This window comes from Mustela nivalis, assembly GCF_964662115.1.
Source record: "Mustela nivalis genome assembly, chromosome: 15".
In the NCBI taxonomy this organism is placed as follows: domain Eukaryota; kingdom Metazoa; phylum Chordata; class Mammalia; order Carnivora; family Mustelidae; genus Mustela; species Mustela nivalis.
The window spans coordinates 12,294,866-12,439,044 of NC_139034.1; the positions used below are offsets into that span (position 1 = coordinate 12,294,866).

Consider the following 144,179-nt stretch of genomic DNA (forward strand, 5'->3'; position numbering starts at 1 on the left):
TGTCACACCTCGGTGTGTGATCTTCACCCAATTACCCAAACCCCAGATTTGTTAGCAAAGGTGGTTTCCTAACTTTTTTAATTAAAAAAAAAGTTCTTTTTCTTTTTTTTTTAAAGATTTTATTTATTTATTTGACAGACAGAGATCACAAGTCGTCAGAGAGGCAGGCAGAGAGAGAGGGGGAAGCAGGCTCCCTGCTGAGCAGAGAGCCCAATGCGGGGCTCGATCCCAGGACCCAGGGATCATGACCTGAGCTGAAGGCAGAGTCTTTAACCCACTGAGCCACCCAGGTGCCCCAGTCCTCTTTCTTTAGAGTAACTAATGCATCCAAACAGGAGGAGACCCGATGTGAAATGTGAAGAATTTCAGGTGCAGGGAGAGGGCTATTCTGCCCTTTGCCTTTGCCCTTCACCTTCACAAAGTTCCAGAAGCAGAAAGGTGCTCCTGATCCCAGTGGGTAAGTGGGCTCCTGGCACAGAAGTGGACCCAGGGAAAGCCCCATTGCTGGGGAGCCTTGTCACTGCCCTGGTCAGTTTCACTCCCCAACTCTCTTCCGGGAGCCCCTGGGCTGTGAGAACATGGGAGGCGGGACGGACAGCCGTGGCAGAGGTGGAAGCCGGTTCCTGAGGGATCCCACCTTGTTCCTGGTGCAGGTGGCAGCCCACTAGATCCCCAAGCAGACCCTGAGGTCCAGCTCCCTTAGTGCCTTCAAGTCCCGCCTCTGACTCCGGTCCTCACTTAACACTCTGCAGGCAGGCCTCCTCCCTGGGGAACGGATGCAAAACAGGGCGGGCTCACACCCCAGAGAGCCCAGCTTTGTGTTTTGCAACAGTGGACACTCAGGGAATATTTGCTAAAATATTAGCGCTAACAATCAAGGCGCCTCTTTACTTCTGAGCCCGGCCTCACTTGTTGGTGGGCACCACAGGCTCCAAGCCCACAGGGCACTCATGTTACCTGTCCTCAGGAGCCGATCCAGGAACCAGAATAACAGAAAAGAACGCACTCTCTCTGTCCCGGCCCACCCAGGCCTCTTTCCCACGGTGTCCTCATTCTTCCTCCACTCCAGACGGCACAATGCCTGCACGTGTGCGTTGCCTTAGGCCTCCTGTGCCCCGAGCCAAGCCTAGCAGGGGGAAGCCAGCGCCCTGGGCTTCCAGAGAGATCTCCAGGTTTTGTACCTGGCTAATCATTCAGTGGGGGCAGCAGGAATGGCTGTTTGCTTTTGCTGGGGATGCCAGGGAACAAGCTGTTCAAATCTCCCCAGGCCCCCGCCCCCTTCTGACACCCTGCTCCCCATCATTTCTCCACTATCTCCTGTCTTATCATCCCTCCAGGAACTTGAAGTTCAGGAGGCAAGGCTGCCTCCCTTGCCCTTGTTTGCAATCCCAGATTTCCACTCCTGGTGGTTCCTTGCCTTTGGCCCCAGAGTCCTCACTGGTGCCCTGGAGAGCCCAATGGGACGTGCTACCTCTTGGAGGCCTCCAGAGCCTCGTGTTGGGCAGGTATCCAGTATCGTGAGGGCCAAGAGATGGGATGTCCTGGGAGACAGAAGGGACAGAAGGGATGGTCCTGAAACATCTCCTTGACTCACCATCACGGCAGTGGGGAGAATGAGAAATCTTACATTACAGTTTCTAGGCACACAGAGCCCAGGGCAGTGGCCGAGGAGGGTAAGAGGAAAGGAAGGTGGACGTGGTAGCAAAGTGGTCACTAGATGTGTGACCCCAGGCTGGCCTTGAACCTCCCTGGGCCTCAGTTGCATCATCCGGGGGAACTATCGTTCCTATCTCATAGGGTTAGCCTAAGAATTATAAGAGTTTATAGAAAGCATAGGGCCATCTGGGTAACATAAAATTCTTAATATTTATTTATAGGTAGTTCTCAAGCTCTCCTTCCTGCCAGAGGCATCTGGAGGAACGGGGAGTTGATTACTGATAATGTGTGATATGTGCCACAAAATTCAAACTCACTCTTTGGTCTGGAGGCTCTGAGAGGGAGGGAAGCATGAACAGAAGTCCAGGTGGAATTCTGTTGCCCTGTGTGAGGCAGAGGTCTCTGGGTGGGCTCAGTCCGCCCTCCTCAACAGGCCTGCTCTCCCGGGAAAGGACGTCCCTGCCATGGGCCCCACTGTCCTACCCTCCTCTCTCTTTTTCTAATGACACTAGACTAGATTAATTATATCTCCCCATATATGTTCTTCCTAACATCAGTAAAGTCCTAAAAGCTACTTAATGCTAATGTCATTTTTACTAAGTGTCTCGGGAGAACATTCTCAGTAGAAAGCATAAAAATTTATGAATCATCTGGAAATTTCCCTCTTGCGGGGTGGGGGTGGGGGGCAGTGGTGAGGGGGATGTAGTCCCAAACGGGGTAGGCGTCTGCTTCTCAGCTCTTTGGATAAAAGTATGGATTTGGCTTCTCTGACCAGCGAGGCAGGAGTAGTATGGCTCTTTTATGGAAAGAGAGTTAAGGTTGTTTGCCCATAATCACAGCCCAACAACCCGCTGAGGCCCCACATCCTGGGCTCTGGGCCATCACCACACCCGCCCCATCAGCAGCCTCGCTGCCCCCAGTTTGTCAGGAAGGTGCCTGCCATGTGTAGCATCTGCCCTTCTTGGGACCCATGAATCGGCCCAAGCCCTCTGCACCTCTCACGTCACCCCTTGTGCTCCCAATGAAAAGATGCGTCAACATTTTGGTAGCTGGAAATCCTCGTAATCAATCCCTTGAGCCCCAAACTGGCAAATCTGGGTAGTGAAGGCTGTCCTCACTGATCTCCATGCCAAGGAAACAGAAAAGACCCCAGTGGGGGGCGGGTAGGGGCGTCTTGATCCAGCCAAGATCCCATGCCTGGAGATGCAGAATCGCCCCCCTTGTGCCGAGGCCCAAGGACCATGTGGTGAGCCCTGGGCTATGATACAGGGGAAACCACAGGGCTGAGGATCTATGAAAGCTATCATTTCATTGAGAGCCAGAAGCAACACTGATGGGGAGTACTTGGAATTGGCAGCACCAAGCTGTTCGGGATGACTGCGGAGTCTCATGTATACGGAGAAGCATATCTGGGTTTGCTTGTTTTGAACTCACATTCATGCTTTAGTCGCTGGGAACCACAGAAACCCCACAGGCTGCTCACTCTGCCCTCCCTTCCTGCTGATTCCAGAACCTTCTCCCAGCAACTGCTGCTCTGAGCTATTCCCCCACCCCACAGCCCAGACACCTGCCCCGGGGCTCCCACCTCTGACCCTGCTTCTGAAATCCCAGAGCAGACCTGAGCCCGACGCCAGCCAGGAAAAGGAAAAGGTGGTCAGGAGGCAAAACTTGACAAATTGTTGAATTGGGGTGAAGGGTATAAAAGGGGACCTTGGACTAGTCTGTTTGCGCATGCTTGAACCTTGTAGCGACACAGATTTTAAAATAAAAAGACTGGTTACGGAGCACAGCACTGAGCTAAGAAGCAGTGCAAACAATGATTCACATAAGATGGGCTAGGCTTCTCCTCAGCTCTCTACACACATTGTTTCATGGAACTGGTACCTTGGACCCATGAGGTTCGTGCCCACCATTCCATACTTCGTAGATGGGGAATCCTAAGTGCCTGGAGCTCACACAGAATCCACCATGCCCCGAGCCATGGTTCTTCTGTCAGCCCCTGAGGCTCTCACACGAGGGGCCAACCCAAGACCCATGGCCGCTGACCCCACTATATCCTCATCTAGCCAGCATTCTGCGGGGAAGGCACAGTGACGGCTCTTACGTCAGGGAGGAAGCAGGGCTTGGGGAAGTAAGTGACTGGCCAAGGTCACGGGGCCAGGAAGAGGCAGTGCAGGACAAACCCCCACTCCCCACTCGGGGCAGGACTCCTGCTCGGGTAGGTAGCTAGAACGCTCTTTCCCTCCTGCTCAGGGAAGGCCAAGAGGAGGTCAAACCAGGTCCTGGCCTCTTTGGGAAGCAGAGGTCAAAGAGGCAGGGAGGACTGGGAAGCAGTTGGGCTGGGCGAGGCAGGCCGCCCCTCTCAGCACCCGTGGAATGCAGAATTCCTGGCGTGGCTCTGGGAATCTGTTTTACAAGTTCTCCAGGTGATTATTGCAAGCACTGAACTTGGTGAGCCATGCCGTGCTGTTTAAATGGCCTTTCCCAACGGCCTGCGACACCACTTTTTCCTGGATGTCGGCTACCTATCAAACATAGGAGCACGAGGGCCTGGGAAGACGATGGAGAACAGGCACCCAAAATATAAACCGGGGGTCATCTCTGGAGGCTGAGCTGACAGGTGACAGGTGACCTATCTGCTTCTGCTAGAACAGTGTTCGACACTTGCCTAACTCTATAAAAGCCAGCGTCTTGATAACCTCTAGCTTGCAGTGGATGAAGGAAGCAGCAGGAGAATCCCCTAGAAGGGTGTTCGTGGAACAGGAGGTGATGGGATGTTCACAGTCATCCCGGGAGGTCAACAGTCACTCATCGTGATTGGGTACTTTCAGGGTTCACGGGGCCCTGCAGATCAGCCCCGGCAGGAACTCTGCCCTCAGCTGAGGACATGTTTTGCAGGAACAGAAACTGGTTTGAACACATGTTGCATGTTTAAATTCTCAAACAATACAGATTTAAAAATAAAGGGACTGTTGGTGGGTCCCCTGCTGCCACCCAAGGGCTGGGTTTGGGTCCTGGGGACTGTAGGGTTGATGAGGGACTTGGCTCTGTCGGAGGGTATTACGTTTCTTCCTCAGCAAATCTTAAGAAACTCTAGCTTCTGTGCACTATCGTTCGAGGGCTCTCTGCATGGAGCAGGGACTGGTTGAAAGGTGGAGGGCCGATTCTGGCTTCAAGCCCACCCTGTGCTGCCCCAGTCCCCAGACAGGAAGCCAACAGCTCTTGCTTGCTCATAGTGTGATGGACCAGCCGGCGAGGCCATGACACGGAGGCTCACCGGCCATCAGAAGCTTCTCCAAGGCTACTCGGTAAGGCCAGGTCCATGTCCACACTGACATTTGGCGTTGTCGTGGAGTGAGGTGACCAATGGCGCAAGCACACACATGGCCCTGGCTCCTCCATGGGGCCATGCTCACCACCACTCTGGCCCAGAGGGGACCCAGGGGACTCCCTGAACCACACCGGTCAGAGTACCCCCCCCCCCAGGACATAATGACAACTGATGGCTTAGACTACAGAAACAGAGCTCTGCAAAACTCGGGGCAAAGCCTGTCCTGACTACAGGCTCATGCAGGGTGAGCAGAGTCAGCCCACACACAGGGCCCTGGAGGGAAGGGTGGGCTCCAGGCTCCAGGAGGGCCCTCCTCCAGGCTGTCCCCTGCAGCCCTGCTCACTGGCCGGGAGCCACTTCCTGAGTGCACTCCATTTGGGGATTCATAATCCGTTGCCCAAACTTCCTTGGTTTGTCAGGTTTTCCTATCAGCCGCCCTGTCTCAGTTAGGAAATCAGCTTTCTAGAACTTTCCAACTCAGCTCCCGCTCTCTCCCGCTTCCATGCCTCACCCCAGGGCCCATGGGGAAGGAAAGCAAAAGCCAGAACAGGTCTCTTACTTTCTCCCTCATCGCCAGCTAGTCTTTCTGTGGAGAAATGAGAAGGGAGCAGCTGGTGAACTCAGAAGGGGTGATCAGGTGGGCTGTGCTGGGGAAGCCCCAGACCGGCCCAGGCCCAGCCACCCTCTAAGTGCTCGGCACCACCCCCTTCCCTGCAGTCAGCTTCCCTGGCCTGCCCCAGCCTTATCGCTGGCCATTCCCAGCATCTCGGGGGCATGATAAGTTGTGACAGCGGAGCTCTGGCCAGGAACGGGTCCATATAGGCTGCCTCCAGAATGAGGACCCGCAGCCCTGCCGGGAGGTGGTCGACAATGAGTCAGTTGTTTTCCGCAGAGATCGTCTCCCACCCGACTTCGAATTTACATTGTATCTAAGGAAAAAGAACCAGGTGTTCTAAAGCCTAAAGATAGTAATAAAATCGAGCAAGATAAAAATGTGGAGGAAACGTGATTTAGTCTGATGTGTTTTTCACCTTCCAAACTGCTAAATAAACAGCACACATAGCCCAGAAGTGTTTTATTGCCCCTCTCTGCGTGCACTTCCCGAAGGTGTTTCTCTGCATAGCTCAGCCTCTCTAATTTAGCTAGCGCCAAGGAGGTAAAACGCAGCGGGGCCATCTGTCCCCACAAGGACCCTGGAGTCGCATGGCTGGGTTACCTGCGCTTCTGGGAGGCGCAGCCCTCTGGGGCTGGCAAGGGGACTCTGGGCCAGCAGGTGGCGGCCACGTCGCGGGCTGCTCCTGTCCCGGGGCTGGAAGGACGCTGCTGCTCTGCCTCGAGCTCACCGCTTGGGGCGCACTGTTTCCATTTTTTAATCTGCTGATTTTCCCGAGTTATTTCATCCTGTGGAGTTCCGTTGTTCTCACATTTCTGTGTGTATTAGAATTATTCTGCAGAATTCTTTACCTAAAAGCAGCTCGGTGAGCTTGACGAGAGACTGGAGGGAATTTCAAAGGTAATTGTGGTTGGACGCAACCTTTACCTTTCACACTGGCATCAGAAATTAACCTACATGCAGATGCACCCCCAAATCCACCCTCACCCCCACCCCGCTGAACGTCCTTGGGAAATCGAGGAGTGTGAAGGCCCTCCTTAATCTGTTCTCCCAGGACACAGTAACCCCCCAAACCTGGACTGTCTGTCTTCTGTTTTCTGCTCCTTCTGCCATCAAGTACAGAGAAGGGGAAAAAAGCAAAGAGCAGCACATGAGTAAGATCCTCGTGCCCTGAGATTTAGGGGATTTTTTTTTCTTTTTATTCTTGCATACTTATTTCCAGGTCAAAAAATAATACATTATTGTACTTTTTTTTTTTTTTTTTTTTAAAGAAAAGAAAGGAAAGGAAAGGAAATCCGCAACACATGAAACGTGTCCTGGACGCCACTCAGTCTGCGACTGGCCTGCGTTTATCTCTGACTGTCCCCTGGCAGTTTGAAGCATTACCGCTCCGTGATAACCAGAAGTGAGTAAGCGCTGTGGCCCTTCAGAATGTCACCCTGAAGCACCAATTCAGAATGTCACCCTGAAGCATCAATAGAAAGCTCTTGGCTTCTGCCCTGGCCTTAGTTCTGTAGCCAGCATGCTGATGAAGGGAAGTTTACAGGACTGCCTCACTTGGGCTGCCCAGCCTGGGGGGTGGGCCAGCTGGAGAGCATTCCAGACACGCTGCAAGGCCTTTCACGTCCTGGAAAATGAGCTGACGATTCCTAGAGCCAGTTTTCTCCAAGCCGAGCTCCAGAGACACTAAATCAGATGCTAAGCTGTTGGCATCTCAGAGGATCTCAGGTTCTGAGTGGGGCCCTCTCAACCCGTTCCCATGTGAGCACTTCCAGGAAGGCAGCCACACAGCTGCCTCCCTGAAGCAGGACACTATTGTCATTTTAAAAACTGATGTCTGCCAACTATCATATGATCTCCCTGATATGAGGAAGTTGAGAAGCAACATGGGGGGTGGGGGGGCAGGAAAAGAATAAATGAAACAAGATGGGATCGGGAGGGAAACAAGCCATAAGAGACTCTTAATCTCACAAAACAAACTGAGGGTTGCCAGGCTGGGGTTGGGGGGGCGAGGGGGTTCAGGAGAGGGTGGTGAGATCATAGACATTGGAGAGGGTATGTGCTATGGTGAGTGCTGGGAAGTGTGTAAACCTGGTGATTCATAGACCTGTACCCCTGGGGATAATAATATATGTTAATTTTAAAAAATAAGGAAAAGAAAGTGATGTCTACTCACAGAATATTATGAGGCCACTATAAATAAAGTTTCTTTCTGACATGCAAAAATAAAATAGTGATGCCTGGGGCAAGGGGGGTAGATCTCTTAAAATAATTTAAAAATTAAAGGACCCAAATGAGATCTCTTGATAACTCCTTCCTTCTCCTCTCCGCCCTTTGCCCTCATGGCTCACACACCCCAACTCGGGCCCCAGGACTTCCACGCACAGGGTCTGCCCAAGTGACCTCTCCCCAGAGCGCAGGTTTCTGGGGAGTGAAACTGACCTTAGGGCTACACAACAAATGGCCCCTAAGGATGCTTCTCAGTGATAATCCTGACTGCAGGGGGGTTTTTTGCACACTTCCCCATGCCCAGGCCACCCCACCTGTGCCCCCTGACCAGAAGGAAGCAATACCCAGATCCCTAGGTTTATGTTTCTGGTTTTGAACCTGGTGTCAGTGGAATCACACACCGGGTACTCTGTGTGTCGACTTTCAGTCTTAGGTCTGTGATATTCACCCATATTGATGTGTGTAGTGTGACTGATTCTTTTCATGGGAGACTAATTTTCTTTTAAACGTATGAGAGTTGATCCTTGTACTGCCCTCCCTCCTCCTCCTTTACTCAAATCTGTGTGTGAACACGTCCTTCCCGAGTGGTAGGTGAGAGTGTTTGTCGCATGCATCCATGTTGCTATAGAGAAAATAAATGTGACTACGCCCCCCCCTCCAGAGACTTGTACCTCCCCCAACTCCCCACCCACCCTGTCTTCAAAGGCTCTGGTGAGGATCATTTTTAAACGAGGGCTTTGCCACAGCTCCAGGAATGTAAGCCATGGCAATAAGTTCCTGGAAGGCCTTTGGAAATACCTTCCCTGAAGGCGGTTTAACAGTTGGAGAGGAACCAAGTTGGTCGGAGGGTCTGGAGGCAATGTTTTACTTAGATCTTAGATCATCAGAATACTAGGCTCTGTTCTTGAACGTGGTCGTCAGCTGGGAGAGATGCTGCAGCTTGGTGTTGGAAAGTGAACAGGAGGAAACAGAGTGCAAAAGAAAGGAACTGGAGGGGGGGGCGGTGACTCTCCCGGGGCAGCCTGCCCAGGAAGGTGAATGGTAAGTCAGGGGAAGGAAGGAAGGAAGGACGGACAAGGCTTGCCAGTTCTCAGCACCTAGGCGATGGGAGTGACCAGACATGAGAGCTGGATGGTAATGGGGAGAAACTTGATTTTTTTTTTTTAATTAAAAACAATCATGAGTACTGTCTATGTACCTGTGTGCAAGTGAGGACCAAAAAAACGTAACAAACCTATAAGTACAAGTTTGACCGGTAGGTGGCAGGCTAGGCCAAGCTATTCTCTAATGCAAACCAACCAGGTGATTGATGTCCTCCCTGAGCCCAAACCTGCACAGTGCCTCAGGGGTGTGGCCCCCTGGGCCCTGAAGCAAATCTGTCATTACTCCAACATCCACAGGAGCAAAAGGCCCTGTAGGGATCACAGGCCTTTTTCCCAGCTTTTTACTTTTCCTCTCTTAACCCCAACTACATTTAAATAGATGCTGGCAATCAGGAAAGATAACCTGTTCGAAAAACAGAATAGTTTGAGATGTGGTGATTTGAGACTTCCAAACAAAACAAAAAAGCTAAGAAAAGTAAATTGTGGAAGACTATCTTTCAACAAGAGATCCCAAACCCACTGTGTTATTCCCTTCCCCGCATCATCAGGAAATATTCACTGAGGTCCTTCTGTGTCCTGGGAGTCAGTGCCGGAGTATAGAAAGCATAAAGGTCCCCCTAGAAGTCTCTGCCTTCTAGCTATGAATTCCTCACTCATCTGTCATTTCCTTCAGTGTCCGGGCCAAGGAAACTCATGATTGCATCTCTTGCACCGAGGACTGTGATCGACACATATGTATTAATTCTGTCATCTCGCATACGTGAGATCAGCTGGCAAGTAGGGGATACTGCCTCGAATCCAAGATTACAGGATTCACTGCAAAAGTGTGCAGTTCAGACACCGAAGCATTTTATATTTTCTTGTTGTTTTCTCAGGCTCCTTGTGCCATAGAACCAGGAGCCCACGGTGTTGGTACCCCTTCCCGAGCATGTCCTCATTCCTGGCCCCATGATAGGACAAGGTGCATTCCCCTTCTCCATGAGGCCATTGTTAGAACTCTCCCCATTTTACAGACTAAAAAACTGAGGTTTGAAGAAGTTCAATTTTCCCACAGGGACGAACCCATTGAGTTTGTCTTTTGAATCAGACCATGGCAGAGGGAGCGCCTAGCACACAGGGTCAGTGGTGGCCGATGAACTCATCCCCTCGCCTGTCACCTGAGTTTTAGAAGAACATCCCTTCTTTGTTTGGCAGGTGCAGCCAGCGGTACGGAACAGAATGCACCGTGCAAGGGCATGCCTGAGAAGAATAATTCTTGCCTCAGAGCCAATGTGTGGACTCCTGGAGAAAGCCCCTCCTGCGATGCTCACGGTTGCCATGGCGGTGAGAATCAGAGCATCTACTCCCGAATTTGATTGCTCACGGGTACAACCTTAAGGATTCCCAGGGATGCTTAAGAAAAATACTATTCAACCAAAGTCTGAAAAATGTAAATATTCAGACCCAACGTGTGTCACCTAAGATCTCAGCACAGTGCTAAAGTATTTGTAAAGAAGATTCTTTGAAATCTGGACATTCTCTCATATTTTTCCTCATGTAAATCTCATGTAACTGGGCTCTGCTCTTTCTTACTCTCAATCTTTGTTTTCTCTTCCTTCACCTCTTCAGACCAAATATCCTTAGCAAACCCCTGGATGTCGCCGACAGCAACAGTGACACAGAGCTCACCATCTGCTTTCTGAGAATTCATGATACCTGATGCCAGGGGCATGAAACAGAAGCCCGGGAACCAGCAGCTTCACACAGCAGCTTGTTCCACGCTCGTGCTGCCACAGGGTCTGCAAGCCCGGAGGACAGCATGGGCACACTGCCTTAGACAGCCTGGCCTGTGTGCTCCACCTGCTCCTTAAATCGGCTTAATAAAACTAGCTCTCTGGGGGGCCACTGAGACCTCTGAAGCAGCCAGTGTACATTTTATTAGCAGTCACCGTGACAAGGAAAATGTAGACTCGAGGGATAGGCTATCTTTTCGTGTGGTGAATCTAGAGAAGTGGCAAAGCATTTTTTTAAATGTATTTATTTGACAGAGAGAGAGATTACAAGTAGGCAGAGAGGCAGGCTGAGGGGTGGGGGGAAGCAGGTTCCCCACTGAGCAGAGAGCCCGATATGGGGCTTGATCCCAGGACCCTGAGATCATGACCTAAGCCGAAGACAGTGGCTTCACCCACTGAGCCACCAAGGCACCCCTGCAAAGTATTATAGCTAAGAGCAGGGACTCCAGAGGCAGAATGTCTGGGATGCCTTCTTGAGTCTGCCCCTCGAAACTGTGTGGCCTTGTGCTAATCACCCAACCTCTCTGTGTGCCTCAGCTTTCTCAACTGCAAAATGCAAATGACGGTGACCGTGATGAAAGCACCCTCCTCTGATTGTTGTCAAAAGGACTAAAGAAGAAGCTGATATTTGTAAGGAGCTCAGAACAGTGGAAGACACCACGCGCTCATGAATTTTCAACCAACATCAAACCTTATTAAAGGAACACCATACAAACCTCTCAACTTCTGCTCTGAGCTCAGGAACCGTGGCTCCCTGGAGAGCAACTGTTAATGGAAATACACATTTCAGAGCACAGGCTGAATATTGAATATTGAGCCCAACGCACTTCACTAATAGAGAGAAGGCTTTCTTTCGCTCACCTTTCTTTCCCTCACAAGGACAGGAGCTGTCTGTGGTCCTCCTGCCACCCTGTTACTTCTCAGATCTCAGCCACTCATCACCCGCCAAGGTCACTAGCCTCTTGGGCTCCATTTCTAATGATCTTCGTGTTCTGGCTGCTCTAAATTCCTCCCAATACATACCTTGGCTCCTATGACAACTTCAATTTCGTTCAAGTCAATAAACATTTACTAAGCACCCACTAGCCCTACTAAGCCCAAAGGGGGATACAGATAGCACCGTTGTTGTTCATGGACACATGTGAGCTGCTCACTGAGTGATCACAGGAATGAAACTCCGGGTGGACTCCCAAAGTGCTGTGGGATAAAAGGCATGTGGCAGAACATCAGGTGGCCTCCCAGACAAAGGGAACTTTGAGCCAAGACTTAAGTGGTGAGATTTCAGTAATGAGAGACTGCTGGGGAAGGTCATCCAGAAGACCTGAAAACAAGTTGACTGCTGAGCTGGAGGCAGGCGACCTCAGGCTCCCCACCCCAACCCTGTCCTTGGAATGTGTGCTCTTCTCACCTTTCCTGCTCCTGGGGATGCTCTGAGGACAGAACCTTGAGATGGTGACATGCTGCTGAGAACACCTACACGTAGAAACATTTAACAGGTGGTCCGGTTGCTGCTGCTTGAGGCAAGCATTGTATGTAAATTCCCTTTGTTTATTACAACTGCCGCCTGCCAGTCCGGAGTGATCCTACTACGGCCTTTCCTTGATCCCTCCCTGCCCTCTACCAGTAGAGAGCCAGCTTCAGAGTTGACTGGGAGAGCTCCCCAGGGCCTTATGGACCAACAGAGATATAGGCTCCAAGTTTTGGAAGCTCAAGATGTTTACTCATTCATTCATTTGTTCAACAAACATTTATCCAGTGTCTACCATGTCCCAGGTATGGGGCTCGAATCCCTGCTCAGCCACCTACTAAATAATGAGCTGAGATCCACGTAACCCGTCTATGCCCCAGGCTCCTCAGGTATAAGACGGGAGTACACAGCAACATATGTCTCGCAGATTGGTAGACTGGAGTGAGCTTAGAACAACACCCGCTACACAGTAAGTGCTGAGTAAAGGCTCCCTCACATTGTCATTGCTGTTCCGTGTTGAACACACAGTTGTCTTAAATACACTACCTGCCATCAAGAAACTCACAAATATTACTAGAGGAACAGACATACACTCTGTACTCTCCGGGGAGATACATCTAGTGATTTTTGTTTGTTCTTTTCATTTTGTTGAAAATTTTTATGAAATTTTATGACCCTTACCTCCCAAATTCTTGCAAACGAAAGCGTCCTTATGGATTCCTGGCTTTCTCAGAAATTACATTAATGACATCTACGGAGCCTTTCGGAGGCAGCCAGGTGGCCTGCCTGCTGATCCCCCAGCATCCACAGATTCCAATCATCCGCTCGACTTGCTCATTCATTCTCCAAGAGCCGTAGGTTTCAGGTCCACGTCCAACCACGGCTGCCGCGGCATTTAGCATTTTTTTTTTAAACGACAGAGGACAGAGTGTGAGAGAGGCAGATGTGAAGAGCAATTATAACACAGAATGGCAGAAATGGAAGCGAGGCCATTTTCGCAGAAGTTGCCATGGGAGTTAGCGGTTCGTGGTAAGCCCTGCATGGGGAGATGGCGGCTGACAGGAATGCGTTCTAGGAGGAGATGCTGGGTGCTGCCCTGGGCGCTCTACTCTTATCTTCCTGTCGCCTCCCTCGGATCCCACACATCGCCACAGCACTGCAATTATCATTCGCGTTAAAATTTGCATGCGCCGTCCAGACCCATCTATGAAGCTCCATAGGAATATTAGGGTCACCTCAAATACTACATGTCCCAAATGAACTCATGGTTTGCCCTGAGCCCGGGGCTCCTGCTCCACTGTTCTCAGTTGCCCAAGCTGGAAGCCTGAGCGTCCTCCTAGCCCCAACAGCCTCTGCCTTCCCCAGCAGCCACTCAGCACCAGCCCTGCCGTCCTGCCTCCCCACCACCCCTGAATTCTCTCCCCTTCACCCACGCCCACCCCAAACACCCAATTTCACCCCCTCCATCTTAGTACAGGATCTTGGGCAACTGCACATTTTATCACATTTTCCTGCCCATTTTTTCCCTTGACTCCAATGATCTCGTTTGTTTATTTACTTGTTTGTCCCATTGTATAAATTTGTCCATCTCTTTGGGGACCAGATAAAGAAACATCAGAGAGCACTTGGACAACCCTTAAGTTCCTTGATCTTCATTGTTGGTCTGTGTCACTGGAATCCATAGAAACTGGAGTTTGGGCCTCCTGGGTGGCTCTGCTGGTTAAGCAACTGCCTTCAGCTCAGGTCATGATCCCGGATTCCTGTGATCGAGTCCCACGTCAGGCTCGCAGCTCCATGGAGAGTCTGCTTCTCCCTCTTCTCCGCTTTCGTGCTCTCTCTCTCTCTGTCTCTCTCTCACATAAATAAATAAAATCTTTAAAAACAACAACAACAAAAAAAAACAAAAAAATGGAATTGGAACTCAGTCACGTGCCTGAGATAAAAATGCCTCATCCCTGGCAGGGTGAACGCAGAGTTCTGACAGAATCCGAGGAGATAAGACCGGTGGAATGTTTTTTTCTGTGCGGGCTCACTGAAGAGCTGGGTGTGAATTTTCAGCTCCGGGGTAGGGAGCAGGGTGCGGTGACAGTCACCTCAGCCATTGGTGCTGCAAGCCTTCAGGGAGTAAAACAGCGGCACTTGCTGGAACCCAGAGCCCGTCTCTGCTGCTTGGGCCAGCTGCAGTTGCACCAGGGGAAGTCCACCTGAGGATCAGGGCAAGAGCCCCTCCCCTAGAAGGCCATCACGAACAGCTCATCCCTCTCGAGTTCACTGATCAGAGAGGGCTGCAAAGCTGCAGAGCTCAGGGAAATCACTAGGTAGCATTCTTTGTATTTTTATTTTGTAGGCTTTTGTTTATTTTATCAGGTTTTTCTTACTTTTCATCTCCTTTCAAATAATTTTTATTAGAGAGCAAATTCACCTAGAACAGGGAGCCTGAACATCATCGTGGCTGTTCAGCATAGAACTTTTAGGATTTTCTAATGCTTGTTTCTTCCCCAGATCTATATACTGCACAGGATGTCCAAGGTGTGGCTATAGAGGAATTACTTGGTGTTCCACTGTTTCTTGTGTATGTTTACATCTAAAATAGTCTACCATGTGTCACAAGGCACTGATACAGGCTATAAATGCTGCAAGTCATGAGACTTGGGAACAGGGGACAGGGGAATCATTTCCTGAGATCATATCATATGTCATATTGATAGGAGGGAGTTCAGAGGACAGTGATCAGCCAACTGAGAGAACTTAGAAATCATATTAAATAAGAAATGACAAAAGGAAGAAAAAATTGTGAACACAGAAAAGGGAAGATCTTGAGTTGGGTTGAGTGTGTATAGAGGGAAGTGGGACAAAAGGGACTCCTTATACTTCACAGGCATTTGAGTAGATGAGTTGAAGTGGGGATAGGTTCCTTGACTGTGTCCTTAGGATGCAGAATAACCATCCAAGGTGCATGTGCTGGGAGGGAGTTTCAGCTCAATAGAAGGAAGAGCTTTCAAGGTGAAAGCTACCAGTGGAGTGGGGGTCCTTAATATTTGATGTATTCTAGTAGATGAGTCCATCCGCTGGGGATATCTTGCTAGATAGGCACCTAGTCACATGCTCCTTACAGTCTTCTTTTAAAAGTAATTGACTAGCTCATTGATTAATCACAAAGATTGCCCAAAGAAGTGTAACTTTGATTTAAAATGAAATAAAGCTCAGGGATTTATTATAGTGGAGAGAAGCTGGGTCAGATGCCAGTTGAGGAACGGGGCTGGGCAAGACGGAGGAGTTGTGCTGGAGGCCACGGTTGGGAAAAGATCACACGAGAGAGCAAAATTCGGTTGTCAAAAGTGGGGCAATGTGTGAAGTTAAGTATATTCACTTGTCCACTCACTCTACAAGCATTTATTTGCTGGGAGGTTTATATAATGGAAGTCCATATACTTGCTTAAAATAAGTGCACTAGAACTGCATGCATTAATAAGGATGTAGCTCAAAAGCTAAATGGTGAACGAAAAAAAGCAAGTCATAGAAGAATAGAGAATATAGGATTCCAATAATACCAAGTAGAATAATACATAAAATTAAAAAAATGTGTAGAAACACATAAAATTGTGTTAGACCCTTGCACCCTTTAAGCAAAAGAAGGAAATTACTGACTTAAAATTCATGTGATGTGTACCTCTCATAGGGAGGAAAGGGGTGTGATCAGAGAAAAGCACACAAGGGCTTCTAAGATACCGGAGAAGGTTTGGCTCTTAATTTGGTGGTGGATTCACAGGGACTGGTTTCCTTACTCACACGGTCTAAGCACTCTTTTGAATGTAAGATATAGTTACAATGATGAAAAGCAAAGCAAAGAGAAAGCAAAGGTGAGCATTTAGACTGAAGGGACACACAAGGTCTTAAGCAGTATAGATACAGATAAGTCCACATATGGACATAGTGGAGCCCGATGACAGAACATCACACGCACAGAGAGAATCTTCAAAACACTGAAAAGCACTTATCAGCAAGGAGAGATGCCAGCAGCTACGTGAGTGACATCTTCAAACTAGGCAGCCCGGGGACTCCCCAGCTGTCCGGCATCTACTTTGTAGCCCTCAGCCTGTGGTCTTTGCTGCCCTACCCCGCGGCAGAATCCATTCTCTTAAAAGTCAGCCGTGACGCAGACTGACTGAGGGATGTGTTTACAGCCAGTCACCTCTCCAGGAATGTTCTCTCAACAGGGAGATGTTTTCAGCTGGAAAAAAACGTCCCTGTTGTTGGGCAGTCTGTTTTGCTGGAAACAAAATTCCACATCCAACCCCCGGCCTGGAGACCTCCCTGAACTCAAGGGGCAGTGGTGCCACCTCTGACTGGGGCTTAGCCTGGGTCTGTTGTCTGACGACGCTGTGCCTTGGCACTGAGGACTCTCCCAGTCCCAGCCAGCCTGTGTCTGGGAAGAAGGAGGGTTCTCCCTGGGTACAAAGGCTCATGGAACCTCAGAGTTGAGAAGTCCCTTCTGAAGCATCTGGACGCAACCTTCTTGTGAGGTCGGGCCCACAAGCCTGGCAAGCCCTGCATTCAAATCCTGCCTATGACTCAATGGGGAGCATGGAGAGGGGCAGGTTCTTAAAGCCTTGGTTTCCTTCAGAGTCCAACAGAGACAGCATTTTGCCCTTCCTCATGGGCTTGTTAGGGGGATTGACTGTCATGATTCATGCTCTCAAAAGATACTCAGTAATCCTCAGCTTGACCTGCTCAGAGTAGCCCCCTGGGAGCACGTTGCCGTCGTGGGCTCTGGGCCTCTGCCCTACTGTGTCCCTTCAGCCTGCCAATCCAGACTCCCCTGACCCAGTCGTCCTTCCAGAAAGCCTTCCTGCCCGCCAGTATGGGATCCCACTACACTGGTGCTCACCTATCAGACCCAGGCCAGCCCTGGGGCACGACGTCCCCCAGAGCTAGTGTCCTGGACATGGACAGTCCTCCGTGTGGAGACTGGCAAGCTGGAGCCCGCTGTGCTGCCACCTGTTTTTAGAACAAATATTGGGATGCCTTGTGATGGGGCTCTTTCTCCCCAAACCAGGGAAATGAGCTGCCCCCAGTTCCATCACGCCTGTCCCACTCTTCCCCCACTGTGGAACCATTGGTACATAGCGTCTTAGGCCTCCTTGACTGCCAGAGCCCCAGAGCCTTTTCGTGGCTGGGGTTGAAAATGTTTGATGGAGGTCAGTTTGGTTTTTGATGGACCTGTTGGTGGGATGAAGCCTGGGCACTCCCTGCAAGCCAACACGAAGCCTGAGCCCCTGACCAGTAAGGCAGCGCACAGCCCACGGCAGCCCCTCCCCTAGTGCTCAGAGCTCCCCTTTCTCACTGAGTCCCACTCGCTGGTGTTTCTCTCTCTTCCTGCAGGGAGAGCCCCAAATGTCCTCTCTCTGAGGATCTATCTTGTGTGCCTTGTTAGCTCCATCTTCTGGCGGACAAGACAGGAGTTACTGACGACGACCTCTATTAGAGCGTCAGATCAAGGGGACTCCCCCTTACCCGACTTTGTGGGAGAGGAGGGGTGTCAGCAGGAAGCCCGGCCCCCTCTCTCACACAAGCTTAACTTGAGGGATACCAAGGTTGGAGTTGGCAGGGTCAGGGGGTCACAGCCAGAAGATCCTGAGGGTGTGGATGAGCTCTGTCCAGTGCCAAACGCCCTGGTTGAGGCTCTGTCCATCCTGCAGCTTCCATGAGCAGCCGACGTGCATTGTAAAGGCCTCTCTTGCTCACACAGTTCATGTGGCTCTTGCTGTTGCCACTAAAACTCCATCTGCATGAACACTTGTCTGTCACCCACTGACCGGCACTGTCCTTGGAGGTTCGTCCCTGAGAGGATGGGGTTCAGCCAGGAAGGACAGGGAGCAAGCCGAGAGGAGTGGCCTGGCCTGTGCACCTCTGCTGGCCTGGAGCAGGGTCTGGCTGCGCCAGTGAGAGTCTGGGTGATTGAGCCCGGGGGGGTTGGAGTGGCTGGAGCGAGTCACCAGACAGGGCATGGGTGAGGTGTGTTCCAGGACACGGGGCAGGGGAGCATCTGGGAGAGGACATATGAGGGCGCTGTGGGCAGCCTCCCCAATGCTCTATGGTCACTCCCAGGGCCCCGACGTCATCACTGCTGGCTTGTCCTCCTCATGATTTCAGGTCTCATCTATAGAATCCTGGATCCCTCCTTTCCAAAGCAATGCTTCTCCCTAATGCAGACAGCATAAAGGAGCCAGCAGCCAGTCCCCTAAAAATGTGGGTAAAGCGTGTTCCAGTGTTGATGTTTACAGGAATCATTCCTAAAGAAACATACATTTATGGCACAGACATGCTTATCGCTTACATTTTGAGAGTCAAATAACTGGAAATGAATTAGTTGTTCAACAGAGGAGTTTCCTGAATGCTGTCACTGAGAATGCCCAAGAGCGACAGTGTCTGTCCACTGTGGGGACATAAGGAAGAACAAGAGATAGCCCCGGAACCTTCCCCGCCCCACTCTGCCACATACATGTGCGCACATGTGCGCAACGCACAAACACACACACACACACTACACTTAGAGGGTAAGGCAGAGAAGAAGGATGCCGTGTATTATAGGGGATTATTAATTTTTTCATCTTTAAATCATTATTTACTAAATAAACATAGTCTGGATAAAGCCTAAAGAACTCTTTTATGACCTAACTTGTTAGCAAGAAATGAGAATATTGAAGATATAATTTTAATACTTGATAATATGCCCATTAGAATAGTTGAAACGTAGACTATCCAGAAAAATGAAAGCATGTAAAGGTGTCTCATGGACCCAGACATTTCTCTCATGGTTTCTGCTTTTCAAGGCATGCTTCTAAATGGGAAACCTAGCTCAGAATGAAAATAGTTCATTTGGGGGCTTCCCGTGATCTTTGTTCTTTCAGGAACGTTCCTATGTAATAAAATGTTATTTGTATAACAATGTTTGCAAAGAGGGGAATCACGCTTATATTCTGCAGACACACACAGAAGGCCATATTGTAGGATTCCAGGCAGAGGAAAATCCAAGTCGAGATGAAGTGGCGGAGACAGAGAGCAGAGCAGCGGTTGCAGGGACTGGGCGAGGGACAGAGCAGTGAGCGATGAGGAGCGTGGGTGTCTCTGTGATGGAAACGTCTTAGAACGACATGGTTGTGCAACACCCGGAATGGACCTAATGAGACCTCCATATCCCACTGCAAAGGATGCGATTAAAATTTTATGCAAACTCAAATTCTACTATCTTTAATTAAATCTAGTATGTAGTTATATACATATACACAAAAGAGAAGAAATACAAAAAAAGCAACGAGGGGGATGGGAAAGACATGCTTTGCTTTCTGGTTGTAGCAAGCACGAGGTACTCCTCGGGAGCGGAGCCTGCTTGCTCCAGGGAGGCAGGTGGCGGCAGCTCATGGGCAGGACCCTGCTGGTCATCCAGGAAAGTCAAAAGGTCTGGTGGTTCTTCCGTGGCAGAGAAGTGAACGAGGGCCCTGACGACCATCTGCCCTGGCCCCAATGGGTCAGGGGGGGTCACTGGTCTTCCTAACCCATAGTGAGCAGCCATAGCAGGGATGGCGGGGGCCAGCTCAGGCCCCAGAGGATCAGCGGGTGCCAGAGTGGCTGGTGGAACAACTTCCCGAGACACATCCTGATCTGGCTCTGGGGCCGGTGCTGTAGCTCCAAGAAGAGAAAGCATCATCAGCTTGGTTGACTTCCCTCTCACCTTTCCCTTTCCCCACCACTCAGCGTGGCCTGCGTTCAAGACCCAGCCCCTGGAAGGTGTCCCCAGCGGAAGCCCATGGGGACAGGGATCTGAGACGACTCACTCCTCTCGGCCCAACTACAATCTACGGAGGCTTCCTCAGGGTGGCCCACCCTGCCTCCTCCTCTGGCCCACATCAGTCAACCCCAGTCCTCCTCACCCCCAGCCTCTGGCTCTGTGGTCTCAGTGCTCTGCCTTTCTGGCAGCAGAAGCTGGGCACAGTGCTGCAGGTCCGAGCCAGGCACATTGACCTGCAGGTAGGCCAGTACAGCATGCAAGTTGGGAAACTCTGGAGGCTGCACAAAATCCCCTGGATACCTTTCCACCCACATATCCAGGATGGCATAGACAGCCCTGGGGACAAACATGGAGGCAGAAAAGTCAGAGGACAGGGTATGCATCCAAACCAATATCTCAGGGAACCCCTGTAGGAACCTGGGCCCCTGGGCTTCCAGCTCCTGTCCGAGACCAGTCGGACTCCTTGTCCACCTGCGACCTGGCAGCCCTGCCTGAGACAGGCCTGTTCCCAGATGGTGGGCTGGCCAAAAGCCTCTGGGAGTGGGAGTCCTTGATCAATGGGGGGAGCCTTGCTGGAACCCAGAGCCCGTCTCTGCTGCTTGGGCCAGCTGCAGTTGCACCAGGGGAAGTGCACCTGAGGATCAGGGCAAGAGCTCCTCCCCTAGAAGGCCATCAGGAACAGCTCACCACTCTCAAGTTCACTGATCAGAGAGGGCTGCAAAGCTACAGAGCTCAGGGATATCACTAGGTAGCATTCTTTGTATTTTTATTTTATAGCCTTTTGTTTATTTTTTTCATGTTTTTTCTTACTTTCATCTTCTTTTAAATAATTCTTATTAGAAAGAGAGTGTGTGTGGGGGGGTGTGGTTGGGCAGAGGCAGAGAATCTTCAAGCAGACCCCCTGCTGAGCACAGAGTCCAACTCAGGGCAGGATCCCAGGACTCAAAAGATCAAGACCTGAGCTGAAACTCAACAACTGAGCCACCCAAGCTCCCCTCCAAGAGTAGCCTTAAATGAGAAAAAATTAAAATAAGATCAATCCTAAATATGCATGAATTTTAAAAAAGAGTAGGAGAAGGAAGAGAAAGAAGAAAGCCAAGAGCAGCGAGAGAGTAGTCAAGGAATAATATGAATTTTACTAAAGTGTGGCATGAGACAAAACTAGAAAGAAAGAAAGAAAGTACTTTATTAGTAGTATCTCTGCGGTATGACCAAATGTGCTTTGTTTTTATAATACATACTTGAAAAAATGTATTCCTATTATTTAAAGCTTGCATGAATTATTTCAATTTTATTTTTAATATTTAAAGAAAGGGTGTTATATAATTTACTTTCTCAAATGTCTTAGGACTTCTGGCAGGAATCCTCCTCAACCACGCTGAATCGCCAAAGGTCTTGGAGGTGATCCTTGACTGTGTTCTCGAACATGAACCAGTAATAGTAGACATTCCTGCATTGTGTTTGTTTCTTTTATTGTCCTTGCCACAGTGATAAGTACTTATTAATTTTGCTATGTACATATTAAGTGTCTCTTTCTGTCTCACTTATCAACTCCAAAAGGGCAGTCACCTTTTCTGTTTTATTCACCAATATAAAATCAATTGCCTAGCACAATGACACATGAGGTAGGAACTCAATAAATACCTTTGAATGAATAAATATATAAACCAAGAAAGTGAAATCGTATCACAGAGTTTGGAAGTGTAATCGAAGTGTAATCGAAAATGTATAAATGCAAATAAAAATTGATTCATTGGAGCAAATGGTTGCCAATTTGTCATCACAAAATGGGCCATTAGTGTCCAGATTGTTTTTTTTTTTTTTTTTTTACTGCTTTCTCATTACTATTTTTCACTAAGATTTGCTATTCCCAAAACATAGCCATATCATCTGGGAAAAGAATAAACAGTTGTTTCTGATGTAGTGTAAACTTGTGAACCAGCACAAAGGCGAGGCAATTGATGCCCCCAGAGCACACGATGTCAGGAGACACTCATGCCTAGGTTTGCGCAAGCCTCAGCCATGAACCTTCATGACCCTGCAAGCGAGTGCCTCCTTAAATTTTGTACCCTAGGGGCCTCCCTTGTCCCATTCTGGCATCTCTGTTAGTTTATTATTTGTTCTTTCTATAAACTTATCCTTGGAAGAGAAAAGAGTGCATGTCCAGGCTATGTCAGCTTGCCAACAGCAGGTTCATGAATGTCCTTCTTTTCATACACAGATTTCTTTCCCATCTCTTGACTGCCTGCCAGACCCACATAACAAAACCTCCAGGTTGGTTAGGACGATCTCTTTCCTTTCCTCCAGTCCCATACTGCTAATTGGGACCAAGCTGACTGGCTGCACTAAACATTTTTGTTATCCAACCTTAGCTGGTGTGTAATGAGACTTGTTACTCTGCTCTTCTTCATCACTCTGTGCAGGCCAGAGTTTACCAATGAGGTGCTGGGTCTCAGTGCATAGACCCCTTTCTTTGCCTTCAACATACTTTATGTTAACTACTTCCCAACATTTAAAATTGCCCATTTTACATGAAAATCCAGATGTACAAAATCTCAAAAATGGAAAAAAACATATTTTTCAAAAAGATTTTCTTTTATTAATTTTAGAGAAAGAGAGAGAGGATGTGCACGTGCATGAGTTGGAGGAGGGGCAGAGGCAGAGGGAGAGGAACATACACCTAAACAGACCCCATGCTAAGCAGGGAACCCTACATAAGCCTTACTCTCACCACCCAATCATGACCTGAGCCAAAACCAAGAGTTGGGTGCTTAATCAACAGAACTGCCCAGGTGCCCCATACAACACATTAAAAAAAAAAAAGAAAAAGAAATAAAAAAAAAAAGAAAATCTGACAAGATTTTTCTCAGTGTCTGTTAGGAAAAAGATTACCATGCCCCTCACAAATTAGAGAACTGGTTTAACATACATCTCCTAGAGACTTTCTTAACTTGGTTTGCTGACCTTCTTCGGGATGGGTTCTAGCAATTTGCTTCCATACAGCCTCTTTCCTTGCTGAATATGCATCAGCAAATGCCTTCCGTGTACATTAACACTATTCCCAAAATACTTTCTCTCCATCTATACACAGGATATGGACTGTATATCTGACTTTGTTTGGACGGATCGGGCCATGGAACTAGTTCTAGCAATGAGTGATGAGTAGAAATTTTATGTTTCTTATGGCTGAGCATTTAATTGTTAGTGCGAGCCTTTAGAGATCTCATTTTCCCTCTTTAGTGACAGGGAACATGGAAGGTAAGAGAAGCTTTCCAGCCTGTGTTCCTCAGTGGCTTTAATGAACAGAATTCCCTGTCATTTTGCAATGGACATGTAGTAAGACCAAGAAATAAACTTTTGGGGACACTTGGGTGGCTCAGTTGGTTAAGCCACTGCCTTCAGCTCAAGTCATGATTCCAGGGTCCTGGGATTGAGTTCTGCACTGGGCTCCTTGCTCAGTGGGGAGCCTGCTTCTCCCTCTGCCTGCTATTCCCCCTACTTGTGTTTTCTTTCTCTCTTTCTGACAAATAAATAAAATATTTAAAAAAAGAAAGAAAGGAGGAAAGAAACTTTTGTTGGAACTGTTTGTTGTCACCACAAAACCTAGTCTATCTTGACTGATAGGATGCTCTTGGTCACATTTATAGTTTTGTTTCTCCTTTCAGATTTAATCAAGCCCAATGTTTTAAGAAAATCAAAGGCAATTATGTCACAGATTGCCTTCTCAGAGTTCTAAGATCAGAGCAACAGAGAGAAAAAATAGCACTTGATGCGGCTATGTGGTTTGAGAAAAGAATTTATAAAATTGACTTTCTATTCCAGAATGTTCTTTGCAATAATCATTGTTTTTCCTTTCGTAGAATATTAGGCAATTCTGTTAAACATGAAAATACACTCAGAGGTTTTTGTTTGTATTGTGTAAGTGATTTTCAGTATCATTATTAGGATTTTATAGAAATATTTTTGTAATATGTGTTGTTCCTATATTTCTTCATGGAATTTTATTAAAATCCAGTTTTTCCCAAAGAAACACATTTCTATTTAATGATGCAAATCAATGGAAAAATAAGATGTGACACTCCAAAATTCACTTTACACGTCATTGTTAAAGGCATATATCTATTCCAAATGAGGAGATGCAATTCTAGTTCACATAGCCTCAGAAGTAATTAGATACTACTACTAGTATTAATAATGCTACAACTATTCACGGGCGAAGATCAACAAACCCAGTCACACCTAGTTGAGGTGCTTTGGAATCAGAGGCAGAAGACGTAGCAAGATTACGTGGGTCCCTGTTCTCTCTGCATCCTTCAGAGGAAGGCCTGCTGGACAGGGGGCCAAGAATGGACTTGACCATAGGGTTGGGTTCCTTCATAGAGGTTGGATTCCAGTGCCATGGGAGGGAACATGGACAGCAGCCTTTCTCAAGGTCTCCAGTGCCAAGCAGAGCAAGCTTGGGTGCCAGATATTCAGAGGACTGCTGGTTCCTGAGGAACTTGGGGGCCCCAGTACAACTGAAAATTGACAGTGGGTGCAGCTTAACCCATTGGGAGAGGTGTAGCCACGCAAGGACACTCATGCAACAACCTGACTGCCCATCCCCACACTGCCATGTCGTAGGCACCCATCACAGGCTAGCCAAAAATCTAGGTGCTTTATACTTGCTAGCTCTTACCTTCACTATCACCCTTTAAGATGGATATAATTATTTCTAATTTTACAGATGAGGAGAATGAGGCTCCAGGGAAGTTAGGTTACTTATCTAAAGTTAGCTGACTTGTAAATGGCAGAATCAGGATTTAAACCAGGTTGTGCTCTTTTCCTCTGTGTTTACTTATATGATATGATATTACCTGATATGATATTAAATAAATACAATAGGAAAATGGCTACTGAAAATACAATTCACAGTATTTTAAAGATACATAACTTTTTAAATAATCACGATATTGATCAAACTACATCTTCAAAATGGACCCTCCCTTCCTCTAGCCAAGACACCAACAATGATGACACCTCTATTGCTTTTTGCTAAAGAGTGGCACTTGAAACATTGGAGAGAACCTGGTGCTTGCCAGAAGTCAAGGCCTTGCACCAGTTCTGAAAAGATCTAAAAAAATTTGAGAATGTGGAGTTGGTGGTTGTGGTGGTCGTGTGTGTGTGTGTGTTTATGTGTGTGTGTGTTGTAAGGAGGGATTGCCAGAATTGGGATTACAGTGAATAGTGAATGGTCTTGACTACTTTGGGGCCTGAGATAACTCCAAATCCAAGGGTTCCCTCAGAAAATCCAGGGCCATTCAGATGGCCTTAAATATTTTGAAATGAGGGAGAGTACCCAAGACAAAGAGAGAAATCACTGGAAGCTCCTGTACTGACTTGTCAGGTCTTCTAAGACACTTGCAGCCAGTAACTACCCATAGTGAATTCTGAACTCCCTCAGAATTCAGGGATGCAAGCTGAGGTTTAGTGACCTCTAAGAGCTGAGGCTCCAGCCAGGTGGGACATCTCCCCCACCCACCACAGGCAACTGTGTTCTTTAGAAAAGAGCAAGGGGCAGGAGCTCCAGACACCTGTTAACCACAGCCTGTTCTTCTCACGCCTCAGAACTCTATACATAAGGAAAATAAACTGGGTCATCGCTGCTGGTGTAGGGACTTTGTGTCAGGTTTTAAGGGGAAAAGATGGGCTTTAATGTAGCAGGATGATCTGTCATCATTTTCTGGAAGCTGATTGTAAGCCCGAAACCAGAACATTGCTGATTTTGGAATCTCCTCAGAGGATAACAGAAAGCTGACAAAGGTTAGCTTTCAGCTTTACTTTGGGTAAATGGTCCAACATGCTGTGGCCTACATTCCTCAGCTATAAAATAAGAATATACGACGACTTGTTTGAAACTGGGCCACAATAACATATTGAAAGGTGCCATATAAACACGGAGCTGTAGAATCATGGACTCTTAGAAGGCCGACAAGAGCATTTAGTTCACCCTCCATTTACAGATAAGCACATGCTTATGTGGTCCAAGCAGAGGAGGGGCTATTCTCATTTTATAGTGCTTCCAAGAAGAATTCACACTGCTGTTAGTCTATTTTGATAGTCCACAGCTTAAGAAATGCCTCCCGATGCTGTCTTAATTTCCACAGATTGCATCCCTTGAACGACCACTTCTAGAGTCCTTGGGCATCCCTGGTACCCTTGTTGGACTCACTGTGCTGAGTTGGGATATCCCTCTTGTTGCTGCCCCAGGTAGGGGCCATGCCTCTGAGGCAGGAGGTCAACATCTCTGGAGAGGAGAGGTAATCCCAAGATCTTCAGCAGGAAAGAAGAACATGGAGGGTGGGGAGACAGCTCTGGCTCTCGGGGCCACAATCCCTCAGGAATAGACCTCGAAGCCTCTACAGATACTTAAAGGACTCCCAGAAGGTAAGGGTTATCCAAAGGTCTCTCCCATGGGGGCAGTCCAGGAGCTAGGTCAAGAGGTGTCCATGCGAAGGACCTCAGGACAAACAGGTGATGGCTATATGTCATAAACCAGACTATCAGTGTATATTGCTAAGTGTGCTTTATTGTCCCAAGACTTTACTCCAGATCCCCCGGGGCAAGAATTGTCTTTTCTCTTCTCCTAGAAGGGAGATTTGTGGAAATGTTGGGCTGCACTGTATCATAGCATTTCTTCTGTGAGAATATTGGCTGTTTTCTCCATGGATCATGCCGGCGCAGATGCCTCCTTGTCCTTCTCTAAGCTCTTCATTCACTCAACAAGCATTTCATGAGCACTTACAATGGCCTAAGTGTTGAGAATCTAGCTGTGAGCACAATACACCTGGCATCTGTCCTCTGGTACAGTGGACAGAGATCAGACTCCCCCGCTCCTGAGACTGGGATCCTACTATCTCTTCACTGCCCCTCCTCACATTCCACTCCACCCTCCGACTGGGACACTAGCTTACTGACCAGGGTAAAGTATCCTCTCCCTGGAGATTTCCTGTTGCCTACACCAGGACCTTCTCATTGTATGTGCTCTCTTCGTATCTCTGAATGCTGGGGGACTCCCAGGAAGACAACCCTGCACTTGCTAGGTGATGTTCGGAAAGTACATGGTTCATTCAGCAAGTACCAGACTGTTAGCCAGCTGTGTGGATGCTGGGCTGCTTCTGGACCAGGAATTAATTGCCCCCGTCAAGACTGGCCGGTTTCAAGACAGTCCTAATTGACGAGGGAAGCTCACTTGGCTGCTATGAAACTAGCCAGATGCCCACTGCCGTGCCCTCAACAATAAGTCACGTTCAATTCCAACTCGCCAGATGCCCACTGCCATGCGCTCAACAATGAGTCATGGTCAAACCCCGGATGTTAATGAAATCACAAATCTGGATGACGCTCTTGACACCTTGAACGTGAATGCTAAGATAAAGGGCCTTGGTAATAGGACTGGCCTTTCTGGAACACCACTAAGCCCTCACCAGTCAGGTTCCAGCTGCCAAAACAGGGACCTCATAACCGGCTTGCTGTCACTCCAACCCCAGAGCTTAGCATCATCTGGCAGGGGCGGCATGAGAGTTAAACAGATGACATGGGATAAAACAAGGCAGGATACTTCAGAGGCAGATAATTTACAGGTTACCTGTGCACGTTTTGCCTTTTGACTTCTCCCTCTTCCCCCCTGCCCCGACTTTGCCACTGCTGCCAGGCTGGTTTCCTAGAAGGGAGCAAGAAAACAATTTTATTTTCTAGGAGCGCCCCTGGTAAGTGTTTAGAAAAAGTTCAAAGTTAAAACTTGCCTAAATGAGGTTTTGAAACAACCTCTTGAATGATAATGACCCATATTTTCCTGGTTGAATTCCTCGAAAGCCCTCTGCCTGTGTGAATACAGCCCTGGACAGGTGGGAGTGGAGGGCAGGCAGAGGCTTTAGGAACTCCCGCTCCATTCGAGTATCCTATGATGTATGGTGGGTGTATTCCCAGAAACCGCCCCCCGCCGCCTCCCGCAAATGTTGTGATACAGTTATCTCACGGAAGAGAAAAGGTACCAGGGAAATCAAGCTACCTGACTAGGAAAGCTGGTGGTTTTCTTTCCTCTGATCTGTTTCTTAGGAAAAAAAATTCTTAAAAAAAAAAAAAATCCCAGAACATCCAGTATAATAAGCCTGATTAACTATAGTATTACACGCTCACTAACTAGCCTCAGGCAAAGTAGCAGCCTTGAGCCCGAGACTTTCTCTCAGAACCTCTCCAGTCCCAGCATCTGTTGTGCTTGCTGTCACCTCCAGGGTCACTTCAGCATTTCACCTCCTCAGGTTCTGAACCAGTCCCTCCCACGCGGAGCTCGACGCAGCTGCTCCAGTGCAAGCCAGGGCACGAGGAGCATTATTTCAGATGGAACAAGTGTCTGACAGAAAGCTTACACAACTGCAGCCGGTCCTGGACAATCTACCTGATCGTTTCACCCCCAGCCAGGTGGGTGTTCCAGAAGCAGGTGGCGCTTTACAAGAGAACAGCGCGATGGCATGAAATTGCATCTCCTGATTCGATTCCCCCCTAAGCATCGCTTGCTCATCCCACCAGTGACGGTGGACAGACCCGGTGGTGCCTCCCACCCCACTTTCAGCTTAGTCACCCCAAGTGATTTATATATGCGAGACCACCCTTGTCTCCAGATAAAATAAGGAAGGGAATCGGATGGGTGTTGCGGTGTCCTCTGCTCGCTGCCACACCCCTTCCTGTTCCTTTTCCCTTCAGTCTAATGAATTGTTTGTCTTTCTTTTCCTCCCACTCAAAAATGCTCATGCTTATGTGTGGGGTTTTTTGTTTTGTTTTTGTTGTTGTTGTTGTTGTTTTTATAGTTTCCAATAGAAACCATACTCATTTTCCAGGACATTTCTCCAAATTTTTTTTGCACTAAGGCCTGACTTTTTAATAGAGTCAGAAGTGGTTCTCATTTTAAAAACAGAGGTTTCTGGTTTCATGGGCATTCAAAGATAAATTCTTCACTAGATCTTAATGAGATTCTGAATCATAGTTTTAATTTTGCTTGTTTAACCACTTGTGTTGTTTTGTTACTGCTCTAAGAGTTTTTACATACGTCCAAAGGAGGGTAACCAGAAACAGTCCATGTAAGAGACAGTTCATGTAGGAGACAGAGTAAGTCAAGCAGAGACTATCTGAACCAAACAGCAAAAAACACTGAAGAGCCAGTCAAAAGTGTGGCTCTAGGGGTGTGTGGGTGACTCAGTTGGCTAAGCAACCCACTCTTGATTTCCACTCAGGTCCTGATCTCAGGGTCTTGGGATTGGTCTCAGGCTCTGTGGGGAGTAGGCTTGGGATTCTCTCTCTACCTCTTCCTCTGCCCCTCCCCCTGCTCACAACAAACAAACAAACAGTAAATAAAGGTTTTTTTTAAGTGTGGCTACAACAAATTATTAAAATTTTTAAAAAACTCAATTAGGTAACCTGAACTCTCTGTTGTAGGTATATCGGTCATGGATATGAAAATGTGCTTAAAATGCATAGAAAGGGAGCCTGGGTAATTGCTCAGGAGTAACTGACACCAGTAAGAGATTGGGAGCCAGTGTGGGGGCAGGAACTAAAAGGCAGTCATGGTCCTCTAAAAAATAAAAATAAAAATACCACATGGTCCAGTAATTGCACTACAGGGTATTTACCCCCAAAAGACAAAAATACTAGTTCAAATACATGTACGCCCCCCTATGCTTATGACAGCATTATTTACAATAGCCACAATGTGGGAGCAACCTAAATGTCCACTGATAGATGAATGGATAAACAAGAAGTCATACATTAAGTGGTATATATCAGCCATTTAAAAAATGAAATCTTGCCATTTACAACAACAGTGACGGACTGAGAGGGCATTATGCTAAGTGAAATAAGTCAGACAGAGAACGAGAAATACCATACGATTTTATTTATGTATAGCATCTAAAAATCAAAACAAGTGAACAAACTAAAAAAGCAGGAAGAGACCCATAAATATAGAGAATAAACTGATGGTTGTCTCCACGGTGGCGGTGTGGGGGGTGGGAGGGAGGGCAAAATCATTGAAGGGGAGTGGGAGATACAGGCTTCTAGTTATGGTGGGAGTAAGTCACGAGGACGAAAGGTACAACGTAGGGAATGGAGTCAACAATACTGTCATAGTGTTGAATGGGGACAGATGGGACCTCTGCCTGTGGTGAGCATGGTGTAATGTCCATTGAATCCCTATGTTGAACTAACATAACATTCTGTGTCAACTATACATCAGTAAAAAAGACGAAGAGGAAATGAAAAGGAGGGCACCTGCACACAGAGGCAGGCAGAGAGGGAGGACCAGGGGAAGACACAGAAAAAGCCTTCTAGAAGCCAGGAATAGCTGAGGTCACTGAAGTCAGGAGAGAAACAAGGAGGAGATTCTCCTCCACAGCCCTCAGAAGGAACCAATCCAGCCATCCCCTTGATCACAGACTTACAGCTACCAAAGTGGGAAGACTTCTGTTGTTTAAGCTGGAAGAAAATAAGGTGGCGGGGAAGTGAGTGAGATTTGACTTGGATTACTGCTATGTCACTGGATCTGTCATAAGAAAAATTGTGATACTCATGTAATCTACGTGCGTACACATGCTGACACACATCGGCAAACATGGATACATATGTGTATAAAAGAGAACAGTAACCTTAAACTTTATTATACTTCTGCAAAAGTCCTATAGTAGTATAATCACCCCTAGAGGCTGAAAATTCTTATTATGCTGAAGCTTGTGGGCTTCAGAAGGCTTTGTCTTTCCTTATTGCAATGGTTCTCAGCCTTGGATGCTCGCTAGAATCAATGGGGACATTCAAATCTCGATGCCAACGCCATATCCTAGACTAATGAAGTCAGAATCTCTGCAAGGGAAACTGGTTCCAGCTTTTTTTAAAGCTCCCCAGGTGATTTAAATATGTGACCAAAGTTGAGAACAAGTTTTACTCTGTAACCCCTCAAAGGGAGGGTCTATGTCTGCTTTGTCTTTATGTCCTCACAGCACCTCAGTTAGTGACTTACATCAATATAATGAGGAGATCCGGAGCCTCCAATATTCTCAGAGGGAGAAAAAAAGTCCTAATAACCAGAAGTTAGTAATGTGTTAGGACTAACGCACGCAGATTAATAAGTCCTAACACCGTTTCTCCCTCTGTCCCTCCCTCCCCACTTGTCCTCTCTCTTGCTCTTGCCCTCTCTTGCAAAAACAAACAAACAAACAAACAAATAAATAAAAATATGCAGTAGAATATTACTGATTTACACCAGTATGGATGAAACTGGAGGAAATTGTGCTCAGTGAAATAAGTCAAACAGAGAAAGACAATTATCATATAGTTTCACTTATTTGTGGAACATAAGGAATAGCATGGAGGACATTAGGAGAAGGAAGGGAAAAATGAAAAGGGGGAAATCAGAGGGAAGATGAACTAGGAGAGATTATGGGATCTGAGAAACAAACCAAGGGTTTTAGAGGGGAGGGGGTGGGGGGATGGGTTGGCCCGGTGATGGGTATTAAGGAGGGCACGGATTGCAAGGAGCACTGGATGTTATACGCAAACAATGAATCATGGAACATTGCATCAGAAACCCATGACATACTGTATGGTGACTAACATAACATAATAAAAGAAATTATAACAGCAAACAAACAGATAAGTAAAAGCTTAAAATAAAGCAAAAAACCTTAAGTGTCTGCCTTCAGCTCAGGTCATGATCTCAGGGTCCTAAGATCAAGACACGTATCGGGCTCCCTGCTGAACGGGGAGTCTGCTTCTCCCTCTGCCCCTCCCCCCAACTTATGTGCTCTCTCACTCTCGCTCTCTCTTGCAAAAATAAATAAATAAAATTATGAGTTCCAACAGACAGCATCATGCCCTTTTGATGCCTTCAGGATCTGCGTCTTTTCACACACACACACACACACACACACACACACACACATCTGTACACACACAGTCCTTTGCTGGGTATCTCCTCAGAGCCTGAGAATTTGGTGGTGGTGGGGTGCGTATTCTTTGGTCAGGTGATAACCCAATAGAGCAAGGTGAAAGCCGCCAACCAGCTGTGTCTCTCACTGATGTCAAAGAAAAGATTGTAAATGGATTTCTAAGTCACTGTTGAGCAGAAGGTCTCTTTGGAAGGACCCCTCACCTTCCTCACGACTGCTTCCCAAAACGGATTACATTACTCCTGAGACATTGCCCAATCTTATTTGGGACAGTGAGTTCCTCGGGACATAGCAATAAGTCCTTCTGAAAAGAGAATTTGTAAATTTGAAGTTCTTCAGATATATTTTGGGTTTTTTCTTGAAAATGGTGCCAAAGGTTTCCTCTACTCCTGGCACAGCTGGTGTTGATGGTTGTGGTGGCTTCGTCTAAAATTTTGTGCTTTAAATGTTATGATCCTTGGGCGTATCAAACCTGTTATAAAGTTCATACTGGGGGCAGAGGGTCCATATTAATTAAGCAGTTGGGATTACCCACATTTGATATGGTCCTCTGAACAGCTCAGGTGGTTATATTAACTGCTTAGCTGTTGATGTCTTGAAGACAAGATTTCAGCGGCAGAATTTCTGGTGTTTGAGTAGATTATAATTCCATTAGAAATACCCCTGTAATATATTAGTAAGGTACTTTTAAAAATAATCTATATAGCATTCTACTTTGTGTCTTTCTTTAATTGGTATAAAATCAATGAGGCATTATTTCAGTTCAAATATCTTGGTGTGTTATTTTTTTTTTTTAATCCCATTAAGCCATAGCTTCACAACAGATTTTGTGAAATCCTATTACTCACATAACCTCTAAAGTCAATGTTCCTATGTATTTTAAAAATCAAGAAACTCCTAATTATTTGAAAGAGTGTCTGCATTTTACATCACTTAGGGGCATGTATGTTTTATGAGTTTATAATTCCAAACATAGAATAAATAATTCTATTAAATCCCAGTATTTTGGAGAAAAACAACATTAATCAGCTCTATAAATTATGGCATGATAAGTCAGATTGTTCCCTCTGTAACAGTGTAAAAGTTGCAAACTTTTCATCAAGACAGGAACATAGAGAGAGAAATTCAGATGGGGGAAAACTATGACCTCTTTGCATTGTCTCTTTTCAGGATGACATTTCAGAGCCCATCTCTGCTGGGCTGGTGTCTGCCCACCTGGCCACACAGTCGGGTTTGTTTTTGTCAGCTCTAGCCCAGATCTGCGTCATGCAATGCACACATTTCCTACTTCATTTATCATTCGCTATGTCATTCATGGTCAGAGTGGTCTCTCTCACAGTGATGGCTTATGGAAGTTGTGCTATGCCTCGCCTTCCTTTCCCTCCTGGTTCTCTCCTTTGAAGTCCAGCCCACTGGCCCCTCCCTCCCTCCACTGCTTGCTTTCTCTGGCTTCAGAAATCCTGGGACAGACTGAATGGGAATTTGCACCAGAGTCCCAGGATAGGAGAAGCACCTGTGCCCAAGGATAGGTTAGGTTAGCACCACGGTCACCAACGTACACCTGGGTTGCCTCCTTAACTGCTTAGTCTCTAGCGTGCTTCCTTCAATAAAGACACCATTCAACAAACACTGGAAAAGTACATGAAGGAAGAATAAGCCAGCAGCGAATTGTGACTTTGTGTTCATGGGCACAATTAAGAGTGTCTGAACAGCCCCAATTCTCTGTTGGCTCTGAAAGTTCAGGCAGCTCCTCTTCCTGTGGCCTTACTTCTCCAGGGGACTGAAAAGACCCAAGGTAGGGATCAGTCCCTCCCCCTGGGACAGAAATTTCACATATGGTACCTCTGTTCATTCTCAACATGACTCTCCCTTCAGAGAAAAGAACCAAGGCTCAAAGGGGTTCAATCCACCCAGCAAGCAAGTGGCAGAGCCAGGACTCAGCCCAGAGCCGCCTGGTTCCAAAGTCCATGTCCCTCCCTCCCACCACCCACGTCACTAGAGAGGGAAATGCAGTGTGTCTGTGCCAGCCTCGTACCTACACATTACGTGACAGTTGGGATGATAAGGAGCCCGACAATGACTGACCAGTACCATTACAACACTTTGCATTGTCGTCTTGGATGCTTTTATTACATATCCAAAAAGACAATTCATCAGGCAAAATTGTATTTGTTCAGTATTTCACTTTCAGTTCTGGCTTGTTTCCTTCCTTCCTGCCTTTACTTGTGTCCTTCTCGCCTTCCTTCCTTCCCTCCCTCCCGCCCTCCCTGCCTCCTTCCTTCGTTCCTTCCCGCACCATCACATTGTCCCGGACTGTAACTAAGGGTAAAGCAATTAGGCTTTACTCTGCCTGTTTAGGAGATGCAGTCCCTGGTTCCTTACAGAGAAGTCTCCTTCAAGACAACTGGGTGGCTCAGTCAGTTATGTGTCTGTGTTCAACTCAGGTCATGATCCCAGGGTCCTGGGATGGAGCCTCACATCAGGTTCCCTATTCAGTGGGGAGCCTGCTTCCTCCTCTCCCTCTACTGCTCCCATGTTTATGTTCTCTCTCTCTCTCTCTCTCTCTGTCAAATAAATAAATTCCTTTTTTTTTAAAAAAAAGTCTTCTTTACCAAAGAATGACAGCTTCCAAAGATAGAAGAAATGGTAGAATTAGGAAGTCACCATTTTGCAACTCCCCATGGAAAAACTGATTCAGGTAAGAGCCATCAATGAATGCTACAAGCATTGGGTAGAAGATTGTGGGGAGTAGGATCTTTGGACATTACCAAAGTATCACCCCACTGGTGACTTGCCAATTTTAAGAGAACAATATACTATCGCAAAGGCCAGTACTGGTGGCTGACAACTCAACCAAGGAAGAAAACTCAGTAGTATGCACACCCTGGTGTTGTACCCCCGACTCGAAGCAGCAGGAAGTATCCAGTATCACCCATAGTATTTGTTCCTGATATGTTTAACCTGCACTTAACCAAGGCTTTAGACCTAACTGCCAGTGTATAGGAAAGTCGATAGCTAGAATGTGGAGGTAATGACACTACAGGGAAACAATTAGACTTGTGGGACATTTGACAAGACAAACTGGCCTCGTCTCTCCAGACAATCAATCTGATAATGGAAAGCAGATCAATGCTTGCCTGGAACAAGGAGCAGAGGGGATATGACTGCAGAGAGACACAAAGGATCTTTCTGGGGCAACAGAAATCTGCAATTTAGATTGTTTTTTATTTGATTTGATGGGACACTTACATTGGTGCATACAGTTGTCAAAATTAATGAACAGTACACTTACAGCTGAATTTCTTAGGTCAAGTTACACTTTGATGCAGTTGATTTTTTTTTAAAGATTTTATTTATTTATTTGACAGAGAGAGATCAGAAGTAGGCAGAGAGGCAGGCAGAGAGAGAGAGAAGGAAGCAGGCTCCCGGCTGAGCAGAGAGCCTGATGCGGGGCTCAATCCCAGGACCCTGGGATCAGCGTCCCAACCCACTGAGCCACCCAGGCGCCCCGATGCCGTTGATTTTTAAAACAAAAACAAATTATCAGTGTCACAGAAGAAAGTGAAGCCATGGGTTCTTTATTGTCTTTAGACGATATTTAAATTGTCTAAAGACCCATTACAACCAGATATAATAAGAGAAGTTCAGCTAGATCTGGGCTTGAAGAAGAAGGGGACAACTAAGAAAGACATCTTGGGGATAATGAAGAGAATTGAAGCAAACCGGATGCTAGATCATCCTGAGAAATTTAAAAAAATTTCTTCTGCTTTCTGGTGGGGTAATGTTCTTATTGTTAGAAGATGCTTGTTGAATTATTTAGGAGAGAAGGGTCATAATGTCTGTAACTTAATTGCTATACTAGAAGCTATATGAGGACATGTAGAAAGAGAAAGCAAAGACAGCATAAAGTTATCAATAGTTTAATTCTGCAGAAAGAATTCACTGATATTTATTGTGCTAGACTTTCAACAATTCTGTACTTCTGAAATTTCCAAGAATAAAAATGTGGAAAACCGTGACTGCCATGTGAGTGGTTTGGAGGCAGTCTTCAGAGAGTCTTCTGGCCGTTGGTGAGATTATCTCTTATGGCAAGGAGCCACCCCTTTCCATGGTTTCTCCTTCAGGGGAAAGGACACTTGCACGTCCCTAGAGAGGCCTTTGTATCCTACTCTGTGACCTAAAGGGCTTTGGGCTTCACCCACCATCCGTCACTTCTCCCCACCACAATGCTGTTGAGCAAATACATGTGAACGGTTCTGTTAACTGCTTGAATAAATATTGCACCTCAACTAAAAAGAAAAGATAAATTCACTCCTGGAATCTCTCCATGAGAGAAGAGACGATAGAAGAAACTTTAAACACTTGCTTAAAGTTGAATGGAAACATGCGTAATAAGTACTTTAAAGGTAGGAGTTCTCTTTCAACATCAACTAAATGCGGTCACTAGGGCTCTGGGTGTGGAAGATCAGACTTATTTAATGTGATGATGTCTAGGATGTTATTGAGCTAAGGGAAGTGATCAAATTCTCCTCCTCTGGAAGGTCTAGCTCAAATTGCTTCTCTTGTAGAAAATCTTTCCAAACTAATCCAACCCATAACAATCACTCCCTCTCCCAGGTTCCACCTGTTCCTGCTATCTGTTTCAGCCTGTCTGATCCTAAGTCACCTGCTAGATTATTTAAAAATAACTTACATTTTCACATCTTCTCCTCCCAAAGCCAGGATAGGGTTTGATGGGGATGCCAAGCCCTGATTCTCCCGATATGTCTGTCTTCACCAGCACATACCCACCCATACTGTAAGTGCTTGGACAGCAGGGGCCAGGGCTAAGCCCCTTTGTGTTCCCAGTGCCCTGCACAGGGTCTGGTCCATAAATGCTTTAAAAATGAACAAGAGCTTTCCTCCTATCCCTACTGTACAGTCCAGAACATAGGGCAAGGCATGGGGGAGCTTCTTGTAGAATGAATCAAAGTTTCCAGGAAATTTGAGTTATAAAGTCTCTCTCTCTCTCTCTCTATCTGAATCTCTTTTTCTCTTTTGCTTACATGCACATGCATTTTCTTTCTCACCATTGGAACCCAGACACCACGCTGGCAAGAATCCCAGGATTAGAGTAAGGAGTAGAGGAAAGCCATGCCCACTAACCCCTGTCCAAATCCCTGACCCATAGAATTTGTGAGCATTATAAATTTTTTTTTATGACATTGCATTCTGGCAAGATAGGTTACATAGTCACACTAAATGGAACATTCTCTTTGCTCCTTATCCTTCTCCACATCTCATCTAAACAAGGAAGTAGTACCCTAGGTAGGATTGTCAAATTAAATGCGATGTCCAATTAAATCTGAATTTCAGATAAATAATAAGTGATTCTTTTGGCATACATATGTCCCCAGTATTTCATGTAACATATCCTTTAAAAATCTTTATTGTAGGTGCCTCCTTAGCACAGTAGGCAGTGCATCAGTCTCATAAAACTATTTGTTTATCTGAAGTTCAAATTCAGTTGGCACTCCTTTATTTTTATTTGCTAATTCGAGGAACACTTACCTTGAGTCTCCACCCTGGACTTTTTCTCTACCCACACACAGTACTTAGGGGAGTCAACCTAAGTAGTCCAAACTTTATCCTGACAACTCTAAATTTTTATCTCCAGTTCAGAAATCTCTACCAATCTCCACACCAAAACACTGGACTACCTACTTGATAACTCCACTTTTATAGCTAAGAGTCATCTCAGACCCAATCAGAATTGTTGATTTGCAACCCCTACCCCTTCCCAAGCTGTTGCTCCTCAACCTTCCCCATCTCGGTGAATGGCACTGACATCGACCCAGTTGCTCAAGCCCCCAAGGAGAGCGTCAGCCTTGATTCCTCCCCATCCCGTACTCTGTGTCCAGTCAATCAAGAAGTCCCTTTGGCTCAACGGCCAAAACATATTTCCAGCCCATCGCTGCCTCCTGGTGTCCCCTACAACCCCTCTGGATCAAGGCACACTCTCCTCTCACTTGAACAACTGTACTGGCCAACAAATGGCTTTCCCACTTCCCCTCTTGCTTCTCTATAACCCTCTCTACTGCAGTCTCCCCGCAGTAGCTGGAAGGATCTTTTTAAAGACACATCATGGAACTCATCTGCTACAAATGCTCTGATGTTTCCTCACTGCACTAAAAATAAAATGCAAATATCCTTCAAGATCCTTCATGATCTATTTCCTGTACCATCTGTCAAAGGCCACCAACCTTTCTGTTCCTCAAACATCCTAAGGTCCCGTAGGACCTTAGGATGTTCTGCCTGAAGTACGGCACCCAGGTGGCTCATTCTTACCATTTCCGCCTCAAATCTCACATCATTTCTTCCATTTAGGCCTCCCTTACCTGGCCCCCCACCCCCTGCCCTTGTGTCTCCCAAGGCCATCAGCCTGGGGTATTTCCACCTCCAGGCAAAACCCAGTGCAACTGCTTTGGTTTTAGTTTGGGCCTGTGCACTGGTTTCTGTCCTCTTGCATTTGATCTTTTTTTGAAAACAGCAGAGAAACAGATTTTGTTAATTTCCTAATTCAACTTAAGAGTTCTGTCCATTCATATATGATTTGACTTATGGTTTAGCTGCCCACATTTGTTGTGATGGCTTATATAGGTAGACTTATTTCTACCATATGATTTTTACTTTTCTATTGATCATGCATTTTTAATGTTTCTTTCTTCCCATTTGTTCCCTGTCAAGGAGTTGACATACTTTCTTTATTCTCTTATTTCATCTTTTAGTGTGAAAAAACATATACTCGATTTCTATGATTTAAGGGTTTCCTGTAAAACGCTTTTTTTTTTAAAGAGATTTTTATTTATTTATTTGAGAAAGAGAGAGAGAGAATGAGAGAGCAAGAGAGAGAGTATGAGAGGGGAGAGGTCAGAGGGAGCAGCAGACTCCCTGCCGGAGCAGGGAGCTTGGTGTGGGACCTGGGACTCCAGGATCATGGCTTGAGCCAAAGGCAGTTCCTTAACAAACTGAGACACCCAGGTGCCCCACCTTTAAAACTCTTAAGCCCATGTAGGGACGCCTACATAGCTCAGTCTCTTAGGCATCTGCCTTCGGCTCAGGCCATAATACTGGGGACCTGGGATTGAGTCCTGCATCAAGCTGCTTGCTCAGCCCAGAGCCCACTTCTTCCTCTGCCTGCTGCTCCCCCTGCTTGTGCGCTCTCACACTCTTGCTGACAAATAAATAAATAAATGAAATCTTTAAAAAACCCAAACTCTTAAGCACATGTAACTTACGTCTGAACTGAGTCTATTACCCCTCATAGAACACAAAATGAGAATCTCAGAATCCTTTAATGCTAAGTACCTTCAGTTGTTCTAACGATGTGCATTATCATGTCATTCCAACTTGTCACTAACATCTCCCGAAATGGCTTTTTCGTGTGTTTTACAGCTAATGGTAATTCAGATTTCCCGACATGTTGGCTAACTACTTACCTACCGGACTCTTTGTTTCCCATTCACTCCTGCAGGTCTGACTTCCTGTGCTGAAATAATCCTTCAGTTGTCCTTCCAGTAGCTGTTGTGGAGGAACCATTTCTCCATCCTTATGTCAAAAAAAGTTTCTCTAGCACCTTAAATCCTGGGCATAATCCACAGGTACGAAATTCTGGTGTACAGTCCATTTCTTCATTGCAACCAGAATGGCGAGATGTGTGAGACTTTGTGGATGGAATAAGGTGGTGTCTGGGCCCAGCTTGCTTCCCAGAGCAGAAAGCCGGGACCTAGCTTCGTGGTTTTCAGCCATCCTCCCTAACTGATGTCTGGGAACTCGGAAGCATTCAGGCCCCAGCTGGTCTTCTGGGGACCCCCGGGATCCTGAGATCATGCTGTCACACCTGGGATATTGCCCCACTTCATCGCTTGAACACTTTTAAGCCAGGAATGTCCCCCACAGGGGTAGACCCCTAAGTCTTTCAATCATGCACCTGGTTGTCCATAGAAACTTTTGCAGTAGGCTCCTTCAGGTAGGTGCCTCCCCTCGGCTGTATCCATAGCTGTATCACACTCACAACTGGTTCCCATCCAGGCCCCTCGGGCTCTGAAGCTGCGGCAGGCACCACAGTGGGAGCTAGAGGTAGCACTTGAGGTGGTTCAGCATCTTGTTCTGAGGTTGGGGCTGTCGGTCCAAGAAGAGAAAGTATCAACCCAATGATTGACTTTTACATCCCTCCTAAATCAAGGAAAATTTCCCCACCGTTCAATGTTCTCTGAGTCCAGGAAGCAATCCCTAGAGGGTCTCCCCTGATAGCAGGTCATGGGCACAGGGATCTGAGGCTACTCCTTACTCCTGGCCCACCAGATGACGGAGGCTAGGTCTGGGCGGCCTCCGGTGTTCCCTGCACAGGTCTATATCAGCCACCCCCTGTCCTCCTCAGATCAGCATCTCTCTGGTTCTCCTCCCTCTACCCCTCCCCCTGCTTGTGCTCTTTTCCCTCTAATAAAGAAATAAAATCCTACAACAATACATAAAAGATTGAGCATCAAAGTGAACCTTGAGACCTTCAAGACCTGGCCAGAAACACCCTCCTGTGTGTATTTCCTTGTCATCTTTCTTCTTGTGCTGATGGCATCAGAGGTGCATGTCATCCCAAGGAGGGAGAAGGCCGATGGTGGAGAGACTCTGGGCTCCTGAAGAACACAGAAAGGATTTCAGTCTCTAATCTGAAGATCCACTCAGCACTGTCAAGGGGGGGACCTCTGTGGTGACAGGCTACCAAAACCTGGGGAGTTACATGGTCATTCAGCGTAATGTAATATAGCTCCGTACAGCATGTTGAAATGACCAAGTTCACTTGAATAGTGATCAGCCTAAAACCGTTAAAGAGGACCAAAGAGGCACCTGGCTTCCTCAGGCACTAGGATCCTTGATCTCAGGGTTATGAGTTCGAGGTCCACATCAGGCACAGTTAACTTAAAAAAACAAAACATAAGACTTACACAGGACTAAAATCAGTGAGGCTCAAACAACGGAGCTGGTCTGTGCTGGGACAGATCCCGTCTCCCGTTCTTTCAGCCACTGGGCACTGCGCACTCAGATGGTGCCAGTGCTTATCAGCCCAGCGGGTTCTCCTCGTGAGAGCTCAGGGTCTAGAGGAGAAGATGGACAAACGAGAAACCAAAATGTGAACAGAAAAAGCGATTGCTCCACAGCAAAAGAGCAAGGGACACAACTAAGGCCCGAACTCCACCCGGTGAGGGGTATGACAAGGCTGTGCTGAGATGACACAGAGAATTCCTGCGGGAGGAAAAGAAGGAGACAGCCCTGCAAAAATGCGAGTGCATTCCACCTGGCGGAGGGCACCATGGAGCAGAGGACTGGAGGTTAGAAAGGGGGCCAGGGTGGCCAGAGAAGCTGAGGAAGGACCAGAGTGGGAGGGGAGGAGGGCCAGGGCCCGGGAAGTTGGTCAGTATCAGTGCCCTTCTCCCAGGGCTGTGTGACCGCACTTCCCCACACTCAGTGGCTGAACCCACAAACGCTGCCTCATGGTCTCAGGGGATCAGGAATCCAGCAGTGCTCCGCTGGGGGCTCCTTCCAGAGTCTCTCCTTAAGCTGGGCTGCTGACAACACCAAGGGACAACCTGCTTCACCGAGAACCTGAGCAAACTCAGGGGCATGGGCTAGATACAGCCCATCTCAAAGACCTGACTTCTTCTGTCTGCTGTGGACCCACAGGGCTGGGCCATGTGAATATGTCTGTATCATGGTTCAACCTAGGGGCTTGTGCTCCAGTGTGAAGATCAGAGAGAGAACATGGGTCCAAGTCAACATGCGGCTGGGCAGTGAACTTTTAGAACGAAATCTCAGAAGGGCCTTTGGGTCATGTTGCCACGTTCTGTGACATGGAAGTGAATCACCAAGTCAGGACCACACTCAGGGTCACAAAAACATGTCTACAAAGGAGTTGGGGAACCAATGGAGCCCCTGAAGGGACACTGTGAAGATCCCTGCAGGGTCCGGGCCTTGCCCAGAATCAGACTCGTAGGGAGGCTTAGCAGGCTTGAACCCAGCTCTTTGAGTGTCCTCAAAGTTGGGGTCTGGGATGCAACGTAGCCATTCACTGGGGGCTCTGTAAAAGTTTTTCTGGAAGGAAGTGGCTGTCAGCCTGGAAATGTGATCGGGCTGAGGGTGATCATTGATATCCTAGAGCGGAGACATATGCCAAGGTTCTTGTCTGAGGAGGATCCCGGGTCATGGCAACCCACTGGATGGACCCCTATCTGCATCACACCCTTTAGAAAGGAGAGAATGGCCTGCATCCTGGAACAGGCGGTCTCTAGGGGTAAGGGTACATTCTGACCATCAAGGGCCAAGACTCCAGTCCCCTCTTTAGGGTTTGCGTTGAAAATTCGAAGCCTAAGAACTTGGGAAGCTATTACCCAGCCCTCTGTAAGTGGGGCTGTCCTCTTCTGGGACTCCAGAACGTGAGCACCGATGAACACATGTGTGCACACAGGAGCTTGTGTGCTGGTGCACACAAACACACACCCCAGGAGGGACTGTGGGGTGGGATCTGATGAGTAGCAGATTCCAAGAAGTTGATAGGAGGGAGGAAATTGGGTGGGAGGTATTTCCTACATGTGACAGCACTCCTCTAACATCATAGCTATTATCCAACCTATGCCTGTGGACATCTGATAGAAAGACATGCTGGAATCATCCATATTTGGCAGAGAAGGGACCATCCCTGTCAGGCACAATGGCTTATCTAAGGTCCAAACCAGGTAAGTATAGAGACTTGTGTCTGAAACCAGGTGTGTTTGCAAGCTGGGGCCCTGGCTGCTCCCAGACCTTCCCTGGGGGCCTGTTCCGAGGGGTGTGTTGGGGTCACTGTGTACAGATGAGATGTGTCCTTGCATGCAGAAGGGGCAAGAGGAGATGGCAGACCGGAGCACTGATCGTGTAGGGGTCCAACCAGGAGTGGGCCTTGGTAGGGGATCACAGGAAGTGATGTCACTTCCTTGACAACCTGCCCCCAGAACTTGGAACCCCTGCAACCAGGCACCCACATTCTAGTCCGGTAGCAGGGTTACTGGGCTCAGGACATCTGACACAGAAAGATGTTTTCGTGTTGTGTGCCGAGTTTCCGGGGCTCTGGGTGTCAGAACCCCCAGGAAAATGGCTTGTTTTCATGTTGCAGGCATTGGCTGAAACCACCCCCACGATGCCTCAGGATATTTCGAGGGAGACGCCATAAGGTACTTACTTCTGAGGAGACTAGGCGATGCCCACCCCTCTGAACCGTCCTAGGGAAGCCCCATCCCTTCCTCTGGAGTTTGAGGGGAGGAGGGATATGTGGGGGTTCCTGCCCATGGGCTGGAGGAGGGTGAGCACAGTGGATACCCTGGTGATCCCTTCTTGTTCACACCAATGTCATGGTGGGCAGGGTGCACCGGGGATTCCTGAGGTGCCTCTGAGCTGTGCCAGAGCACACCAAGGTCCTGAAGCTGGGCCACGTTTCTCTCCTTGGGGGAGGGCTCTGCATCCTGGGCTATGGTGTGTCTGGAATGGAGCGCCCTGGGTCTGAAGACCAGCAAAGGCCTCCAAACAGGGCTCTAAGGCCTCCTGCCTGGCTGCTGGGCACTGTCTTTACAGAACGCTCCAGAGGACATGGTGGAGGAGGTGAACGAGGAGAATCCTTGCTCTCCTTCCTCCAAGGACAAGAAGCCACACAGGGCCAACAGAGTCTGGCGCTGGCTCAGGGTGAGTGCAGGTGCTGGGGAGACCCGACCCCTGGGGCACTGATGCAACACCAAGGGCCCCACTTCCTAGAAGCCAGCCTGGCCTCCTAGAGTCCTGAACTCCCATGAATCTGCATCCCATCTCTTCCCCAAACTGGCCCTCATGGTCCTGCCCATGCCTTGGACAGAAGCACAGCCATTGTCCACATACTTATAGGAGTATCATTAAAGAGACTTTAGACCAGGTCTCATCCCGTTGATCTAGACTCCTTTTGCCCTGGCCTAGGCATTTTCCTAACTCGTGCTCCCAGGTGCCCCCACTGGCCCACAGTCCTTCCTCAAGTTCTTCAAGTATTGCAAATCATCATTTGCAAGAATGAGTTGGGAAACTCTGATCCAAAGAGACATGGGGCCCATGGTACTCTGTCTCTTGCTCTGCGCTTTGGTATTGATGGAACACATGGTTGGGGCCCCCCCAAGGACAGGAACAGGGGCCTCACTGCACTGCACTGCACGGCAGTCCGTAAGGCCAGTCATTGATCACAGCCATGGAGCCCTTTACTGGGGCAGGACTGGATGTAATCCCTTCTGTGGCCAATGCATAGTGCTGCATCCTACAGCCTCCATGCCCTCCAATCCTAAGCCCTCTTGCCTAAAACATCTCTGTGTTCTCATCTCAAGATATGTTGGGTGCCTGGGTGGCTCAGGGGGTTCAGCCTCTGCCTGCAGCTCAGGTCATGGTCTCAGGGTCCTAGGATTGAGGCCCACATCATGGGTCTCTGCTGAGTGGGGAGCCTGTTTCCCCCTCTCTGTCTGGCTGCCTCTCTGCCTATTTGTGACCTCTCTCTGTGTCAAATGAATAAATAAAATGTCTTTTGAAAAAATAAAAAGAATGGGCTATGTCATCAGAAATCACAGGATCCATGCCACTCACGCAGGGACATGCTATCGATACTCTACTCACAAAGGGTCCTGAGATTCTAGGAAGTTGAGACATCATTTCTATCAATTCTTTATATGGATACCAAGAACATTTTCTCTTTGCCTTAAAGGCTTCTTAACTGATTGGTTGATTGATGGATTTGAGAGAGAGACAGGGGGAGAGTGGGGAGAAGCAGAGGGAGAGACAGAATCCTCAAGCAGACACTGCCCTATGGACACAGCCAGCTCTATGAGGAACAAAGCCTCAGGACACGGAGACCATGACCTGAAGCAAAACCAAGAGCCTTAGGCTGAACCCAATGAGACACTGAGTCAGTGATTGTTTTTCAGACTCTGGGCTCTTTTGTCCCACCTCTTGCAGAAGTCCCTGAGATCTGGGGGCTCATTCTGCCCTCCAAGCCCCAACCCTCCTGGTGGCCACAGCACTGACTCATGTCTCCTCTGATTCACCTCAGGGGAAAAATGGTTCAACCAGGAAGAGGACGAGGACCTCACTGCTGATGGCAGAGCGGGCCAACAAGCTGGAGGACGCAATTGATCACCTGGTGCCTGCCATCCTCAGACAAGATCTACACTGTGTCCACACCTTTCTGGACACATACGACACCTTTGCCAGCACCGGGGAGGTGATGGACCAACTATGTGCAAGGTGAGCATCCTCCCCTGCCCCTAACTGTCCCGTGGGAATAGGCCAATGCCTGGTTGTGAGACTTTGGCAGGTCCCCAAGCTTCCCCAAACTTTCCCTTACTCCTAACTGGGGCAGAGGTATTATAGGGACTCAGTGGCAGGTGTCAGAAAGGACACCTGGCAGCCTGCGCCGGTGGAAAAGTCTGCTGGAGGGCCTGTGGGCATGCTCTTTGAACACTCCCGTGCCCCTCATGATGAAGCCTCTGCCTAATCCCTACTCTCACTGTGATCTTGAGCAGGGCTCCTTTGCCATTGAAAGGGAGATCTGAGATTCTTTCTGGGGTCTGTGTCTGGATGAATCCAGAACAATCATCCCTGGGGGTGAGCAGGGCCAGGCCCCCTCAGATGTTGGTGATGGGCTGGTTGGGGCCCTTTCATTCAGCAAGCATTCAGGAAGCCCCGGTAGGTGGAGGCGATTATCTCGGAGCTGAATGGGATCCCGGCACAGAACAGACAGCACCCCAGGGCTGCAGGCTAGTCGAGGGTCAGAGGGTGAGAGCCAACATCCGCAAACATCTCATGTGATGCCCCCTGGCCTCCTCCAGATTCGGGTGCTATTACTCCACGTATGAAGAGGTCAAGAGATCCCAGGAGCAGCGCGACATGTGAGTAAGCTTTGGCTGCTCCAGGAGGGCCTTCCCTCTCCAGCAGGGCAGTGAGGGTCCTGTGAGTTCAAGGGGCTGATGGACCTTCATGCACACCTCTGTGATTCCTGCTTTAGGGTAAATGTCTGAGAGCTTCTACTGGAAACTAGGAAGGTGCCCTGGGGAGCTGGGGTAGGTGTGTGAGCACTGTGGGAGAGCAGAGGGGCATGGAGGACAGTTTCCACCCCTGAGAGGGTCATGCTCCATCCCTGCCACCTCCCAACCCTCTCTCTGCCCCAATTCTGGGACCCAGAACGCAGGATTTAGGAACCATCGTAGAGCAGTATGTTGGCACCTGCATGCTGGGTGCTCAGAGGGGGCTCAGGGAGAGTGGTGACCCAGTAGAGCCCAGGGAGCAGCAGCCATCCCACACCCTGTGGGAGGTGAGTGTCAGTGGAAACAGACCCACTCTCATGGCACCTAGTGACTGGGCAGAGGAGGTAACGGTGGAGGTATGGGGAGGGTCCGGGGAAGGCCTGGCTAGAGACAGAGTCCCTTTGTTCCCTCCTCGGTTGGATCTTCACGGAGCAGAGGCGAGTGCAGTGAGGGTAATTAAGAGGCCAGACACCACCCCTCCCTGGGCACATGCAGTGAATTGAAGTGGCTTGTGGCCAAGGAGACAGACTGAGGAGTGTGTCCAGCTCCCCTAAGAAGTCCAGAAATGATCACCCCATTGATCACGGACTCCCACTCCTAGAGGCTTTTGGCCAGCCCGCCGTCTGGGAGCAGGCCTGTCTCGGGCAGGACTGCCAGGTCGCAATTGGACAAGGAGTCCGACTGGTCTCAGGCAGGAGCTGACAGCCCAGGGGCCCAGGTTCCCACAGGGGTTCCCTGGGATTTTGGTTTGGATGCATACCTTGTCCTCTGACTTTTCTGTCTCCATGTCTGTCCCCAGGGCCATCTATGCCATCCTAAACACCTGGGTGGAAAAGTATCCAGAAGATTTTGTGGAGCCTCCAGAGTTTCCCAGCTTGCATACGCTGCTGGCCTACCTGCAGGTCTATGTGCCGGGCTCAGACCTGCAGCGCCATGCCCAGCTTCTGCTGACAGAAATTCAATGCCCTCCCAGAAAGGCCACGGAGCCAGAGGCTGGGGGTGAGGAGGACTGGGGGTAACTGGTGTGGGCCTGAGGAGGAGGCAGGGTGGCCACCCTGAGGAAGCCTCCGTAGATTGTAATTGGGCCGAAGAGAGTGAGTCGTCTCAGATCCCTGTCCCCATGGGCTTCCGTCGGGGACACCTTCCAGGGGCTGGGTCTTGAACGCAGGCCACGCTGAGTGGTGGGGAAAGGGAAAGGCAAAAGGGAAGTCAATCAAGCTGATGATGCTTTCTCTTCTTGGAGCTACAGCACCGGCCCCAGAGCCAGATCAGGAAGTTGTTCCAGCAGCCCCTCTGGCACCCGCTGCACCTCTGGGACCAGGGCAGATGGTCGTCAGGGCCCTCGTTCACTTCTCTGCCACGGAAGAGCCACCAGGCCTTTTGACTTTCCTGGATGACCAGCAGGGTCCTGCCCCCGAGCTGCCGCCACCTGCCTCCGTGGAGCAAGCAGTCTCGGCCCCGGAGATGCCGCCCCCTGCCTCCGAGGAGCAAGCAGGCTCGGCCCCAGAGCTGCCGCCCCCTGCCTCCGTGGAGCAAGCAGGCTCGGCCCCAGAGCTGCCGCCCCCTGCCTCCGTGGAGCAAGCAGGCTCGGCCCCCGAGCTGCCGCCCCCTGCCTCCGTGGAGCAAGCAGGCTCGGCCCCCGAGCTGCCGCCCCCTGCCTCCGTGGAGCAAGCAGTCTCGGTCCCCGAGCTGCCGCCCCCTGCCTCCGTGGAGCAAGCAGTCTCGGCCCCCGAGCTGCCGCCCCCTGCCTCCGTGGAGCAAGCAGTCTCGGTCCCCGAGCTGCTGCCCCCTGCCTACGTGGAGCAAGCAGCCGAGCTGCAGCCCCCTGCCTCCGTGGAGCAAGCAGGCTCGGCCCCTGAGCTGCCGCCCCCTGCCTACGTGGAGCAAGCAGGCTCGGCCCCCGAGCTGCCGCCCCCTGCCTCCGTGGAGCAAGCAGGCTTGGCCCCTGAGCAGCAGCTCGTGCTGGTTGGACCCCCAGAGCATATCTCCTCCTCCCCCGTCATTTCCTTTTTTATCATATTTGTGTTCTGTGTTCACCTCTATAATTACTTCTTAGATTTAATTTATTAAAGTAGAATTTGAGTTTACATAAAATTTTACTCACATCCTTTGCAGTGGGATATGGAGGTTTCATTAGGTCCATTCAGGGTGTTGCACAACCATGTCGTTCTACGACGTTTCCGTCACAGAGACACCCGCGCTCCTCATCGCTCACTGCTCTGTCCCTCGCCCAGTCCCTGCAACCGCTGCTCTGCTCTCTGTCTCCCCCACTTCACCTCGACTTGGATTTTCCTCTGCCTGGAATCCTACAATATGGCCTTCTGTGTGTGTCTGCAGAATATAAGCGTGATTCCCCTCTTTTCAAACTTTGTTATACAAATAACATTTTATTACATAGGAATGTTCCTGAAAGAACAAAGATCACGGGAAGCCCCCAAATGAACTATTTTCATTCTGAGCTAGGTTTCCCATTTAGAAGCATGCCTTGAAAAGCAGAAACCATGAGAGAAATGTCTGGGTCCATGAGACACCTTTACATGCTTTCAATTTCCCGGGTAGTCTGCGTTTCAACTATTCTGATGGGCATCTTATCAAATATTAAAATCATATCTTAAATATTCTCCTTTCTTGCTAACAAGTTAGGTCATAAAAGAGTTCTTTAGGCTTTATCCAGACTATGTCTATTTAGTCAATAATGATTTAAAGATGAAAAAAAGAAGGCACGTTCCTTCTACCAAGGAATAATCCCCCATCACACATGGCATCCTTCTTCCCTGCCTTTCCTCTTCTCAGGTCATGAACAAATGGACCTCAGTGAGACAGGAGTTGTGTAGAGTTTAACCTTTCCAGGTTCTTTTCATTACATACTACAGTGTTTGGGGTGGATTCACTGGAGGGTGGTTAATGCCCAGAGAAATGACCATTGCTCCAGCTCCTTCTTTCCTTGAGCAATCGGGGAGAGGTGACAGAACTCCCAGCCCTGTAGCTTGGGAAGCTGGTAGGAGGCACAGGTTTTAGTGTGTAAGGTTCTCATTTAGCCTCAGAAGGGTTGAGTTTGATGTGACGTAGTAACATCATAGAGCAAAGCCCAGGAAGCTACTATGTCTACAAGTCTATCACTTCGGACAGGTCTGAACTGGAGATGGTGATTGGCATTAAAAAAAGGAGGTGGATCTTCACATCACCATGGCAACAGCAAGGAGGGCTCTAGTTTGGGGGATTGGGTGGGGGAATTCTGTGACTTCCATTCAAGGGCAGGTCAGAGCTGCCTTCTCTCGAAGCAGGTCCAAACCCTGGCTGGGCTGTTTGAGCCTGCCACTTAACTGCACAACCTGTAAATACAGGAGAAACCAAACCTTAAACCATAAACCGCAAATAGGAACAGTTATTGTTGTTAGAATTGATTTTGAACTTTTTATGGCTTCACTTAACACCAAATGCACTATAAGTGGATAATAAATATTAAACAGAAAACCCTTAATGGCATGACAATACATTTTCAGAGGAATATTACTTAATGCATCCGTTGCTAGACTTTGCTTGGGGCTGGAGTGGCCCTCCTCCTCAGGAACTCTAGGGCAAAAATTCAGGGACACTGAGGAGTCTGGAAAAGAGAGCTGAGTCATTGCCCTCAGTTTCACCCTTTCAAGTTCTTATCTAGGGAAAAACCAGGCGTGCTGTGCTGCCATTCTGTTCAAGAGGGGAAAGAGAAAGGAAATGAATAATTACAAGGAATTGAAGAGATGCAAATTTCCCTTGGCTGCCAAGCTGCTGGTGGATCAAGATGTCTCTTTACAGAGGATTTTCATCCGGTTTAATTTGCTTTACTTTCAAGTGAAGAAAGGAGAGGATGTCAGAACACAGGAAACCATAAAGAGACAAACCCAAGGAATAAGAGGAAAGGAAAGAAAAACTTCTTGCTACTAAAAATGCAAGTTACTGCTGTTCTATCAGCAAAAAGAAACTGCACAAAATTACCATGGGAAGAAATCCTTTAGGGGAACCCCGGTGGCCATGGGGAAGTGTGTCTTTAGGTCCCCTGTCATGTTAATTCTCTCTACCTTTGCACCCCCACTTCCCCTCAGCCCATCTTAGGACTGTTTCAAATGACTACCCACTATCAGACAAGCCCCATATCATTGGCTAAAAGCCTGTAAGTAAGAAAAAACAAGTTCCCTTTTCTCTTTCACTGACTTGCTCTGGGCCAGGCACTGTGCTGGGCTCTTTGCACACGCATTTGGGTGTCTGGGTCGAGCTCACCTAGTTCTTCCCCAGGACAGAGGGCTGTTCGACTTGCCTGCAGGACCCATGAAGTGCCCTGCAAAGAGTCTGTTGGTGGGGGTCTCTTGAAGAGAGCCTCCCAGAGGTGAGAGAGCTGCTATTCAAGTTTTGAATAGGCTTCCTCTGAGAAACCTTCCTTGACCTCGCGGTGCCCAGTATCTAAGACAGAGCACCCTATATTTCCTATCAGAGCATTTACCACGCTGACTGTCCACTGTCCCCCAGCAGCCTGTGAGCTCCATAAGGCCAAGGGTTGCCCTGATTTTGTTCACCATTGTATCCCTGGGGCAGACCCCAATGCCTGCTAAGTAGTTGGGACTGGAGATGTAGCTGTTGGATAAGTGAATGAATGGGTCAGGGTCGGGAGAGGAGGAGTGTGTCCTAGAACTACTGAGATCTATCACCTGACATCTTCCTGCCCCCCTGAACATAGCCTCAGTAGAAGATGGTACAATGAAATAACCAATGGGAGAAGGAAGTGCCCCTTACAATTCACAGGATGGTCTCGACAGGCTCCATGGGGCCAGCAACTTCAGCAGCCACAGGAAGGGGCACCTGTGTGCTCATCACCATTGGATCTTTGGATTTCTTCTGTGGCTTCAGTTTTGTGCATCCCCAAGGCTCTGGGGCAAGGATCATGGGCCTCATGTTCCCATTCCACTGAAGTAGGCCATGATAGAGGGCAGGAGTTGGCCAACACCAGGCCATATCTGGGGTGCTGATCATGAGCACATGAGGGTCCCTGATGGAGAGGGAAGACCCACATAGACCATTCCTTGGAAATGCTAAGGGTTGCTGTTTGGGGGGGCTTAACATAAGACTTAGCTGGCACGGCCTGGAGAAACCCAGATCTAACGATTATTTCTAATTTTTCAAGGTAGGCTTTCCTTTATTAACCTCATTCTGCTAGTGAGGAAATGGAGCCAAGAAGGCTAGGTTGCTAGCCCTGGGTCATAGAGGTGATGTCCGACTCAGGGTCTGGTGCTGGGCCCCTCACTGGCTACCTCTGTCAGTGCTGCTGGTACAGCTGCCCAGGTTCCACTTAGCCTCGTGGCCCCGAAAGAAAACCTGGCCTGGGGGAGACATAGGGGAAATGAGAGCCCACCAAGGAGGCAACTGCATCAACTGCGGGCTGTGTCCTGGGAAGAGAGTACCATCATCGCCCAGAGGTGGAATTTGTTCTGGAAAGCAGACGCTGTCGGCTGGCCCTGGCATTGTAGCCTGTGGGCAAGGTCTTGGTCAGAGGAGAGTATCTGGCCACTGGCAAGGCAAAATAGGGCATCCATCTCACACACCAAAGGAGATTTGTGCCAGCTTTTCCCTTGCACAGAAATGGGGAAGCGAAGGAACGATTTCAGTAATAAGCATCCGGGCTTCAGGTATTACCAACAGAAGCCATAAAATGGGTGTTTGGATGAGTTATCAGGGCACAAAGAGGCAAAAACCCAATTTAGGAGATGATGTCAAGTGGAGTAAATCCAAACTAATTGGCGTGCTGAGCCTTAACCACTGTAAAGGGAAATCATAACAGATCTTCGTTAAAAAATATGCGGAAGATAAACAAGCTGACTTACCAGCTGGGGAAATCATGATTACTTTTCCAGAGAGCTGCAGTCAAGGCCTGTGCCTTCAGTGTACTGGATTTAATAAATATTTGCTCAGAGTCCTTAGGTTTTGCGTGTTTGTGATGCTCCCGAGCCTGTGGTGGGCTGTGGATGGGCTCAGCCTCAGGCGTCCCCTTGGCTGGTTAACACCCTGGTCTCGTATTCATATTGTTCGGCTTGAAAAAGTGAGTAAGGTCAGTGATGTTCAGGAGGAGCAGGGGTGAACGAGACATCTCTCACAGAAAGACATGGATTTGGGGGGCATGACTCCAGCCTTTCAAGGACAAGGTCACGGACAGGTCTTCTGGGCCCTCGTCAAATGCTGGGGTCAATGGAGGAAAGCCACTGCCAGAGATTCCCAAACCCCAGATTCATGTTTGATAACAGTCAGAGAGAAACCACTTTGCACGTCTGCTTAAAACCTCACTGTGTTCCATAAGAGGTTATGTTCTGGGTTGAAAGAGATACACCATTCTGTTCAGTCGTTGGCCCCGCCGTGGAGAGAACACTCAGAGGCAGGAGCTAGCAAGAAAGGTTCGCACGGGAGGGAAGAACAGCTCCCTTCCGGAATGCTGTCAAGTGTTCTGTTAAGGGTTTTCAGGACACTGTCCCCGGGTTGGGGGGTGGGGTGAGGGGTGTTAGGATTACCTTAAACTGACAGATGACAATGCCGCAGCTCAGAGAGGTTAAGTACCTTGTCCAAAGCGACACAGCCAACGATTAGCAGAGCTGGGATGGCGCTGATCCCTCCGCCCTTCTCCAGAGCAGGGGGGCTTCAGAGCCAAGTCACTGGGGAAACAGGCCCCATCCAGTCCTGGAGTTTTCTTCTTTATGGTGCTCTGCTTCTTTCCAGAGAAGGCAGAGTTTCGGAAGTTTGCTGTGATTCCCAGTGCTCCAAGAGAGTCCCTCGGACAAAGCGCAGGTACTGGTACATGCAGACATCAGTGTCACCAAGGGGTTGAGGCGAACCCCTAGCTCACTTCTTTCTTTTTTTTTTAAGATTTTATTTATTTATTTATTTATTTATTTGACAGAGAGAGAGATCACAAGTAGGCAGAGAGTCAGGCAGAGAGAGGAGGAAGCAGGCTCCCCACTGAGCAGAGAGCCTGACGGGGGTCTCCATCCCAATACCCCGAGATCATGACCCTAGCTGAAAGCAGAGCCTTTAACCCCCTGAGCGACCCAGGCACCCCCTATCATGCCTTTCTTATTGAGTGTCAAGATAGCTTAAGACTCATTTTAACAAAGTCTTTAAAAATACCCCACCTTTTGGAGACATATCAAATGGTAAGAAAAAATTATTAATCATACAAAATATCATCACATTGTACATCTAAATCCGTAATATTGCATAGTGAGAAGTAGAAATTACAACACATGCACAGAACAAAAAAGCTATTCGAGCCCCAAGTTCATGACTAAACAGTCATCTTGTCTATTCCATTTGCTCTATTGTTTGCTGCTGCCTTCCACAGCTATTTATTTTAATCCAGTCCTCTAAAGAGATATTAATAAACTTTAGAACTTCCGTTGTGCCCTTTGCCTCGACACAAGCAAAACAAGTTTATTTTCTTATGCTATGATAGATTGATTTTCCCATTATTCGAGTTTGCTTTTCATGAGGGGCATGGGAGGCACAGAATGTTGCAGAATGTACTATTTAGCCATTTAGGTTTCATCTGTATCTCCGGGACCACACCACATAGGCATGCTAATTAAATCGTGCTGCAATTTCAGAACAGAATTCTAACGAAGCCTCGACCAGAAGGAGGATGAGCGGCGGCTGTGGAGATGGAGACAGGGGTGGGGGGGGTAGGGTGGTCTCAGAAACAGAGGCAGGAGGTGGCGGAGGGGGCACAGACGGAGGAGGGGACGTGAGGATGGAGAGGACACTGGGGACGACACTGCAGAGGGAAGGTGAAACTGTGATAAAGATCTGGGGATAATCTTACCACCTGCCCACCTTTCCAATCTCCTGCCCAATGAGCTGTGACCCACCCAGGGCTCTGATGGCTCTGCCCACCCCACTTCTGCAGGAAGGGGAAGTGGGCTCAGAGCTAAGCTTCCTCAAAGGGCTTCCTCAGCATCCAGTCAAGCCCAAATCCTCAGACCCTCTTTCCTACCTGCAAATCTGACAGCTTTCCACCCTAACTGCCTCCTGATAACTCCAGGCTCCCCTCCCCCATCTCCAGGGCCACTATCCCAGGGCTCCTTCCAGATGCATCCCACGCACCTCACCCCCATCAGCAGGAGGCCTGGGGAACGGGCACTGGGGTCCTTCTGACACCAGAGCTCCAGTATGTATGTTGGGTCTGTTCTGGGGACCAGAAATAAAGGAAGCTTTGAGGCCCCGGGAGGAGATCAGTTATTTGTGATGCTGAGGACAGGAAAAAATACCATGGGGAGTGCTTTCCGCTTGACCTTCCAGCCTGCCTGAGCCCCAAGAGGCTGCTACCCCCTTTAGAACTGCCCTGTGACTCATCTTTTGACCCTTCTGATCCCCACTGTGCTCCCCGCTGGAGAGCTCAAGGGTACTTCCTGTCCTTACCATTCTCACTTGGAACTTCATCACAGGCTGCCTTGGGACATCTCTCATATTGTTCTTTTTAGCTTTTCCATGATGACTTTTCCCATGGGATGTTCAAAACTCTTTCCCATGGGATGTCTGATCTCCACTCCTTAGAGGAAAAGGAGCCCTGGGCACTGGGTGGCAGTCTGGGCATGCTGGGGGTGTGGCAATGATTGGGTCAGCCTGTTGCTTCCTGTCCTCTCCTGCGAAGTTAAGATGTACGGTAACAGAAGATACTGATGATAGAACTGCTTTTGTTTTGAGGAAGAAGAATTAGGCACTCTTTCAAAGATAATAGATTCAAAATCGTATTTTTCCTTAATTATTTGGACATTGCTTTAAACGTGAATTATCTCATTTTTGTAATCCTTTATGCCATTTTGCACAGTACACACTCATCAACCATAGGGAAGAATGGTGTTAACAGCATGAACATGGACACAGGAGTCCTTGGAAGGTGGGGGTAATGGTCCACAATGGCCAGAAGCTAGATATGTGTCATTTCCTCTCTGTCACTGCTCTTCAAGTACTTTAACTACTCAGAGTATCTCGTCCTTGTTCTGCAGATGTGACAAGTTGTTTCATGCAACCTCCTGTTACTGTCCCTTGGCACCAAAAAATAACGTATTCAGCTATCATATTATTCATTGAATATTTACTGGAAACCTACCACTCGGTGCAAGCACTAGGCCAGAAGCCTAAGTACAAAGTCATGAAATGCAGCTACAGGGGCACCTGGGTGGCTCAGTCATTAAGTGTCTGCCTTTGGATCAGGTCATGTTCCCAGGATCCTGGGATCGAGACCCACACTGGGCTCTTTGCTCGATGGGATGCCTGGTTTTCCCTCTCCAACTCCCCTTGCTTGTGCTCCCTCTCCCATTATGTCTCTGTCAAATAAATAAATAAAATCTTAAAAAAAAAAAAAAAAGAATGAAGTGCAGTTACAGCCACAAGCAGTGGTCCTTCCACCAGGGGTGACAACTAGCTCTGTGACATGGGTCAAGTGTCCCAGAAATGCTGCAGGTGTAGAAGAGGCCTCAGAGTGGGCAGCCCGGGGGCTGAACAGAGCATATGACTTGGGTCCTGAAAAATGAGTTAGTGATCTTTTAGGAGATAAAAATATTGCAGGCACAGGGAATAGTTCCGGCGAAGGCAGGAAGGCCCGCAAGAACCTGGCATATATGGAGAATAGCAGACTGTTCTGCTGAATGGGCCTTCAGCCCCACTGTGTGAGGTGGTGTGTAAACCTGTGTGAGTGTGTGTGTTGGAGGGGATGATAAGGCTGGAGAGGTGGTCAAGAATCTTTTAGTTTTTAAGATCTTATTTATTTATTTGACAGAGAGAGAGAGAGAAAGATTAACAGCAAGAGAGGGAATACAAGCAGGGGGAGTGGGAGAGGGAGAAGCAGGCTTCCCGCTGAGCAGGGAGCCCAATGCAGGACTCAATCCCAGGACCCTGGGATCATGATCTAAGCTGAAGGCAGACGCTTAACCAGAGCCACCCAGGCACTCTGAGGTAGTAAAGAATCTTGATGCCATGCCTCATTTATATTTTATCTGGAGGCTAAGGGGAACACAGCTGAGGTTTTTCAGCCTATGGAAATAAATGATTAGGGTTGGTTTTCATCAGGTTGTTCTGGTGTAAAGAAAGAATTAGAAGGGTGTCAGTCCAGAGGCCAAGAAACCGGTCTCACCTCCACTTGCCTGCCAGTCTAGGCAAGAGAGCTATACAGCCCTGGACTCTGGCAGAGTGATGCTTCAGAGAAAAACAGGAGAGAGAATTGATCGGATTCGAGGGTCAGGGAGAAAGAGCAGGAAGGAGAAATTGGGGGTGGGGGAGGGGAGAAGGAACACAGAGAGAGGGAGAATCTTAAGCAGGTTCCATGCCCAGCACGGAGCCCAATACAGGTTCTAATGTGGGGCTCAATCCCACGACCCTGAAATCATGACTGGAGCCAAAATCAAGAGTCCGACTCTTAAGGGACTGAGCCACCCCGGCACCCCGGGAAGGAGAATGTTTAAGCAACTCTAGGTAGGGTGTACTTACTGACATGAGGAATTTCTGTTTTCTAATGCAGGTAGAGAGGGTAGACTTCCATTTGCACCATAAATAAAACAGCCATTCATGTTTCCAACTTGTTAACACCAGCATACTATGAACCCCTTTCCTTGAAAATCACATGGTATCAATTTCATGCCGGTAGCAAAGTGCCCTAGTTGACAGACATCCTGCAGTTGCTCAAATCTTTTCTCCTCCACATTCTTTCTTCCACAACAGATTCCCTCTACATCACCCCCCCTAGTACCACAAGACACCGAGAGGAGTTCAGACTGAGGGCAAGCATGGAGCCGTTCTGGGCTCTAGTGCAAGTCTGATTTCTATAAAAAGGCATTTAGAAAACAAGGAGCAATGTTGCCATTTTGCCTTTAATGGAAAAGTGGCTAGTGGTTACAGTAAAAAAAAAAATCATTTTATTTTAAAAAAATCTCTACCAACTTCTAGGCAATCACTGGGTTTTCAGAAATACATGTATACTTGAAAAACAATAGTCTGTATAAAAATAAACTTTGAATGTGCAATTAAAAAGGGAGGTGCCCTGTCCTTTTCAGCTGCACAAATGCACAGTAAAAAGGAGGCAAGTTGGTGTGAGATGGGTTTACCCCAGTGCAGAGGGGGATTTCAAACAGACAGAGCCTGTTTGAAGCGCCTCTTGAGGTCTTGCATGTTGGGAGAGCGCGGCCGGGGAATGATGGAGGCCCTCCTCCTCTCCCCGCTGAGGCTGTGCAGCTTGCTCACCTCTTTACAGAGATACTGAAACACATCACAGAATCCTCATAGTTTTCACTGGTGGAAATTTCAAGGAACAGGCTGCCGTGTTCATTGGCCAGTTGAATGCCATCATGCGTTTGCACCTGACGGGCATGGAGAAGGTCTCCCTTGTTGCCCATGATGATGACAGGAGCCCTAGAGTCAGGGTGGACCTTCCGGATGTGGTGGTAAAGGGGGCAGATGGACTGGTAGCTGTCGTAGTCTGTGATGGAGTAGACCAACAGAAAGCCCTCTGCCCACTGCACGCACTTGGACAGGGAATCAACTACTTGGGTCAGGTTGTCTTGGACCTGAGAAAGATCAAAATGAGTCTGGATCAAGGAAGCCCTCAGTGGGAGAGGACTCAAAATAACATAAGAAAAATGCTTGTAAAAAACGCATTCAAAAGAGAAATCTTAAATACAGTTTGTAGATGCTACCTAACTTCTGCAGGAGGAGGCTTTGGATGCAGGAAGAGCAAGCTCCCTGCCTGGGTTATTTTATGGCTGTTGCCAATGCATTATTCTTAAACCCCCGCTTGGCGGGTATTCTGTGGCAAGCCCTGGCTGACTGCAGAATGACTTCACTGAGAACTTTCAAAGAAGAATGGCACAATCTTTAGGGAACTGAAAATAAAACTTTGAAAATAAGCCAAGATAAATATCTTGGCTCTCCCATCAAAAAACTAAGCTCTAAGACCCTACACGAATCCATTTCCCTTTCAGTTTGTAGAATCTCTTAATCTAACACCTATTTCCTCTCCCAGGGCCTGAGCTTTGATAAAGGAAAGAGGCTGCATGAGGCTGGCTGAGGACTTTGAGGGGTGAAGAGCCCAAGCTCTGGAGAGAGAGTCCTGGGTGTGAACCTCTGTCAACCTTTTCCAGCTACTTGACTGTCGGCAAGTTTCTTAATCTTTCTAAGACTTAGTTATCTCGTGCATCAAACAGGAATAACAATGACAACACTTACCTTACAGGGCTATTAAGATTCAATACTACAATCCCAAGCACTTAGCATTGTGCCTGGCAGCTCTCACATCCATTCATCAAATATTTACTGAAACCTTACTCTGAACACAAGGCACTGTTACGGCGGCTGCCAGGAATGTACAGTAAATGCAACAGGCCCCCCACACCCACCCTTTCACGGAGTTTGCATAAATATCGTGTTAGGTAGACATAAGTGCTGCAGAGGAAAAATAGAGCAGAGTCATCTAATGACAGGACTGGACTCAAGGGGTGTGTGTGGAATGGATGCTCAGAGCCAGCTGTCATCTCCTTGTGTTGAACTGGATGACTCAGGTCTGGTCCCTGTCATTAGAGTAACAAAACAGAGCTATCAGCGGCGAGATGGTCAAAGGGATGCTTCAGTCGAGATCTGGCTGGTACGTGCCCAGTTAGTAAACAAGTATTTCAGTCTCTGTGGGCCACACAGCCTCTGTCACAGTGACTCAACACTGCCACCGGGGCTCACAGGCAGCCACGGAGGGGTTGCAAACAGAAGAATGCAGCCACGTTCCAGGGAGACTTGATTTATGAGAGAGGACAAAGATTGGGTTTGGAGCTAACCTCTGGTCAAGATCGTGTCCATCACAATAAACATGAATCACATTATCTGATCTCCCAAGACTCACTTTAATCTTCCATCATAATAAGCAGGAGTTCCCAAGATGATGGTTTTAATGAAGAAAGGCTGATTGGTGTGTTCTCTTCATATCCACCAACAATACTAAAGCCCCAACTTCCCAAGTAGCTTCTTCGTAAAACAATATCATGGCAGCTATGAAGGGCACTATCACAAACACAAAAGGTCAAGAAAAAATTAGTGGGGCAGCTTTTATCGCCTGTTCACCTTTGCTTCATTCCATCCTTACCCTTATCGCTGCTGGGAAACAAAAAGGGGCTATTTTATTTCCTTCTGAACACATTATTCTGACAGCCCATTTTCCAGCACAGACTCAGTCCTAAGTAGACTGGAATTTGTCCAACACTGTCCCGTCTTCTTTTCCCAAATGAACACACACACACACACACACACACACACACAGCTAAACACACCTGGTTACAAGTCACACCACAGAAAGTCGTATAAAATAGTTCTGTGCCTGCGTTTTCTCTTTGCACTGTCAACAATGTCCTCAATTTGGATATCCATCTGTATCTACAGAGTTTGTATCTACAAAAAGGTGGTACACAAGGGATCTAGTCCTGCTAATCTCAGCACTCAAATAAAAGAAACATAGAAAATGTTCTCTCTTCTTCATCTATGTGAGGAGTTATTTGTTGTTTTTTCCTCCTTCACTTACAATGCACTCATTTTAAGGGAGATTGATTGACAAAATAGAGAACTCAATCTAGAAAACACTAATGAAAATCATCTTTCTTTCTCCACACAGCTTTTTTTTTTTTTTTTTACTTTTTTTAACCAGGGACTCTGAAATGCTTCAGTTAAAATGCCACTGTCAGTTGGCAAATGTAACATCAGAACTCAATTAATAAAAACTTAAAAATAGAAGAAAACCCCACCTAAGGGATACAGAAAAAATATCTCCTTGTAAGATCGAAGTATTTTTCATTTTTAGATGAAACTGGACCTAGTCATCTAAGGTAAGGTTTCCTGTTTTTAATCTATTAAAAAGACTTCTTATTAAAGCCAATTCTGTAAGCGATATATGAAATGTTAGAACTTTTAATCTGGTCCAGTTTCTTAGCTCACCAATAAGAAAGGACTTTTAAAAAGTCTTCTGGCATAGAGCAGGGTCCCAGGGTCCCCTGGTATTTTAGAGACGATATAGGTTATTTTCATTATTCTGAATCTTCTGCAAAAAACAAACAACAAAAGAGCACAACACAAAACAAACAATTGTTTTGTCTGGTACACCACCAGCCAACTGCAGAGAAAGACCCTCCCTTTTGAGAAAGAGCAGAGCTGCTACCCTGTGTGTTGTGCGACCTGCTGGAAAGAGCCGCCGGTACCCACAGAGCAGTGGCCCTCCCAATACCTGGTTGTGTATACCGGTCTGCACACAACACACGAACCCCAGGAGTCCACAGAATAGTGACCTTAGACTGATAGACACTCTTTTGATACAGGCAGACCCCCCAAATAGATTTCATTATCCCGTGTACTGTTCATCTGAAATATCATTGTTCTTCGTGATTCACCTGAAAATGCTCCGAACACAAGCGGTAAAGAGCTTACTTCAGAGCTGGCCCGGAACACCAGGTAACAAGAACTAAAGGAGCGCCAGCACGGCCTGGCCACCAGCAGTGGTGTGCGCACGCTCAGCCCCTGCTCGCCGAGGAGACCACTTCTCCCCCACTGGTGTGGGACCGGGCCTTTCTGACATGCTGGGTTTCAAGTGACAGGTCAGTGTATCAGGCTGAGTACTCCAGAGGATAAATGAGTTCCCTCTGCTGGCTGACCCCTCACCATTAGGTAGAACGGCCATGGTTTCATAGCAACCATTCCAATCTATGCCTACAGGGCCCTGAGATACAAATTCTGTTACTGTTTCAGGCCTTTTTGGTCTTTTTCACTACCACAAGGACAAGTCAGTAAGTTAGATGATAGACAAATGAATTCCATTCATCCTGGTTTTTTCTGCTATTCTTTATGTGAAAGTACTTTTAATATATATATATTAAAAGTATATATATATATATATATATATATATAAAGTGATATATATATATATATATCACATAGCACTATACAAATGCTAGTTATTACAAATTACATCCAAATGAAGCTAGATGTCTCAGAAACTGGCATTCTTATTGTTTATTTTTATTTTAAAAAATCAGTCATTTTCCTACTTGGCTCAGAATCAGAATGTTTCATCATAGTTCAGTTTTAGGATTCCTCTAAAGTGATCTAGAAACAAAGACAGTAATACACATTCTTCCAACTTCAATACTGAAGTATATACAACACTCATCAGGAGCTGAAACACTTTCATGAGCAGACAATGACCAACTACAGAATGTCCTGGTGGGTTACAGTCCCGAAGGTGGTGAGAAGACCTACTCTCGGACACCAGTGATTTGGCTGAAAGAGTCTCTCATGTCCAATAAAAACTGAGTTTTGACATCCTGCTTTTTTAGAGAGAGTTAACAAGATTAAGAAAGGGGTTTTAGAAAAGCTTCTCAAAAGGCCCCACACTTTGACCTGTTTTTTTCTGGTGAAAAATGCACACGAAGTCTAAGCATGTACACGTGTGGTAAATGACAGCTTTTCTAAAGCAAGAGCATGAACATCCAAATCTCATGGCTGGTCCACTTGAGAACCTTCTTAATAGTCATGGACAGAATGGCTTTATTCATTTTTATAAACAGATACACCAAGTCTTTTTAGCTTAGTTCTTACTATTAAATTTACCTTTAATAAGGTAAATGGTTTATTTTTTAAGAATGTTTTAATTTTTAAAAAATTTTAAAAAAAAATCTTTTTTACAAACTCATGGCCCAGAGATCAAGACCTGAGCTGACATCCAGAGTTGGATGCTTAACCAACTGAGCCACCTAGATGCCCCTTAAATTTATCTTTTAAAATAACCTAAGAAAAAAAATACCCTTTTCTTCTATAACTTGATATGCCATTGCCACTTTCATCTGTGACAAGGACCTTCCCCCCTCACACCCTGGACGAATGAATTTACTGTGCTCCATACTGAGAAATGTTGTCACTATGATTATTCCATGAAACTGCTGAAACGCTGTCAGTACCTTGGAAGCCCAAGCCACATGACCCACAACGGGGACCAGCTGGAGTCCTACTCTTTCTCGCTGAAGGTGCCTGGCTGCTCTTCGGTAGCCTGGGCTGCCTCCTCGACAATATGGACCTCAAATGCCTTCAGGACAACAGCAGGGGACGGCGCTGGCTTTTAGCATTGCCATGGCCTCACTGTGACTTCAATTGGTCAAATCAATGCCATTGATATTCAGCAATATATCACCTGTCCAAAGGAATAAACAAGAAAAATGAGATGAGCTCCCAAGTCATTATCTTCCCTATACATCCTGTTATTTGTAATTTTTTCACATCTCTGTCATTCTTACTATATCAAAGGAAAAATCCAATTCATGGAAAATATTCCAAAACAACTCAAAACTTTAAGATAATTTCATCATATATAGGAAAAAATGTGGCTTGAGGCACTGTGATTCAACTGGAAGTCCAAGTCATTAGACCTCATTTTGCTAATGTGCAGGACCTGGGTATGTTCATTTCTCTTCTTTGGGCTTCAGTAATTTCTATAGTTCTTTCCTGCTCAAAAATTATTTGATCTTTTGCTCTTAGAAATGAATTTTTAACATATCCTGTTTTAGAGTTACACAGTTTTATAGATAAAGATAGTCCTACAGAGTTTGCTCAGTGTGAATGTATCGGAATACTTAAAGAGAAGAGATCCTTGGGTCTACACAAAGAAATGAAACTTGTGATTTGAGCATCTTTTGCTTAAGGAAGAAAAAAAAGTGCTTGTTGCCCTGCCAAGTAATATAAAAAAAAAAAAAAAAAGGGCAACGAGGATTATATAAAAGATTAGGAAGGAAAAGATGAGTGTTCTATTTTTTAGAGGGTTTTTTCCAACATGAAATAATGCAATGATCCAAATAAACATTAGAAAATAACGGAAAGGGTGCCTGGGTGGCTCAGTGGGTTAAACCCTCTGCCTGCAGCTCAGGTCATGATCCCAGGTCCTAAGATCAGGCTCTGCTCAGCCGGAAGCCTGCTTCCCCCCCAACCCCTCGCCTGCCTCTCTGCCTACTTGTAATCTCTATCTGTGAAATAAATAAATAAAATCTTTTTTAAAAAAGAACAGAAACATCATCAAACTGCAGCAATTTTCCTTCCCATCAGGCATTTTTCTAACCTTAGAGAGAGGTTTTACACTTATATATGGAAGGGACATTTTAAAAAAAATTTTTTAAGATTTTATTTATTTATTTGATAGAGATCACAAGTAGATGGAGAGGCAGGTAGAGAGAGAGAGAGATGGAAGCAGGCTCCCTGCTGAGCAGAGAGCCCGATGCGGGACTCGATCCCAGGACCTTGAGATCATGACCTGAGCCGAAAGCAGCAGCTTAACCCACTGAGCCACCCAGGTGCCCTAAAATATTTTTTTAAAAATCATATTTAATAGAAAATTTGGGGAATATTTGTTATTTTTTCAAACATGAGTTGCATGCAGGGAGAAGATGGGAAGAGTTTCACTGTTCCCAGCCCTTCCTATCTTACCTCTTTTGATGCGGCCATCACGTGCCAGACAGCCATGAGCTGGCACACTGGTTACAAGGATGGGCAGTTCACCACTCTTGCTTCCTCTGCCCCCTGCCACTGTCATTCCCAGGGACTCATGTGGTTCCTTCTTTACAGTAATGTGTTTTTCTTGGCATGTAACACACTGGGTAAGATCCTAACAATTGAGAAGAAAATTTATTGGAAAATAAATAATACATAGCTGAAGTAAAGTAAGGAAACTGAAGGAAAAAATACCATGGCAATGATAAAGTCACTGTTAAAATCAATTACCGTAGAAATTATACACAGTTCTTCATGGTACAAACATGACACCGAACACTGGGGATCACAATGTCAGACTTTGGACGGCTGTATTTTCATATGACTATGTATGGAACAGAAAAAACTCAGGACTGTTGATATATGGAAGTCAAAATAGGGCCAATTCTACAAAAGTAAATAATGCATTTGAGTTTTAAGATTCTGAAGACAAGCTAATCAATTTTATTTCTTTCTCTCTCCTCTATTCTTTGAAAGAAATGTTGACAGAATAGTACAAAAGTAAAGTGCAGATTTTGTTAACTGACAGAAAAAAGCTATAGATCTATCTTCTGTTTCTTACTTATGAGAATGCTCAGTCATGAAACGGGTGCAAACTGAAATTCACAACCTTTACAGAAAGCTATAAGGATATGAAATAACTGAATTTTTGAAAAAGTTAAGGAAGAGAAAAAATTTCAAACAAACTGTGTTCTCAGGAAAAAGCAATTTTTACCGATATTTATTGTTTCTATTTATTACCGATATTTATTGACACTCCTAGAAGAAAAGCAAAATTTAAAACATCACCTTTTTAAAATTAGAATGCTATAAAAAACAAGGTATACCTATGCAATATTAATATTAAAATAGCAATAGTAACTAACATTTATTGAAGATTTACTATGTGTAAAGCAAATGGCTTCACATGTATTATTTCATTTTAATGGTTTCATTAAATTTCATTACAATGGTCCTGAGTGTAAATCCTATGGTTGGCCCCATTTTATAAACAAGGGAATAGCCTTATTAGAAAGGTCATGTAATTTGCTCCAAATTATATTGCTATGCATGATCACACTGGGATTTGAAGTGATTCAAGTTAAAAAAAATACACATATATACACTTAGTGTATATACATAAACATGTATTCATATGTAGTTGTGTATGTTCATACAGCATGATGCTATATGCATCCACACTACAAGGGTGCTATCCCATTAAGTGTAATAATGGAAGCTAATATCTCAAAAGGTTCCTTAATGCATATACTATAAGAGCATAGTGTAGATAACAAGATAACTATTACCACGACTAACAATATCAACAGTAGAACTAGATGAATTCTTTTGCTAGAACTGTAACATTTCCTTTAGTGACACTGCTTCAGAGCGGACAGGTACGACGTGTCAGTCAAGCCCTGGACCGGCAGGGTTGTCTGCTCTTCTCTGCTCCTGAAACCCACACTCTGAAATTTTCTTGAGGGCACTACTTAAATAGCCTAGAGTTCCTTGAATTTTGACCTCATAGAAAACCTGTAAACGTCTACAGGTGGTATCATAGCATATGACATCTATGTTCGCATCCTTCCAAACTGGGCAAGACCCACGTTATTATGAAGACAATCCAGGTAAACTCAGCTGGGAACATACTGACTTCAACGCTTGTGTCTGTCAGGTTTTGAGTCAATCAGAGGTGGTTGTTTTATTCCTTGATATGGCTGAGATGTATGCATTTTAGCCAAACTTCACAGATTACTCTTGGTACACTTCATGGAAACTTCTAAGGGCTTAACACTGTATGAATGTTTCCAAGCAGCTACGCAGAGGCTTAGTAATAGAGTAATGTGTGCTTTAATTTTTAACAATGATTATCCTCTGAACAGGTTGTTTTGATGAATTTGTATTTGTTTTCCCTAGGAGACCGTTATTTTTTTAAATTAGGATTTGACATCACAAATGCTGTATGTTAATGGTAAATTGTTAAATTAATGCTTAAAATTACATTTCATGTGGCTGTTCTAACAATCAGGTTTACAGAGCACCTAGAGTAAGAATTCAGCATTGCTATTGAAAACACCACCACTTAAAATTAAGGAATAGAAACTAGTAAAAAGAAAAATATATGTGCCCAAAACAAACAAAAGGACATAAATAGTCCTCTATATGGATGCTGAAATGGTTAAGTAGTTCTTAAAACAGTCTTAAAATTGTAGTGTTGTCTTTGAGCACCCATATTTCAACTTTCTATAGAATTCATGGATTCAGTTACCAACTTTTGCCTTAATTATGATTCTTTAGGAAAATGTATATATATGTAACTTGTAAAGCAAGGACCAGCGATATGAACAACTCCTATTCAAATTCCTTTTTGAAACAATAACTGCTTTTCGTAGTCATCATTGTGAAAGCAAAATTATCGGTTCCCTTCACACATTTTGTTTTCTGTTCAAAAATAAGAATAAGTTTGTGCTTATAATTTCTTAAAAGTTTTAACTGACCAATGACCAGTGACAAGGCTATACTTCAGCTCAGAATACCAGATGAACCTGATGGGCCAAAAATACTTGTGCCTTTAAATGATGCTTTCTTGGGCTCCTGTGACAGTACAGAGTTATTCTCTCAAATTGTACTTACATTAAGAAGCCACTTTAAGCTAAACATGCGTTTCTCAAGTCATTCTCCTTAAGTAAAATTAAATTGCTTTGCTAAATAAAAACTTATTTACTGGTCTACTTAAAAACTATAGGAAGTAAAAACAAACAGACAAAAAACTATAGGAAGTTTCCTATGTGTGATTTTCACACAGTTGGTAAATAGCATCATTTTAAAAATTCTGGCCTATCACAAGTTGAGTTCTGATGAAAGATCAAATGAAGTAAATAATACTGAGAACACAGTAAAGTGCCACTGTTTTTTGATTTCTACTGATTTCTGCATCCAAAGTGAGACAACATCAGAATTTTTGGCACAGATAAATGACCTAGGAATATATTATCAAAGCACTGAAATATGAAAGATGCAGCAAAAAGCTCAACATTCGGGAATTTAAAATGATCTAGGGTAGTATTCCTATAAACTGTAACATAGAAAGAATTGCTTTATGTGTTTTGCATGTACCTATCAGAAAGAATGATTTATGCTTCATATTCACATAGAGAATTCTGTTGTTGTAGGCAAACTGCCCAACCGCTAAGTATGGACTTGTTGGTCATTGTCTTTTTTTCAGTTACATAACCACCTGTTACAACTGAATGAGCAAACCAAGATAAATCCCACTTTCAAGCAGGACCAAACAAAGAAGTCTTTCTAGAAGATCAAACACTTCTCATCAATCTGGCAGAGGGACCTTCTTACTAAGAAACCACCCCTACTGGCTGAGGAACAGACTGTACAGGGACTCTCAAGGTAGCCAAACACACATTCCACACCCCCAAACACCTTGTGCTCACCTTTTCCAACAGAGTAACAGCACTCATTTAAATCTTACCAGTTTGTAACAAGGATTCCCTGAGGGCAGATGAATGAAAACATGCAAACTCGAGGCCTCACTTTGTGTGAGCTGGGACTGTTGTGGTACAGCAGCTGTGCATGGTGCTGGCTGCTACTCTGAGCTCCTGCGTCCTGGACAGGGTTACCAGGCTGGGATTTTTCCAGCCTAGCAATTGTTAAATCCACCCTCTCGCCACTAGCCTGGAGAAAACACACATATATAACCACCAGTCATTAATGATGCTTCTCACTTAAAAAAAATTATAGGGAGGGTCATTTTCAATGCACTTATCATGGCTGTATCAGAGCCTCACCTGAGTGGGGACTGCAGGCCCCTGTTGGGGGTGGGGCAGACGAGGGAGTTCATTTCAGGAGCTAATACTTTAAAACTTCTGCAGGTAAAAGAGCCACACACAGACCTCTTGGGTAAGCCTTCCCTAACCCTGGAAATACCAAGGACATAACCAAAGCAAAGCCTGGGTTCTGATCTCCCCATGATTTCTTGAAGGGTAACTGTATTTTTATACTTCCCTCCCCTGCAAAACTGGCCTTGGCACTGAGAGAAAGAGAGCAAAGAAGATTAAAGGATGAACGGATTCCAAACTGGATTACAATTCTTTGTGATTTCTGAAATAAATTCCAAGATGGCTACTTTGAGAGTGATAATCAATGAAACTACATGTAGCTCTGTTTCCACACACTACAGCTTCAAATCGAAAATAGGGATCAGCTTAAACAGTCCTGAAAAGAATGATAACAAAGGTCCTGTAAAACAGGATTAGTATTTATATACATTACAAATTGTGTGCGTAATTTTAGAGGTGATGACAACCACGTTGAATTTAGAGGTCCATTATCTGTATTTATAGATCTAGATCTGAAACACAGATTCACATCTATTACACTTTTTAAAGCTATTTTATCTTTGCTTTTAACGTACAGGCCTGGTCTACTTGATGCTGATTCTTGGTCATGACTACAACTTTCCAAGTTTACTATCATTTCTATGGAAAAATTTGACAGCCTGCTTTCAAGAAGGTGTGGTGGAAAGTAGAATCCTCCTCCCCCATGACTGCAGTCAGTAATGTTAAGAAAGCACTCCAGTTTCAGTTCTCAAGTTGGAAAAGGAGTGAAAACCATAATTTTAAAAAAAGATTTTATTTATTTGAGAGCGAAAGCGAGAGAGCAGGGTGGTGGGGCAAAGGAAGAGGGAGAAGCCGACTCCTCGCAGGGCAGAGAGCCCGATGGAGGATCTGAGCGGAAGGCAGATGCTGAACCATGGAGCCAAAACATTAAGATGTTTTTCACAAAGAAACAACTTGAGCAATATATTATATTTGGTATCATATATAAGTATCTGTATCTAATTTTTTTAAACATCTAGTCTGGGACAAGAGACCAATGCCTGAATCTCCCTCCTAATGCAAGATGGCTACGGGTGTGTGTGTTCCCATAGTTATAATGAACCAAAAATTTGTGAAAAAGAGTAACTTAAATGGGATTTAAATTTGGGTTTTCTTACACAGTAGCTTAAATCTTCATTGTAACTCAATTCTGTTTACTATACACATTTCTCAGTGATTATCAACCTACCTTAATTCCTGATGCTTGATTATGTTACTGCTTGGTTTCCTTTATGTCAAAGTGTTTTCTTGTGCTTACTTAAAACAGAACAAAACAAAACACCATACACATCTTTGTTTCACCCCTATCTCTGTAGGAGATACACATATCATTAAATGCTCTGGTAGGTTATAGAACCAGAAGGTCTGCTCTGGATGATTTTCTACTTTTTCTATCTTTTTTTTTTTTTTAATTTAAAGCTGTTTTCTTTTTTAAAAGATTTTATTATTTATTTATTTATTTATTTGACAGAAAGCAAGAGAAGGAACACAAGCAGGGGGAGTGGGAGAGGGAGAAGCAGATTCCTGGCTGAGCAGAGAGCCCCAATGTGAGACTAGATGCCAGGACCCTGGGATCATGCCTGACCGAAGGCAGATGCTTAATGACTGAGCCACCCAGGTGCCCCTCTACTTTACCTATTTTAATGCTCTTATTGAAAAATTTTTTTCTCTAATAATAACCATCATTACTTCACAGGGCTACTGTAAGAACACAAGTTATGATGTGTTTGAAATGCTCTGAATGCTTTATAAAAAAGGCACTATAGAGATAATGAGTTATTCTCAATAAAAGTTGACTTTCCCCACTTGTATGGAGCTGAAGCAGAGAGTGAAAGTTACAAGAGCAGAGAAGTCACAACTTTGGAACCACAGCTCCTTCAAGCTTTGCTTGTCTCACCTGTTAAATGTGGACATAAATGTGTGTTTTATGTCTGGGCTTAAGTGGAGCCCATGGAGCAAATGAAAAACCCATGTGAAAATTTAGAGCCTTCACTCTATAAAGAGCAAGGCTAAATGTTCACAGGGATTCAGTTTTCCGGACAGGATTTTATCTGTAATGATAAAATCATCTCTTGTGCATTTGGAAGGATTTGGGGAGCCATGTTTGATTTCCCCCATGAAATATCAAATATCCCTCAGGTTCTCATGTTACGAAAACATCGACATAAAGGCTGAGCACGTGGAATGAATATCCGCGTGTACCTGAATGATCTGGGCGGCAAGCTCAGGGGTTCCGAGCTTCAGGTCGTGTCCATTGATGGCGAGCACTCGGTCGTTGCTGCTCAGCCTTCCATCCTGGGCAGCCAGCCAGGCCCCCTTCCAACAGATCAAGGATAAAAACTCCTGGCCCATCGGTCCTTCGAATGAATTTAATGCCAAGTTGTTCACCAGAGTCCTGTTTGTGAAGGACCACGTGGAAGACCTCTTCCCGGGAAGAGCTACAGTTGAAGTGGTTGTAGGTCCGGCCCCCAAAGCACCGCTCTCGCAGCACGGTCAGGTGCAGCGTGGAACAGGGCTGGCAAAGGGCGGCTCTGGCATAGTTGTGAGACACATTGCTGGTGCTACAGTTGTTGACCTGGAAGAAAAGAATTATGACCGAGGTGGGACAATCTTTTAACTTCTCAACTGGTAAACATTTATATGCCATTTCCAAAAGAAACTGACTTTGGAAAATGATATACAGTCATTATTTACAAAGAAAAGCCCTGAAGATGTTTTAAAATGCACAGTTCCTAAGCTTCACTCACAATGACTAGCACGAAGTAGAGAATGGCAGTTAGGATCTCAGGCTTCAGCAACGGTGCTGAATCAGAGTCCCTGGTCCTGCCAGTAGCGGGATGTCTGAGTGTGTCCCCTGAGTGGTGAGATGGGTTTACTCTCCGCTTCACGGGACCAGGAGGAGAATGCAGAGACAGCAGCAGCATGTGGCAAGTGCCAACAAAATACTAGTTCTAGTGGAACAGAAACTGAAGATCTACTGGATTTATGTGGCTTTTCCAAATGAAAAACACTTACGCTGGAAAAAATACACCAAGTTTTAATCTAAGAAAAGGGACACAGTCCAGATACACAATCTGATCTCAGATCAGTCATTTTTACTTTAAAGAAAAGCAGGCAATTACAGTTTCACTCTGTTTAGCACTCAAGTGTAACATCTATCTAATACAACAAGCTTAACTCAGTACTCACAGAACATTTACTTACTAAACCTTATGGCCCTGAAAGGAGTATAGTGACTGATCCTGGGACAGGAACAGGACTAAGAAAATACACCCAGCTTCAGTTATTCACCTAGTCAGAGGAAGAGGTTGGCACAATTCTGAGTATTTATTACAATTAGAATTCCTCTCCTCATCAGTCTGCACCAACAGCAAGCAGAAATGGACATTCTCTTGGATGCATTATGTGGCAGGCTCTGGGTTAGGTGCTTTTGATTACCCAAACCCTTCAATCTTTTTCACGTGAGTCTATCTTAAGGAAAGCCTTCCCCCTTCCTACCCATCTCGAGTTGACAGTTTTGAGCACCACTAATTTGAATTTTATTGATTCGGGCCTGTGGACATCTTTTAAAATTCAGGCATCAAATGCCATAGATCTCACACATAAACTTGCTCTTCTCCCAACTTTGCAACATCTGTGCATTTGGTTGCCATCCAGATCCTTGATGAAAAAGTTGAGTAACATAGGGTCAAGAACAGAACTTTAAGACAGCTTCTAAAAAACCAGCCTGACGTGGATTAGTTAGTCAAAGCTCATCATTTCTGGTTATTCAGCTAAAAAGCCACTTATCTCTAGGTTCTTATTTTTCCGTCTTAAATTCACATCTATCACAAATGACTTTACAAACATCTGGCTGGAATCCAGTGCTAGCCATGTGCGAGTATGTAGCCTCACACCATCTTCGTGATGTGGGTTGTGGAATATCTTACAATCAGAGATTTTCCCTTCACAAATGTGTGGTTGTCAGTGAAACACAGAGAAAGCAGAGACCAAATAAAATACTGTTGCTAGATGTTGTAGAAATAGCACCAGCAGAGTAAACTTTACCACATCTTTAGCTAAACATATTTTGTACCAATGCAGTCAAGACACGACTGCAATTATTTTCCTTCAAAACCAAAAGTGAATAAATCACTGATGACTCAGATTGCACTGTAAATTCGTACTCTTAATCATGTTCTGAAATTTGTATTATTTTTAATGGTAATATTGATGTAATCTCTTACACTATTTTATTCTTCAAACTGCTCAAAATGCTGCACTGTGAAAGGCCCTGAGGGTATATGGTTCTCCTTTTCAAATAGGTTATTTAATAGAATAACATGGATGTGTGGGTATATATATAAAACATACACATACACATATGCACATATATAATCATCGTGGGGAAACCAAAGCCACCCACTGTTACTACATCTAGTTTGCTAAACTAAAAACACAGGCTAGCTAGCCCTTTGGTCTGTAAATAAACCATCTTAACCACTCTAAGGTCTTTTCAAATTGGCTCACGGTATTATTTATGCAGCTCACAAAAAGTGGAAGATAACCAGGTAGTAAAAATATACTAAGGAGCCTTCTTTCCAAGTGTTTCCTTTTGAATGGCCATAAATACTACTCTGTATTTGGGCAAGTAGTGTGGCTTTACTTATTGGCTCCAGCATACCAGTCAAAGGCCAATGAGAAGTCAGGCCCACAAGAGGAAAGACCCTTTGTGATTTCAATAATCAGGTTATGTGCTCATAGTTTTTGTATCAATTTGAAATCATTAAACTGCATTTAAGATTGCCATTATTAGGGTTATTAATATGTATGCCTCCATAAACAATAATAATGCACTGGAATGTCTACAATGCTGATTTATAGCTTTGAGTTATTTCCCCAAATTATAGCCAGTATTTCAGATAATTAGATTTTTATTTGAGGTATACAGATTCAGTTATGTTATTAAACAATTCTCCAAAGCAGACCAGTAAAAAAGCCTGTAGATGAAATATTTTAGCAAACAAAACCCTATAGCAAACAAAACTATATATTAAATATATTTTTATACATTTTTATATTTTTTGCTAATATATTAGCAAACTATATGTTAAATACATTAGTAAATCTGAGGTTACAGATTTCACCTCAATTATACTCAAAGAAATGCAAATAAGAACAAAGCATTTGTTTTTACCTTTAAAATTTAGAAAAAGCATGAGAAATATGTAAAATGAAAATATGTAAAAAATATGAAATATGTAAAATATGTAAAAAGAAAAATATGTAAAAAATTTAATATCCAAAGCTGGCACACTGCTGGTAGCAAAGAGCAAAAGATGAAAATAAATGTATACTCAATTATAGCTAGAAAGGCCAGAAGTGGAGAAGTAAAGAACACTGTGTAAGCTGCAGAAAAGGGCAATCTGGCTCTTTTGGTCTTGGCCACAAAGGTGTCAAAATGTCAAAACCAGCTACAAGAGTTCCTCCATGGAGAATCAGTTTAGGAGCTGGGGTAGAAGGAATACAGGGTAAGGTGTCCAGAGAGCTGTGCCAACCTCATGCAACCAGAGTACTACTAATATCATAAAAGGACAGCAAACACAGGAATGCGGTAAATAGCTAGCTATGGTAGGATCAGAAACTGGATTTTACATAAGCTGGATTAGTTATGCTTCCTGTATTCTCCTATTTCCTCTCCGGATTTAGTCAAGAACAAAACACTGGAAGTTCAGTCTGTGTCAGCCAGGCCAAGTGCAATGAAGGAGGGGTTTTGGGCCCAAGTGTCAAAGTGGAAATCACAAACTACAAGAGGCAGAATACAGATGGGCGTGGAAACCAAAGCCAGGAACCCCCAGTGGAAAGGTCAATCCTTGCTGCTCTTGGAGCCTAGTTTGTCTGTCTTCCCCTCTGGACATTTCTCTTGAAGAACTAAAAATCCTAGAGGTTCTAAGTTTGGTTTTAATGAAGAAGACAGCTATTCCCAACAGGATATCATAACCAAATCCACTCTTTTATTGACTCAGCAATGGGTCCTGGGTACCGACTCCAGGTACAGCACTGTGAGAAGCCTGTCCCACAGTACGTACTAATGGCGGCTGCCATCCCCAAAGGAAGACACTGCATTTGAATAACTCTCTGTGACCAATTATGTATTAAGTGGTGAAGAGAAGGAATGTCTTCAGCACTTAGTGTGAGAAGAGGTCTGAATGGGTGAAAATGGCAGGGCAGGGCTTTCTGGATGAAGGTGGGGAAGCTGTAGCACAATGGGGACAGGCTGGAACATGGAGGGAAGCAAGGAGACTGCTATGTCTGGCTTTTCTGCTACATTATACATTCTATGAGGGCAGGGGTTGCTTTTTGCTCTTAATTACACCCTCAGCTCTGACCACCATGCTTATGATGTTTCAGTAATACACCGATGGTTACAGCTGAAAGAAAAAGCAAGGGTGAAGGATGAGGGGACAGGTTGTGTAAGAGTCCACAGAGGACCCGAACTGTTAGATTAATCAGTATGGACTTGATTCTCTGGTCCAGTCTTCCCAGGGAAAGCAGAGTCACAGATGAATTAACCTGACAATGGTCGTACCGGATTTCAGAGCAGAGTAGGAAGGCAGGGGTATTGATTCTACTGGGTTAGACGTGAAGCAGTGAGGGCACAGACCAGAGAGGTGGCAGGGAAAAGGGAAGGGGTGAATACCAACAGACCATGGGGAAGGACCGAGCAGTAAAATCGAGGAGGCAAGAGTCCTTGAGCTTGGGTTCCTAGAAGACATCTTTTCTCATTCATGCCTATTTCTTCTCTCCTAAATATCCATTCTTTTAACTTCAAGTACCACTTACACTCGTATGGGTCATATATCCAGGTCAATTTTCACATGAACTCTAGAATTTACATGAACAGTGGAATTCTGGCCATCTCATGCTCATCAATATGCCCTCTAACACAATATCATCTTGCCCGAAGCTAGTTCATTAGTTGGAGTAGCTCTTTCTCTTTAAAGAGAAGAGGAAGAGGGTAGCACCAAGGATTAGTGCAGAGTCAGGCTGTTTGTGGACGAGAGTGCATTTGAGAGCCAACAAGAGGTGGTCATGATTTCCGAATTCTATCTTAAATTCAATGGTATAAGTTTTAAGTAACTTGTGCTGTGTGACCTGTCTTTTCTAGATTATAGAAATCCGTGTAGAGAAGGATGAATCAGACAACGAAGGTAACTGATGGATGGTACCCTGGGACTAGGGATAGAGCCAATGGGACAAGAGAATTTAGCAGTGAAGGTGGCCCCGAAATAGACAACCGTGGAGACCAAGCCAGGAGGAATCCAGCTGGCCTGGAGAGCCACGCACTGAGGCACATGCGGGATCAAATTTAAGATGGGGGTAAAAATACATTCCATGAGTTTGGGGGAAATCGGAGAAATTACCGATAAATTCTGATCTGTTTTGCATAAAAAAACAGTAAAACTTATCTTTTTATAAGTCAGATTCCACAGTACCATAATTTCCTAAGTTTTAAATTGATGAATAAGAGCAAAAAAAAAAAAAAAGAGGCAAGTTAACAAAATAATTTTAAAAATTGATACCTGAAGAATTTGGTCTCCAGTAAAAAGTCTTCCATCTTTGGCGATCACCCCATGCCGACAGATTTCCTGGATAACAATGTTGATCAGTGGCGTTTCATTGCTGCCACAATGCTAATTCCTAGCATTGTGGAATATAAGGATTAGACCGGTGAATTTCAATTGTAGTAATTTCAACTTCCAGTAAGCTAACTGGCTGTTGCATAGCTGCCAAGTTAAAAATGAGAGAGAGAAAAATAGGTGGAAAGTAAAAACGTTTTATATTTTTATTATCTTCAGGTAAGTAAGTTATCATCTATCATTAATGATGACCTTATGTTAAGAGATGATTAATAACAAAGCAATACCACGGGATAAGAAAAATAGAATGACAAAAACACCAATAGGTAAGATTAGCAAAACACCTCCTCTTCGAAAGGTGATCAGTAAATAATCAACAAATAACTACTATGCATCAGATCACTAGGGACCACACAGTAATCTGATAAAGAAATATACAGAAAATATCATCTTGTCCTAATTGATCAGAGAAAGTTTGACCCATGAAACAGCTGTAAACAGTGTAAGGCAGTACATATGAAATAAAAAAGACAAACTCTGTGACATACAATCACCGTAGTGGTTGACAAAGTAACCACATTAAGCAAGAAGAGGAGGGTCTTGATCTGAGCAGTAGGAGATAGAAGAATTGTTATAGCCATGGCTGGGAAAACTGGGATTTATAGAAAAATTGGAATTTTCATAAGAGATAAGCCTATTTAAAAGTAAGACAACAGGCCAACTACTAAGATATGCCCAAGATCTATGACTAGAGGTTTTCTGCCTGTTTTCTGGTGGGTCATGTAGACAGATCAGTGGCTGCTACCAGAGGACAGCAATAGACACATGGCCTTGGGAGTCAGATACATACCCAGCCATTTCCTGGCTCTCAGACTTTGACCAATGACTCTCTGAATAAGTTTCCTCATCATTAAAAAAAAAATCCAGTATTGGTACAAGCATTTAATAAGTTAATATATGTAAAATGCTTGGCACAGTGCTGACACAGAATAAGCACTTAGGCTGAGGTATTATTTCTGTTCTTCTTGATTCTGTGGATTTCTTAGTCAAGACGCAACAGACTTCAAACAAACAAACAAAAGAAGCCTGCTGATGACCAGTGAATTTGTGGACTACAACAGAAGAGGGGGAGGGGGAAGGATAAGCCTCAAGGTAAGACTCGCTTTCTGTTTCTAACCGGCAAACTGTTAGACTTGTACACTTAAAGGGTGAATATGTGATACGTGAAGCATATCTCAGTAAAATTATTTGTTGAAGAGAAAAACAACAACAACAACACCCCATGTAGGGAAAGTAATAGGGAGTAGTGAGAAGAAAGGAAATATCTGATTTGAAAACAGATGAAAAGCAAAAGCAAGGTGAAGAGCACATACTGTCAGTGGCCGTGTTCTCCTCGAAGGTGGGGTTGTCCAGGCCAGGCTCCTCAGGCCACGGGGGCAGAGACGCTGATATCAAGCTGCGCTCAGCAGGTGCTGTGCCTGTCCCTGAGCAGTCCGTTTCGAGGGATAAAGTACCTGGAAGATCTATTACAGTGGTTCCGTTCTCATTCTCAATCTCTGTCTGAGCTTTATCACTTTTCTGCCTTTCTAGGGCAAGTCTCCGATGAGAAGCTCCAGGACATCTAGAAAGAGAGCTTTAGGGGGTTCCCAGATGATTTGAAAGGAAAAGTGATTGACAGCTTGTGCCCCAACAACAGAATAGCCACTGCTTCATTGCCAAACTCACCTAGAGGTAATCCACACGTGGTATGTAATTCTGATTTTAACCTCTGCTCAAACTAAGTTCCTACCACACTGTGTAGCAAACTTTAAAAAGGTGTTGGCACAAATAGTGGCTTTGTGTGTGTCTCAAGAAATACTTCAATAAAAACCTGTATTCAGATAGATAGTAGTCCCAGAAATACACCAGCACAGTTGACAGTACACTGCAAATACTATTCTGAGATCCTGATTTCATAACCCCCTTTTCACAGAGACGGCTTAACTCCTTAACAGGAGTGGAAACAGCAGTCTTCTTCCACAATGTGCTCCTGCATCCAGACTTGGACCTTGAGTGACACTGTTCCTTTCCAATCTCAGGGCCAAGGGTACACATTCATTTATTAGTGAGAAGCAATACATCTGAGGCTCTGCCACTTGCAGAAAAGCAGAGCAAAGGCTCAAGAGGCTGCGTATGGTGGGTGGCGGTCTTATGTCTAGGGCTGCAGACTTCATTCAATGATGGTGTTTTTTAAAATCTCAAATTTCATGAAAAATCAAGTATAGGATTAATTTATTAAAAACTGGAAGCTATCCCTTAGCTGTAAAAGTAATGAATTTCACCTCACAAACTAAAGATAAGTTGTGGGTTTCAAGTTCTTGAAAAGGATTGCTACGGAATTTCTTTATTCAGCTTTTTCTCATTCCCGGTTTCCTCATCACCTTATGAAGAAAGAGGACACATGATTTTCCTTCTGCACTGTTGTGCCGCACTCCAAGAAATGTTCCTGCAAGGACCTGACAAGTAACTTGGAATATTGTATCACTGAGAAAAATGATTTTTGTCAAGTAAGTAGATTGCATGAGAAATGCATTTTAAAACTATTTCATTCAATAAAAAAATGGTGACAAAAAGTGGATCATAAAAAAATACTTGAGACTAAAAATATAGGGAAAGATGCAATTCCCCAAATGCATATCACACACTGGTATCCATATGCATAACAGCCAGTCTTCGATGGAGAAACAGACTAGGAACAGGAAGTGGGAAGGAAACATAAGCAGAATGTGCACAGCTGGGAAAGAGCCTAGCTAACAACGACAAAATCCTACAAACTAAGTAACTCTAAAGCCCCTCTTCTCTTATCCAAGAATAAATTTAAAACTGGACCCTGAAGTTGTTAGAAAGGTAAAGAACCAGGTATCCTTACATCCCAATGGGACAGCAAATTGCTAAGAGGGACTAAAGACAGGTATTTCATGCGATATCACAGAGAACTATGGAAGAACGCATTCATCCAGCACTCAGGAAGGTTACAGAGGACTGCGCAACACCCACCTTTAAACAGATGGGCAGCTGCGCACACAGAGACAGAACAACTAGCCAGGAGGAGACGATGAGAGAAAGACTTCAAACTACACAAGGGAGGCAAGAGTGTCAACAAAGAAAAAATGACCAGTAGTGCAAATGCCATGAAAGAGGCCAATGAGATAAGACCCAAAAAGCATTACTTTGCTTTGGCAGTTAAAAGGTCATGGTAACCTCAGAGAGAACACCTTCGGTGATGAGGGCAGAAGCCCAGACTATGGTACAAGCATTTCTGTTCACACCGTGTATGCCTTCTATTAAAAACTGCACACTAAAATTTACTGGGCTTGAGGGGAAATGAGGATTGGGACAGACCATTCACAACCTGGGCATCTAGGGCATGGCTGCAATGGGAACGGGCTTGCTCTGAAAATGTTCTAAAAATTCGATTGTGATGATGCCTGCAGACTTCAGGGAGTATCCTCAATAACACTGACTTGCACATCTTAAAAACAGATGACTTGTATGGTGGGTGAAATATACCTCAAAAGAAATGTTTTAAAAGACAATTAGGGAATGAGTAAATCAGAGCAGGCCTGGAAAAAAGCTCTTGGCCACAGACAGCTCAAAGCCATGGTTCCTCCAGTCTGTAAACATTTGGAACTAAAGAGAAAGGAAGACTCATTTGTTGAGTGTCTAATCTGTGCCAGTAATCGTGGAAAGACCTCTACATACCACATTTCATTGAATCCTCATAACCACTCTGTTAGCCCAGATGGGAAACTTGACACTTAACTAAGACAATGTCCCACAGCTATTAAGTTGCAAAGTCAAAATACAAACTCAGAGCTGATGCCAAAGACATCTGCTCTTTCCACTACATCATGCTAAATTCATTCTTTTTTTTCTCTTTAAGATTATTATTTGAGAGAGAGAGAGAGAGAGAGAGAGCAAAGAGAGAGCAGGGGAGGGGCAGACAGAGTGTGGCAGAGACAGAGGGAAAGAGAATCTTTAGCAGACTTCTGTGCTGAGTGTGGAGCCCGATGAGGGGCTGATCCCAGGACCCTGAGATCTGGATCTGAGCCGAAACCAAGAGGTGAAAACTTAATTGACTGAGGCAACCAGGTGCGCCTTTCCTAAATTCATTCTTATGGAGTTCTTTTTCTAAGGCAAAGTGAATTTGTTCCACAAAGTGGAGTCCAGAAACACAATCAGAGAATATGAGAAAGTTCTTAGTGAAGGTTTCATTCAGAGGATCAGTTCTACAAGTGTTGATACTTGTGTGTTTCTATTTACGGAGGGAATCTAAAATAAAGGAATCCTTTAACATCATAGAAATGATCTCTGCCCATTCTGTGATAATGTTTTCTGAAGTTATTCAAGACTTCGATAAGAGATTTGCTTAAAATCATTATCTCGGAATATCATTTGCTTCTGAAGAACATATTGTACTTTTCTTACGTATGATAAGTCATTGTCATTACGTGGTTGTCAGTTTGACATGGAAGAAGTACACATTACATGCTGTTCATTTCTAGTGACACGAAGCTACTTTCTAGCCTTGTTTAATTTATGGCACCTTAACTTGAACTGTTTAGAGTTTATCTGGCAAAAGGAAACATTCCCATTTTTTTTCCCAGGGGACACTTCTGAAATCTTACTTAAGCTACATTGCCAATTTTGTTGCAAAGGTGTTTCATATTTTAGCCAAACTTTTTTTTTAAGATTTTATTTATTTATTTGACAGACAGAGATCACAAGTAGGCAGAGAAGCGGGCAGAGAGAGAGGAGGAAGCAGGCTCCCCAATGAGCAGAAAGCCCTATGCGGGGCTTGATCTCAGGACCCTGGGATCATGACCTGAGCCGAAGACAGAGGCTTTAACCCACTGAGCCACCCAGGTGCCCCGCCAAACATTTTTATAGAAAGAATTCAGAATTATTTTACACATTAAGATGGTTGCTGTAAATGGCCTATGTCTCCTACTTAGAAGTAGAGGTTTATTGTATAACAAATAGAAGGTACTGACATTTTATAAAGATCTCATTGTCAAAATTTTTTTAATAAAAGTGAAAAGGTTTGGTTCACTCTTTTTCTGGATTCTACCATATCCACATCTGTTTCATGATTAAATGAATGCTTTGGGGGGAAAAAAGAATAAAAATAGAAAAGAAATGCATGTAACATTTAATTAGATGGGAGTAGGCATGTATTGACAAAATGTGGGCAGAAAGGGAGCTCTGAGACAGGGGGCTGCCCCTTAAAAAGGACACTGTGACTTGCCATAGACTGAGGGCTATACTGCCCTAGTATACTGCTACACTACCTAGGAAGGTATCTCTGTATACTGGTGTGTCTTTTAACTATCTTAAATAAAGCCAGAAGGCTCGTACAGCAAGCAGAGCCAAATTTTCCTTTCCTGCTGAAGGTTATGCTTGTATTCCCACTATTCTGGCTCTCTTCAGGAAGAAAATTACATTGAACTAACTTGATGTAAGATATAGTAGTGTCAGATTAAAAGATTTCACTCATAGGGGATTTAAGAAACAAAATATAGGGGAACATAGGGAAAGGGGGAAAAAAAGAGAAGGAGGTGAAACACAGGAGACTTAATGACAGAGAACAAACTGAGGGTTGATGGAGAGAGGTGAGTGGGGGATTGGTTAAATGGGTGATGAGGATTAAGGAGGGCATTTGCTGTGTTGAGTGCTGGATGTTATATGTAAGTGATGAATCACTAAATTGTACTCTGAAACCAATTATTACACTACATGTTAACTACCTAGAATTTAAATAAAAAAATAAAAAATAAATAAGTGATGGGTACTAAAAGGGCACTTTCAATAAGCACAGGTTGTTGTATTGAAGTGCCAAATCACTATATTGTACACCTGAAATTAAAACTACACTATATGTTAACTAACTAGAATTCCAATAAAAATGCACAAAAATAGAAAATAAAAAGAATATCTGAAAATCCTCTTCTCCATAAAGGAATGAGAACTCTGGCAAAAATCATCAGAACCAACTCTTTCTGAGCTCTGGAAATTAGTCAAAGTTCTGTAGCAATCTGGAGTGCATTTATTCAAAGAAAATGATGGAATCTCTATCTTCAGAGACCTTATTAAAAATGTCTAGCATTCAGTACAAAATTAAGACACATGCAAAGAAACAAGGATGTATGGCCCATATATACTGAAAAAAAAATAGCAGAAACTTTATCCCTGTAGAAGCCTAGACATTGATCTTAGCAGACAATGACTTATATCAGGCATTACAAATATGTTCAAAGAACAGACAAAATCATTCCTAAAGGAAATTCCTAAAGGAAAACATATGAATGATGTCTCACCAAATAAAAATGTCAATAAAGAAATATAAGTTATAGTAAAGAACCTAATAGAAATCCTGGAGTTTAAAAGTATAATAAAGAAAATAAATTCACAACACATTTGAACAGGCAGAAGAAAGAATCCATGAACTCAAAGATATGTCAATTGAGATTACCCAGTCTCAGGAACAAAAAGAAAAACAATGAGGTTTAAAAAAAAAAAAAAAGATAGACTCTCAAGGACACTAACAAGAGTATTGATATATGGAGAATTGGAATCCCACAAAAATGGCATATGTCACTTTTGAGAGAGAAGAGGGCAAAAGAATATTTGAAGACATAACCAAAATCTTGCTGAATTTGATGAATCTTGAAAGCAGCAAGAGAAAAATACCTCATATCACATACAACTGAACCTCAGTAAGACTGACAACTGATTTCTCTTCAGAAACCATGGATGCTAGGAGGCTGTGGTAAACACAAAGTGCTAAACAAACACTGTCCAAGAAGCCTATAGCCAGAAAAAAACATCCTTCAAAAACAGGAGAAATGAAGACATTCCCAGATGAAAAGTTTGTTGCTATCAGACCTGCCCTACAAAAAAAATATGAAAGGAAGTCTTTCAGGCTGCTATGGAAGGTACTTAGTACCTCATATCCACATGAAGAAATGAGCGCTGGTAAGGGTAACTACACAAACAGAAAAGCATACAAGTAGTTTTGGGGAGCACCTGGGTGGCTCAGTTGTTAAGCGGCTGCCTTCAGGCTCAGGTCATGATCTCAGGGTCCCAAGATCCAGCCCCACATGGGGCTTCTCAGCGGGAAGCCTGCTTCTCCCTGTCCCACTCCCCATGCTTGGGTTCCCTCTCTCACAGTCTCTGTGAAATAAATAAATAAAATCTTGAAAAAAAAAGTAGTTTTTGTTTCATGACTACTTTTTTATTTTATCTGATTTAAAAGACAACTGCAAAAAGAAATAATTATATTGTTTTGATGGGTATATAATGTATAAAGATATAATTTGTATAACATCAACAGCACAAAAAATGGGGAAGAAACAAGCAATCTATGAGCTAAGTTTCTGTACTCTAGTGATATTAAGTTTGTATTAATCTAAACTAGACTGTTATAAATTAAGATGTTAATTATAATCCCCAGGGCAACCACTAAGAAAACAATTAAAATATATATGTAAACAGAAATGATGAAGGAATTAAAAGGGAATACTAGAAAATACATAAAAATACAAAAGAAGGAAGTATTGGAAGAACAGAGAAACAAAAAAATGACAGAATAGCAAAATGGCAGACATAAATCCTGCCTGATCAGTAATATTAATAAATACAATAAATTTATAAATACAAATAATATAATAAATATATTTAAATATAAATTAAATACTCCACTGAAAAGTTAATGATTGGCAGAATGGATAAAAAAATAAAAAATCCAACTGTAAGTGTTGTAAGAGACACACACAAAGACACATATAGGTCAAAATTAAAAGAAGAATAAAAGGTATACCATGCAAATAATAACCTAAAGACAGCTGAGTAGGTATACTAATTTTAGACAAAACAGACTTTGAGCCAAAAATTTGTTTCTAGGGGTGCCTGGGTGGCTCAGTGGGTTAAGCCTCTGCCTTTGGCACAGGTCATGATATCAGGGTCCTGGGATTGAGCCCTGCACAAGGCTCTCTGCTCAGCAGGGAGCCTGCTTTCCCCTCTCTTGCTCTGCCTGCCTCCCTGCCTACTTGTGATGTCTCTGTCTGCCAAATAAACAAACAAAAAAAAAATCTTTAAAAAAAATGTTTCTACCAACCAACATTTTACAGTGATGAAAATGTTCAATCTATCAAGAAGCTGTAACAATTATAAATGTAACTAACAAAAGACATGCAAAGTCCATAAAGGAAAAAAATGACAGAATTAACGGAGAAATAGAAAATTCAACAATAATAGTTTAGGACTTCAATGCCACACTTGCAATAATGGATTGAACCCTTATGGCCAGATAAGAACAGGGAAAGAAGAACAGGGAAAGACTTTAAGAACACTATGAATCAACCAGACCCAACGGGACATCTATAGAACACTCCGCCCATCAAGAGCATAAATGCATTCTTCCTCAGTAAACATGAAGCATTTTCCAGGGTAGACCATGTGCTAGGTCATTAAAAAAAAAAAATCCTTAATTAAATTTAAATGACTGAATTACACATAGCATGTTCTCTAATCACGATTAAATAAAAATGGATCAATGACCATAAAAGTCTTAGAAGAAAACAGGCACAAATCTTTGTGACCTTGGATTAAGCATTGATTTCTTGGCCATGACACCAAAAGTATAAGCAAACAAAGAAAACACAGAGAAACTGGACTTCATAAGTTTAAACACATCTGTCCTTCAAAGAGCATAGGAAAGTGAAAGGACAATCAACAGAACAAAAGAAAACATTTGCAAATGATATATTTAATAAGGTTCTAGTATCCAAATATATACAGGATGCTTACAACTTACAAAAAAAAAAAAAAAACATTATGAAAATCAACTACTGATGCTGAGCATTTATTTACCTGTTTATTGGCCATTTAAATAATCTTCTTTGGAGAAATATCTATTCAAAATTGTGGATTACTTGCTTTTTCAATGAGTTGTAAAAATTCTTTATATATGCTGGATACTCATACTCTCAAATGATTTGGAAATAGATAGATAGATAGATAGATAGATAGATATCTGCTTTTTACATTCTACATAAGAAAAGAATGCTGGCAAGAATGTTTGAACACAAACACGAACCAAAGGCAGATGCTTAATCAACTGAGCAACCCAGGCACCCCTGAAGTTCTAAGAGTTGATAAGGAACTTCTCAATTTCTTTCAAATGAGTGAGACTGTGTGTAGAGATGGCACAGTCAGAATAATCATATTCTGTGACTCATGGTATCACTCGGTTGCCTGTCTGGGTTGGTTTGAAAACATGGCTGCAAATGTTTGGCCTCCTTCCATCACAAAGTGAAGCCCAGGTCCCCTGTCCCATTGAATCTGAGTGGACTGCTTCAAACAGAGTGACAGCACAAGGGGTAATATGTGCCTTCAAGATTAGTTCATACAAAGCCCTCTAGCTTCTGCCACACTGAATGTCACATAAAAACTTGAAATACCCTGAGGGTGCCATGCTGGAAAGCCACCTGTAGGCTTTCCTAGCTGAGCCAGAACCTCTGGTTTTCTCCACCAGGGTGCTGGACGAGTGAATGAAGAAACCATCTTGGAAGTAGATTCTCTAGTTCCAAATGTTTTGGTCCTTGGCTTTCAGTTCTTCCCCGCTGTGGTCCAGATTACACATAACAGGGACAAGTCATCCCTGCTGTGCCCTGTCTGAATTCCTGACTCACAGAATGCATGAGCAGAATCAAATGCTTGTTTTGTGTCACTACATTTGGGGTGGCTAGGTTCTCAGCAACCGATACTAGAACATAGATTAAACATTTAAATGAAGAAATGTTAGCTGAATGTCAGTTTTTAGCAAAGAGATTCAAAGACTAGTAAAGACAATTCACAAGCCAGCATTAGATTCTAATTTGCACTCCACTTGCAGAGACTACTTAACATCAACATTTTTACTGAAAACTAGAGAAAGGTCAGGCTGTTCCACCCATGTCTACTCCAATGAGATAGAAAAATTACACTTTGTAATTTGCCTTTTTATTTTTCACAGTCAATAACCATTCTTGGCTGTTTATATCAAGCCAGTCACTCACCTTTTCAAATCATTCACCTTTTTCAATGTATCCTTCACTAGATAGGCCTGAGGTGCTTTGGAAATGACTAAACAAGTAGCTCAAATATTAACAAGCTTGCTTGGAAAATGCAACTTGCAATTGGACATGAATGCTTAGCCTTTACCAACCTACAAATGAAAGGACAGTGTTTTGTTCCCAAGTTTTTACATCACCAACATAAACTGCTTGATCCAAAATACTAATGATACATCAATTACACATTAAATTCTTGTAGGCATATTAGTTAAGTGAATATTCCTAAAAATCCGTGCAACGTTTACCTCACTGCTCTCAAAATAATTGGTAACTGAACTGAGACTTTGTTCAGTTCTTCTAACATCCTCTAACTGATATTCATAAAAGAGTCAAAGAAAACTATTCCCTAAAAAAAATAGTCCAACTGAGAGAAATAAGGCAAGCCTAAGATATTCCTCAACCTCAGAAAGCAGAACCCACCCAGAATACCACATTCAAAAGTCTGGTGTCGATTTGTACAAGGTCTCTGCTGTCATGCTGTCATGCTCAGATCCTACACCTGCTGGTGACCAAGGACACAAGGAAACCTAAGGCCATAAGCACTTTCACAAGTCTCTGTATCTACCCTACACTTTTTCTTAGCTCTTACTAGATAATACAGCTTAGATTTAAACAATTTTTCTATAAATCTTCATGTTTCTGACACGGTAAAAACATCTTGTTCTTTCTCATAAATCTTAACTATTTCTAATGAGTATCCTCATTTTATAACACTGATATTTAGGAATAGAAGGACCACATATACACATGTCTACAGGAAACTTACTACCACGTAGTAGTAAGGAACATGATTGGACCTGTGGTCAAGTCAGCACAGTATATCAGAATTGTAAATAAAAGTATTAGAAGTTTAGGCCTAACTATACCATTAACTAGCTCTAAAGCTTTGTGATTCAGTTTCCTGATTTGTAAAGTGAGGGGATGAAGTTAGATAATCTCCATCAATTCTATGATACCTCATATATTCTACTGTGACTTTTTCACAGCAATCCTAGCTTTCTATTGCACAAGTGGCTGAACTCTGAAATCCAGAAATCAATACATTTATTTCTGTCATATTATGGGATTCTTCATACATAAGACATAGAGATATATTTTGACCTTTCCTAAGGGTATAAATAATTCTAAAATCCAAGTCTTTCATTAATGTCAAATTATAAAACTCACTAATTGGCTCAATAAATTACTTAAGCTTTTAATAAAAAGCTTTATTAGAATAAAAATGCCCATTGAATGCTTTAAATTTTCCAACCCCTAGCTCTTATTCAGTCTAGTCCTTGAACACAGAATCTTTATAAGATCCTAGCAAATAAAATAATGTACCCTCATTTCCATGTTGCAACCAAACTACTGTTTGTGCTGTCTGCATAATATCCCATGGAGTTGATGTACTATGGTAGTTTTAACCCTTCCCTACTGTTAATTAGATCAACTCCAATTTATTGAACTATGCACAATGCTGCAGTGAACACATCTTTATACATAATTTTTCCCTCATTTGGATTATTTCCTTAGGATAATAAGCTACATCAAAGGATACTCACATTCACTTTTTGAAACAAACTGCTAAACTGCCTTGGAAAAAAGTCTATCACTACACCCTGCTGCCCACATGAATGTAATCGCTTCATGTTATACCAGCAAAAATATTAGTAGGTACTTCTTCACTGTAGTTTCTGTATCTATGTTTTTGATAAATTGTCATGTAAAAATGTTGTTCCACAGAACTTATTTGCGTGTTTCTTGTATCTGATTTGTCCATTTACTTACTGATGTCTTGGTACTCTTCAGGAAGTTTTGGTTTGACCAACCTTTTTATAAACCCTAGACTTTACTTCTCTTCCCTTTATATTTTGTGCTTACCTGTTTTTAAGATGTGCCTCCAGATCACAGCGTTGCATGACATCTTGGCACACTGAAGAAAATGGACATAACACTAATAATTTACCCAGAAGCTTATGAACTAGAATACTGGACTTCTTTCACAACTTAAAGTGGAGTCTTTTCAGTCCAATAGACAAAAATCCTTCTCCTGTAAGAAGTTTTTGAGGCACTTTCAGCAGAACGTGTGTCCACAGGGGGTGTCTAGTGGCTGCAACAGAGGCTGAAGGCAAATATGGCAGACCAGGTCGTCATCTACTTCATTGTGGTAATTGTATAAATGGTTCTCTCTTGTCCAGTGCTGCTGGCCACATTCAAAACACAGAGGATTGAAGGAGGAGGAGGAGGGCTGCTCCACAGACACAATCTCATTACTTGTTGTTCCCATTTTGAATCAATCAAAGCAGTTTCTGTATCTTCATATGTTAGACTTTCACTTCACGTATGGTTTCCTTTGATGAGCAATGATGTATCTGACTAAAATCAAGGTTTTTCTAGATAAACAAAACAAACCACAACTGTAATTAGCATCAGTCAAGAGGGGCTGAAAGTCATCGATACCATATTACTTAGTTAACTTCTTTTTTAGGTTAAAAAATAAAATAAAATTTAGATCAGGTGATAAATTAGTCATAAAATCCTAACAAATTAACTAATTTGCTAGCTGATTAAACTTGCAAAGCTTAACTTGCTACAAACCTGCTACAACCTGGCTACAACATTGCCAAGTTCTTGGTGAAAGAAGAACTTGTGATTAAAAGCAAAGATGCTGCATATGGTGTGACTTAAGAGAATCAATCCGTTTTACAGACTGAAATCCTCCAATACTTCGCTGCTCAACGGTAGTTTTTAAAGCCAATTAATCTACACAGCATGCTAATAATGCAAATTGAGGTATATTATGCGATACATTTGCATCTGTCATCCCAGTCATGGTTCTTTGCTTCTCATTTTCTGCATTTACATTGCCAGACCAAAGGCTGCATCTTTGAAATGTTGTCTCCAGGATAATTCAGTGTCTATTTAAAAAAATGACCTTTGCCCTGTACTATGTTTGGAAAAAATGGATTTCAAAATAGGTATGATTTAAATATTCTCTATGTAGCCCAGATTAGAGAAAGATAAACTACACAGCATATATAGATAACATCTGTGCAAACTCCGTAAAGTGCAGTACTACTTTATAGCATTAGGGAAAAAGCCCACTGTCATTCAATTAAATTGGTAGAGTGTGTTATAAATTATAATTCCACCTCGTATTATTCAACACTTTGATCTGTTCTTGCTTACTCAAAACGGCAGTTTGTGTGTGCGTGTGTGTCTGTCTCCTGTCCAACTACAGAAGGCTCTCAAAGCCATACCCCCCCACCCCTAGGTCATGCACCTCTAGCAAGGAATGCTGCCCTCAGGTTCCCCAGCAGCACCAGGGCTTAAAAATCAACTCCAGAGGCAGCAGCTGTCTATAGTCACCCTTCAGTAAATATTTACAGTCTCTAGTATGACTCTACATTGAATAAGGAGACAGGAGAGGTAGGGAGAGGACAATTAAGAAAACCCAATATTTAAAATTCAGCGTACTCCAAGAAATCCCTGCACAGGAGGCTGTTATGTGAATACAGAGAAAGATGAGGAGAACTGGTCATCTAACTCAAGTTTGGCTTTATAGTCGGAAATACTTTCAAAAGGGGAAAAGCGCGCACTGCTATGTTGTGTGACAGGACGTCAGCCAGGTGGAACCAGACAAGGGCCCCTCTGTGGAGCCTCAAGGGCTTCAGAGCACCTGGCACGCTTCCCTAGTATGCTGCAGGGAAGCACAACACCTTCAGGCTGCGGGAATCATCAAACCTGGGCCTCCAGCCACAAGAGCGGAAGAGGCAGACACCAAGTCAATGCTCCCAATGGATGTTTCAATGAGAAAATTCTCTTCCCATCACACATCCATATTTACCACTTTGTTTATCCAGAGTATTTATTAGAAAAACAATATTAACATTTTAACAAAGTTAACAAGATGTGCCATGACTTATGAGCAGGTGGCCAGGATTCAAATGGGATGGCTGACCTTTGAGACACTGTTTTGAAAAATGACTTAATAAAATAACAAGAGGGGCACCTGGGTGGCTCAGTGGGTTAAGCTGCTGCCTTCGGCTCAGGTCATGATCTCGGGGTCCTGGGATCGAGTCCTGCATCGGCTTCTCTGCTCAGTGGGGAGCCTGCTTCCCTCTCTCTCTCTGCCTGCCTCTCTGCCTCCTTGTGATCTCTGCCGGTCAAATAAATTAATTAATTAAATCTTGAAAAATAAAATAAAATAAAATAAAATAAAATAAAATAACAAGAGCAGTCTATGAGCTAAACTCCTATTGTACCAACATTAAGAGAGCAAATGTAACTCACAAGCCTTGTTCTTTACCCTCTGGGCACCATAACTTTTCAAACTTCAGTGCAAGGCATGTGAGATTAAGGAGAGAAACAGCATTTAACCCAGACAAAGTATTTTAATACAGAATGTCTACAGACTCTAATTCCAGTCAGCAAGAAAACTCACATATCCTTTGCTCTTCTTTCTTTGTGATAGTGTTTATTCTAATTTTTCTTTTTCTCAAGAAAATATACTGCAATTCAAGCCTCCCACATAATGACTAAGAAAGCATTTCTCTTGACTATTATGTTTTAGCTATTTTTTTAATCTCTAAATAACTTTGAGTTCTTTATCACAAAATCTTTTCATGAGGAAAAATAACATGTTCCCAGTTAAAATACCAAATAACAACTGTATTATTTTCCACCCCCAAGATACCTCTGTTACCATAACACAAAAATTAAGTGAAAAATCACCCTGTGTAGATCACTAGCATGTGCTCATGCGTACTGACTGCAGAACTGCCAGGCTGTGCAGCGCAAGTACAGAAGAACACATACTCTGGAGGAAGTCTGGGAGGGTTCAAACCTTTGCTCTGCCACTTAATGAGCTCTGTGACCTTTCTAAATGTCTCTGTTTCCTCCTCGTGTGTAAAATGTAAAATGGGGGTAACCATGGTGCCTATTTCAAAGGGTTGACATAAAGAAAAAATGAACATATAAAATAATAAATGAGTGTATAAAATAGTGCCTAGCACATCGTAGGTGCTGTGTAAGTATTAGCTATTATTATCATTATTAAAGATAAACAGAAGTTCAGACAGATGTTATGATTTGAGAAATGCCAAACAACGTATAATTACTTGGTAAGAGATAAGGGTGATAAATCTAGTTCTTTCTTGCTTCAAAATAACCCAAGAGCAAATTAAGTAATTACAATAAAGAGGAGAGGTATTTCATGAAAGCCTTAGTTGTAGGAATTTTGTCAGGACTAAGGGTGCCTGATCCTGTCTTTCCAACCCCGAACCCCTTCCCTCTACTCCCAACCCAGGTGGACACCGTCATTCCTTCTCAGTGTGCAAGTCTAACTGCAGCACCTAATACTACTTCTCACGCTAAACTGAGCTCCTTAAGAGCTGGACCTCCCACAGAAGAGCAGCTCAGTGAATGCTGCGTGGCCACAGAGATGACAATTTACTTGTGCACTCTTACTGCATTTAGGCGGCCATAAGTACATCTATGTTTATAGGAGGATATGCCCATGTTTAGATATAATTTTGAGTTCAGATATTCTATGAGCACAATCTGAAATATCAAAATGCAAATTAAGCAAGTCCTAAATATTTTTCATAATATAAAGATAGGTATACATTGTATGATATGTGTCTTCACAAACTACACTGTATGTTTAGCTAATATTCCAGGAAGAGTAAAGAGATGGAAGTTATTAAGTTGGCTGAGAATATTACAACACATTTTATTATTATTAAAGATTTTATTTATTCACATGAGAGAAAAAGAGAAAGCGAAAGAGAAGCAGGCAAGCAGGCAAGCATAGCAGGAGCAGAGGCAGAGGGAGAGGCAAGGGCAGACTCTGTGCTGAGCAGGAAGCCCTCCGCGGGGCTGGATCCCAGGACCCAGAGATCATGACCTGAGCCCAAGACAGATGCTTAATCATCTGAGCCACCCAGGTGCCTCTTACAATATATTTTAAATAATATCTTGAAAAATCCCCAGTACACTGGAGAGGAAGTGAGAAGACATTGTTTCCTACCTAACTCTAGTTAGGAATAACAGGCTTGCCCCTCTTGGTTTATGAGACAAGAACACCCTGGTGCATCAGAGACTCTCAGGAAGAGCTAATTTCATAGTTAATTTGAAAACTTCAAAACTACATGTTATTCAGATCATTTCTCTTGAGGTTATTTTTTTTTAAGATTTATTTATCTATTTGAGAGAGAGCATGCATGAGAGAGAGAGAGAACAGGGGGAGGGGAGAGGGGGAGAGAGAGCAGGGGGAGGGGGAGAGGGAGAGAGAGTTCCTATTCAAATTACTCTGTAGAACCCACCAGCCCCACTGAGTGTGGAGCCTGACTACGGGCTCTATCTCAGTCCCTGAGATCATGACCTGAGCCAAACTCAAGTCAGATGCTTAACGAACTGTGCCATCCAGGTGCCCCTCTGTAGATTATTTTTAATTCAGAAAGAAAGAGTCCTCACAGTCCTTACCTTTGGAGATCCAGCCCAGAAAAAAAGAGGCCATGAGCTAAAGATTCCCACCAAAGTACCGTTAGATGGGAAATCCCTAGGGCTCCTTTGACTCATCAACTTCAAGAGTCTCGGGCTACTCTCTCCTCAAGTGTCCTCCTGGCAAGTTCCTACTCAAACTCTACTTGCTCTGCAGAACCCCCCAGCCCCACTCCTACTCCTGAGTACATCCCCCTTCCCTCTTGCCCTTGCTGCTCTTACACATACCTTCATTTCAACAATTACTACATTTGCCTTCTTGCTAATCTGTCTTCTCAGCTCTTTGAGGGTGAAGATAGCATCTTCTTTATTGTCTGTATTTGCCATTCTTGGCACATATTACACACTAAAAATTTTTTTGTTCTCAGGCTCATATTTGGGTCTGAAATGTTAAGAGTGCTGAAATGGGGGGGGGATGAAATGAAAATGAAAAAAAAGTGAAAAAATATCACTTTATAAACATATAGGAAAAGACCTTGCAATTTATGGCACTGCTCTATGATTACAAAGAATAAGATATAACTTCTTTTAGTTGTCAAAAGTCTGAGAATTTTGAATGTTTTTTACCTGATATCAATACAAGAAATCTCTCTTACTGTCTATGTGACACATCAGCTTTGATAATGCCTTTGGGTGTCAAACTTTTACACCTAAGGATCCCTTTATCCACTTGGGATAACTGTGGCAGTTCCTTAAAAAACTAGCATGCTACTACCATGCAATTCAGCTACTGTGCTCCTGGATATTTATTCCAGAGAAGTGAAAGTCTCACATATATCTACAGCTTTATTTGCAATGGCCCCAAACTAGAAATAACCCAGACAACCTTTAGTGGGTGAGTGGGTAAACAAACAAAGGAACATCTGTACTGTAGAATAGTACTCAGCAATAAAAAAGAATGAATTATTGCTGCACACAACCTGGACGAATCTCCAGAGAATTCTGCTCAGTGAAAAAAGCCAATCCTAAAAGGCTCCTTACTACACTATGCCATTCAGAGAACGTTTCTGAAGTGACAATGGGATTGTTTATATATTCATTTGTTAATAAAACAATAAACCCATTATACACCAGGATTTTTATGAAAAAGTTTTTTATGGGAAAAAAAATAACATTTCTTTTTCCAAAATAAGAAATATAGTGAGAAGAGAGGCCATTGTGTTATATCTTTACAAACCTGGAGCCTCAAATCTGTACATTTTCAATCTGTGGTGAGGTCACATGTATCCTCTGGAAACTCCACTGGGCACTCAGGATAGAATGACAGTGAGAAAGGCAGATAACATCTTAGCATTAGTGGGAAAACAGTGTTGACCTTGCGGACCCAACAGGAGAGAATAAGGGACCCTGGGTCATACTTTGAGAATAGCTGGTACAGAGCACTAAAGGTATCTGATATGCTTTGTTCACAAGAAGTACCAGTTAATAACTAACACTACTGTTAAAAAAGACAGACTAAAAAAGGTCAAATGCTGAGATGAGCCCACAACTGGAAGAGTCTGTCTTTCATGGAATAAAGCTCTCTCCACAGAGATTTTTTCCTTCTGGAAGATGCATGCCTGGGTATTTAGCTGTATAGAAATGCTTAGCATGCTAGATGACGGTCTTAAATGGATTCTTTTTTTTTTTTAAGATTTTATTTATTTGACAGAGAGAGAGAGCTCACAAGCATGGGGAGCAGGAGTGGGAGAAGCACGCAGCCTGATGAGGGGCTAGATCCTACAACCCTGGGATCATCACCTGAGCTGAAGGCAGATGCTTAACCAACTGAGCCACCCAGGTGCCCCAAATAAATTCTATTCTTAATCAAAACGTACTTCCTATTGCATGTCAGTAAGAAAACTACAAAAGTGCAGTTTTCAACAATTCCACACATACAATTCTCTCATTTTTCTACATAAAACTGTAATTCAGCACACTTAAATATTTGTCTATCCCTTCTTATGATGTTGAAAAGCCATTTTAAAATTCTTAAGATGCTACTTGTAATAACATGTACCCTATTTAATAATCTAGAAAATTATTAAGCTAAGCAAAAACTTCTAGAAGCGATGAAACTTAGGTTCTAAGCTCATGCCAGCTGGGTAACTAGGTCACTATGCAATTAATTCTTTCATTCACAAATGTTTATCCAATGTCTACTACGTGCTAGTATATCATATATATTCTGATGCCTTGGTTTCCTGTGTATAAACTATCAGCTTTGTCTAGATACTAAGTGATCTCTCGCTCTCTCACTCTCTCTCTCACACACACACACACATACATACATGGAGTTAAATGTAGCTCTAAAATTCTTATGATTCTGTCTTTTTATACCTAATAAAATGCTCAGTGATATGACATATTTACCTATCAGTCCCAAAATTTGTTATCATTTTTGATAACTTCAAGATCTTAAATTTCTACAAAGTGGAGGTTAAACTGTGGTGAGCAGAGAAATAACCAATCTGAAATGTCCTTCTACCACTAAGTCTTCCAATTTTGAACCACTATGCTATGATTAAAAACTATGTTAAATGCAAAAAGATAAAGGCCAAAACCAAACTGAATTACCTCCCCAAGTCTTATAGGTTCAGATAGTGATACTAAAGCTGTATTTTTAAAAATCATACTGTATTATGTTACCTTAGAGTAATTTAAAAATAGAATTGATATAAAACTATTTCAAAAAAGAAACATACCATATGGAATGTTAAACATGTCTAGACAGTTAAGTATCCAGACAAACCTCTGCCAATCATTAAAGACCTCTGTGGAAAGAACTTTATTCCAGGAAAGACAGGTTCCAGCAGCACATGGGCTCTTCCCAGCAGCAATCCTTACCAGCCAGCTGAGCTGGGGCAATTTCTATCATCTTAGAGAGTGTCACAAATTCCAAAGTATTGCATATACCTAGAAGATGCAGGGTGAGTGGCGGGAGGGAACTACAGTTTTCATTGGTTCGGTTTTATTGCGGATGTTTACCAGCTGGCTATTATTTAAATGCTTCTCTCTATTACGCTCAAAGGCAAGGGCTCTCATCTTAATAAATTAAATTATGTTTTCTTCTAAAGGATGAAAACATTCTTTAACTTCTTGCACAGGACATACAGAAAACATTTGTTTCCAAGTGACTGATAAGTTCTTAATTTTAAGGTCTTTTCAAAAATCTCTAATTTCAATGATTACAACTCCTAACTCTCAATTACCCATGGAGTGAAAAGAGCCCCTGGAGTTTGAGTTCGTAGAGTTTGAGACCTGGGTTCAAAATCTGGCCCTGCCCCTATTTCACTAACAATGCGATATCGTGATGTGCACAGCGCTTAAATGTCTATAAATCTCAGTTTCCTTGTGTGTAAAGTAACAATGGTTTCTTGCTTATATATAGGATTACTGTAAAGCTAAAAACATTACATGGCTGGAAAGAAAAAGAAAGTAAGACAGGGGAAGCAGTATGCGGAGAAGGGAAGCTTTTTAAGTAAGTAAGGTGATCAGGAAAATGCTCACTATCACGGGACACTTCAGTTAAAACCAAAAAGTGACTAGAAAGACACACTGGTACCTGGTATAAAAATGTCCATTCCAGACAAGTGCAATTATAAGTATAAAGGCCCGGAGGAGGGAATGTGCCTGGTGTGTTCACTAAACAGTGAAGAGGCCAGGGTGGAAGAAATGAACAAAGCAGAGAGAAGAAAACAGGTCAGAGCGGTAACTGGGGCTACCTAAATCTTGCAGGGCTTACAGAACTCTGGCTTTTACTCTGAGTAAGTACCTTAGCAGGATCACTGTGGGCTGTTGTGCTGAGAACACGGTGAAGGGGCCAAACCTACAAGCTACAAGCACTTAGGAACCTACTGAAATAGTCTAAGTGAGAGAGGCAGTTGAAAGAACGAGGTGGACATGTCTGAGCTCAAGAGAGAAGACTCAGTTCTGGATGTATTTTGAAGACAGACCAATATGATCTGCTGATGACCAAAATGTGTGCATGGGCTGATGGTGGGGGGAAAAAGTCCTGGATGATCCCAAGGTTTTTGGTCTAAACTGGAAAAACAGAATTGACATAACTGAGATGCAGAAGTGTATCAGAGAGGAGGTTACATGGCTCGGCTCAAGCTTGGACACCTTAAGGTTGAAATGACCATCAGATCTCCAAGTAGAGACCCTGAGCAGGCAGCTAACTATACAAGCCCAGCTCAAGGGAGAGGACTGAGCAGGTCATATAAATTTAGGAAGCATCAGTGTGTAGAAAGGAAAAGCATATAGACTGGAAAAGATCACCAAAGGAGAGTGGCTGAGTAAGCAGAAGAGAGGCCAGGGGACTGAGCCTTGAGAGAGTCCAACATTATAAAATCTGTGAGATAAGAAGGGACCAAGCTGAGGCGGAGTGGACACTGTGGTAGGAACAAAATTAGGAGGACAGTGAGCAGAAACCAAATAAAGTGCTTCAAGGAAGAGGGAAGAACTGACTGTGTTAAATCCTGCAGGCAAGTAAAATAAGATTAAGACTGAGAAATAAGCCTTGGATTTAGCAACATGAAATTCGCCAGTGAGCTTGATACAGAGTTTTGGTGGAATGAGAGCAAACGCTTCCTGGAAGAGTTCAAGAGAGAACTGGAAGAGGGGAATTAGAGCGCAGACAATTCTTTTGAGAAATCATGCCATAGGGGAAAGGGGGAAATCTTGAATTCCAGGAGGAATTGAGACTATCAGAGGTCGTAGCACTCCCCCCACCCCCTTTAACAAAATGACACTTTTCAACCACACATGTTCAAGTTTATTTTATTTATATACATCCTTAATTCCTTCTTCTTGCAACGGATCTCCCAGTCCCCGTCTGAAAGCGAATTCCCCATCCCCGTCTCCCCCGACTTGGGCTGTCTCATACCTTTTGGCAGCCTATGTCATGTTTCTTATCTTTCTTCAACCTCTCTTTTCCCTCCACATAAAGCTCATGTCTTGACAGCTTTAAAAATGAAAACAGGGGTGCCTGGGTGGCTTCGTGGGTTAAAGCCTCTTCCTTCAGCTCAGGTTGTGATCCCTGGGTCCTGGGATGGAGTCCCGCAACAGGCTCTCTGCTCAGCCAGAAGCCTGCTTCCTCCTCTCTCCCTGTCTGCCTCTCTGCCTACTTGTGATCTCTCTCTCTCTCTGTGTCAAATAAATAAATAAAATCTTTAAAAAAATAATAAAAATAAAAATGAAAACAAAAGACGGGTCTACACGTATTACCCTTTCTCCCACCTTCGTTTCACCTCCAGTCTATCTAAAATGTAAGACCATCAGTGCAAACTTCAGTTCTTTACCCAAAGGGCTTCCATCTCCATCAGCCTGAGACTGGTTTTGTTGTGGCCAGAGTGTCTAACTGCCAAATGTCATGATCACTTCTCAGTTCCAGCTTCTTGCTTTACTTCCCTGCCATTCAGTAACTGCCCTCTGAAATGGTGAATAAAATTTTGATTCCTACCAGAAATGTGTAAGCATGCTAAGTTCTCCCAAACTGCTCTAATTGAGGTTAATTTTTATTCTTTTTAATATTTATAAATCTGACCCTTTAAAATACAAGTGTAATATCTAATTTTTCCTTTAGTTGCACCTCTTTAACTAATTTTCTATGATTATTATACTTATTTCTCTGCTGAGCACCTCTATATCCCTGGTCCATTTCTTTTTCTATTAAATTATAGTGTTTTTCTTGACAAGAGGTTAATGTATTAGTTATAAAAGCTTTTTGGCTGATTGAAAAAAAAAGTCTTTGATTATAATTTGCTCTTTGGCTGATTAAAAAAAATGTCTTTGATTATAATTTTCCCCTAGGCATCTTATATGCCTGCATGTCCATTGACATAAAAAAGTTGTCCATTTTCATGTAATTAAATACATTCATTTGTTCCTTTAAAAATGCTTCCACTATTCTAGTCCTCCATAACAGGATGATAAAGATGTGCTGTATTTTCTTTATTTGTATAGTTTTTAATAAAATGATTATCACGTTGTTCTGGTCAGTATGTAATATGAGTACAGATCTACCTTTATTTTTCTCCCAACAGTTATTAGATAACTGTCCCAGTTCCCATATATGTGACTCACACTTACGTTCAAAAACCATGTCATTATTTCCTTCTAAGGGATCCATTATAGCACTTCCTAATGGTACTTCTAGACTCCCAGAACCTTATAACTAGAACCAGAGAGGCCTGTTTCGTTTTCCACACCCAGTCACCAAGTTCCCACCGACCCCCCCACCCCCGGAACACGCTGCTTGTGTGTCCTCCACCCTCCATCCATCCCACCACTGAGACCAAATTAGACTGCAGTTACGCGCTGCACCCGTTCTTTTAGCCACCACCCAAAAGGGTTTTCAGGCATGCTCCTCCTCTCCCAGCTACCTTACAACACTAGGATTCCCCCAAACAGTGATACTATTTTCTTCACATTCTTCTGCAGCCCCCAGTTGCTTCTACAAAAGGAAAGCCAAGTTCTCCAACCTGGCACTTAAACCTTCCAGATCTGGCTCCTCTAGTTTCATTTCCTGACACAATTTTACACATTCTACCCTTTGGCTACGCTAAAGTACTTACAACTTTCTGACCTCAGCATGCTAGTCCCTCTGCTTGGAATTTCCTCTCCTGCCTTGTTGATCTGCAGATCCCTCTCCATTTAATGGTCAGCTCAAGGGAACCCTCTGCTACAGAGCTGGTTCTCATCCACCCAAACAAAATCACTCACTCTGTCCCTTGTGCCACCATTTTATTATTATTTCATTATGCCTTCACTGCTGGAGTGAGCTTTCACTTGCTTAGACATATCGCCCCTGCTGGGCATCCCTTAAAAGCCAGGTAGCATGTCTTACATTATGCATAGGCCCAGCACCTTGTAGCGCGCCTGACACAGCACGTGGTTAATAACAATCTCAAGACTGAAAGAGAAAATGAACAAATGAGTCCTCTGCTTTCACTTGTCTCGCCAACTCTGGATTCTAGCACTGGAATTTTCCCATTGCCTCTGTTCTAAATCAGGCTCCTGTAACTTCTTGATTGCCTCTTGTTTCTCGTTTCACCTCCCCATGACAAAAGATGATCTCATGACAAACGACTATGATTCTATCATTTCCCCTTAATGGGGAAAAAAATCTGTTAATAGAAGATAGGCCAGGTATCTTAACAGGATATATCTGACTCTTATTCCCACCTCTAAGGTTCCAAACCCCGGGTTCTAGCCAGATGCTTCTTCAAACCCCCCCCCCCAACATAGACCTCATATCACTCTGTTTCCAGGGATTGCGGGTTCGTCACTCTTCTTGGATAATATCTTCCTGAGTCTCTTCTTCCTGTTTCTCCCTTACTTCCTCCTCTTCTCACCTATGCTATTCCTCTGCACCCCGCATCACTCTCCCCTTACTCTTCCCACCAATTTCCTAGACTTCTTCCGTATTCCATACTTACCTCCTTAAATAGAAAATAAAGATCAATTATGCTATATATCCATGATTCTTGCACCTAAAGCATTACAACTGAGTCAATTTGTTAGTTTTTCTGCCACCTCCCTTAATGTTTGTCACCTGTTTCTCTCTCTCTCTCTCTGACAAAGATCGCACAGAGAGAGAGAGAGAACTTGTAGTTTGTTGCTGCTAATCCGCTCTAGGCTGGGCATTCACATACCCAAACTCATTAGGAACTTGGAACCAGGAGCCAGGCTTGGTGAGGCTTGGGGGGAAAAAAAATCACAAGGTGTGTGGCTTCCGTGAAGCAAATTGGACACAAATGGTTATAGTGTTTGCCAGTCTTTTTCATGCCTGGTATTTCACCATTCACCATTCTTCCTAAAGAATGAATTCTACAGGTGCCTGGGTGGCTCAATCACTAAGCGGGCTGCCTTCAGATCAGGTCATGACCCCAGGGTCCTGAGATGGAGCCCGCATCAGACTCCCTGCTCCCACTCCCTCTCCTACTCCCCCTGCTTGTATTCCCTCTCTCACTGTCTCTGTCAAATAAATAAATAAAATCTTAAAAAAAAAAAGAATGAACTCTAAATTAGAGTCCTCGATGGAGTAAAAAGAAGTACAATTGGTCAGGGAATCTAGCTGATCTCAAGAGTGACCCAGCACAATTAAGTTACCAGAGCTGCGTTATAGCTTTGTCAATGTGAAACCTCAAGAATGGTTAGTCCCCCCTCACCCTCTGCCCCCCCCCGCTCGTGTTCGCTCTCTCTAATAAATAAATAAATAAAATCTTTAAAGAACAAAAAGAAGAAGAATGGTTGGTTCCAGTGAACTAAATCCCTTTATCCAAATGTGGAAGTGGCTTACTCATAAATCAAAATGTCATCTTAAGATATCATGTGAAATGTAACTGCCAAGCAGATCAGGTGTAAGGGAGCAGATTTTCACTTGCTTGGTGAGCCTCTCACTCTGGATTTTATATGTATGTACATATATCTTATCTGGAATACATATACATGTCTATCCCTTCGGCGGTCACCACGATGGCATCACAATGCATCTCCTCAGCTTACCTTCATTTTACACTTTACACATAAACAGGTTTTACTTAGAAATTTGACCTATGAGGGGTGCCTGTGTGGCAGAGCTGCTTAAGCGTTAGAATCTTGGTTTCAGCTCAGGTTGTGATCTCAGGGTCCTGAGACTGGGGCGCACTAGTGGGGCTCTGTGCTCATCAGGAAGTCTGCTTGGGACTCTCCCCACCCCCACTCTGTCCTTCCCCCCCCACTCACTCCCTCTCTCACATAAATAAATCTTTTTAAAAAACTTACTTATCTATGAGATTTAAACTAAAATCTGAGATTTTAACTGAGATTTTAATCTGAGATTTAAAACAGATTTAAACTAAACTAAACTTACTTACCTATGAGATGTACCATTTTCAACTATAATCTAGGGAGAAGAATTATGAAATGAAAAAAAGAATCAAGTCATACTACATGATAGGGTTACTTCTGGAACATTGTTTTGTAGAATACCTATTCTTAAATATGGGATGTTTGGATTCCTTTTCAATTTCTTAAAGATTGACAGTTCTTGAATGTGTTTTTAAATACTGTAATTTTCTGTCCTGTTAGAGCCTCTAACTTAAGATAAATATTATGAGAAGCTTTTGAAAAATGGCAATAATTACTACTAGGTATTTCAATGGTTTTATTATTAATATTAAAAGACAGACAATTTAAGAAACAAGAAATTTTACAATTCGTATTGGTTCCTATATCTTAGTCCTAAGTAATACCTCCACAAAAATCTAATAGTTTTGTTGAAAAACACATATGTATGTATACACATACATATAATATGCCACTATTTGACATAGTCATTTTCTACTCCAACATTTTATATTGTTGTTTCTTTTCTCAGATTTATTTATTAAGAGAGTGGACTTACAATTTTCTACTTTAAAATATCTGTTGCTTAGCAGTCCAGTATGAGAACTTATCCTGTTTCTAGAAGCCATCTGATTGAATCTGAAATAATCTATGAACTATGCCATATACACATACATAAATCTTAACACTTTCAGAAAAGAAAACCATAATTAGGTTAGATGTTCAGCATAAGCTAATACAAAATAAAAAAGCAGAACAATAATTTTTCCACAATTATGGAGGCTTATATCATTTCTTTTGATGTACTAAATATATTTGGAGTTCATCATAACACCTTAGAATGTTTCCTCACTTTTAAGAATGCCTATAGTGGGGCACCAGGGTGGCTCAGTGGGTTAAAGCCTCTGCCTTTGGCTCAGGTTATGGTCTCAGGGGCCTGGGATCGAGCCCCACATTGGGCTCTCTCCTCAGCAGGGAACCTGCTTCCTCCTCTCTCTCTGCCTGCCTCTCTGACTACTTGTAATCTCTATCAAATAAATAAATAAAATCTTAAAAAAAAAAAAACAGAATGTCTATAGTGTCTGGACCAGTAGGAAACAGAGCTTAAGGAATGTGAACAATATCCTTAATTCCTAGGTTTTTTTGCTTAAATACAGAAATTTAAAAATATTTCCTTTTCATTTAAATGAATTCACATAAACAATTAAGCAATTATAAGATAGTTATCAATTACCTTATATTTACAACATTTCTTAAGTACATGTTACCATATGGTATAAACAACTCAGTAACATATGCTTATTAACCTTCTGAATGATGAACGTGTCTATATTTCTGCAACGGTTGGAGAAGTACAATAATACACACAAAAAGTGCTGTGTTGCAATGTACCTATTCTGTATGTGGGGAAGTGAAACGTATGATACGTAAAATATTATTTAATCATAAAACAACTTATAGTCAGGCTTAGTAAAATTACATTAAGGATATGTATACTATTTTTAATATAGATTAAATACTATTAACTACTCAAATATTAGCAATATTAGCTGTAGCATGCTTACTAATTGAAAAGGGCAGTTAGATGAGTCAGTCTTTATACTATATAATTTACAAATGCCCCACACTTCTAATACCAAATTTCAGGGTTAAAGGAGGAATGAAAAAGATATTACTGAGTATATTAACTTCTGATAGAAAAGAGTTAATATAAGTTAATTACTGATTTTAAAAATATTTTCCCCCAAACACTATTATCTTCTAACTACCATCTGCCCAGGCAATTGCCTTTCTTTTTTGGCAGGGGTTGGTGGTGGGGGAGAATAAGTATTTTTATCATTTAAAAATATTCACTTAAAAATTTGTAAGCCATATATTATACTAACTTATATCAGTAAATTATAAATCATTGGCCAACTGGTCAAATAAAAAGTAGTTACATTAGACTTAATATATTTGTTCTTTAACTTAAAACATAACATACAGAGCATTAACAGCAGTACTAACTGGGATGGGGATCACAAGTGACTACTTTCTTCTTATGTTTACCTGTGTTTTCTAAAATGGCCATGAGCAACTTGTATAATAAAAATCAAGTTCAGGGGCACCTGGGTGGCTCAGTGGGTTAAAGCCTCTGCCTTCAGCTCCGGCCATGATCCCCCGGTCCTGTGACTGAGCCCCGCATCAGGCTCTCTGCTCAGCAGGGAGCCTGCTTCCTCCTCTCTCTCTGCCTGCCTCTCTGCCTGCTTGTGATCCCTCTCTGTCAAATACATAAATAAAATCTTTAAAAATAAATAAATAAATAAATAAATAATCTTTTAAAACAATAAAAATAAAAATGGAAGAAGAAGCTGTAAATTTCCAATGCTTACAAGTAGAGGAAGGGTGAGGATAAGCCACAGGAGGCAAGGATAAAGGTCGACTTGTTTCCTACACCAGGTTCTAGCTCATTTATTTTGGAGCCATAAGTATTTTACGTAATTTTACTGAACAAAATTAAATCAAAAAGCAGTGCTGATAAACTGAGTGGAAGGAAACAAATGGACTGAAGGATGTGCCCCGCTGCCCTCGACTATGAAGAACTGCCACTTGATGGTACATTCTCAGTGGGCTTACTCCCAGCACAGAAAGAGCTAGAAACAGAGCCATAAATGGCTCTCAGGAATCTAGAGCTATTGGTAATGGTCATGTTGCACGATTATTCTGAGACTCGTGTCTGTGCGGTGGGCTAAGTCAAATGCGTAACTACACTGTGTGTCTTCAGGGACTTTTCTCTGTGGCTGATGAAGTCAAATCCCTGTGGTCCCGGGTGTGAGGTCAAGTATCAGAAAATCACCTTGTGATTAATCTTACAGAGCAAGTGTTCCAGCTCTGTCCATGGGAAAGGCCTGGACACAATGACCTTCCCGGTGGGAATTAGCACTCCCAACACTGAGACTGCGATCTCCAGGAAGCATCGTCCTCTAAAAATAATCAGGAATCCTTGAAGAAATGGCCCATTGCAGGGGTGGGGCCTCCAACATAGCCTGTTTCCTCATATTAGGAAGCAAGGAAGCTATCTTTCTACTCAGGTGGCCTCAAAGTTCTCGAACCAAGCTTGAAAAGCTCTCGTCCGCCAAAAATAAGACCATTTCAATATCTTTGGTAAGGACGAAAAGTGCAGTGGATTGAAGTAAGTCCCACACGTCTGAGCTCCCAGAGATAGAAAAGCCCACCAAAGAGAAAACTACTCAAGTCACCACCTTTGGGTGATGTTAAGGAACCAAATCTCTATTCACCTTTGAACTGGGAAAGAACCAAGCAGGGACGCCTGGATGGCTCAGTCAGTTAAGCATCTGAATAACTCAGGTCATGATCTCAGGGTGACATGGAGCCCCGCGTTGAGCCCTGCATTGGGCTATGTGCTCAGCGGGGAGTCTTGAGACTTGACCCTGCAGAATCTTGAGATTCTCCCTCCCTTCCTCTCCCTTTGCCACCCCCCGACAGCTCGCCCTCCCCACCCCTCTCTAAAATAAATAAATAAATAAACAAATCTTTAAAAAAGAGAAAGAAAAAAATCAAGCATTGGTCCTTTATTCCTCCCCCCACTTTTTTTTTTTTGAGTCTTGTACTAATCATATTTATTATTTTCTGTATCTTATGACGTTTTGACATCTCAGGAGGATGTTACAGACCTGGAGAGAGACTGCCCATTTCAGGACTGGCTAATTCCTTTCTCTTTTTTTTTTTTCCATCTTTATTTCCTATGTGATCTGGACCTCAGGATAACCAAAGAGTAGATGAGAGAGGTTTTAATTTGTAATATGCCAGCTAATAGATGAAGAAGGAAGGATAGAATTAGAATATCATCATCTTGCTATTCCCAATAAATAAATAAATCTGGCTAGTGGTCATCAATGGTTAGTAACATTTCACGAGGAAAGGAACCTGGGCATCATACACTTGCTGTTAGAAATACACCCACCTTTAAAGCAGACTTGCATGCAAACACTAAGCTGCCCAACCAAGACTCCAGATCTGCAAATATAAGGGATAGAGAGCAGGTTAAAGCTCATTACAAGAATCCCATCGACAAAATTCAGCCTGTAGGCAACTCTAAAGAAGGGACAACTTAATTTCTGAGGGGTTGTAGGAACCTACAGATTAAAAGATACTCAAGACACATATGTCAATGCATTGATCTCTTGTAGACCGCAAATTGAACAAGCAAAGTATAAAAGAATTATTAGGCAATCAGAGAAACATGAACATTGACTCTATATTTGATATTGGGGGATCATTAGTCATTTCTTAGGTGCACTATTATTGTAGCTATATTTTTTGAAAGCCTTTATCATTACTAAAATATTTACGAACTATGAGCTACCTGGGATTTGCTTCTGAACAATCTGGGGGGCGGTCATGGAGGGGTTGTCCAAGAGACAAAACAAGTTTGGCCATATGGAAGCTGGGGGATGGGTAGATGGGGGTCGTTATCCTGTTCTCTGTGCTTAAGAATATCCCAGTTTGTTCAATGAAGACCCTATCTGCCCTCCTACTCAAGAGCCTCCGTAACTCAAGCTAGGCAGACAGTAGTCCCTGAAAGAGGAGTTTAGACAGAACAAGGGGATGGTCCATCTACTTCCCTTTGGTTGCAAAAGGGAGTCTCTGTGACTACCTGGGGCCCAGCACAGATAAGCATAAGTGGAATGAAGGAATGACCAAGTATCAAGGTGGGAGAGAGATGGGGGAAGGGGATGGGAAACCCATTTAGCATGCTCCAGTCAAGAGATAACAGATTGTTAAGTGTCTGGATAACAATCTTAGCGTAGCTGAGATGCATGATTCAGATCGCCAGAGCCGATTACAGATGAGGGAAAGTAGGTCAAAGTTGCCTTAAGAATGAAGAGATGCCAAAAACTCGGGTTCCTTTTTTATCTTCTGGAAACAGCACTTCTTGCCTCTGCTCTCAGCTGTGCTTCCCACCTCCCGTCTCCCACTCGCCCCGCTCCTCCTTCCCCTCCTCTCCCCACTCCCAGTCCCTCCCCCTCTGCCTGAGCATCTCCCCTCTCCTCCTCTTCCCCTTCTCTTTCCCCCCACTATTCCCTTGTCCTCAAGTCTCCCTTGCTCCCTCCATGCCCCCCACTCGTTAGTCACATCCCCCTCCCTAGGCAGTGAGGGTCCATAGCCCAGCCCCCCTCCCTCCTTCCTCCACATCCTGGTCCTGAGCAAGGTGGGAGCAGGAGGAAATGTTCAAGAGCCTGTCACCTTCTCGCTGTGTGTCTGTTTCTCCCTAGAACACCTCAGTGAGAATCCAAGATGAAAGGAATGGCTTCCCCTGTTCAGGAATGACTTGACAACAACCGCTCAGCTCTGGCATCCATTTGTACATGTATCTTAGGATGCGGGAGACCGAAGCTGGTGCCAGCCAACTCACAGCACCATCTCCTTCTCTCCCTTTTCTTCCTTTTTCCTTTTTATTTTATTTTATTTACTGAAGTTTCTGTATTTGTGTTTGTCATCTCTACACCCAACGTGGGGTTTGAACTCACCACCCTGGGATCAATAATTGTATACTCCTCTGACTGAGCCAGCCATGCACCCCTCCCTTTACTTTTTAAAGCTGCTGGCATTTGGGGGGCCCTTGGGTGGTGGCTCAATTAATTAAGCATCTGCCTTGGGCTCAGGTCATGATCTCAGGGTTGTGGGATCAAGCCCCACATTGGGCTCCCTGCTCGGTGGGGAGACTGCTTCTCCCTCTCCCTCTGCCCCAACTCCACTCATGTTTCTCTCTCTCTCAAATGAATAAAATAAAATCTTAAAAAAAAAAATCAAGCTCTGGTGTCACTGTAGCTGGGCTGGGCATGTTACAAATGATCAGAAAAGCCACCCTGAGAAGCTTCAAGACCTAAAACGGAACTGTGTGGGCTCCAAGGGAGCCGTGTGAGGCCCGTGAGGTTGTGGCCGCAGAAGGAGCCTGGCCAGGCCGCGTGGAGGTAGAGAGCGGCTGCAATCACACTTCCCTCCCCCTTTCCTGCCCCAGCTCCCTGAGCTTCACACACCGGCTGCTGCAATCCACAGAGCTTACGGTGACATGCGCTGACTTGTGTCCCCCCAAAACCCATATCCCCAGTATCTCACAATGTGACTGTATTTGGAGATAAGTCTTTGAGGAGGTGATTAAGTTAAACGAGGTCATGAGTCCCATGGGACTCATCTCTCTAATACGGGGATGAGGGCACAGATGTGAGCAGAGAACGCCACATGGGACGCAGTGAGAAGACAACCATCTGCAAGCCAGCGAGACAGGTGTCACGTGAACAGAGCGTGCCAGCGCCGTGATCTGGGACTTCCAGCCTCCAGAACGATGTGGAGAGCACATGCCCCATACATAAGTCATCTGGTCAGTGGTGCTGTCTTATGGCAGCCTGAGCAGGGCTGCTACAGTGACCAGCTCCTCATGATTCGGAAGTTGATAGGAGGCAAGTGGCATGTCACATCATTTAGACTACGCCACACTGGAAAAGTCAGTAAACTCCCCATACAGCGTCCAGGCCACTTTTCTGCTCCCATCTCTCCTGCTGCCTGCCTGCCTCCTGCGCCCGGAACGACACGGAATTACCGACGCACAGAGCCAGGGCCCCTTAGTGACTACTGAATGCATGAGGAAACAAAGGCACAGGGAAGTCCCCGAAGAACAAACGGAAATGGCCAGAAAGTGGCCCAACCAAGATTTGAACTGGCTCTTTTCTCCAGAGTTCGTATTCCTGACACGGCCCTCCCCCAAACCCAACTCCATGCCCAGCTTCCCCACCTTGCCCTGAGCCGTCCCTCTCCCGCACACTGTCCCCTGCAAAACAGTCCTTTCTCCACTGCAGCCTGCTTCTGAGTGTCCCTGGCACGCACTACACAATGAGAATGCCAGCTTGGACCCAGAGCACCCAGCCCTCCTCTCTGCCCCTCACACTTGATTCCCCTGGGAAGTGCTCTTGTGATTTGCTGGCAGCCCCAGCTGATTGCTCTCCAAAGTCCACCCCCCACCAACCCGGGGATTGCTAATGCTGATCACATCATAGGGTCTGGAGGAAGTCACTTCCCCATCTGATCCCTGAGGATGTGTGAGCCCTTGGGGTACTGAATGGCTCTGATCAGAGGTCTCAGAGCTGGGACCACAAAGGCGCTTTGGGTGCAGGGAAGAGCGTAGCCTGCCAGGGCCCCACGCAAAAGTAAAATGAATTTGGAGATACTGTTTCATTTGTAAATTCCACCTACCTGCTGCATTTTAATCTGTAACATATTCATGTGTGATTTTATATAAAAGTTAAGTTTACTTTAGGTGCCAGAATGAAAAGAGAACCCAAGGCTAACTTTACAAATCTTTCACTGATATTTACCCCCCATTTGTCGGCTGGGATCTGGGTCCCTGGCATGGTACCTCACGGAGCAGATCTCCTGAAGAATATAGGCAGTGCCCTGCTCAGGAAGCCCAGGTGCTGTGCCACGGCACAGTTGAATGGGATCACACGTGGCTTGCAGTAGGTAACTGTTGATCTCACGGAATATTAAATCTCTTCCTTTCCCTCTTCCTCCTGGAGCTCATCTTAGGCTGAGGACCATCAGACTGGGACCCTCCTCAGAGGAGGCTCAGGAAAAGAAATCAATATGCAAAACATGAAGTTGACCAAGCTCCAGGAACACCTCCGGGTCACCAAGCCCAGTGGTGTGGCCCTGATGGTCTATAGGTAGGGTCAGCAAAGCAACACTGGCCTGCAGAGAAGGGTGCCCCTAAAATAATGTAGGGGCTCAAAAGCTAGGAGCCTTGTAAATGAAAAGCCATACATTCTTGGGATACCTTATCTGTACTTCTGGCACAGTGCCAACAGCTTTGGTTAAAGTTAGTTCTTCACTTGTTTATTTGAACTCAAGCTTCTTTGAGAAAGAGCCATCATCTTATTTATTTTCTGCCACATATCTCCACATCTGGGCAGTTTCAGAAATAGACACCCAAAGAAACGAATTCCTATCTGATCTCCCGTGAAGTATTCCTAAGCTACTCCTGCTGATATTTAATTGGCAGACCTTGAAATTCTAGAGATTTATTCTTTATGGAAGGCAACACTTTCTCCAGAAGATTCACCTCGCCAGGAACCCAGTACCCCCTGCCAGTTTCACTCTCAAGCAAGGAAGAGTGGTCCTCTGCCACCTTCGTCCAAAATCCTGCATGCCTTTAAAATCATTTGCTGCTGGGATGCCTGGCTCTCAATAGGTTAAAGCCTCTGCCTTCAGCTCAGGTCATGATCTCAGGGTTCTGGGATCAAGTCCCACACTGGGCTCTCTGCTCAGCAGGGAGCCTGCTCCTCCCCACCCCCCTTTCTCTGGCTGCCTCTCTGCCTACTTGTGATATCTCTCTGTCAAATAAACAAATAAAATCTTAATAAATAAGTAAATAAAAACTTTTGCATCTGTGTTCGTTTGCTTTGTGGTTAGGGACTGTGTCATTCATTTCTGTATCTCCATTGTCTAGATCAGCGCTTAGCACAAGGTAGGTACCAACGTCCCAAACCAAGTCCATCCAGAATATATGGGACAGTGACATTTTCTCACTGATGAAGGAATCTGAAGTGTTCATAAATGAGAAGAGCTGATCAGTTGTATTGGGTAACTTTGTTTTCATAATTTTTTTTTCATTTTTCAGAATTTGTGAAGAGTGATACAAAGATTTCCTCCACTGGGAAGGAGGGAGGGAAGGAGCTAGGGGAAGGGAGGAAGCCATAATGCCCGAGCTTCGCCTATGTCATCTCAAGTGATCTGCATAATAGGACCACTGGGTTGGGGAGGAGGCTAGCAGTACCTTCATTTTACAGATGAGAAAACAGAGGCTTGGAGATGTTAAGTAACTCATCTGATTACTAAGTTGAGGGGATGAGATTCAAAACCAACTATCTGATTTCAGAGACCATGCATTTCCCTTGTACCATGTTCTCCTCTGACAAAGAACTGGTTTGTCAGCGCTGAGGGGGCGAGAGCCCCATGGGTCTTGCTTCCCTTAAGATATCCTGAGTCAAGTGAGCTGACCTCCATCAGGTCCTCTTGATGGTGGCAGCCTTTCCTTTTTGGTAACTCTACCTGACAGCCACCTTGGCCTGGATCCCTGGAAGCCCCAATGACCTTCACAGGAAGCCCCAGTGACTCAGCATCATGGGTGAAGGACAAGCATGCCTGCTTCACAGCAGCAAAGGGGGGACCCACAGGAACCACCCTTCAGGGAAGCCAGCAAGACAGTACCCTTAGGAAAGACACCTGCTGCCACCCTTTGGCCCTCACAGCTCAGGAAGAGGAAGTCTTGGGGGTGTTGTCCCCAGGCAGCTGACCTTTCTTTGGCAGAGTAGGGAGATTTGTATCAAGCGGGGAGCCTTGGAGACCCTTGCTTCTTATGTGTTACCAAATGCCCAGAGGGTGTGAAATGCTTCCTAAAATTGGACATAACATGACTTCCTACCAGTACAATTAATCTTTCTCCTTTGTTACTCGGAAAGTTATTTGTCCTGTTTTGTTGTTAGCTAGAAGGGAATGCACAGATCATAATACAAAAAGAGAACAGTCTTAGGAAAACACTAGAGTAACTGAACTTGTATTAGAATGAGCTGGAAATCAAATTACAGAAACTATAGGCATTTGACAGAACGGGCTTCATTGCTAATTTTCTTTCATATTCTCCTAACGAAAGCATCCTGAGTGTTACAGAACAAAGCTCTTCCCTTTTAGCAGCAAGACTGATCTAAGAAGGGAGGGAAAAGTATTGGAGTGTCAGAAGAGACATTTTCAGCTGGGTTTTGCATTTGGGAGGACCCAACTTCAACAAAGTTTGCCTGCTGAAGAGTCATATTACATACTTAAAGGGAAAAAGGTCCCACCTGATGCCTCTTCCATGCACCTCTGATGACTCCTTTTCATGATTAGTATAAACATGACCTTTGTGTGATTTTTTGGCAAAAAAAAAAAAAAATCTGGCAGCCTTTCCTTCTGAGCATGAACAACAGACTAGGCCATACGACCACAGCACAGCTAACTTCCAAGAATCATGTTAGCGTTACTTGGCACTACTGTTTTCCAAAAGTAACAGCACCTGGAATGGATTCTTGGGGAGAATGAAACAGGGGTATGTACGTGTACAGCTTGCCCCACTTAGGATGGAACTGTGTCCCCCACATCTGGCTGGCCCCTGCCTGGTTGCCTGGCCTCCAGTAGGTGCCCATTTGTTGAATGAACAAGGAGGAGATGAGGTCCTTGGGACATTTCAGGCATAACCATCCTCCACCTTAACAAACCTTTATCTTCCTCCTGGCCACCCACAGGCCACAGGACGCTGCCCTGGGTAATGTGGTTCTCTCAGGTGACACTCCCCACCTCACACCTTTCCAGGCTGGTAAGTGGGGCCTGAGAGGCATTTCTTCCAGAAACAACTGCCCTGCAGCCCTCTTATTCCAGGAACCTGCTGAAGTCCATTATAAAGGAATTTGTAGAGGAGTGGAAAAGCTGACTGAGCTCTGTGCCCCGGGCCATGACTCTTTGGAGGTCACAAAGCCAGGGGACCCTGCCTTCTCCCCACTCCCTAAGGGTCAGGTCGGAATGTGGGACCAGCACCTGGGGGGGGAGGGGGCACCCTCCCCCTCCTCTCACCCCCCTCCTCTTCCTCCCCATCCCCCTCCCCCACTACACCCCTTCCCCTGGATCCCAGCTTGTGTGTGTGTGTGTGTGTGTGTGTGTGTGTGCGTTGGGGGGGGTGTTGTGTCCTGGCAGCCACACTGAGAGGAAGCCCCTTCCCTGCACGTGGGCTGCGTCTACCCCAGGGCTCCTGGTCAAACGAATCCCCACAGCAGCTCTTTGCTCTCAGTCACTGTAAACACTTTTATTTTCCCTTCAGTTTATGGCCTCCCCTTCCAAGGGATCACAACTTGTTTAAACGAGCTCTAAACAAAGGGCCCTGGTGATTACAGACATGCTGCTGGTTTTATGGTGGTCTTCCTTTGTCTCCTGTTCCCCCCCACGATCTTCCTTCCTCCCCAACCCCCACCGCCTGGTACCTGGGGCTTCCAAGGGGGAGGCCTGGCCACAGCTGTGGGGGGGGGGGGAGGCTGTGGCCTGCTTCCTACCACCTCTGTCTGCTTCCCCTCAGCTGCAGGGGGATGAAAGGACCAGGAATCCGAACATTCCAGGTCAGGCCACAGCCAGCCCAGCCCCCCAGTGAGAAGGGTTTGGGCCTTGGCCTGGGGGTACACCTGGCCTGCCTGTAGGCCCCAGGGTTCCCTCAGAGGGATGTCAACAGACAACCCAACCCTAGTCCTTCAGCATCCTCCACTCAGCTGTGTGCCCCAAAGTCAGCTGGGGAGTGTGCCCCTGTGGGCACACTCAGCCTGGGCCACAAACACTGGGAAGGGCTCCCCCCTTCAGCAGGGACCCACCCTCCATGGAGTTGGAAAGAGGCTCCAAGCTGGCAGCCTTCTAGTTATTACCTGGGGCTGACTCTTTCTCTCAGGTCAGTGCTAATTCCCTGCTGGGGCTTCCTCTCCCTGAGGTGGAAAGGGCAGAAGGTACTGAGGGAGCCTGAGGCCCCGAGGATGTGACAATTCCCTGAGGTTCCTGGGCTCACCAGTCCCTAGGAGAGTGGACTGGGGCTGCTGCAGGTGACATTAGCAGCCGGGGTGGGGGGGGGCACCGGCCTCTGTGCCCATGGTGGGGGGCCTCCCAGGGCTGCATACACAGCTCACCCTAAATACTGAACGAAGGAGAGACAATGACCCATGGAAAGGAAAGGTTGTAGGACCCCACTGGCTGACCTCCCTTTGTTTCAGCCTGAGAATTTCTCTTTGGCAGAGGGTATCTGTCCAAGGGAGTCCAAAGCAAGCCTTTGAAAGAAGGATCTAGGGCTGTGACAGAGGGAGGGTGGATATGGAGAGGAGGCTCAGACCCTCAAATTTTCTAAACAAGCTGATTCAAAGAGAAGGAGGATTGTCTTCGGTGTGTGCCCTAGTCATACAAACACACACAAATGGCCTCAACTCAACTCAGAACATGCTCCTGGGAACGGAAGAGGGACAGTCCCGTGGCAAAAGCCCATTCCCCATTGGCAGTGCCTGGTCACATTCTCTCCAGGTGTGACATTCTATATGGAACCAGTGCAAGGGCAGATCTACCTAGAACTGGACCTGGCACAAAGCAGGCGTGTTTGGGAAATACATCATAGTGTGATTCTCTGCTCAGGGTCCAGGCTACAAAGTAAAAGATGTGAGAAGGCAAACACATAGACAACCTGTGGGGGCAGGGGAGGTGTCAGGGCAGGAAAATCTCAGCAGCCCCTCCTCACCCTCTCCCTGAACCCCAGCCTCTTGAGGTAGAAGCCGGAGTCAAAGAAGGAGGAACTCACCCATGACCAGATTCCAGAGTTGCTCCAAACTCTTTAAAATCTGCCATTATAGGTAGATTTTACCCCAGTGCCCGTGTGTATTCTTTCTCTCTGTATAATAAAAGTCCTGTTCCTTTAGTTTCTATAGTAGATGCCCCCCCACCCCAGTTTGCAAATACACTGTCTCACGGAATGCTCAGGATTGCTCATTATGGATTTTCATCTTATTTTTCAGAAGAGGGATCAGGCTATAGAAAAGGTAAATGACTTACTCCACAAACTTAACTACAGATCAATATGATCAAAATAAAAATACCAGCGGTCCATTTTGTTTTAGAAATTGGCCACTACATGCTTCCAAAATTTAAGTGGAGATATAAAGGCCCCCTAATAGCTATGACGACCAGAAAGAAGGAAATTAGAGTGCCTCCCAGGTGTCAAGACTTATTATAAACATACAGTATTTAAGATGATGGGGTATTGATGCAAAGATAGAAAAATAGCCAATGACACAGAACAGTGCATAAATAAGTCCACACGTAAGAAAACACTGGATTTACGCCAAAAGGTCCAGCATGGGGAGTGGAGAGGATGGTCGGCTCAGTAATCAACACTGGGGCAACTGGATATCTATATTAAAAAAAAAAAAAAAAAATCCTGATCCCTGGCTCACACCATATACAAAAATTAGTTCCAGATGGATTGATTGTCTAAATGTAAAAAAATATGGGTGGCTCAGCATGTTAAGCCTCTGCCTTTGGCTCAGGTCCTGATCTCAGGGTCCTGGGTTGCAGCCCCGCATCGTGGTCTCTGCTCAGTGGGGAGCTTCCCCCTCTCTCTCTGCCTGCCTCTCTGCCTACTTATGGTCTTTCTCTGTCAAATAATAAAATCTTTTTTTTAAAAAGCTGCTAAATGTCTTTTTCTAGTGTTTTTCTTCAGTAAATCGGGATTTTAAAAACCACCAATGAGATAATTAGTTTTTATACAATGCACATTTTTATTCTTAACAGTCCCTAAACACACATATGCAATTACAATTTTATGTTCTGAATTTGTTATATGGGAAGGCAAACCAATTTTCAAATTAACTGAGGAATTCAGGAGTATAAACAGTTGGTGTCAATACCACTTAGGGATTCAACCCAAAATCCATACACTCACCCTCACTTCAGGACCAAAGAACTAGCCCTCTATCATTTTAACCAGAAAAGACGCCAATAAATGTGCTATCCTGACCTTCTGAAGACCATGTTGTTACACAGCAGGTTCTTCAAGGTGTTCTGGTCCAGGTAAAAGGTAGATTACATTTCCTGGGTCAGAAGAGCCCGGCAGCACTCACAGGTAGAGAGATGGCCTGGCCCAGAGGACTTGGGGGTGGGGGGCAGGTAATGACCATTACCAGGGAAGTGCCTGGGAAGAAGACAGTGGCTACACAGTGCCTCCTCCTGGTCATTGCAGGAATGCAGAAAGCCCACAGAAAGGACAAGAGCATGCTGATTTCTGGACCTCTGAAAAACAGAGAAGTAAATGCGGCTGGATAATTTTTTCTGCACCTTATGAACATAAGATTTCCAGGAATGTTATGCATCCATAAATACCTACCACATGGAGGCCATCAGATCAAATGAGAGGCTCATAGCAGATGCTGACTCCACAGAGCACAGTCTGGACTAGAGTCAGGGACGACACTCTAATTATCGCTAGACTGGCCGGTCGTGTGTTTGCTCACTAGGTCAAGAGCTGATTGAATCAGTAACAGCAGGTAGAAATTGCCCCTCTCTTCACCTTCGCCAGGAAATGGCACTTCTAGGCACCAGAACGTCTAGGGCTAGCTTTGAGAACTGGGGTGTGACAAGCCTATTGCCTACTGACACTTCCCTCATCTTCCAATTCTTTCCAAAGAAGAATCTCTTGGGATTTTCCAAAGTCCCCTCCTTGGCCTGCCCCTACTGCCAAGTCAGGGTTTTGTGGGGCACTCCCCACAGAAGATCTTAGTAGCCAAGGGAAAGATGGCGGCTTGGTCTGAGGAGGAGCAGGCAAGAGGCAGCCTGTGCGCATGGCCGGCAGTTCAAGTCTGAGAGGGAGCTCACCGTGCTTGTGGGCCTGGTTTAACAAATTCTATTTTATTTTCCTGCTGGTTAGAGCTTTGAAACTGCAGAAGGCATTGCCTGTTATTTAGATGGCAAGATCCACTGGACGTCTACCAAGGAGACTGCATTTAGCACAAAATATCTGGTACTTTCAAGATGGACCAGAGTGAAGCATAACAAAACCTTTGTAAACCTCAAAGAGCTTCCAAATGTAAGAATAGTGGGAAATAGAGACAAACATTATCCTTCCTGGGCCAGAAAACATTACATTTCCACAAGGTGTCCTTGGGGTGAGAAACCAGAAAGGTCCCTAGGATGGGGTGGGGCTAGGAGCGGGCTGGATACTCAACAGGGAGAAATGCCACAGAAATGAGACCGGAAGCAGAGTCTGGCCACCAGCTGTTTTTATGAAGCCCCTTTGTGTCAAGAGCCATTCCAATTAAAATGCTACATCAGTTAAGTCGAGGTCCTGACAAGCATTTCAGGCTCTCAGTATCCTGTCTGGAAGGATCCTTGATGCTGGAAATAACACACCAGCAACGCCACCCAAAACCTCATAACCCAGTGGTTAGCAGATAGACAAATGCCAGGATTTCCTGAGGATTTACTGTGTATGAGCCTCTGTTCTAAGTACCTTATATTATCAGCTTATAGAATCTTCCCAGCAAGATTCATAGTCCCATTTTACAGGTGAGGAAACTGAGTTGCAGAGAGGTTAAGCCAGTCCAGCGGGAGCCAGGATATAAATACGGTCAGCCTTGCTTTGGACACTGCCTTCACGACCACTCTGCTAACTTCTTTTCACCAAGAAAAAGAGGTCTGGGAGAACCAGGGACTCTCACATCTCATATTGTTCTCTGCACTCTGGGTACATGTTTCTGGACACTATTGTCTGAAAGCTTTATTTCTTGGTACATGTTTTTGAAACGATGCACCAGGGTAGCCGTCTGATAAGGAAAAGCCAGGAGAGCCTTCCTCGTGCCTGCTGCTCCGGTCCCGGGCCGGGAAGTGCTTCTCGGTGGCTTGCTCAGGCGGTCTGTTTGCAGACAACACACACTGCAAACAAGGGCTCTGGTGGGGACATCCGGGGAGCAGCTGCTCAGTGTCAAGGAGAGCTCGAGTGTGGTCTGCAAAGCAAACGGACTCTAATTGGGACAAATACTGTGGTGCCCTGGGAGCGAAGCGAGATAAAGCAGCAAGGGTGTGTTGACATGAATGTTTCCATGGGCGAAGTAAGGAAATAGAGGAGCGGCCCCGGATGCCGGGGGTCCTCCCGCCCCGAAGCTGAGTTCACTGCTGTCAAGGACTCAACCTCAAGGACACAAGAGGAAATCGATCTAAACCCAGTGGCGACCCCAGGACCCAGGGAGAGAGTTGCTAGAGGGAAGGCGGAGGCTGCTTGGGAGGAAGCGGCCTTTGATCTAGGTGTTGTTTCAGTGTTTCTGCCAGTTTAACAGCCTTGCAGGTCACCCTGGGCTCAGCTCTCAGAAGAACAAGCTGGTGGGAGGAAAGAAAACAAATACAAATTGTTGAGAGAGTGAAGTCTCCACACGCGCTGTCTAGTCCAGAGTGTCGCAGGTTACACCGCTGTGGGCACACCAACCTAGAGGCGAGTGGATCTAGGTTGGAGCCTTGAGGTTGCCGCCTCCCAGCTGTATGTCTTGGGTAAGCCACCTTGCCTTGCGGACAGTCTCTCCATTGGTACCATCAGCACCTGCCTCACAGGGTCACTGTGGAGACGGACTGAGGTCACCTAAGTAGAAGGCAGAGCACAGTGCCTGGCGCATGGCATTCGTCCTCAGAAAGGCAACGAATTTTGTTTTCTGCATTGGCGTCAATATGTATTTATTCAACAAACACGCAGCTCTGTGGTGGAATCTTGTGGTGCCCCACGAGTGCCCAGGTGGGTGTTGAAGGCTAATACAGCTGCTCCATCCTCTAGGGAACTGCCCTCCACTGCAGGGTCCCACATCACATGGAAATAACTGGAAAGTTGCCCCCACGGGCTGACTTTTACAGCTACAAGAACCTGGTCCCCTTATGCACAGTTGGACACTTTTATGCTGCTCTTCATGTTCCAGAACTCTCTGTGGGATCAGCCTGAGGCCAGACTTCAACGGAAGCCACATTTTTGCTTAGCATCTACCCTACGGAGACTCCCTCTCCTCCCTACATATTCCTCCTGAGAGTGGTTCCTCCATCAGTGGCTTGCTTGCCTCAGACTCTGCTTCTCTGGGCCCTGCCCTAGGCGACCATGATTGCCACACTCAGGTGATACCACAGTGAAGAAGGAGGGGGTCCCTGCCCAAGGGAGCGTGTATTCTGTGGGAGGAGGTGTGACCAGCAGAGAGACAATCAGAGTGAACAATTCCCCAGAGCTTAGCTCTGAGGGAGCATGAGAGCTCGTAGGCCAGGCCTCCACCCCAGGAAAAGGGCGTTCAGGAGGAAGAGACACCTAAGCCACGACTTAGCAGGCCAGTAGGCCTGAGCCCGGCAAAGCAGTAGTGACGGGGGTGCTGGGAAGAGAAAGGCCAGGGGTGGGAAGGAGGAGCTGTGAAGATGTGAATGGTTTGAGGATATGAATGGTGGCCCAGTAACCAAGGAGTGCATTTGCCAGCTCTGGAGTTACCCATAATCCTTCCCTTCCAGGAGCACAGAGGTGAGCCCTGAGAAGAGCGGTCATGGCAACACAGCCGGCACTCCCGGAGGCTGTCCGGTGGGAGTATTCCATCAGCATAAAATAGGTGCGGTGACGGTCACACAGTGATTCCTGCCCGTGAATTCCTTCCTGGGCTCTGACCACAGTGAACCTCTGCCCTCCTTCCCACCTGCCACAGAAAAGAATCAGGTGTTGTCCCCGTAACACAAATACTGTGTGATTCCACGTATGGGAGTCCCTGGACCAGTCGGATTCAGAGAGACTGAGAGCAGGACGGGGGTTGCCAGGGCCTGGAGTTGGTTTAATGGGGACAGAGCTTCAGTTGGGGATGACGATCAAGTTCTGGAGATGGATAGTGGCGATGGCTGCACAACAGTGGGAATGTCCTTAATGCCACAGAACTGGACACTTCAAAGCGACTAAAATAATAAATTTCATCTGGTGTACATTTCACCACAATAATCATAATAAAAAGAATGAGACTGTTGTCTGGATATGGAGCGATGTTTTTTCTTATGGTGTAAGACTAAGAAGTTACTTGAGAATTTTTTTTGGAGACCAATTTTTTTTTTTAAGATTTTATCTATTTTTCAGGGAGAGAGCACAAGCACGGGGAGCAGGAGGCAGAGCAGGCAGAGGGAGAAGCAGGCTCCCCGCTTTTCCAAAGGTGGGACTCAATCCCACGACTCTGGGATCATGACCTGAGCCAAAGGCAGACACTTAACTGAGCCACCTAGGCTCCCTTTTGGAGACCAATTTTTTAAAAACCTCACTTGGCACCAGAAAGTGGATGATGGGATAATCATATCTCCCCAACCATGTGTCTGTTGTGGTGCTGACTACCTCTCCCAGAAGCAGCATCCTTGTGAGTTCCGGCTGCTTCTGCCATGATTCATCTGCCCAGCGAAGCCCCTTCTGGTGAGCGCAATCTCCTCATCAGCCTTTCTAGAATCACACTGAAGGTGATGAGACAAATGCTAACAGGGTTTCCTACTCTGAGGTCACAGAATATCTATGTCATTTGAGGACCTTCGTTCAGACAAGCAGAATAGAAACAAGGGGACTGGGTGCCTGGGTGGCTCAGTGGGTTAAGCCTCTGCCTTTGGCTCAGGTCATGATCTCAGGGTCCTGGGATCAAGTCTGCACAGCAGGGAGCCTGCTTCACTCTATCTCTCTGCCTGACTCTCTGCCTATTTGTGATCTTTGTCTGCCCAATAAATAAAGAAAAACCTTAAAAAAAAAAAGAAAGAAAGAAAGAAAGAAAAGAAAAGAAACCAGGGCACTCTCTTCCTGTGAGCACAGGCATTCCTTCCTGATCTCAGCCCCTGCCCCACCCCCAGGCCAGCACAGGGACTGATACACAGAAGGTGCTCAAGGGATGTCTCAGAAAGACGGGAGGACGGAGCCGGAGACGGAGAAGGGAAGAAGGGTTCCCAGACTGCCCTGCACCTAACTCCCCCTTGTTCAGATGCAGGGAAACTCGGTCCAAGACAGACAGGTTAAGTCCAAAGCCACATGTTTCGGCTAGGTAAGCGATGACCCTGGCTGGGGCAGAACCAGGCCTCCTGGGCCCCAACCCAAGACTCCTCCCACTGTGTTATCCTAAAATTTGACACCTTGAGACTCTATTTGATGACTTTGGTTAAGTCTAATGAACACCTACCTGGAATAACCGAACTTTTGTATTTCTCTTATTTGTTTCTTCGATACCTAGTGTTTGCCCAAGTAAAGTAAACTTTTTAAAAGATACAGAGCAAGGTCAGAGGCCTTGCTTTTTACACAGCGATAAGTTTAAGAGAGTGACTATGTCTCCGCAGGGTTCATTTGATTAACAAATTGAGGTTTCATAAATTGTGTTATATTCCAAACTGCCTCCCTTGTGTTTGGATCAAAGGGAAAAAAAGGAGCCAGAAATTATTAAGCAATTATTGTCAAATGCTGGCTTGCAATGTCTTCTGCTTTAATCCTCAAGGAAATCCAGAGGTGTCGTTATCTCCACGGTGACAGGAGAGGCAGCTGTGGCTCAGGAGCCCTTTGGCACTAGACTAGACTCAGCTGGGGTTGAATTTGGTGAGTGGCACGGTTGATATGTAGGCAGCACAATGCCTGGCATTCAGCAGATGTTTGTTGAATGAATAAACAAGCTGAGCGTCCATCTGTCGCAGCATCCCTATCCTTTCTCCTCTGCCACATCCACTGCCATTATTTGGAAGATGTCGTGTAGACCATAGAGATAGATCGTCCCCAGTCCCAAGCAGAGGGCGACAGTGAAGTTAGACAAGAGATAAAGACACCTGAAAGAGGAAAAGAATAAGCAAAGCAGGGCTTATTCAGCATTCAAGCAGATGGAAGTGAGGGTGACGAGGGGGTGTTGCACAATTAGCTGGTGAAGGTTCACATTTTGAGGGGCGCCTGGGTGACTCAGCTGGTTAAGCCTCCGCCTTCAGCTCAGGTCATGCTCCCAGGGTCCTGCCATCCAGCCCCGCAGCAGGCTCCCTGCTCAGAGGGAAGCCCGCTTCTCCCTCTGTCTCTGCGGCGCCTGCTCCCCTTGTGCTCTCTCTCTCGGCCAAATAAATAAATAAAATCTTTTTTAAAAAAGTTCAAACTTGGAAACAAAATTTATACAAGAGAATCCATGTCCGCGGGTCCCCAAGCAGTCAAGTCAGCAGAGCAGCACAGCTGGGGGTGTCGCTGAAGAAAAGGGGATCCTCTGAGTTAACTCCCATGGTTCTTACCTTTCCCCACTCACAGGACAGAGCTTCAAACCAAAAGAAGCCTCATAAAGGCTTTGAAGCCTCCCAGGCAGAGAGGTTCCCCGGCCGGAATGCTTCCTGGCCCCAGCGCTCTGGCCACCGCTCCTGGGGGTCCGCGGAACACACCATCCCAAGGATCCGAGAAGCCATCGCTCAGGGACACCCACCCAGACCACCTGGACCCAACCAGAGGTCCCTTTCATGGCTGCCCTCCCCCGGGGGTTCAGCCATTTAGATCCCCGCCCTCCGAAAATCTGCGCAGCGTCTTTTCAACTAAAGGAGGCCCAGTGCGGTTCCAGCAAAACCTACTCCAGACCCCGCGACACGGCAGTTTGGCAATGGTCAGCTACCCCGGTGTAATAACTTATTTGTTTCCAGCCTGCGACGGGGCAGCAGCGGCGGGGTGGGGGCGGGGAAGGGTGAAATCGATACTCCAAGCACACCCGGATTGGGCGGGCTGCCTGCTTTCTTTTTCACCAGAGCCCTTGTTGAAGCCTAATTGAAAGGTTATGCAAATATGATTAGTCAGCTCCAGGGCCATTCATAATCCACGGGACAGAGCCGGCTACATTCCAACTGATTTTTGCTTTTTTGGGAAACGACAGACTTTTTTTGCAGCAGAGAGGAAAGTCCCAGAGGGGTTGGCAATGAACTGTGAGAGCTTTGCCTCACTGGGACTGATCTATGGATTTCGGAAATGGGACGTTGTTATATATCACCACTATTTGCTTGTCAATCTGAATACACCGTGGTCCTGCCCGGCCTCTGGAGAGAAAAGAAGGCATCACAAACAAATGTTTGTGTGGCTAGACAGGTGCAGCACGTCTGAAACAGAAAAAAAGTGGGCAAATTTAAAAATGTGAATTCCAAAACTTCTTCACCTCTGGGCAGCCCTTCCAAAACTATTAGACTATCCCAAGAAGAGGGATGTAAAGTAAGCTGTAGGGGGTATGTGTGAGAGATGGCCAGTGGGAAGAGCTCAACTTTTGGGGCCTCCTGAGATAAAACTTGGAGCAAATTAATCTCTTAGAGGTTCTGTTAGAGTAATTGTGAATTGAAGATTTCATCATGACCAATTTCCCATTTCAGAAAAATATATTTTCTCTGGATTTAGTCTATTTAAGAAAGAACTCAAATTCTCGACATGGAACCCATTGGAGTAAGGTGTCCAATTCTACAACTCTGTAAGTAGGCCTAACGTCAGAGATTTCAAGGGGGGCACCCGGTTTTCTCAGTTGGTATAGCATGCAACTCTTGACCTTGGGGTTGTAAATTTGAGCCCCACACTGGGTATAGAGATTACTTAAAAATTTATTAAAAAAAAAAAAAAAGATTTTTTTTAAGGGAATTGCAAAAGAATACACACATCCAAGAACAAAGCCATGCTTCTTCACGAGCATGTCAAGCAGGGCATAGCCTACGTGATCCATTAATCCAGCAAAGTCATTGGCCAAAGGTCCGCAGGGGGATGCTCCCTGAGGCTGCTGCTCTCTTTGTGTCACTCTCCCCAGGTCATTCCCAGCTTGGAGGCTACCTTGGGCACCCATCACGGCCACTGAAATCCAATGGTCCCTGCTCCTGTCCTCTCTGCGGGGTGTTCGATGCAAACTCCTTCCTATCCACCATCAGTCTCCTCTCATAGTCTAACTTTCATGCTGGTTTTGAGATACTCACTCCCTCCAGGTGTCCAAGATAGAATTAGAAATTCATAAGGAACCTACAGAACAAGAAGGTGAAGATTTGGGGAAATGTTGAAGTGGTTGACATTCAGAAAGAAGACAGACTCAACTACTGGGCTCTTTGGCTTCTTTCTCTCTGTGCAAGGGGAGAAGGAACTCAAGGAGCAAGGATGGGATACACAAGACACAGAAGGAGCTGGAGCGGGGGGGGGGGGGGCAGGAGACAAAGTACGTCTCTCGCCCCAGGAGCCGCACCCCACCCTATGTCAGGAGCCCTCTGGTTATTAAGGTCCTGTCAGAAATCCTGACAGGTAAGGGGGAGCAGGGGATGGGTGGGGGCCTAGAAAATGCAGATGCTGCTCAGTTTTCTGCATTCTCTACACTATAATCTAGAAGCATTGCCTTCATCTTTGCCAAACCCTAGGAAGGATGACAAGCAGATGCCTCGACCACAGGGACGGTCAGGAGACGCAGTCAGGCAGATTCACCTCAGGTCCTTTCCTGAAAAGCTATCAGATGGGGAAATCAGCAAGACATGTAGATAAAATCAATCCTAAGATTCATAGAAAATGGCAACTTACACTTCATTTTTTTTTTTAATGTAGCCTCCATGCCCAGTATGGAGCCCAGTACGGAGCTTGAACTCATGACCCTGAGATCAAGACCCAAGCCAAAATCAAGAGTGGGAGGCTTAACTGACTGAGCCACCCAGGTACCCGTGGCACCTTACTCTTTTGAATGGATGTGAGACCAAGGCCCATAGAGACACGGGGATTCACACTGGTCATAGCTGGGGAGGGCAGAGCTTTTTTCTGGAACCTTGGCTCCTTACTCCCTTAGTGCAAGACCCTTTGGGAAAAGAAGGCAGTTTGACAAGTGCTTTCTGTATTCTAGATGCCTCATGCATTTTCTCAGTCAGTTCCTACCACAGAGGAACCCTTACCCCATAATGTGGATGAACAAACAGACCCAGAGAGCAGGGAGCATCTGCCCAGTGCCCATGGTAGCAAGCGGGGAGGTAGGCAACAAACACCACGTATCATGCCCTTTTTGCTTTTTATTATTTATTTATTTATTTATTTATTTATTTATTTATTTATATTAGGGAGAGAAGCAGAGGGAGAAGGAGAGAAAGAACCTCGAGCAGACTCCATGCTGAGCACAGAGCTCAATGCGGGGCTCCATCTCACAACCCTGAGATCATGACCTGAGCAGAAATCAAGTCAGACACGTAACTGACTGAGCCACGCAGACGCCCCTGCTCTTTAACTGAACCATTTTCAAAGTCTTTCAGAATTTCTTTGTGAGAAAGGTGGAGAAACATGAGGAGTTTGACAATGTGAAAGGCAGATTCAGTTTTGGTTGACAAAAAGACGAGGACGGCGTGTTCGGTCATGTGACGGGAGGCTCCTGCGTCTTTAATATGCTTCTCAGTGATGTAGAGAAGACGTGGACACATGGTTATGAAGTGTCTTAGCTGAAGAAACAGCTGATGTGACCAAGACAGCGATCCAGACACCAGACCGCCCTGGGAAGCAGGGAGACCCACCGGAAGCATGGGGTGAAGCCAAAAAGGAAAGGCCCTCAAGTCCTCCCCTGAGGGCCCAGCAATTTCAGAAAGTCGGCACAGGGGAGACCTGACTGTCACCTCAGTGGACCTCATCCCTTTGTTGCTGATTCCCCTGCTGTGGGCTCTCAGAGGGCAGACACCCTGGCGCGAAGGCAGGGACCTCACCTGCACCCCACCGACCAGCCCACGCCTGGCACGGACTCCACATTCAACTCGTATTTGCCAAGAGAACGATCTTGTGCATGCTAACAACCCACAAGTGATTTTACACCATGTTAAGAGAGGCACAAAAAGCAGAGATCTGACGATAGCAGAGCTGGCGTGGGAATCCAGGCAGGAACGGCCTGACCTGGAGGCAGGTGGCCAGGAGGGACACTGGAGTGAGGGGCTCCGATTTTAGTGCAGTGAAGTGAGGTCCCATTAAACTTGGGATGATAGAGTAGAATGGACCCTCTAAACTACTTTTCACATGGTCACAACTGTGAGAGAAACCCTAAGTTAGAAGTGGTTCTTGTCAAGCCTGCCATCACCATGTCCCAGACGGTGGGGGTGGACAGGGTTGGAGACCCGGGCCTGCCCCAAGGGATCCCGGCCCAGCCCACCTGTCATGGCCCAAAGGCAGGGTCACTGTGGTGACTTGGGACTGCTGACCTTTGGTGAACTTGGTTAAATGGCACTCTCCTGCTCACCCAGCATGTAGCTTATCTGGGGTCATGAAGATCTGACCTCCAAGGATATAAGAAGAGTCAGGGACCCAGAAACCTCAGACCCCAGACAGCTGCCTGCAGAGAATCTTCTCACGGCACAGGCAGGAGGGAGACAGATGTCAACTCTACTGTTCAGGCTGGGGAGGGAAGCCAGGACATCCTTGGGGCGTGCTGGGGGACTTTGGAGATGGTTTAACACAGGGGTTTGGGGGGACAGACATTGGGGGTGGGTAGATCTGCCCTCTCTCCCCAGCCCATGGAATGTATTGGGAATAGACTGCACCCACCGGAACTGAGGCCTGAATGTCCCTAAGATATTTTATCATGACCTGGATGTTCTACAAATTGTCAGCCACAAGAGTCTGGAGGCCCATCAGGCCATAAACAAGGCCTTGCCCTTGGCAAACAGTTCTCTTTCCATTGCAGTGAACCTGCCCCAAGGAAGGAACAGCTTTATGGGAGGCAGGAATGAGTTCCTCAGAGAAGACTTGGCATGTGACCAGAGACAAGGCCATCTGTATCTGCAGACGGGACTTCAAGTCCCCAGATAGTGGCAGTGACAGGGAGGGCAGGGGAGAGTGGAACCCAGGGCTCAGGGGTAGACCTCTAGCTAGGCAGGAAGGGCCCCGTGACCATGCAGCCTGTCTGGACAGGCTTGGGGAAAGTCCAAGCCCCACAGGGTCCCCAAGTCAGCACCTGGCACCAATCAGTGCTGGTTCCCCAAAGAAGGTGGTATCATGTGAAGAAAACAGAGACAAGCACACTCAAATATAAAATTAAAATAAAGTAAAAATAAAACTTACTAAGCTAACTAACTGAGGGATGTATCCTGACTCTCAGGAGGTCAGTGGACTAGATGTGTGTTAATGTTCTTCTGCCAACCCCCGAAATGAATGACCCTGAAGATCATTGACAATGATCCATGCTCAGCCCTTTGCCTTAGGACCAGCCTCTTCCAGGTATCCTCCCCACCCCCACCCTACCCCCAAGTTTGCCAAGTGGGTCCTGACACTTCATGTCTTGTGGAATGGTGACATCTGCTGGCCGTCGCTGTCACTAGAAGCAAGTTCTCTGAAATTAAAAGGGGGTTGTGGGGGACAGCACTTGGGTATGAGCCTTGACATGCCATGACCTCTACGTGGGGGTGGGGGTGGGGGCTGGCATTTTGTTATGAACACACACGGGTGCGCGCATGCACACACACACAGACACACACACACACACGTCCTCTCCACATTAGAGAGCAGAAAGGCCCAGTGAGGGCTGATACGCTTGGAAGAGGTTATTGAAAAAGGATATGAACCTCCTCCCAGCAGAACCGAGACCCAGCCTCATTGGTCCAGAATGACCGCTCAGTGAGTTGATAGAGCATTCCGTGATCTCTTTAGAGCTAGACCAATCCACATGCTTCATGCTTTCACTGCTTCCTGCAGAATCAGATGCATTTTTGTCATTCCTCTTGTTCCCTGGTCCCTGGGCCAGCACAGGGCAGGAATGCCTGCCAAGCTGGCAGAGGAGTCCAGCTTTATTTTATTTTATTTATTTATTTTTTTAAAGATTTTGTTTATTTATTTGACAGACAGATCACAAGTAGGCAGAGAGGCAGGCAGAGAAAGAGGGGGAAGCAGGCTCCCTGCTGAGCAGAGAGCTCCATGCGATGTGGGGCTTGATCCCAGGACCCTGAGATCATGACCTGAGCCAAAATCAGAGGCCCATCCCACGAAGCCAGCCAGGCGCCCCAGGAGTCCAGCTTTTAAAGCAAAATTAATAAATGTATTCAACAAATACTTGCGGAGTGCCTCTACTTCTAGGCGCCATATGCTGCCCGTAAAGCCAGGAACAGGAGGGTGATGTGAATGGTGCGCACGTTGCGGCTGGGAGAGACTCGCAGAACATAAGTAGACAAAGGCACTTCCTGATGTTGGGAGGGAGAGTCAATATTTTGTGATAATATTATCATGGCAAGGACTCCCTTAGATTGGCAGTATTTGGGCGCAGCCTGGAATGATCCGAGGAGCCAGGCAGGAAGAGGAAGACTATTCCCAGGAAAGCCAGCAGGTGCACAGACCTGGGTGAGATGCGGGGGGGGGGGGGGGGGCACCTGCAGTGTGTCTGCTCTGGGGCACAAAGAGGGCGCAGGAGATGACTTGCAAGCAGAAGCTACTTGTACAGGTATCATCCTGAAAGGGGAATTTTTTTAAAGCTTTACTTTTTTTTTTTTTTTAAAGATTTTATTTACTTGAGAGAGAAAGAGAGCACAAGCAGAGGAAGGGGCAGAAGCAGGCTCCCCACTGAGGGGGAGCCCTACACAGCACTTGATCCCAGGACCCTGGGATCATGACCTGAGCTGAAGGCAGATGTTTAACAGACTAAACCACCCAGGTGCCCCAGTGATTTTTTTTTTAATAAAAAAGAAATGGGCACGTCCCCATAATATAGAATATATTCATATATATGGATATGGATATGAATATGTATATGTATATGTATATGTTTATGCATATGTATCCATATGGATGGATACATATGGTCAAGGAGATTTACATTGGTCAAGGAGAATTTCCCCTTCAGAAAAGAAACCTTTGCCCAAGATGAAAAATTCATCAAGAGAGGAATCAATATAGTTTTTCAGTGGAAATGGCTTATGATGGGGAAAGAGAAATCGATATACTGTTTGGTTTTGAAAGCACGGGCAGATTCTTTAAAGAAAAGGACATTGACAGTCTGGGCTAGAAGGTCAAGACCGGTGTGAGCATTCCGCCACCAGGTGGCGCTGTAGCCTCACAAAAGTGGAGCACGAGTCCCAAGCCCTTGGAAATACAGCCTGGACCCTAAGTGTTTCCTCTCTCCAGAGGGAAGGAGAGCTGCAGAAACGTGTCCATCTCAAATATTAACACAGGCTTGCTTTTGATTTTTTTTTTCGCAGCACAGCAAGTCTTGATTATCTCCCTTTCATATCACTTTGGTCCTGAGGTCCCCTCCAGGCCAACGCATGTGTTCCCTCAGCCAGTGTGTCCCCAAGACAGGAAGTGCGTGGGAAAATGGGAAGTTTAATGAAATCAGCCCTTCTAGTCCCTGATGAAAGCCTTGCAGGAGTGTGCTTGTTAGGAGGTAGGAGTTAAAGAGGTATGAGGTTTGGACACAGGCTCGGTGACAGAGAAAGAGTTATTTCTAAGAAAAATTCAGGTCCTAGAGAAGAAGCAGGTGTGATTTGAGCCGTGAACATGCCCAGCACATGGCCAATGGTTCTTATCATTACCTCTTTTTACCTTTGTGACCCCAAAAGGCAGGTCCTGTCGGCAGCCCGCATATAGCTCAGGAATCCAAGGCTCAAAGAGCTAAATCACCCAAAGCCACCAATTTGAACCCCGATACTCTGACCCCAAAGCCCAGGAAATCAGCTACCCATGTGAAAATAAGGACAAACCAGGTTTCCACCATAGCGTGGGTGCATTTCCACCTCTCATTCCTAAAGCTGCCTTGAAACCTTTGATTCACGTGTGTCTCTCCCCTATTTACTTCTTTTTCAAAAAAGATTTTATTTATTCGTTTGACACACAGAGGGAGGTCACAAGTAGAGAAGCAGGCAGAGAGGGAGGGGGAAGCAGGCTCCCTGCTGAGCAGAGAACCCCATGCAGGGCTCCATCCCAGGACTCTGACACCATGAGCCGAGCCCAAGGCAGAGGCTCAACCCACTGAGCCACCCAGGTGCCCCCTTATTTACTTCTTAATGATGGAAACAGTCTTGTTTATTTTTGCATCCCCAGGTATTGATTACAGATATCCACCTAGTTAACAAATCTTTTGAATGGTTTAACTAGTTAGAAAATCACATTTTTTGAATTGAGGAAAATGCACATAATGCAAAGGTTACCACCCTAAGCCTCCTTGAACTCACCTTCTGGTGACCTCATGTATATTTTCCCATTGTTGGACCCCCATGGCTACCACCCATGCACGGAGCTCTTTGCATCTTGCAAAACTGCACGGAGCTCTTTGCATCTTGCAAAACTGAAACTCTGTCTCCATTAAACAACAATTCTCTATTCCCCTGCTCCCAGCCCCCCACGAAACCACATCCAGCTTTCCTGCTGGATGAATTTGACCACTCCCAGTACCTCATATATGTGGAATCATACCATCTTTGCTTTTTTGTGACTGACTTGCTTCAATTTCTTCATGTCTCAAGGCTCATCGATGCTATAGTTTCAATAATCATCATCTTTCATATCACATAGTTTTTCAACAAAAAAGAGTAAACGAGGAGGGCACCTGAGTGTCTCCGGGGTTAAACCTTTGACTTTTTTTTTTAAGTTCCTTTTCAGTGTAACAGAATCCATTGTTTATGCACCACACCCAGTGCTCCATGCAATAGTGCCCTCCACAGTACTCACCCCTCCTCCCACCTCCCCTTCAAAACCCTCAGATTGTTTTTCAGAGTCCACAGTCTCTCATGGTTCATCTCCTCCTCCAATTTCCCTCAACCCCCTTCTCCTCTCCATCTCCCCATGTCCTCCATGTTATTTCAAATAAGCAACACCATCTGATAATTAACTCTCTCTGCTTGCCTTATTTCACTCAGCATAATCTCTTCCAGTCCCATCCATGTTGCTACAAAAGTTGGGTGTTCATCCTTTCTGATGGAGGCATAATATTCCACAGCAAATATGGACCACATCTTCCTTATCCATTCGTCCGTTGAAGGGCATCTTGGTTCTTTCCACAGTTTGGCGACCGTGGCCATTGCTGCTATGAACATTGGGGTACAGATGGCCCTTCTTTTCACTAATCTGTATCTTTGGGGTAAATACCAGTGGTGCAATTGCAGGGTCATAGGGAAGCTCTATTTTTAATTTCTTAAGGAATTTCCACACTGTTCTCCAAAGTGGCTGCACCAGCTTGCATTCCCACCAACAGTGTAAGAGGGTTCCCCTTTCTCCACATCCTCTCCAACACACGTTGTTTCCTGTCCTGCATCGGGCTCCACACTCAGAACAGAGTCTGTTTGACAATTTTCTCTCTCATCTGCCCCTCCTACTGGCTCATGCTCTCCCTCTCTCTCTGAAAATAAACAAACAAATCTCTTTTTTTTTCTTTTTCTTTTTAAGATTTTGTTTATTTATTTGACAGACAGAGATCACAAGTAGGCAGAGAGGCAGGCAGAGAGAGAGTGGAGGAAGCATACTCTCCACCAAGCAGAGAGCCCAATGCAGGGCTTGATCCCAGGACTCTGGGATCATGACCTGAGCTGAAGGCAGAGGCTTTAACCCACTGAGCCACCCAGGTGCCCCTGGAGGAACATTGTTAACAACAATGTTTACTTACATAAACAAATTTTGCCTGGAAATACTAACATGGATTTATGACTGTGGAAAAACAGGGACATTTCAGGAAGTCCTGAGGAGACAGTCACTTGCCAGCTTTATGAAGGCAGCTGAGTGTGGGTTCCAGACTGAGATTAGGTTCGAGTCCCACTTTACCTGGGGCAAAGAGCACTATTAAGTTTCCGTCTCTGAAAATGGACGTAATACTGCTCATCAGGCAGAACTGTTGACAAAGCTGACACACAGAAGGTGTTCAGTAGTTGTAGTCGTTTTAAAAGTACCTTTAAAGGTACACTATGAAGCTGTTTTTGGAAAAAGAATGTTTTTCAAACTTGCATGTATAGTCTAAAAATTATAGTCGTTGCTTCACAAGATACGACTTTCTCCATGTCACATGTTGGAAAAGAAAGTTTTCTGGGGAGCAGTTATTTCCTCACAACTATATCGATCCTTTCTTTTGTGCTGGGCATTTTATTTTCTCAATAAGATCTTTGGGGTAGAGCTATCCTCACTCCCATCTGTCAGACATGGAAACTGAGGCTCAGAGAAGTCAGGCCATGAGCAACAAGCACAGAAGCCAGAAGCCAGGAGGCCTGGCTCCAGGAAGGGGAAAGGGCTCCCTTCAGCTTGGGACTCTTTCTCCTGGCCAGACATAAGCTTGCCAATGTCTTCTGGAGAACTTGTTAAAAAGGAAGGTTTAGTCAGTCAGTGAGTCCCAGGGATTCTGTTGCTCTGTGTTCCGGCTGTGGAGGAGGAGTCTGCCTTTTAAAAAGCTCCCTGACTGGTACTGAGGCTGATGCCTCATGTTTGGAGCTTTCAGCAAGATCGCAGTCTAGGCTCCCCCATGCTTCCTGTTTATCCAGAGGAATGTCTGGCCGGGAGGGGGAAAGGCGGCAGTGCCACACCAGAGGGGTGGGAGCCCCTGTGTCTGGCCCCGGGGACTGGGGTGGGCTACTCTCACTGAGCTGCACCCAGGAATCTTCAGCACATCTGGTAGAGTGCAGACATCTTTGGCGGGGTTGGGAGGGGGGTGTCTCTCCCTGAGTCACTGCTTTGAAAGCCATGATGGGGGTGGGCAGTGGGCACTGTCTAAGTTAGTGGGGTCTGGGACATCCCCCTCCTCCGGCTGCACTCTCTCCTCAGACTTTTCTCTGACCCACCCAGAGAAGCAGCCTCCACAGTGGGCCCCAGAATGTCAGGCATTCTCTTTTCTCCTGGAGCACCTGGCGAAGGAGGAGGGGGACAACCGAAAGTCACTGTCCCCAAGGGGCTGTGGGAGCTGATGGCACACTACAGGGAGGGAAGGTGCCAGAGCAGAAGTTGCCAATGCACATCTGGGAGCTAAAGAGGTCTCCCTAATCCAACTCAGTGTGGTCCAGGGCATCTCCAGGAATTGCACACTGTGTGTGTGTGTGTGTGTGTGTGTGTGTGTGTGTGTGTGTGTGTGTGTGTGCGTGTGTGTATGTGTGTGTTTGTGTCTATGTGAGGGAAGTGGGGTGGGAAGAGAGAGGGAACAGGTTCAGGGTTTATAGAGAAAGGTCAATGAATTTCTCCAGATGGGGGGAATATGAGGATGTTACCGTGGTGTCTGAGAGGCCTTTGCTGAGAGCCCTGTGCTGGCTTTGTCATTTGTCGCATAATAAAATTCACATAGCAGATAGCTACTATCATTACTGAGTATGCGCTATTGTTCCACGTATTCCCATGTAATGCATTAGTTAGGGCTCTCCAGAGAGATAGAATCAACAGGAAAATTTTATATATATCATAAAATTTATATATATAATTTTATTATATTATCTATATAAATTATATTATATATAATATATATTATATATAATTTTATATATATGTAATATAATATACATGTAAAATTATATATATATATCTCTTTATATATATAAAGAGATTTGTTATAAGGAATGGGCTCACGTGATTATGGAGGCTGAGAAGTCCCAAGATGGAGACCCAGGAGAGCAGATGGTGAACTTCTGGTCTGAAAGCTGGCAGGCTCAGGATCCGAGAAGAGCTAGTGATACAGTCTGACTCCAAAGGCAGAAGAAGATCCCAGCTCAAGGCACGCAAGCTGGGCAAACTCCTTTGAACTTGAGGGAGGATCAGCCTTTCTATCTTATGCAGGAGACCCTCGGATTGGATGGGACCCCTGCATATCAAGGAGGGTGGTCTGCTCGCCTTGCTTCACTGGGTCCAGTGTTGACCTCATGTAGGAACACTCTCACAGACACCCAGAATAACATTTGACCAAATCTCTGGGTAGCCCATGGCTCAGTCAAGTTGAAGGTCCACATAACCATCATACACAATAGGAGTCTCAGCTGTATTATCTCACTGAATCTTCCCAAACACCTCCAGCAGCTTATTGTTCCCACCACCACTGGACAGAGCAGGAAAATGAGGCCTTGAGAGGTTCATTAACTTCCTTATCATCTCTCGGCTAATAAGGGACATGCGGGAGATTCCAGTCCGTATCTCTCTGGAAGGCCACCAGACCGTATTGCGTCCCATGCCAATTGTCAGAGGTCATCCGGAAGCTGCTACCATTCTCCTAATCAACCATTTTGGCCTTGAAAAGTACATGGTGTCTTGGTCAATGCTATCATTTGCAAGCAATAGGAAAGGTTCTGCCTGGTTAATAAAAAGGGATTTTATTAAAGGGTTATTGAGGGCCGCCTGAATGGCTTAGTCAGTTAAACATCTGCCTTCAGCTCAGGTCATGACCTGAAGGTCCCAGGATCGAGCCCCACCTTGGCTCCCTGCTCAGCGGTGAGTCTGCTTCTCCTTCTCCCTTTCCTTCCTGCTCTCTCTTGCTATCTCTCACTCTCCCTCAAATAAATACATAAAATCATTTTTTAAAAAAACCATAAAAGGCTACTAAGTAGCTTACAACATCAGTGGCTGAGCGGGAGAAACCCCTCTGGGGCTGCACAGCGTCTTCAGCCTCTGCTGAAACCATGGCTGGCATTTTTGGCATCTGCTGTGGTGGATGGTCCCAGCCCTGTAAGGCACAGTCTCTCCCCGACACTGGAAAGGGGTTCAGAGACTGAGCAGGCAGAGAAGGTGGCGAAGGCCACTACACCCATCTAACGATGCCTGGATGACAGGAAGGGATGCCTGTCCTCCACTGCAGATGTGACACTGGCAAAGGCCAGATCTAAGGCACATCCCAGGGACTGGCTAAATACTAGACCCTGGGAATACATATAAATCTGACATTGGGGAAACAGCTTCTCAGACATTAGGTAAACACCCAAATTACTAGCAAAGAGAGGTAGTATTAAGGGTGGAAACATGTTCCTCCCAAAAAACATATATTGGACTCCTGGTACCTCAGGATGTGACCTTATTAGGAAAAAGGGTCTTTACGGAGATAATCACATTAAAATCACATTTAGGATGAACCCTGAATCAGTATGGCTGGTGTCCTTATGAAAGGGGGAAATTTGGTGCCTGGCTGGCTCCGTCAGTAGAGCACACAACTCTCAATCTCAAGGTTGTGAGTTCAAGCCCCACATTGGGAATAGAGTTTACTTTAGGGGGAAAAAAAGAGTTAAAAAGTGGGGGGATATTTGGAAACAGAGATAGATATGTGCAGAGGGAAGGTGACAGACAAGAAGAGATGCAGAGGGAAGTCCACAGCAGGACGAAGGCAGACACTGGGGTGATGTACCACATGCCAAGGAACTGCCAGAAGCTGGAGAGTGGCCGGGGACAGATCTTTCCATAGACTCTGGTGGGTGTGGCTCCATCCACACCTTGACCTGCTCCTTCTAGCCCCCAGAAGCAGGAAACAGTCCATTCCGTGGTTTAAGCACCCAGGCTGGGACGCTTGGCTATGGCAGCCCAAACTGACTAGTCTGCTTAAAAAAACGACTGGGCCCATATTTGAGTCTGAACCTAAAGCCAGAGCTCTATCCACTGCACACCTTGCCCCAGGCATGGCAGCCCAGAGCAGAGGAAATGTGACCCTGTCTTCCATTCTTGACCTCTGTATTAGGATGTGGGCTTAGCCATCATGAAGTCCAAAGGGCCCCGTGTAAAAGAATTTGCTTCCCCAAATATGTGGTTCAAGCTCGGTGTGCAGTTCTGTTCTGAGGTTCTGTTGGGGGTCCGGGCTCCCCACTCTGTCTGTCTTTTCTGGTGTCACCCTCTTTCTAGGATGTAAGATAGCTCTCAGCCAGTTTGCAGCTAGAGAGCACAAAGGCACTGGGAAGCCCGAGACAAGGGGAGGCTCCTTCCCTTTAAGATGGAGACCCAAAAGTTGAATCCTTTCCCTCCGCTCACCTTCTATGCTGGAACTGAGGGATGCCATCTTCCACTGGGCAGCTTGCTCCCTGCTAAAAATTCTACTGCCATTTATTATTAAGGGACAAGAGAATGGATATTGGAGACAACCAGCTTTCACTGGCACCAAACCCATCTCTAGACAGATTCATTGCCTTGGTTTTCCCAAGTTAGTAAAGGACAAGGAAGAGAAGAGTTTCCTTCATGTCTGGCTGAGAAAGGAAGGGGAAGTTTGTCCCTGAATGGGTCTTCCCACCTTGGCCAGTTCTATAGCCTCTGGTCTCCTTGGGGCTGCCCACAAGATTAAAAGCACCCCTTTTAATCTGGTGGGGAATGCATCTGAAAACCAACACAAATTGTCTCCTTGGGCTTGTTCAAGCCCCTGAATGAAGAAAGATAGACTAGACAGTGGCTTGTGCGGGTCCTGGCTGAGCGTGGGTGACTCATCGTCCCTGGCCCTTAAACTCCTCGGCTATAAATCAAGAGGTCTGCATTTCGTTAGTGGTCCAAAAGTTCCAGCCTGTGGTAGGCTCACCTCGAGATGTGCACTGAAAATGCAGTCTCCTGGGCCCATTCCCAGACACACGGCCAAGGAAATCACCCAAGAAAAATGCCTAAAACCTATTGAGGGCTTGGCACCTGCCAAACGCTGTTCTGAAGAGTTTTTCGTGGATTAACTAATTTTGTTCCGCAAGGATCCTGTGCCATGTACTATTATTAGTACACTGGTACTAATTAGTGTTCCTAATACATTATTAACAGCATGTACTATTTAACATGCCCAGAGTGCAAACAGGGGCCCACCACTGCTGCAAGGCTTTTCCCAGGTCGAGCAGTTGGGAGAGACCGAGCTGTGATCCAGGCCCAGCCAGCCTTGGCTGTGGGTGCCTGGCACTCTGCTAGGACTTTCCCAAGAGGCTGTCATCAGCCACGACCCAGCCATTCTGCTGGCAGCTTAAATAGTCTCCCTGATAGGACTCACACTTTCATAAAGAAGGTAAGATAGTCAAGCATCTCACAGAGTTCAGAGCAAACTCAGGCAGAAGCTACCGACAAGGGATGGGCCATGGGCGCCTGAAGCAGACAGGATGGCCAGTGACGGGGGTTCCCGTCTTTCAGATGGAAAGGATTCAAACAAGCTCAGAGAGAAGGAGGCATTTGCAGTAGAACCTTTAAAAAGAAAGAAAAAAAAAGAAAGAAAGAAAGAACCCCACAAATGAACAAAGGAAAAGCAGAATCAGACCAAAACTCCAGAGAGCACACTGAGGGTTGCCAAAGGGGAAGAGGAATGGGCAAAATGGGTGCAGGAGAGCAGGAGACACAGACTTCAGTTGCGGAATGAGTAAGTCATGGGGATGAAAGGCACAGCACAGGGAATACAGTCAATGGTGTTGTGATGGCCCTGTGTGGTGACAGAGGGGAGCTCCGCTGGTGGGGAGCCCCGCATAGCACACAGAGTTGTCCAATCACTCTGTTGTGCACCTGAATCTAACATCACATTTTATGTCAACTGTATTTAAATAAATAAATAAAGTGCCATCTCCACTTTCCCTAATCACAGGACAGGACAGCAGGAAGAGTGAGCAGCAGGTGGCGGGAGGCTCAAAGTCAGAGTTCACAGGAAAGAGGACACCTGGAGGTTTAGAGTGAGGGAGACAGGGGCGTGACAGGTGACCCAGCCTGTTTAGCATGGGGCAACTGGAGAAAAAGAAACATTCTTTACCAAGGAGGGCACCCCAAGGGGGCTGGGCAGCGTGAGCAGTTGAGTTGAGGAGTTACGAAGATGCCCTCCATTCAGAACATAAGGCAGGAACCATGAGTGGAGTGGCCTTGGGAAGGTGTGCATCCTTGGGGAGTGGGCACTTCCACAGCCCTGGAGTAGGGGGTGGTCTTGTCCGTGAAGAGAGTCAGGTACCTTAGAACAGAATTTAATGTTAATTGTTTTTCTTGTAAAGTCACTTAATTTTATGATAATCCACTAAGACTGACAAGAAGGGGGACCTTTGAATAATTACCACATTTTTCTCTTGCAAGGGGCTTGTAGGTCACGGCTACGGGTGACTTGCCTCTTCTTTAAAACTGGTGGTTTAAAATGAGTTGTTTGGGTTCCTTCTGGGCAGCACCTTCAGGAACCTGGTGGTTTTCTTCCTCTTTGGTTTTCCTGTCCTGGCTCCTTGTGGGGAGATGGGGTGGGACTGGGAACAAAAAGCCAGCAAGGGCCCCGGGCACATCGGGTCTGTGTACAAGTGGCCTTGCCTGCTGGTTTTTGGCAACTCCTATTCTCTTTCTAAGAAAAACTTAAAAGATAATTTTGGATTTACAGAAGTATTGTGAAGATGGTGTAGATGCTGCCCTGGTGTCCTTTGTCTGTTGCTATCCTGTTACGTGCCTGCCGTGGTGCATTTTCAAACAATGCAGATGTATGAGCTTCCCGTAGCTCCTGTAACAAGTCGCCCCAATGTGGAGCTTTGCAACAACCAGATGCATTCTGCTACAGTTCTGGAGGTCAGAACTGTGGCCTCATAGCTCCTTAATTGCCTCAGTGGGCTCAGGTCAAAGTGTTAGCAGGGCTGTGTTCCTTTTGGGGGCTCTGGGAAGAACCCATTTGTCTCTTCCAGCTACTCAAGGCTGTCTGGGTACCTTGGCTTGAGGTCTCCTTCCATTTTTTTTTTTAAATAGACTTACTTTCTGGGGAAGTTTTAGGTTCATCATAAAATTGATTGGAAAGTACAGACATCTCCCATAAGCCTCCTGTTGCCACATATGGCCAGTATCCCTCATCTATCAACATCTGGCACCAAAGGGGCACATTTATTGCAACTGAAAAACCTGCACAGGTATGTCACTCAAGTCCATAGGTTACGCTGGGGCTCAGTCTTGGTGTCGTGCAGTCTACAGGGTTTGACAAATGCTTGTGATGTGTATCCGTTATTGCAGGATCATAACAGAATAGTTTCACTGCCCTAAAAAATACTCTCACCCATCCTGCCTGCTCTGTTAACCCCTGGAAATGTCTAATCTTTTTACTGTCTCTGTAAGTTTTTTTTTTTCTTTTTAAGATTTTATTTGTTTATTGGAGAGAGCATGTGAGCAGAAGCAGAAGGAGGGACAGAGGGAGATGGAGAGGGAAAAACAGACTCCCCACTCAGCAGAGCAGAGAGCCTGACATGGGGTTCCATCTCAGGACCCTGGGATCATGACCCGAGCTGAAGGCAGAGACACTTAACGAACTGAGCCACGCAGGTGCCCCTCGGTAAGTTTTCTTATTCATGAACATCATAGAGTTGGAATCCTATAATATGTAACTTTCTAGATTGGCTTCCTTCACTCAGTCATATGCATTTAGGGTTCCTCTGTGTCTTTTCATGGCCTCTTAGCTCATTTCTTTTTACTGCTGCCTGATGTACCACATTTTATTTACTTGTTAATGGGCCTGGGGTTGTTTCCACATTGGGCAGTTAATGGGCCTGGGGTTATTTCCATTTGGGGGCTATTACAAATATGTTGTTATGAACACACATGTATATGTTTTTGTCTGGACATTTATGTTTCATTCCTCTTAGCTATATTCCTTGGAGTGCCATTTCTGAGTCACATGGTACCTCTGCTTAGCCCTCGGAGGGCCTGAGAGACTGTTCTCCAGAGCAGGGCAACATTTTGCCTTCCCACCAGCAATGAGTGTGGGCTCCATTTTATCCCCATCCTTGCCAACACATGTGATCCTTAGTTAGATCTTTGGTTAGAGCCATTCTAGTGGGTGTGAAGTGGTTTCTCACTGTAATTTTGATAAGTGTCTACCATCCAGTAACATTTTTTTATGGTATTTTGTTTCTCTCTAGCAGAAGACCCAATCACATAATGTATTCAATTATCATGTCTTAGCCTCCCTTACTCTAGCACTAATATTCTTAGATTCCTTTCTTCCCAAGCCCAATGTTTACTGATGAAGGCATTTTTTAAAGAAAATAATCTACGTTGAGTAGCATTTTGAATTTTTAACACAACCTACCTGAACAGCATCACAAGAGGGTTCCCACACGGTAGTATCTCACTTGGACACAAAGCAGACAATTTGTTTTTTGTTTTGTTTTGTTTTTCATATGCCAGAAGGGAAACAAAAATATCATACAAGCTTCCTGTGAGTGTATCTTGGGTGCACTGAAAGCTGGATCTCACGAATAAGAAAGAAGGAACAGCCTGTTTGACAGTTTTGGACCAGGAAGCCCTTGCGTCCTTGAACAACCCAGCTGCACTGAAGAGTTAGGACAGGCTTCCTGGGAGCCTCATAAGTCCTCTCAAATTCCCCACAGAAGGGACCATTGTGCAGGCTAGAGAGCCCCTTCTTTATTGTCCCGCCCCTCAGCCTACATCAGAAAGCTGACGTGCCCACCCATGATTCTTTCAAGGGTTATTTGGGACGGTGCTGGGTTGCAGTAGGAACTAACTCCCATCTAAGGGGCCAATCCAAGTCTAAGCTTCTCTCAGTCATCACCCTGTCTGTGCTTTGAAAGGAAGTATCTGCATGAACTTGTATACCATTCTGTGAATGGTACATGGACAAGATCATTCAACTGGGGAGAGATTTAGATTCTCAAAAACAGATGGTCAAGTCACTTTTCCCATACTGCCATGCCAATCTGAATACCTACTAGAATGGTCGGAATCGAGGCATTAGACATTCCAGCTGGCAGAATACTTGGCTGTTTATAGTCAGAGGAGCTTGTATGGTCACCATTTCCTTCCTCTCTGCACCCTTTCCTGGAAGCAAAAAGGACCTGCCTGCCTCCCATTTCCTACCCCTTTCCCTTGATCTCTGCAGGTTGACTGCAAGCCTGTGGGAGGTGAAGGACAGATGGTGAGGCAGGGTACCCTCTCTCAGGCACAATCAGATCTTACCTACCCATCTAGACTGGCAACCCATGCTCTCCTGTCACAATCCTCCCTCAGTTCCTATAAGACCTTATCTACTCATTGACCCTAATATGGTTCATCTTTCCTCTTCCCCAGCTTCAGTGCACATGTTCCTTCCACCTGGAATCCCTTCTGCTCATCCAGATCTTAGCCTGTTTGGAAGGGCAACCCCAAATGTCACTTCCTCCATGGACCCTCTGTAGACCTTTTACCCCTCCACCCTGAGCACCAAGCACATAGTAGATGCTAATCAATACGTGTTGAGTGAGAAAGTGAAGGAAGGAACAAAGTGTTCATTGCCTATGTTGCTTGGAGACACTGATTGGAGTGACAGAAGATTAGAGCACAGTGGCCTTGGGGGTATCCAGGCTATAGGATGTTGATGGTTGTCAGGTTAATTAATTCTACACTCTCTTATTCTATTTGTGCCAGGAAGCTGGAGACAGATTTGCTGAATGAGGCCGCTTGGCCCTGATTTTTCTGTTTTATGCAGACAAGAATGTGGTCTTGCTAACACTGGGTTTGTTCAGGAATCAGAAATCTGATGTCTATGAATATTCTTTTGAGTGGAAGCATCAGTTGTAGAGACTCTTTGTATAAATTCTTCCTGAAGAGTGTTGAGAGCCTGAGTATCACATGACTGTGGCAAAGGGCAAAATCAAACTTCTCAGATCCATTAAGACCCCTACCTTTCATGGTCAATGTCACTGGCAGCCATGTACACCTCCTGCTCCCACCCCCGCCAATTCCCCTACCACAGCCACCACATTGATTTGGATGGCTCAGAGAAGCTGCACTGCCCAGGATGGTGCTAAGTTTCTGTAGCTGTAGGTAATTGTACTGGGCACTTAGAGTGGGATAGTCAGGTTCTTCAGAAATGATGCCTTCGAGGGGTGCCTGGGTGGCTCAGTCAGTTAAGCACCTGCCTTAGGCTCAGGTCATGATCCTGGGGTCCTGGGATAGAGACCCACATAGGACTCCCTGCTCAGTGGGGATCCTACTTCTCCCTCTCTCACTGCGCCTCCCCCTGTTCATGCATGTGCGCACAGGCTCTTTCTCACTCTCTCAAGTAAATAAATAAAATCCTTAAAAAAAAAATGGATAACTTCTGTTATGGACTGAATTATGTCCCCTCCAGATTCACATGTGCAATTCTTAACCCCCAGTACCTCAGAATAGGACTTATTTAAAGATAAGGTCTTTAAAGAGGTATTTAAGTTAAATGAGGTCATGTGAGTGGGTCCTAATCCAATCTGACTGATTTCCTTGCAAGAAGAGGAAATCTTGACAGAAACATATACAGTGGAAGAGCCATGTGAGGACATAGGGAGAATATGGCCATCTACAAGCCAAACGGAGAGGCCTCAGCAGATACTAACCCAGCCAACACCTGGATCACAAAACTTTAGCCTCCAGAACTATGAGAAAATATATTTGTTATTTAAGCCTCTCCGTCCATGGTGCTTTGTTATGACATCCCAAGCCAACTAATGCCCCCCTAATAGGTCTATGGTGGATAGTCACATACATGATGATCTTCTCAATAAGACAACATTCCATCATCCTCTGCCTGAAGAGCATAATGCGGAAGACTTCATGTGTGTGAAAACATCTCACTAGCTGTGAAGGGTTATACAAACCCAGTTTCTACACCTGTAGAGATCGGGAAATAATACCCTTCTTTGTAATACCCTATGCTTGTCCTGCAGGGTAAGGCTCAATGTGGAGGCTGGAGAAATTCTAGTTGGCCAACTGAAAAGTGATTGACAGTGGGTGAAATGTTCACTGCTAATGTTCTGTACTGCCTTGGCTGGGAGGTTTGGGTTGTGTAGGACAATCTACTTCCTTCCTGGGTGTGACCAACTGACACACCTTCGCTGGAGTCTTAGACTGGAGTCTGTCTCCAGAGGATCCATGAAGAGAATTCCACCTTCATTCATGTCATAGCTCCAGCAGACCAAGAAAGAGGACCGATGTTCAGTCACTGCATTTCTGTGGACAAAGCACTCTGCCTGAATAAACTGTGTCCTCACCCACAAAATGAGGATGTTGGATTAGATGACTTCTACAATTTCTTTCAGCACTAGAATTTATGATTCTCTCCTTGGATCAGTTAGCATACATTTGGCTATAAACTTGATTCCAGCTGCCTTTGGGCATGGAAACACTCACCATCTCATGTAATAGCAAGCTCAGAGGGACCTGCTGTTTCGTCATTCTATCCTTAGTATCAACTTCATTCCAGCACTGGTTCTCTTCTTGGTGGCAAGATGATGGCAGCCAAAGCTATTGGGGGTTCATGTTAATCAAGAAAGAGTGAACATCTTTACTATACCATGGAATATACATTTTCTTAGTCTGATTAGGCCAGTGGAGGACACATACCAATCTCTGATCCATGCGAAATGTCAAGGGGTGCCTGTGCTGATGGACTTGATTGAGTGGGATGTTGTGAATATGGGTGTGCTCCCACCGCTTGCTCTTTAAGTAGTCCAGAAGTGCAGTTTCCTGGGGTTATTAATCAGAGTCCATCCAGGCCGAAGACCATGGGATTCAGCTCCTCTGGCTCCGACACAACCTTGAGGTGTCATCTTGTAGAGAAAGCCCGGCTGGGCCACTTTCCTGACTTTCTGTCCTGCCACTCTCCTCTCCATGCAGCATCATGTACTCCTGGCACATGCCAGACAAACTCTCGCCTCAGGGCCTTTGCCTTAGCTCTTCCCATGGCCCAAATGTTCTTCCTGGTAGTTTCTTTGGCTAACTCTCAAAAGTTACCTTCTCAATGAGATGAGTACTCTTCTTTACAAGTGTAACATTCTTCCTGACACTCCTAGTACCCCTACTTCTGTCTTACTCTTTTTTCATAACATCTTTGCCTTCTAGCAGGCTATATAATTCACTCACTGATTATGCCCACTGCTTATTGTCTGTTTGCCCTATAGATTCTTTCCCAGGGTGCCTGGGTGGCTCAGTTGGTTAAAGACACCAACTCTTGATCTCAGCTCAGCTCTTGATCTCAGCGTCATGAGTTCAGGCCCTGTGTTGGACTTCATGCTGGACATGGAGCCTACTGAAAAAAGAAAAATGAATATTTCCCTTTTCACTGACATAGTCCTAACACAGCCCCCAATCTAGCGCAATTATTGAATAAAAGTTCGGTGAAATAGTGAAGGGATGCAGAGGAGAACATGATGTCTACACACTTTCCTTATGGGAAGGATGCCTATGTCCAGCCCAAAGGACTGTTTGTGTTTTGAAAGAAAGGAGCTGTATGTAACATTTAACAATTAAACTTTTAATAATGGGCATGTGGGGGGCAACTGGGTGGCTCAGTGGGTTAAGCCACTGCCTTTGGCTCGGGTCATGATCTCAGAGTCCTGGGATCGAGTCCCGCATCGGGCTCTCTGCTCAGCAGAGAGCTTGCTTCCCTCTCTCTCTCTGCCTGCCTCTCCATCTACTTGTGATTTCTCTCTGTCAAATGAATAAATAAAATCTTAAAAAAAAATAATAATGGGCATGTGGTTTTCTTACACCTTATTATATTTGCTTTTACTTTTACTCAGCTGAAAATGATCAATGCCTGACCCTCTAGCTCCTAGATTCTCAGCTGATTAAACACTCTCTGCCATCCATAGTCTTGACTAGCTTGTTCATCATCCTAACATGTGCACTTCCCTGGGCATGGGGCGGGGGAGCCTCCAGACTGATGGAGCTGGGATCTGGGTCACTGACCCTCTTCCAGAAGAAGAAGGAGTTTCATATCAGTAATTACCCTTGTTAAAGGTATAGTTTTTTAGGCCTTCCAAATATTTTTCATGGATACGACCTCACTCAGTCATCAAAGGAGCTCTGTGACTTAGGCAGAGTGAAGCTACTGTTTGCAGTTTTAGGAGGAAACTCAGCAAGATTACTTGCTTTGCCCAAGGTTGCATAAATCAGATATGGTAACACAGGGACCAGAACACCATTTTCATTACCCCTCCTCTGCTCTGTCGATGCCACCATGCTGCCTTGGGCAAACACCAAGAATTTTGTGCCATTAGCTGTTTTGTCAACAGTGTTAAATTGGCTCTCCTGGTGATATAATATGATAATTATACTAATGTAGTATACACATATGTTGTATAGAGCCAGAGACTCTTGGGGGAAATGCTTTACATGGAGTCACACCTCATCCCCTTATGAGCTGAATTCTATTACTGTCACTCCATTTTACAGATGAGAAGACTGAGGTAGAGAGAAGTTAAATAACTTGCCCAAGGTTGCATGGTAAGAGGTAGACTCAGAATTCAAACCTAGGTTGTCCTGCTCTAGACTACTCCCTTGCTGCCAAGCGACACCACTTCCTATGGTTAGCCTTTGTCTGTGCTCAGACACTTATTTGGACCAGGAAGATCACTGCTTACCACCCGTCTCTACTTGTTGGATGGGAGAGAGCATCTCAGGGCACTGGGGGAAAGAACAAGGGCTCTCTGTCTAGAATCAGACTCCTGTCCCTTCTGCCAGGGTTGTGGCTTAGTCGCCAACAGTGGCCAGATGGTCAGCAATAGTGAGGGGGAGTGGCCCGAGTTTCCTGTTTCCTCTTGCTCCTGAACAATCTGGTTCTGTGCTGAGAACAGAATCTTCCGACATGGCTGAGAGGCTCGGTTGACAAGGATGGTGATTCAGGCTGATTTCCTTGAGGTTTAGAACAGGCTGAGCACATCGTAATGGTTCTGCCTGATCCTTCTTTTTGTGTGTCAGAGACAGCTGATCTGTTGAAGAGGTTTTGTTGAAGAGCTTGCAGAAACAGTTGCTGGTAGTTCCCTGGTTTTCTCCGCAGATTTGCATTCACCAGAGAAGACAAGTCTCTGTGTGGCTAGAGTCTCTAGACAGGACTCTAATGAGGAGCGTGGGAACATGGGTTATGCCAGGAAAGCTTCTATTAAACAAATGACTGTAGGTAGAGGTCATAGCAGAGAGAAGGGGCATGGATGTCAAAGTAACAGGCATCTTTCAAGCCCTTGGTCCTTACCAGTTCTATGACCCTTGTCAAGAGTAATAACAATAGCATTTACAGGCCACTCATTACACATCAAGCCTTATGCTAAGCATTTTGCATATACTATCTCATTTAATCCTCACAAAAATCTTGAGTGGCTGCCTCATTTTACAGATGAGAACAGTGAGGCTGAGAATCAGGGAGGCTGGGTCATTTGCCCAAAGTCCTAGCATAAATAAATAGCTGGGTTTTGAGTCAGAGTAATTTCTGTCTCTGTTCTCACTT

The 144,179-nt window shown here is 45.1% G+C and overlaps 2 protein-coding genes and 2 pseudogenes across 4 annotated transcripts; 2 read left to right on the plus strand and 2 right to left on the minus strand.

Annotated features, from left to right (window-relative positions):
- Positions 1-19,560: 19,560 nt before the first annotated feature.
- LOC309848902 (uncharacterized protein) lies at positions 19,561-54,195 on the plus strand (the record flags this gene model as incomplete). The annotated part of the gene is made up of 3 exons (XM_082700939.1): positions 19,561-19,631; positions 47,348-47,872; positions 54,104-54,195. The coding sequence occupies exons 2-3, from the start codon at positions 47,353-47,355 to the stop codon at positions 54,193-54,195; spliced, it is 612 nt and encodes a 203-aa protein (XP_082557065.1). The 5' UTR covers positions 19,561-19,631; positions 47,348-47,352.
- On the plus strand, positions 43,006-46,073 carry LOC309848770 (uncharacterized protein). The gene is made up of 4 exons (XM_082700757.1): positions 43,006-43,173; positions 43,571-43,678; positions 45,054-45,247; positions 45,832-46,073. The coding sequence occupies exons 1-4, from the start codon at positions 43,036-43,038 to the stop codon at positions 45,893-45,895; spliced, it is 504 nt and encodes a 167-aa protein (XP_082556883.1). The 5' UTR covers positions 43,006-43,035; the 3' UTR covers positions 45,896-46,073.
- Positions 54,196-56,893: 2,698 nt separating the features above from the next.
- LOC309848903 (ras-like protein family member 11A pseudogene) lies at positions 56,894-58,330 on the minus strand (annotated as a pseudogene). The gene is made up of 2 exons: positions 58,325-58,330; positions 56,894-57,599 (listed from the first exon to the last, which is right to left on the minus strand). The product of its transcript is annotated as a ras-like protein family member 11A pseudogene (transcript).
- Positions 58,331-58,917: 587 nt separating this feature from the next.
- Positions 58,918-87,508, minus strand: LOC309848748 (ligand of Numb protein X 2-like; annotated as a pseudogene). Its single transcript, XR_014316575.1, has 8 exons — positions 87,103-87,508; positions 76,459-76,706; positions 75,029-75,232; positions 69,669-70,041; positions 67,123-67,263; positions 63,529-63,706; positions 62,016-62,245; positions 58,918-59,079 (listed from the first exon to the last, which is right to left on the minus strand). The product of XR_014316575.1 is annotated as a ligand of Numb protein X 2-like (transcript).
- Positions 87,509-144,179: the final 56,671 nt, after the last annotated feature.

Coding starts and splice junctions, on each gene's coding strand:
- LOC309848770 (XM_082700757.1), top strand. CDS start 43,036: ATGTTTTCGTGTTGTGTGCCGAGTTTCCGGGGCTCTGGGTGTCAGAAC. Junction 43,174..43,570: donor TTCGAGGGAGACGCCATAAG/GTACTTACTTCT, acceptor CTGTCTTTACAG/AACGCTCCAGAGGACATGGT. Junction 43,679..45,053: donor GAGTCTGGCGCTGGCTCAGG/GTGAGTGCAGGT, acceptor GATTCACCTCAG/GGGAAAAATGGTTCAACCAG.